This window comes from Enoplosus armatus, chromosome 3 (genome assembly GCF_043641665.1).
Source record: "Enoplosus armatus isolate fEnoArm2 chromosome 3, fEnoArm2.hap1, whole genome shotgun sequence".
In the NCBI taxonomy this organism is placed as follows: domain Eukaryota; kingdom Metazoa; phylum Chordata; class Actinopteri; order Centrarchiformes; family Enoplosidae; genus Enoplosus; species Enoplosus armatus.
In genome coordinates this window covers 15,647,087-15,751,709 of record NC_092182.1, presented here as the reverse complement: position 1 = coordinate 15,751,709, position 104,623 = coordinate 15,647,087, and the positions used below count along the sequence as shown (strand labels likewise).

General features: G+C 40.1%; 4 protein-coding genes across 5 annotated transcripts; 1 reads left to right on the top strand and 3 right to left on the bottom strand.

Annotated features, from left to right (window-relative positions):
• Positions 1-6,268: 6,268 nt before the first annotated feature.
• LOC139282442 (macrophage-stimulating protein receptor-like) lies at positions 6,269-18,820 on the bottom strand. Its single transcript, XM_070902163.1, has 21 exons — positions 18,785-18,820; positions 16,729-18,012; positions 14,960-15,136; positions 14,619-14,738; positions 13,969-14,139; positions 13,695-13,861; positions 12,684-12,816; positions 12,274-12,410; positions 11,971-12,147; positions 11,756-11,855; positions 11,297-11,527; positions 10,995-11,141; positions 10,726-10,888; positions 10,453-10,542; positions 9,836-10,045; positions 9,672-9,749; positions 9,397-9,578; positions 9,164-9,273; positions 8,177-8,342; positions 7,958-8,094; positions 6,269-7,748 (listed from the first exon to the last, which is right to left on the bottom strand). Exons 2-21 carry the CDS (start codon positions 17,932-17,934, stop codon positions 7,517-7,519), a joined length of 4,134 nt encoding a protein of 1,377 aa, XP_070758264.1. The 5' UTR covers positions 17,935-18,012; positions 18,785-18,820; the 3' UTR covers positions 6,269-7,516.
• A 3,228-nt stretch (positions 18,821-22,048) lies between these two features.
• On the top strand, positions 22,049-57,376 carry uba7 (ubiquitin-like modifier activating enzyme 7). The gene is made up of 24 exons (XM_070902687.1): positions 22,049-22,178; positions 22,276-22,444; positions 23,165-23,299; positions 23,561-23,667; positions 23,756-23,846; positions 24,155-24,287; positions 24,505-24,602; positions 24,695-24,844; positions 25,030-25,194; positions 25,351-25,455; positions 25,561-25,641; positions 26,114-26,269; positions 26,934-27,099; positions 27,254-27,450; positions 28,228-28,292; positions 29,845-30,055; positions 32,434-32,508; positions 33,651-33,852; positions 33,947-34,038; positions 36,306-36,398; positions 37,470-37,661; positions 53,254-53,352; positions 54,709-54,791; positions 56,268-57,376. Exons 1-24 carry the CDS (start codon positions 22,132-22,134, stop codon positions 56,398-56,400), a joined length of 3,045 nt encoding a protein of 1,014 aa, XP_070758788.1. The 5' UTR covers positions 22,049-22,131; the 3' UTR covers positions 56,401-57,376.
• Positions 57,377-57,609: 233 nt separating this feature from the next.
• LOC139282950 (PAK4-inhibitor inka2-like) lies at positions 57,610-60,140 on the bottom strand. Of its 2 annotated transcripts, XM_070902866.1 has the most exons (3): positions 60,050-60,140; positions 59,883-59,935; positions 57,610-58,649 (listed from the first exon to the last, which is right to left on the bottom strand). In XM_070902866.1, exons 2-3 carry the CDS (start codon positions 59,883-59,885, stop codon positions 57,720-57,722), a joined length of 933 nt encoding a protein of 310 aa, XP_070758967.1. In that variant the 5' UTR covers positions 59,886-59,935; positions 60,050-60,140; the 3' UTR covers positions 57,610-57,719. The 2 variants fall into 2 exon arrangements, with proteins under 2 accessions (XP_070758967.1, XP_070758968.1); XM_070902867.1 differs by lacking the exon at positions 59,883-59,935 and having other exon boundaries at positions 60,050-60,110.
• A 2,905-nt stretch (positions 60,141-63,045) lies between these two features.
• gnai2b (guanine nucleotide binding protein (G protein), alpha inhibiting activity polypeptide 2b) lies at positions 63,046-100,809 on the bottom strand. Its single transcript, XM_070902438.1, has 9 exons — positions 100,473-100,809; positions 75,539-75,581; positions 73,541-73,682; positions 69,712-69,872; positions 66,760-66,888; positions 64,887-65,016; positions 64,259-64,412; positions 63,913-64,105; positions 63,046-63,181 (listed from the first exon to the last, which is right to left on the bottom strand). The coding sequence occupies exons 1-8, from the start codon at positions 100,588-100,590 to the stop codon at positions 63,915-63,917; spliced, it is 1,068 nt and encodes a 355-aa protein (XP_070758539.1). The 5' UTR covers positions 100,591-100,809; the 3' UTR covers positions 63,046-63,181; positions 63,913-63,914.
• Positions 100,810-104,623: the final 3,814 nt, after the last annotated feature.

Sequence of the window (104,623 nt, the reverse complement as noted above, 5' to 3'; positions counted from 1 at the left end):
AGTCAGTACAGCTGATAATGTTTACTGGTGTCCAGATAAGCTCATTTATGTTCAGTTGTTTTTGAGGCCATCAACTAGAAATCTTTGGCTGTTTCAGGAGTTTAGAAATAAAAACATCACTGGGAACTTGTTGTGATACTGTAGGTATCAATGAATGTTGATGTGTTTAACATTTGGAACTGTGGGTTACTTTCCTGTTTTGATATTAAATATTAAATTGATCCTGTGGCTCTTGCAGGTGAGAAAACAAGCATGGTTTGTTAACTTATGACTTACGCATGTGTTTGTTAAAAGTTGAATAATCATGACTAAATTTAGTCATGACTTTAAACTTTATTGTAAGGTATTGAATATATTTTTGATATCCAAAAGCCTCAGAGACAAACTTTTGATGCAGTCCTTGACTGATGAAATCAATTTTTTCTAGCCACCACATCAAACATCTACCTACCCTATTTATAGGTGTGTGTAAATAATGAATTACTGGGCAGCTTCAAGCCCAAGTAAAGAAGAAAATGCATTGCTATAGACTTAGACATCACCCATACTGTAGGTTAGACAGGAGGCCAGCACCAGAAGAGTCTTGTCCATTCCAGACAAGAGTACCCACTTTTCAACTTTTTCATGGAACCACTTGCTCACTTAATTCCCAATAGCACTTTAATGTCACCAATCAACACACACATCCCTTTTCACATTCTGTGTCAATGTGTGCAGATGATACCATATTTTTAACTATGATTTATATTCAAAAAAACTGTCCTGAGTGGCTAAACTAAGGAAGACATTGACACATCTGGACACATAAAATAGCTTGCAATGCAGGAAGTAAGAAGAGATTTGTGGCAGTATACAAAACTGGGAAAATACAGAATTGTGGGAGTTTACATATTAATGGTTGCTCCTTTGTCAAATGGCAGCCAAGCGTGTAGTTGTACAACCTTGATGAGCTACAGTAATGATTGAATGCATGCTGCTTCTGTCTTCCTAACTTCAGATAATCTGCATCTGTTTATGTAAGGGCAGTCTGCCTGGCTCCTTTGCAGACACCGAATGCCAAATGTTGCCTTATTTAACATAATCAACTTGATTTTCTGGGACTTGATAGCAAGGGTAAAGCCGTCAGTGCGCCATGAGTATGATTCACCTGAATTTTTCCTATCCCAAGACCCGAAAATACCATGGGCTGAAGCAGTATATCCATAACCAACCAAACTGACTGGATGAGGAGAAAGCATAGCTAGCACAGCAGTATGACAACACATGCTGGATCATATGAACAAAACCATTCATCAGAACAGTCACACTGCAGAACAACCACCATGTAATCCAAAAATGATTGGCAAATTAATTATTATGCCTAAAAACTAGAGTCAAGCTCAAGTCATTTGCATTTCTTTACTGCATGTAATTAGTACTTTATAGTGGTACAACTGCTAAAATGAAATAACTGCAGCCACACAGTTGTACCTCACATAGAGGTATGCAAGTTGAACCTAATTTTTTGGCATTGTTTAGCTTCAGTAATTACACACATGCATAAATACATACATACATACCTACACACATACATACATACGTACACACATACATACATACATACATTAACTTTACATTAACCGTAACTTTCGATCTGTTTTAGTCTCTTAAGTGTGTTTTTCGTGTACTTTTTAAAATTATTTTTATATACACGGACCCCTCAGCAAGTACGCAACTATGGATGTTCATCTGGTGACATTAGTAGTTTGCCTCTTGGTGTTTTTTCGGACTTGTAAATTTCCCCGCTGTGGGATTAATAAAGTCTAAGTCTAAAAATGTTCTACCTATCAATATGAAAGCGAGCTATAACAATTAATTTACATTATTACTATAGACACACCTTTCATAGGCCTCTGTAGCCGCAGGATTTCCCTTGAATAAGAATATAAGAGGAGTTTACATAGTTTTACTGTTTCTTGTCTGTGTAGCCAATATACACATGTCTGGAGTACTGAGGCATGAACAGATTTAGTAGTTTTATACATCAGTAAGAGAGAAACACACATTTTCTAACAGCATTCTATGTATGTGTGCAGTTTAATGATACCACATCATAGTGTGGAAAATGAATAAGCATGGGTGTTGAAGAAATCTCTTTCATTATTAATGCAGAAGTAACTCTTTAAGTCAGAACATGAAAAACAGCAATGGTGACATCCAGTATGATATATTCAGTATATAGTCTGAATATATGCGTACATTTGTGTGGTCATCTTAATAACACGTTCGGTAAGTAGTATGTATACCATGAATCTTTGCAGCAGCAGAGTGTGCATTTTTAAGCTACAAAATACACTGGCCTGTTGATAACAAGATGGATGATGAAAAAAACTCTTAACAAGTACAGTTAGCTATGTGCCTGGACTGGCCTTGTGCCTCTAAAGCGCTTTCATTGCTCTGCAAATTTGTGTTCGCCTTTCAATATAATCCCATCTGTGGAGACATTCACTCAGAGAGCAGAGACGGGAACAAACATAACACTTCTCTCCATCTGTGACCTCCCAGCTCTTCATCCTCCCTCTGAATGTAATGCAACAATGGAGAAGAGCAAGGGAGAGGGAGGAAGATTGCCTCGCTATTCAGGTATCTACTGATGGTACACAAGCTCAAGGATAGCAGATTCAATTCTGAGAACAAAAGTGTGAGAGAGGCTACAAACCCACTTGCAAGATATTTTGCACAGGAAGTTAGGCTTTTAAGATGCAAACGATTCAGCCCATTACTTAAGAAAAATGGTGATTAGGTGAGTAGGATGATATGAGAATACATAATTATATGCTATAGGTTGGATTTTCACTAATGTTACAGCAATCTTTCCAAAAAATGGAGAAACCAGACAGCCAAACACTGTGTATATTTTTTTGTGACTAATCAAATATGCATTCTCATATTTTCCTTCCCCGTCTCCCTCTGCAGACTTTTTTCTCACCAACATCTTGAAACACCTGAGAGACCTTGAGCAATGTTGAAAGCCTTCAGACACTGACTGCGAACACAGCCCAGCTCAAAACACCTGCAAGAAAAGGCTCAACAACTGTGAATCTGTCTAGTTTTTTTTCTCCTTCTCACTCCTCAAGCCATTTCATACCAAGTGGTGCAGTGCAGAACATCTGATGCCAGGTACTACCACAAAATGACCGGATCATTCCCGTCAAGATGAATCCCAGAGGAATAGTATCAATGAGCATGTCGTCAGAGCTTCGTCACCGCCCTGTGGTGAATCTGCTCCCAAACACATAACCACGTCTGTGACATCCAGATTGTTTTGAAACACATTTTCTTACTGATTGTGTCTCTGTAGACCAATGAACTCCCAGCAGTGTCTCTGATCAGTCAGCAGAGAGGAAGAGAGAGATCACACCTGAACTAACTGTTGAATTTGTTCGGTCTCATAAATTTTTTAGCACAATGCTAAAGCTCACTCAGCTCATCATTAGCTAATCCGAACTGGCAACAGTCACGTTTGGCTCTTTCAAAGCAGTGGTCTATTTGCGATGTTGGCTCCACATTCATCACTGTAGATCCTGGCTAGAAAAAATGACACGCATGCACAGAAGTTGATTTTGAACCCCACTCCACTTTTCTAATGTCCTCTGCACCAATGATCTTCAGTTAAGATTCACATTTTGGCAACTAGACGCAGAGTGCTAATTGGCTGTCCTAATCATACTTTTCTTGTGTTCTCCCGTTTAGTTTGTAGAGGACAAATGTGCGTAAGTGTTGACAGGAAACAGCTAGCCACAGTTTCTTTTCCCTTTGTCCAGTTTGTCATGGATCACACAACAGCTGCTGTATGATATTTGCAGTTTCGCAGATTTCAACCCTGCTTCAAAACCATGCAGGGCAGTGTGAAATAAAAGTGTAAATTATTTATAAATACATACACTTGAAGACAACAAAAGGAATTTTAGACCAGACATTTTAGGCATCCGCCTCAACTTGTTCAGTGCAACTATTCCTCCTGTGAGTGTCAGTGTAACCAGGCTTTTCATTGACTCATTGGCGGTTGGTTCAATCATTCCTCAGTTAATTATTTGTCCCTACAGCAAAAGAGCAATTTTACTAATGAAGATCAATTTGCTCTTCACTGGAAGTACTACTCAGAAAGCAATAGTATAATGTCTGCTGGGGCTCTGGATGATGGAAGAAGCGAAAATAACCCTGGTGATGTCATCTGTGTTATCTCAACTTGGGCTTATGCCACATTCATGTCATATTTCCGCCTTTAAATAATGTTCTTGTCAACATCCAAAACATTATTACAAGTGGGAGACTGAGATTTTCCTGGCAGCTGCTATCTGGATAACGTGGATGTCTCATGTCAGCCAGAGTCTCTCGGTCAAGGTCATTTAACCCAAATGTATTGGATAAAGTGCAATGCACATTTTTTTTAACCCTTACACAACCATCTCTGCTATCATACAACAGTCTTGAGCTGTGCAATGACATGAACACTATTAAGTACATCGTAAACGTGGGAATCCTTCCCATCACTACCTTCCACCTGTCATGAAGGTGGTATGAGAGACTACAAATGTTTAATATATGTTATAAACTGGGGGAGTGGAGTTGGAAATACATGGGCAGGATCTGATGGAGGATACTGTCAGGTTGCATCGTGGGAGGTGTAGGGTCCCGTATTTTTGGAGCTTGACCCGAAGTTTTGGCCTCTGCTGCTTCAATTTTGACCACTCTTGTTTAATGTGTCCCTTGCAAGTCAACTAACTTTATGACAGTACAATGGTAAATAAATTGAGGACTACCCCTTTAAGCTGTGCAGAGCCCAAAGAGGCCAAGAACTACCTTAATGATTTTCTAACACAAGTGATCAAGTTGACACATTAATTGAATATTTTGGTCAAATCAGTTCCTTTAGTTTCAACGAGCAGCAAGTGGAGTTTATAAAGTCAACAATGTTTCACCTGAAGTCTACCAACACACTTGTTTATCCACACATAAGTGCTCACTTTCTCCCTTAACAACCTACTTAACATTGACAATACTGTTTACCGGGTCAAACCTGATACTTGCCCAGTACAACATTTGTTCACTGCGATGAAATCGAAACCTCAACAGAAAAAGGAAATATTGGCAGTGAAAAAACTCTTCTTCTATTTTTTAAAAACTTTTTTGATGCCCAAAGCTGATGCCAATCTTTCTTTTTTTATTTCAACATTTCAATGCCAGTGTCCTCGTTTCATGCCAGATTTTAATTTAAATGCCAAGGGCTTCATATAATCCCTGAAGCTGCACTGGCAAGTTAATTATTAATAATTAAGATCACTCTGCAAGTTGACATTATGAGGAGTCAGAGGACAAATCTGTGCAGAAATCTAGACTTGCTTTAAAGACCTAAGGTTATTTCATGGCATTTTATAGCACTTGACAGAAAAACCTCAGCTGTTTGGGTGGCCTGTAGCCTGAGGTACAGGTTCAAAATGTGTCTTTTCCCCACTGGGGATTCATGTGCAGCTCATACTGTTCATTTAATGTCTAACCCTTTTCCCCAATCCTCACCTCATCTTCATCATGTGCAGAAGATCTGAATTGAATCAGAGGTAGCCAGATCTTTTTTTATTTCTTTGGAGACCTGATGATGAACTGACCAGTAACCATTTAAACACAGTACATCCTGTATTTGCTTCTGCGTCAGTGACTTGAATAACAGAAAATCTCAAATGCGATGGCTATTCACAGCAAAAAACATCCATCATTTTGGCTTTCTGTTCAGTCTTTAGTTGAAAACATCACCTCATTTTCAAATCCTGAACCTCTACCTGAACACAACCAGAGCTTGTCATTATTACCACCACCTTTTCAGTACCTGAAGGCAAGGGATAAAAAAAATCTTTTTATAGATCCATAAATTATTCATAGAGTATTACAAATTCTAGATACACAGATTAGGCAGAAGCATGCAGTTTCCACTGACATAATTCAGACCTCTAACAGTGTGTATTTTTTCTCTCATCCACCTGGCAGAGAACAAGAGCTGCACCGCCACAGACCTGTGCCACTGCATCTTTTTCTTCAGCGGCTTTGATGACCCTCTTTCATGAAGAACTTCTGTACCGTCTCTTGCTGCAGTGATCTGCATTTTTATCAGAAGGCCAGAAAAAAACAGTTAAGAATACAATTTTAGCTAAGTTGTTTTTAAAAATGTCTTGTTTGCCCATCAAGATGTTTTTCTTAGTATTAATTCAGGCTAAAAAACAAGCATAGGGAGTCATTTAATTTGTTGACACGCTTTAGTGTGCACAATCAATCATTCGTCTGTACAAAAACACTCCTTACAGTGCAACCTAGAGCAAAGAAATAATAACATCAGTTCAATCGTGAATGGAAGGAGAGGAAATGCAACAATAACAAAAATCAAGTATATCAGAACCAAATCTGTTACCCCTGGTAGAAAGCATCAACATAAACTATTTGTTTTGGTTACAACATACAGATTTGTCAGTCTAAAAGTTGAAAAATCAGTGCATATATTCTAAAACCCCTTGGATTGGCTAATTTGCTGTGGAGATCATTTTCATTACATGTAGGAAACAAAGGGAAACTCCCCAGATTGTGCAGTATGGACAGAATGCTATGCTGCTATGCATTAAATTGGTTGAAAGAGGTTCCGTATATACTCTGAGGTTCAGATGAATATAGTTGTGCTGTTTGTGTAACACCCTTGAGTTGAGCTGTCTGCTGTAGTGCAGAGCATCACTGCAGCAGCAACTCAAGTACGCTTTAGAAGGTGGCATTGATCACCCTCTAGTGATGATGACAGGTACTACATGTGTTTCGGAGCCTCAGCTGATGTCTGAGCAGCACCGAAAGCTCACTGTATAATTCAGTAGGTGCAGAGCTTTTGACAGAGTATCAATGGTTCTAAATCTGAGTAGATTGAGTTCTGCATCCAGTACCATGATTTCACATGTACCTGGGCCCTCGTATTAAGTCTGCATTACCTATATGAATAGCCAATATGAAGGGATGTCATCTGTCATATCATAAATGTGTCAAGAAACATAAAAATGTTGACCCCTGAGCACATGTCAGCATTTTATACCCCATGTCAAACAGTCTAACAGCAACATAGTCTCATGTAACCCCACATCCTATTCTACAAATCTGAGAACAAACGCACATTTTACATTCATGTTGTCTCATTCACACTTATGCTTCAGATGTTTGAAAAAAAAACAAAAAACATTTACTTCCATCTACATGCTGTCTCTGTAAATGTAGTAACAAGGATGGGGAACTTCCAGCGTGATTTAGTCTCAGCTCCAATAAGAGTTTAAAGCCTACAGTGTCTTTTAAGTAAGTAGCCAAACCATCCATGCGCTCAGGTTTGTAGACATGATCAACAAGTTATGTGATGCATAAATGGATCCAGGCTATGTAGTCCCTTTTCTTCTTTCTGCTTTCCCAACTTTAATCCGGACCCTGTGTTGCTATCGCAGAGTCTTAGGACTTTGCACCCTCAGCTGGCAGCATGACAGTCTGCCTCTGAGTCTGAGGCCTCAGCCTCGTCTGCAGATCCAGTCAGGGATGGATAAGGCCGTGGCTGGTCTAAGTTGACATAGTTAACCTTCAGACTGATGTAGTGCTCTCCTTCCAGACAGGACAGGATGTGTTGTACTTCTGTAACCAGGCTGTTGAAGCTAGGTCTGCACTCGGGCTCCGGTTCCCAACATGCCAGCATGATAGAATATCTGTGGAATGAATAAATAAATAAATGAGTGAATGAGTGAGCACAAAGTATTGAAAGATGGCCATTGTGAGCTTAAAAATAATATAAAACTGATATATATATATATTCACAGGGAATTGAGTCTCAAATGATAAGATGCTGAAGCGATTGTGTTACGTCATAATGTCATTTTGGCATGTGATATTTACAGGGTGCACGTATGATTCTTACAGGGTATCAGGGCAAAACTGTGGCTGGGGAAGCCGGCGTCCCTTCAACAAGTAGTGTGTGATGTCATAGGGGTCCACATCTGGATATGGGCTAGCACCTCTGGTCAACAGCTCCCATAGTAAGATGCCATATGACCACTGGGAAACAGATAAACAAAGCATTGTAGATACATCCATGAAAGTTGTGACAAGCATATTTCTGTGGATAAAGTGCACTCACCACATCAGACTTTGTGGTGAATTTTTGCGTTTGCAGGCTTTCGATGGCCATCCACTTCACCGGCAGCTTTACCCGTTTGTGATCTTGGATGCTGTAGTACTCCTTGTCATAGATGTCCCTTGCCATGCCGAAGTCAGCCACCTTCACTGTGAAGGTTTCATCCAGCCTGAAAAGAGAAGGCATCTTAAGAAAACACAGTCACCAGCCAGTTCCTCCTGTTCAGGCAACACATCTCTAGACAGGAGGTGTACTCAAGAGGAGCCAGGAGAACTTTAATTTACACCAATCTGGCAAGTCAGTGTTGATGAGCAGTGGTGGCGTCATTAGAGATGTGCAGGTGGGATGAAGAAATAGTGATAAAAGTCAGAAAATGACAGCAGCATCAATCGTATTATCTAATTCTCTCCAAGAAAGCAAAAAGGTGTTTTTTTTCTCAAAATGTCAAACTATTCTTTTAATATGTGGGCAAATAAACAGATCACAAAAACAGAAAATACGATTCCACTTGTGTCTCATACCAAGAAGCCCTCAGACTTTTAAAGTCTGAAGGCTGAAGGTCAGATTTAAATAATCCAAAATGTTCCCAAATACTGTCACACTTTTTATTTGGTGGGATCATTGGAGCGAGTTTTTCTTTCTTTACACATTTAAATTGAAAATATTTGAAAAAGAAATGTTTAATTATTAATAAAAAATACAAGATGCAACAGTAATCAGTTATTGTCTTTTTTGGGTTTTACTAACTTTCAAATAAATGTCTCTGTCCTTTACGTACTGTAGTTGACTGTAGAAAAATACCAACAAACACTGTAGTTTTTGTTGCTCACATTAAATCCATTCAATTCAATAACTCAAATACCTCTTTACAATATACCACCTAGATAGCGGGCAACTTTACAAGAGACAGTGAAATGGCCTCCGGAGGTGTGACAAAGCTTCTCTACTGACAAGTCATGGGCTAGTAATCAGTGTGTGAGTCACACTCACATGCAGTTACGTGCAGCCAGGTCTCTGTGGACAAATTTTTTCTGGGCTAAATACTCCATCCCCTTGGCAACCTGAAGTCCAAAGCCAATCAGGTCTTTCACTGTTGGGTTCTGTGGAGGACAGAGACATATTAAACAGAGCTGACAAAAGCCCTGAAGTAGTAAAAACAGAGAGGTTAACAGAGCAAAGTCATGACCCCACTGGTCCAGAAAGTTTCATTAGGCGTAATTTACCCTTTTCTCAGAGCGGATGAAATGACGCACATCCCCATGCTTCATATACGGTAGAACCACCAGAGGGAGCCCTTCTTTGGGCAGCATGATGCCCAGCAGAGACAGTATGTTAGGGTGGTGGAAGCCTTTCATGATGATGCCCTCTCTGAGGAACTGGTCCACCTCCCGCAAATCTGTGATCCCTGTTATTACAACACGTACCGTTATACAGACTAATCCAACAGCCATAAGCTCATATAATGCTGATTTCAATTATAAAATGGGAATTCACTTACTGTTCAATGATTTAACAGCACAGTGGGTCTCCTGCTTGCTGTCTATCAGGTACCCATGATAAACTGTCCCAAAGTGGCCTGCATGAGAAGAAGTAAGATTTTGTGGTAAAATATTCGAGGGAAAGAACAAAACAAACAAACGTTATAAAAGACAAGAGGCTGACCTTTGCCGATAATCTGGCTATCCTCGACTCGGAGCATCTCAGCAGGGATAAGGACATCTTTGACCTCTTCAAGGAGATCAGAACTTAGACTGACCATTGAGATATTGTCCCGTGACATTAAAGGAATGGACAGATGATCATAGCTGGCGGCATACAATAAACCTTGGAAGGCAATTCCTCCTGAACCGGATGTTTGACTGGACAGATCAACTGTAACACACAAGGGAAAACACAAGGGAACCATACCATGAAGTTAGTTCTTAAAAGGTGGAGGTGGAGACCATCTAATACTACTTGACAGAATTGCAATCTGTGAATATTTTACCCTTTATTGGTCAGGTTATCCCGTTACCCTTGACTTTGGTGACAGACTTTCACCACAAGGGTATAGACAAATTAACCAATGTGCCATGATGTTTTACATTTATCTATTTATTTAGCTGTCTCTGTACAACACTACAATGATTTATAAAATATACACATTTAAAAGGTTGTACTTCCTAGGGCTGCTACAGGGTTATTAGTACAGGATGAAGAAAATGGGAGGGAATAAACAGATTGAAGGACTGATTAACAGTTAATATGGATATATGAAAGAATGCATTTGGATGTCACACCTCGTCTGTAGTCACCTGTTGGGGAGAAATCAGGGCCGCTGCCAATGCGGTTCCGTGAAAGCATTGTTGATAAACGATTCTCTATGTTGGCTGAAAGGACACATATAACAAATGAAAATCACTACAACAACAATAAACTTTGAAAATATACAGAGAAGTCAGTGGCAAAACTCAGTTGGTCAGGTTAACAATAAACAGACGATAGTGCAGAGTGAGCATAAATTAGGAATCCTGTTAGCAGAATCTTATCAAGAAATAGCTGAATTTTCTCACCTCTCTTTTTCTTCCTCAAATGGATCATCACAAGTAACGCAAGGCCAGCACCTACTACCAATGCAGCAATGATGCCCAGCACAATGCCCGCAATCACAGTGTTGTTGTTGCTGTCATCGTTGGCGACTGTACCCACGTCATAAACCTCCCCATTCACAGACACCTACAGTAGTGGAACAGATCATTAACTCTTGTTAAACACATTTAATTTAGCATACATTTCTGTAAATTCAGGTTAAGGTTGATGATTTAAAAGCAGCCTCTCTCACCCTGACTGGCAACCCGTTGCTGGGGATGACCAGGCCTTTAGGGATCCTGCAGGTCAGCTCATTTAGCAGAACCTGGGCGTTGCAGTTCACACCCCCAATGGTCATTATGATCTTCATACATGTGCTCACTATATTCAGTTTGCTATGCTGTTACATATGAGGGAAAAAAAAGTTTAAATGTTAAAACAAGCGGTAATTGGTGGTAATAAAGTGAAGTATGAATGTATTAATAATTGTGCAGTGCAAGCATTGTTGTCATTGAGATTTTAATACAACTAATTAGTGGTTGAGTGTAAACATACATGCAGTGAAACTTCTGTGTCTCCCGGTTTTAGAAGTAACACATGGTCATCAGTTTCAAAGGGAATGATTTTGACATCAGGGTGGTAGTCAAGACGTCCCTTCCAGAGGTTCCTTTTTCCATCCATGTGAATAAAAATCTCTCCCGAGACAGACTTGTCTTCTGGCATTTCCTCAGGAAAAGCAGGGGCCCAGCATTCCATATGTGTGGCGTTTGTTGTGCCGTTGCAGACCTTAAGTGAAATAGCGTTTGAAATCACAGAGTTCAGCATAACAGGAAAACAATATTCAGCTAAAAAAATGAGTATGGCTGGCCATCCATTGCTCGAATTCACAAACAGGTCCGCAAACTGCAGTTCATTTGTGAATGTAAAAGTATTTTTATTGTATTTCTCTGCACACACAAGTTTAATTGGATAATGTACTGAGTCACAAGGAACAAAATCAAAGCGTTAACTTACTTGTTCACGAGACTGCAGGAGGGGGTTTTTGGGAGTGAACTGAGCCACAGTTTTGTGGGCTGAGTCGAGATTCTGACCTTCTATCATCAGCTTGGAGCCACTATATAACAGTATAAATGATAATGTTAATAATGACATTGAGTGTTTTATGTGAGGCAATGGAAGGTATTTTTAATATCCAGATGGACCTGAGCAGACTGGGGTCAGTGTCCTACCTTTGGAAACTGCAAGACGGTTGTACAGAGGTTATAACAGGGTTTTCCTTGTAGAAGAACATCTTTGAGGTCGTCACTTGAAAGTTGTCAATGAGGACTTTCATGGTTACCTTCCCGACACCTGCAGCAGCTGCTGTGTGGCAGACGACTGAAGACGTCCCACTTCCTTCAGCAGCACTGAAGACAGTAATCAAATGTGTACAACACTTAAAACCTCTTATTTTAAAATGAACACCTGAACACAGTGAAAGGAATTTGTTGTAGACCATAGTTGCGTGAACAAACGTAGAAGATGTTGCTCACCTTTGAATGCTGCACTTTTTGTCAGCAAAGAAGACTTCTCTCTGTACCCCTGAATTAAGATATCTGCCTGTCAGCGTAACTGTTGTTCCTCCAAACACCGGTCCATTGTCAGGCCTGATATCTGTTATGCTAGGCTCCTGATTAGACAGAGGTGAAATATTTTATCACTTCACAATGAATTATGCAAGGGTTGAGCTATGCCTTAACAAACTGCGGTAGTCAGGAAAAGAGTTGGAGTTTTCTGTGTGCATTTTTCACTGTCTGTACACCCTTGCAATGTATCAAATAGAAGTATTTAAAATCCAGACTTTGCACTCACTTCACAATGTTACATTACATTATACATATCCTTTACTCAAATAAAAAACACTAATTTTAAAGCAGTTTCCATTGCATAAAAGCATTCTCACCACAAAGGAGAAGCCAGGCATCTGAGCCATGCCTTCAATTGAGTAGCGGCCCTCCACTTCCCCCTCGTGCACTTCCAGAGTGATGTTGAGGTCCTGGTTTGGTGTGGTTTCTCCCTGAATCTTGCACACTAGCCTGTATTATGGACACAAGACATGACATGTCTCTGAATTCTGTAGATGTAGTTATTCCAGTGAGGCAGCAGCTTGTCAGACAGAAATGAAGCAAGCAAATGTGGCAACGTGACAAAAACATTTACACAGTGTTCAAAAAATGTTTCAACCACCCACAGGAGAATTAAACATCTTAATGTACGTCCAGTGATTGATATCTGCTCCTATAAGGTATTTAGATTTAAAAAACACATTTGCATTTCATTTCTTTCGTGAGGGGAAAAAGCAGAGTGTTTGCATAATCAACATGAAACACATCAGTTCCTAAAATCACAAAAAAAATCATCATCATAGTAATCCCCTCAAGTATATCTAAAAAATATCTTAATTTTTAAATTATTTGTTGACTATACATGTAAGACTATACATAGATCTATTATGGTCTATTAATAGATCAAATCAAATAAGCAAACTATCTGAAGTTCAAATTGACAAAATGTAACAGACCCCACTGATTCCAGGGAGGAAAATATGCAACACTATATAAAGACTAGCCAGCCACGTGACACTATCAGAAAACATTTTAACAAATCGAAAAACTTCCAAAATCTAATAAATCTAATAAATAACTAGAGAGAGAAAAAGAGAGGTTTACAATAATGGCATCATGTCAAAATCCTCATTAGGACCATTGGGAGACAAAATTTGAAGAAAATAGGTCCAAAACGTCTCATGTTGGAGCAGTAGTTTTGGATCCATAATTTTTTTATTTATTTAAACTAATTAATATCACTCTTCCCTAGTTAACTTGTTGGCTTGTGGCTCGCAGTGCCCAGTACTTCCAACATAAATGCTGAGAAAATGTGTGCGTGGCATTGTGTGCATGTGGCGCTGACTCACACTTCACTACTGCTCTTTTCAGGCAGGACGGTGCACGAGGTCCCAGAGCCCACTGTGATGATGTGGGTTTTGCCGCTGATGATGGCAGGTCGCAGAGGAGACTGAAACTCCCCGCCGCACAGTGTCACCTCTGTCTCACCTCCAGCAGGTGCCATTTTAGGGGAAAACTGCAGAGAAAAAGGGTTATCATGGCAATCAAATACAATCACGTTATGACTCATGGTGTTTAAAATTCATGCATTGGCTAATCAGTTACACGTAGCTGCAAATCTACCTCTGTTATGACGGGTGCACAGGAGTCTTTGTTCCACTGCGAGGCACAGTCATTTTGCCTTGAGCAGATTCCTGAACACCAGCCACAGTTCATGAAGCGTGGAGCCATCAAACACATGGAGCATGTCATGAAATGTGCACACCCCGGTCCTGCAGAGGGCACCCTGAACATCTTGATGAGGGAGAGAGGAAGACGATGGAGTGGTAAGCCGTAAAACAGAGTTCAGGGGCAGAGAAGAAATCTCACCCCCTCTCCAGAGGCTTATTGGATTCACACTCAACATAGAACTGAATTTGTCATTAAACTTGATGGAAGCAGCATTTGTACTTTTTGTACTTCATCTTCGTAACTTCAAGATGTATCTGTGTTCTTTTGTTACTGATGTGATTATAGTGCATGGGGTGTGGCACTTGGACTCGGCTATGGTAAATAGATTTAAAATCCTATTATCCAATGACAATTTTGCACCTATTCTAGGTTGGCTATATGTGTGTTTGCCTGATATCTTTCTACCATTTTGACTCTGATGAGGACACAGTATTGTCAAAACGTTGGTCTGTTTGCACTATTAAAGGCTGCAAATCAAATCAGTGTGCAGTACCCCCTAAAAGATAAACAGTACACACAGTGGTAGATATTACAAAATGTACCTTATTTCCAACTACAAAGAGAAGTGCATCTTCTGAGTACACAGCAGCTGTCCTGGACACTTCAGCCCCTTCCAGAGAATAGTTGGCAAAAACAATGGGCCTGTACACAGTAAGGATCACCTAAACCAGACACAACAGAGAGGTCATTTTCATTTTTTGGGAGTCTTAATATAGGCAGTTAAAATATACAAATGTTTAGTTTAGACATTTGGAATAATGTTCATTATGAGTATTGAACAAAACAGCAGAGAGACTTCTATGTTTGGTATAATACATTCAAACGGCAGTGGCACATCCACTAGCACACCACATAATGACTCTATCCTTGGGCATATTGCTACCTGCAGTATCCGTCCATCTGAGGTACCAAAGTGGCCCAGCGTGTGATTCCCAATAGTGGTGACCAGGACAGCAGTGAAAAGGACGTCTCTCATCTGCCTGTTGAAGAGGTCTAGTCTGTAGTACGGCTTTGACACCAGAGTGGGTTTGGCACTGCATGTGTTATTACCTTCAGGGCTCTGTGCAAGTGGGAGAAACACATACAGAACAGGATTGTTCGTTTTTTTTGGCAAGAATCGGAATTCATAGATAAAACTGAAATCGAAAGTATTTGTCAGCATCTGCAGATTTATACATGCTTGTATATTCATGTTCAGGGGAGGAAGAGGGATAGAAAGAGAGAGAATCCTAACTTATCCATTAAGGGAGGAAGAGTTGCAGCCTCGCCTCCAGTCATAAGTAACAAGGTGTGAGAGAGGAACAAGGTCATAAAACAGCAGTGACTCCAGCTCCATGTGTTGACTGTGTCTCTGGACTTTCCATACCGACATAAACTAACGCACATAAAACAGTGGATGACAGATGTGTGTGGATGGTTGGCAGAGCATGAGTTACTTGGGTTAATAACAAGTAATTATTCATAAAAGAAAGGCAGGATATGGTAAATAAATGGTAAACATTCCACCGCAAAGCAAATTAGCTGGCCTGCCTCGGCATGCCCCTTGTTTGCTTCCCACTATTTGAATGCCCTATATTCCCGTCATTTGATCTTTTCAGTCACTTTGTATTTCCGCATTTCAAGCTTGAACACACAGGGTATCCAAGTTATTTTATCGTACATACCCAATTCTAGAAATACTTCACTTGAACTCAGGTAGTACTTGACACTAACAGTTTTTAGACAGCTTTATGACTGTTTCAACCATCAATGATCCATCGAGTAAGAAAGGGTGATTCCTTCTTCCCTACTCCTCACTTTCTCAATATTCTACCTACTTCCTTAAAAAATAAAATGCGTAAGAGCCAGGCACAGACCAATGCTGTCCCTCCCCTTGAAATTCAACCTTTTTATCAGCAGGATTTATAACTTTGGCACACATTCCTGTAGGTGTGCACATGGCTGCGAGAGCTCAAAGGACACAGTTTGAACTCCATAAAGGGGAAACAGACCACGCCTTTATTATTTTGCCGAGCACCACAGCCAAAATGCTCTATTCAATGAAGATGTTTTGAGAGGGAACTCTGCATGTTATTTTTGGATTTAACCCACCTCCCAATACCTTTCTCCTTCGGTAGCTTATCAGTTCAGGGGTCTGACCAGGACAAAAGTTCAAAAATGAAAACTGCTGCAAATGGAAGAATTCCACTTATCTTGAAATACATATCTGATGGAACAGTTCCCATATCAAAGATCCTTACTGTACTGTAAACAGTTGCCACCCTATCACTGAGAAAGACTGAAACTTAACAGAGCAGAGAAATTATGTGGCAATGTCCAGGTCACACTAACTGACTCATCCACCCCTCCCAGTTCTCTCATCTGGCCCTGTTCTACCTCACACACCTTCATCAGAGTTGCCACAGGCATATAATATTCCAGTAGTCAAGATTTGCTTAATGTACTAGCTGCAGTGTCTCTTATAATATACTTTCCCTCTATTGCTCAAGACAATATCAAACTGTAAGCTCAATGATAAACCACATGGTTCCAGTCACAGGTGACTTAATTACACAGTGTTTGTCTGGATAGGTCACTTCCTGTCTGGTGCATAGGGGGACCTTTGTACCGTTCCTCTGCTCCCATGATAAAAAAAAAAAAAGAATTACTCACTTCATGTGGGCAGCTCTCGCACGGCTGGAAGTGACAGAGACCTCTGGACAGCTGCTCTGTACCTTGCTTGCAGCAGGCCTCAACGCCTTCATCAATCGCATGGTTTACTTTAGTCAAAGGGAAGGCGCATAGGGCTGAGTTTTTTCTAGGTTGTCCCCGCTCATTCACCTCTGCAAACACCCCATACAGAATGTCCTCTGTCTCGTCCACCCTCAGCTCATCTGCCAAGTCCTTCCCTGCTCGCCCAAAGTGTGCCGCCTGTAGCCCATTATAGACAACGTCCCTGAAGCCCTCTCTCCGCCTTCTCCTGCGCTTCGGGTCGTACCGGCACTCTAGGACCACCTCTCTGTACATCCAAACCTCTGGGATTAATATTGGCAGTCGTCCCAGACGAGTCTGAAAGGCTGAATTGCTCTGTGATGGATTTTCTCTCTGCAGGGACAGGAAGTAGACATAGTCCTTGGTGGAGAAGCTGTAGATATAATCAATCTTGTAAGAGTCCCGTAGACCGGGTAGCACTGTCAGCCCATTCATGACCATATGAAAGCCATCCTCAGTTGAAAGCGGCCTCATCATTGATATTGACCTCCTTGGATACCTCTGTGCCACTTTGTCATTGACAGAGGTTGCTACGAAGAAGAGCGATGTGGCTGCTTGTTCAACGATGGTGACTTTGGTGCCAAGTGGGCTGGCCAGGCAGTCTGGACAGTTGGCCGGAGAGTTTTGCTCTTTTTTGAATAAACACTGAGGCTCAGGCTTTGGAAGGCTGATGTTAATGAAGTAACAGATCCCATGATGAGTACTCCCACAAATGTACAAGTAGGGCAGCAAGAATCCGGCAGGTTCCAAAAGCAGAACCTCATTGTCTGTATCTACTGGATCCCCAGGATCTATTTCTATGTCGCACACCTGACATGTTTCACAGTCAGGACTGCCAACAGGTCCAGTTTTCAGCTCCCATATTTTTTCCATAGCATAGTTGACTGCTTGTATCACATTCTGGCATGCAACATATACATCCGGCGGACGCACCTCCAAGTTCACTGCTATGTTCTGTATAGGTTTGTCTGTTTGGAAGTAGGGGAGGGAGTATTTTACAGTGAAATCCACCCGCCTGCGTGGAGTAGAAGCACATGGGTGCTGTCCTGAGGCAGTTTGTGTCTGTATCCATATGCATACTGTCAGCAAGGCGGCCCAAGTGACCATCTCCACGTCACAGTCCACCGTGATTGATTGCTACCTATAAGATACTTTCCTCAAAGAGGGCATTCTGGAAAACCAGCTCTGCGAGGGGAAACAGAGAAGGAATGCTGAGATTTAAGAGCAACATTTGTGATTTAACAGCAACATTTGATCCTCACATTCAACAGAGATTCAGTGCTTTCGAAGTGGAGGTGGATACTGTAAACATTTTAGCTTGTTTAAACTGAGAAATACAGCATGAGGAACTGAGGAAAGAGGAAAAACTATCAGCTGCTGTTCTCTCTCCGAGTCCCTGTGATTAAGTTGCAGCTGCTTTTTTTTAAATGGGGAATCTACAATTTGAGGGAAATAAGTGTGTGAAACTGATTGAGCTATAAAGCTGACAAAGCCAGAGGAAAAGTAACAAGTTGGCAGAGTCAAGATAAAATCTACTGTGGGCAGGACATGACTTGCTGCAACATGTGGAGCAACTATGGAAATGTTCAGGCCTCTAGAGCAATACACAGAATAAACAGAGTAGTAACTAAGCCTAATTTTGGCAAAATACTAAAAGGTATGGGTACTCATAAGCAAACGTTTCAGTAGTTATCCTGTATCTTATTCTAATACGCCATTGGACAATGGACAACTACTTTAAAAGTTTCAAAACAGAGGAGAACATACACTGCTCTACGAGGTGAGTCAAGATGACTATAAATTAGATCGTTTGTATCGACGATAAATGTTCAAATTACATCTCCTCGCAACTAAGCTGTGAATTATAACAAACGTATGTTCAGTCATTCATTCACATGGACCAATAGCGACTCCAGACATCCTCCATAATACATGTAAGTAAAATAAATCATCTTACCTGGCCTTGAAAAGGAAGGGATGCTTCTGTGATTCGTCCGACAGCCTCACCATGTGATTTCTGTAAGAGAAAAATCCTGTGTTCGTGAAGCTTCACCCACTGACCTGCAGCAGCGCACTCACCTCACAGCGCGAGACCCTAGGTAGATAACTTACAGTCTATAGAGGACAAACCGGATCTTACACTCACCTTCAATTTAAAAGCCAGGACAAAGACCTCGTGCTGGACGTTTTGAGTGCTTTCAGTAAGAATTCGAGGTACCATCAAATATGACTTATTTGATGTATGATTGACCGCTGATTTAATTTTACTTAAAAGATAAAAGATAGGAAGATAAGATAATCCTTTATTGATCCCCAGGGGAAATTCACATGTCACAGCAGGCTCCATGGAATAGTCTAACAAGAAATATGGAAATGACATTCAAAAGCTTTATAAATCATATGCACGACAATATTTAATTTGAAAACATGATTTGAGCATTGTGTAGTTATGTGCAGAAGTAATAAGAGTTATACAATAATGATTATTATACTATAACAATATTCATGCTTCAGTTATTTGTTACTTTACATAATAATAATATTTTTACATAGAAAACATAGGAATGGCTTATAAAATATAATGTTTTGTAATAAACCAAATTACCCAACAGTATACACAAGTACAGAGTACAAATGATTAGTCGATTAATCAATTAGAAATGACAGAAAATGCAAAAGCATATCTAATGATATAATATATAATAGTATAACAGTCACAGGGATCATTTTCTGCATTGAATACTTTAATTTTTGATACTTTAAGTACAGCTTCCTGATTATACTTACATACTTTTACTTGTAACAGAGTATTTTTTACAGTGTGGTAATAATAGGCTACTTTTACTTAAGTAAGAATGAATACATGGTTTTAAATAAGTAGCCTAGTAATTCAAATTGTCCCCATACTCTGTCATTGCCTGACCTAATGTTTTGGTTTGCTGGGTTTTTATTGTTTTTTGTCTTTTTTTAAACATGCATTAGACCCACTCAGGAACGTTGCAACAGTGAGATTTATTTTGAAAGTTAAAGACCGGAAATGCTGACGAGCTTGACAGTTTATATTCCTCAAGTGGGTGCTGTTTTGTCAAGCCGCGCCCGCAAAAGGAAGTATGAAATAGTTGCGAAATCTGACCACTTCAAAAATATCCTCATCGTTTCTTTCCCAAGAGTCATATTATCATATCTCCAACGGCAACTCTTATTTCCACTCAGGCGTCATTGTCAAATTTAGTGGAAACACTTTCTCACCATTTGAAGACAACCTCCTCTATCTATACTGGTGGGATTTTTTCCAGAAATGCATTGCTTTCAGATGAGGAATGAAGTTACTCTTCAAATACAGGCAACTCCAGCCAGGAAGCTATGAGAAGAATGTATTCACTCTGCACTCACACCACCTCATATAATGTGAGCAATGTGACCTTTAACAGATACATAAACAAACTAATGACATAGAGGAGATATGAAATAAGTTGACTCTTGTTGGATACTGGTAATTGAACCATATGAAAATTAGTCTTTTCATCATCATACATGTCTAAATAGAAATTTTATCATTTTGACATAATGAAGCTTTATAGATCCAAAAGTTAAACATCTACCACTGACTCCAAAGTTCAGTAATCACAGACTGTTTGAAAAGTCTGCGTTACCATATTCCTCCAAAGGAAAATGTACTTTAGAGTATCATTCTTCACACTTTCACTGCTCCAAACCCTCTTACCACAAACACCCAGCATTGTTAGTCTTAATGTTAGAGAGAAAAGTTTGGTAGGACTGTCAGGAGGTGGTTTTGATTTGAGCTCGACCAGGACTCGCTCTCACTGAGGGTTTAGCTATCGAGAGCAAATCAAACAAACTGTCAAAAACAACAGTGTTAAGGACATCACATCCAGTCCTTGAGTTTTCATCCGTCCCCGTGTAACTCGCTGACTGGGACTGGGGCCAAACAAACATACATGCAGTACACTGGGCCCTGTAACTTATATTTAGATTTAATCCATACAAGGAATATTCTGTGTTGTTATTAAGCAGGAGCATCTCCAGAGACATATTAATGTCTGAGATCAGATTCCCAGAGGAGGTGCCATAAAATGGTTATTTTCCACAAGTTTTGCGACTGGCAAAGCCTAAAAATCAAGTAACAGTTGACTTTGTTGTTATACACTAAGTCTATCCTTTTAATTTAAAGTAAATACAGAATGAAATCATTTTGATTATAATTACAGTACAACAAATTACCATATTGTTTACATGTATCAGTGTCTAACCACAAATTGTATTATCAGGTCACAGTCAAGTTTTGTGTTTGGATGTTTTTAAAGTTGTTAATTCATAAATATTTACTCATCCACTGTCTAGTATACTACTACTACTGCAAAGAGTGGAAAGACACAGAGAAAAACATATGAACAAGAAATAGTTTGAAAATCATTACAATGAAAATATGATCTTAGTAACAGCTTGTACCACACAAACACTGTGTTTTATGATGCAATGCAGTCATTTCAGTCATCATATTGACTCAGGTTCCTTTTTACATCTTGTCTTGAAGTTGTCTGTTCCTCATTCACACACCACAATTAACTTTGTGGTTTGCCATCTTACTGCCTCCACTTGATACGTAATGATGAATCATTTATGGTCACTCCTAAGCAACTTATTTTCTCCTGGAACTCCTCAAGATGTCTCCTTCTTCACTGAAAAGCCCATCCTCAGTGCAGTATGAGAGTACTCCACAACACTTGTGTAAATTGCATACTGGACTATGACTGGCCTCTAAACTAGTTGTGACGTCTCAGATCCTGCTCGCTCATGCACGCCTTAAACTCAGATTTCAGGTGAGCACAGAGAGTGGGGGTGGGAAAGTCATTATACAAGACCAATAAATACGTGAAAAGTGGTTTTCAAAGTGTGTGCTTTATTTCACTATGAGGTTAAAGTTTAAATTTCACTCCCAAATCCTCCTGTTCTACCTTCCAACCCACATTTACAAACTGGGGATTGTTAAGTGTAGATTTCCACAGGAGCAGCTGGGAGCGGTGGTTACAGCTCCACGAGTCGTCCTCTAGTGGACATGTCAGGAAGTCGTTTTTGACACAAAGACAAACCTCGCAAGGAATTCGCTGAAACGAAAGTGAAATACTTCCTTTTAAAAAGCTGTCATCTCATCACATGTCAAACCCGGGCCATTGTTCCAGCTCCTGAGTTCCTGGTGAGACCTGTTCGGTTGTTGAAAGGTGTCAGTCAGTCCAGCTGATCCCTCAGTTCAAACAGGTCGTCTCATATTGGACTTTGTGCAACATGTCAGAGAGCGGTAAAATCGATGAAGGATTCTACTCCAGACAGCTGTAAGTATTACCATCACGTACTGATGAGTTATCAGTTTAATTGTAGGCCATTGATCGTTGGTCCACAGATCGCTAACCCTAACCCTAACCTGCACAGGTATGTTCTGGGTCACGAGGCGATGCACCGGATGGGCAAAGCCAACGTCCTCATTGCAGGCATGCGTGGTCTTGGAGTAGAAATAGCCAAGAATGTGATCCTGTCCGGAGTGAAGTCTGTCACCGTCCAGGATGAAGGTCAAACGGTGTGGACCGACCTGTCCTCACAGGTACTACCCCTGTGGGGTTAAACATGTATAAATAAATAAATGTCTTTTAGGAGATATATGTGTCAGAACTCAAAGACTGTGATTAAAGCAAACAACTTCCTGCTAGAGTGGCAACAACATGCCACACTTGCCAAGTGTAATGATCCTGTTAAAGAAATGTTTTTACTTTGCTTATCTATTCAAATGTCGGATTTGGAATTATATTATGGCAATAATAACACATGATTAAAAAGGCCTTAATGACTAACTTTTTAAATCTTACTTCAGCCTCTACACAAGTAATAGAATAATTGTCTAAATGTAATATATTGCCCATCATAAAGGTTGATAACTTATATATGTGAAAAAGCAAATGCGTATGAGTATGTTGGTAGCTTTTTCAAAGGGAGTCCGTTTACTGTCACTGTTGAGTACATTTACTCACCTCCCCCCATGCAGTAAGCTATCACAAACTATCATAAAAGCCTTATAAGTAGGCTTAGATGAGAACTTGATAAAAAGATTCTATCAAACAAACTTGTAATTTTGAATTTGATGGTTCGTTCCTGAAGATTTCTCAGAATCATGGACAGTGTGAATACCTACCGTTTCATGACAACTGAGCTGAACTCAACTTGCAGATGAAGACTGTGTGATACAGTCAAAATCCCCAGACCAAGTGAGAAGGTGAACCTTGAGTTAAGATCTTTTTGTCAACCTGTAATTTAATCTTCTCTCCAGTTTTTCCTGAAAGAGTCCCATCTTGGTCAGAACCGAGCCACATGTTCCCTACAACAGCTGTCTGCTTTAAACCCACATGTGTGTGTGTGTGCCCACACTGGACCACTCGATGATGACCTGCTTCTGCAATTCCAGGTAAACCAGTGGTGCATAAAGGCTTAGCTTTTGTGTCTGTCTCTAATTTCTGTCTGATATGGTTTTTCCATCAAAAGAAGTACGATTACGTAGTTTGAATCTTGTGTGAGTTGCATGTTGCACCACAATTGGCTTCTAAACTAGTTCTGATGTCACAAAATCCTGCTCTTACACATCTTAAACTCCTATTTAAGGTGCGCACAGAGATACTTTCCCCCTTTCAGCAGATTAATGTGAAACATCCAAGTGTCCATTTTTCAGGTGGTTGTCCTCACCAACTCCTCACTGGATGATCAGAAACGATTTGGTGAGCTCTGCCATTCACATGGAATCAAATTCATTGTAGCCGACACCAAAGGACTCTGTGGGTAAGTGGGCAAGACACACGATTAATACTAATTTAATTCTTAATAGTGTATCGAAGAAAGACATGAAAACCTTATGGTTCATTTGCAGTCAGCTGTTCTGTGACTTCGGGGAAGAGTTTGAGGTCTTGGACCGCAATGGAGAGACGCCTTCATCTGTGATTATACAAAGTGTCTCTAAGGTAAAACCTTTCATTTGTTTTGTGTTACTAGCATATCAAACAATGCCATACATTTTTAAAAACCAGCTTATCCTGATAAGAGTTATGTTGGGTAACATTCACACCTACAATCAAGTTGGCAGTTGACTTAACCTGCATATCTTTGTCTGTGAAAGGTACTCCAAATATTCACAGGAAGAAATTTAATTAATTCCCCGTCCAAATGTCTTTTACAGGTTTTCTAAAAGTGTAGAAAATAAACTTACTTGAACATTGTAACTAGAATATTTCTTTCAAATTTAAAGGTTGTCAACGTGACTTTATTCTAGGACAATCCTGGAGTGGTGCTCTGCACAGATGACCAGAAGCACCCATTTGTCGATGGCACCAAAGTTTCCTTCTCTGAAGTTCAAGGCATGACGGAGCTCAACAGCATCGACCCTGTGGAGATCAAAGACCGTGGTTAGTCTAACTTTGCCATGATTTCTTTGTTTCTTCTTCACAGTTCCTTTCCTCAGCTGTTGAGACTGTAGTGAAGTCACGAGCCACACTCCAGCCCTCCACATAGCACTCAACGTTTTCAACCTTTCCAAGGAGTATCCCAGTAGAATTTAACAGTTGTAATGAAAATGTGTCTTTGTTTCACCACCTGCATGTCATCTGTCAACTGTATCACCAGGCCAGTACTCCTTCAGCATTGGTGACACTTCAGCCTTTTCTAAGTATGAACGGGGAGGAGTGGTGACTGAAGTTAAAGAGCCCTGCATACTACGTTTTGTAAGTATCAACATTTATTTTTAACTTTAACTAATTTTGGTTTTGAAAAAGTGTACCCTTTGTTGATAAGATAACTACAACATAAATTGCAGAAACCACTGAGTGAGGCTCTGTTGGACCTTCAGCTGCTGAAAATGAATGACTTTGGAAAAATATCGAAGCATGAGACCCTGCACTTGGCTTTCCAAGCCCTCCATAGCTTTGTGAAGAAAGAACAGCGACTCCCTCGTCCTCAGTCTCAGGTCAGTGAAGGTTGCAGGATATTACAACCAATATTCAATTCATTTTACAAACAAGTTGTTTGATGAGTAAAAAATAAAATAAAAAGTAAAACTGGTTAATCAGTCTATGGTGTCGAAGTATGATCATTAAAGCAGTTTATAGGATTGTTTCCACTTATTTCTTGACATGATTCATCCCCATACAGTCGGATGCAGATGCCCTGCTTTCCATCGTGACAGACCTGAATGCAGTCGCACAGCTGGAACAGCTGGATGAAGCTGTTGTGCGAAACCTGTCCTACACGGCCCAGGGTGACTTGGCTCCTCTGAATGCTTTCATTGGAGGCCTTGCTGCTCAAGAAGTCATTAAGGTGAGGTCAAAGGTCGATGCCTGTAACATTAATTCAACACTGCTTTTGTTACATTGTGTGTATTAATTACACAACTTTGCACTCACTGCGAGGTGGTGGTAGTGGTGTATATAGCTGACTGCATTTTGCTCTGTGCACTCTATAACGTTCCTGCAGGCATGTAGTGGGAAATTTACGCCTCTTCAGCAGTGGCTATATTTTGATGCACTGGAGTGCCTCCCTGAAGAGGAGGACCAACTGGAAGAATGCTCCTTTTCAGCAGTATGTTAAGAGACTCCTCAATTTAAACAACTAACATATATCAGTCAGGAACATTCAGTCAGACTTAGGGGGTAAATAAAACATTTGTGTTCTCCTCTCTGACAGAAGGGCACAAGATACGATGGACAGATTGCTGTGTTTGGCTCAACGTTCCAGGAGAAGCTTGAGAAGCAGAAATATTTCCTGGTGAGGGCAGGTTTGATATTAGTCCAGCAGGGGGCACTCTCCGCTCTGGAATACAGGAGGCTCCATCTGTGTTTTCCTTTGATCTTGTCTGGTGTTGGTGATGGCACATGCAGGAAATGGCTGCGATTCAGGTGGCATTTCCTGCCAGTGTTGACCTCTTGGTGTGCAGGGGCCGTTCAACAGTGCCAAGCCCTTTCTCTGTTTCCTTTACAAGTGTTATTTTTACTGTTGTTTACTGGCCGTTCGTGTGTATTTTAGAGCGATAGAGTGCATGCATGTGTTTCTTTTACCACAGTAAAACCTGCATGCAAAGTATCAGGAAGTGAAACAACAATAAATGAATCATGTTCTGCTACATTGAAAATGATACTTTTCTATGTGTAAAATGTAGCTTTGATGTGGTGACATTCACTTGCATTGCATGATCTAATATACGTTTAGTCTTACACAGTCTCTCTTGAAATGTCTCAAGGTTGGAGCTGGTGCTATTGGCTGTGAGCTTCTTAAAAACTTTGCCCTCATTGGGCTTGGTGCTGGAGAAGAAGGGCACATCACCGTAACAGACATGGACTTCATAGAAAGATCCAACTTGAACCGACAGTTCCTGTTCAGGTCTCAGGATATTGGGGTGAGAAAACGCACAGTAGAGCACATCACAACCTCCTCTCTCACATGGCGTCAGAGCTCACTGGTTGTTGCTTGACCTGGTTAAGTGGAAGGGTCAGAGGGCTTTACTAATGGGACAGATCGGGGGTGAAGGTATTGTGACAGTCTGTGGTAGCTTGTGTCAGATTACACATAGCTGCCATGTTCCATCATTTGTGGCGGTTTTGTTTTGCAGTTTACTTTAGGAGTATATCAGACAGAGATCTCTCATGTCTGAGTAAACAACTACCAGTGTCAACAACTTACGCAACACATAGTTGAGTGCAGTTAGTGGGCATGTTGACAAAAAATATTCAACTGCTCTGAAATTCCGGAGAGAAATGTGGTGATTCTACTATTATATAATTGAAGAGCAGTGAGACTTTCAGACTCACAGTGTCTTCACTGGATGAATTATTAAAGACCAAGGATGTCTCCTTTAGGCATTAGATTTAGCTGATTTGTTGGGATAGTTTCATAGAAAGATCCAATAACAAATCTAGATAGCTTTTGTAAAAAAACAGCATTTTATTCAATTCTCCCTGCATCTGTCTTTACCACCATTGTTTGTGTGTGATATTACCTACATCGTACACACACATTATCACCCAGACACATCACCCATTTGCTCACTTGTCCATAAACAGAAGCCAAAATCGGAAGTTGCAGCCAAAGCAGTGCGAGAGATGAACCCACGGATGAACATCACCGCTCACCAGAATCGTCTGGACCCTAACAGCGAAGGAGTGTATAATTACAACTTCTTCCTGGGTCTCGATGGAGTGGCTGCAGCCCTTGATAATGTGGAAGCCAGTGAGGGCACTTACTCTGTCTTCATTACCACTATTATTGTATTATGTTCTCATTACCACAGTGATTACACCACAGCACTTACAGTACACATTTGACTACAAATGCCTGTAAAAAATACATTTTTAAGCATTTAATGCCTCTTTTTGCTGCCCAGGGGTCTATCTTGATAGATGCTGCGTTCAACACCAGAAGCCCATGCTGGAGGGAGGAACTCTAGGAAGCAAAGGTCATACTCTGGTAGTGGTGCCTTACCTGACAGAGTCTTATGGGCCAGACAAATCAAGTTCTAACACTGCCATCCCAATGTGCACTCTCAAGAACTTCCCTTACCGCATTGAGCACACGCTGCAGGTATGATGTAGACTTCTAATTAAGTCTAGTTAAGCTTTGTGTTTGAATTACACAGATTGATTTCCCTAATTTTGTTTCAAAACCTACACAATGACCTGAAACATTTAATAGGCCTTAATTAAAATGTTTAGTTTTTTGAGGATAGACAGACCTGCTCATTATGACAGTGCTAACATGCTGATGTTTACCATCCTATTGTTCACCATGTTAGTTAGTTTGGAAACGCAGGTATTTGGTCATAAAAATTAAGAATTTGACCAGGTGATGGCGCTAAATGAAAAGTTAAGGGATCACCAAAGTTATCAGATTTCATAAGTGTGTACCAAATTTCATTGCAATCCAACCACTAGTTGTTGAGACATTTGACTAAAAACCAAAAGTATTAACCTTGTGGTGGCACTAGAGGAAATGTCAGGGGCTCACCAAACGTCATGGCAAACCATCTGATATTTGTTGAGCCATTTCGGTCTGGACCAGAGCAGTTGACCGACCAACAGACAAAACAGCGTTGCGATTCATACAGACACGCTGGTCGTGAGGCTAAAGGCGACCAGATTTTAATTCATATCTCTCTGACACTGATATGTCCACAATAATTAAAAATTATACATTTATTACAGGACTGTTGTTTAAGGTTTTATTACTGTATACAAGGTTTTCTGGTCACTCAGTGTATTCTTTTGCTGTATGAAAAGGTACCATTTTACTGATTATCTATGAAAATACACTTTAAGTGGGTTTTTGCTTTGCACTAATTCTGCATTACAATTCTTTTAGTGGGCCAGAGACCAGTTTGAAGGACTGTTTAAACAAACACCTGAAAACGTGAATCTCTTCCTGGGGTAAGATATGATGCCATCCTCATGTGATTTGCCTTTTTCCACAACACAAACATGAATAATTGCATTCACCAATCTGCTGCCAGTCTGCCGGCACGTAAAGACCACTACTTGCTCATTTTACAATGCTTTTCTGCTCTCTTACAAAGCATTCCAGCAAACCTACAAAAGCTAATGAAGTGCCTCAAGCTTATTATTTTGTTTTATAAACAGGAAAACATGTGGTTGGCTTTTAGCAGTAAACCCCTTGTAAAAATTACCCAAACAGTCTGTCTTGTCAAGGCTGTGCTCTGCAATGTATCTTTCACAGCAGCTCCAACACTATTTTCTCCAAATAATAGATTAAGTCTCTCAACTAATTAGAAGCTTTCTGCTTTAGAAACATCTCCTGAATTGAAAAACAGATTGGATTAATGCAGAAAAAAGTACTGTATCATGTCAAAGGGCATTGTCAGTGACTGTGCTGGTAATTAAAATGTATTTGAGATGTAAGATTTGTGTCGGGAGACTGAAAAACTCTGAGCTTACAAAATAGCTTTGACCTAATTATAATGTAACAGCACATCAGTGACAGATCCACTTTGTCTGAGCTTTGAGCTTCGGAGCCCTCCTAATCCAACCATGTGTTGAGATGTTTCTCTGTTTGTTTTGGTGAGATTGGATATAATCCCCCCCCCCCCCCCCCCCCAATTTTAAAGTATTTACACACTCTCTTGTGTCTTCAAACAGAAGCAAAAATCGTGACTATAGCAGAAATGGTGCCTGCCGGTTCACACAGCCATTAAAGTTCCTCACAGTACACTGATGTTTAGAAATAAGAACATGTACTATGCGTTTGGGAATACTCTAATAACCACTTTCCTCAGAGGCTTCTTTGTTGTGCAGTCATGGAAAACCTTTCTGGACATTTTCATGAGGCAGGTTAGCCACATGTCATAGTCCAGTAAATGTTATGTCTTGGTTAATGAGGTTATGGAAAGGAACACATTTTGTTGAGTTATCCTCCCACCCATGCAGCTCTATGCAGAACTATGATTCGAAATGTTCCTGTGTAGGCCTGTTTAGGTTTAACTGCACGCAGAGTATGATGAGCTGGAACACGATAATAACTGTCCAGGTGTGTGATATAGAGTTGCAGTGACCAACACACTACAAGCTTACTAACCACTTCCTATTAGCTCACAGCCAAGCGTCAAAGTAATCCCCTCTGAGTCACTAACAAGACTACACCCTAATTTATAAAGACCTGTTTTGTCATTCTCCTCTCTCCTTGATAGAACCAAATATTTTTCCCTGAGGACTTTCTCTATTTTCACTTTCCAGGTCAAATGTTCTTCCAACAGTTCAACTGCTAGCTATACACAGCTGCAAAAATCAAGCACAACAAGTCAACGCTTTTATTCTGGAAGTTAGACCTTGAGAATGTATTATACAGCGAGACACTTAGACGATGCTTGTCCTGTCTTGTCTTTTTCTACGTCTAGTGATTATTACCTTGTGTATTCTGTATGTCTGTCATTAAATAAAAAGAAAATTGCTGCACTGTTTCCTGCAGAGATGCAGGATTTGTGGAGCGGACTCTTGGCCATGGAGACGCTGAGGCCCTGGAGGTTCTCGGGGGGGTGTGGAGCAGCCTTGAGGACATGAAAGCTGGAGGTCAACGTCCAACGAGCTGGGACGATTGCGTGAGCTGGGCACGTTGCAAGTGGGAGACTATGTATAACAACGACATCCGCCAGCTTCTGCACTGTTTCCCTCCTGAACAGGTAAAATCCAACCAAGGCAAAAATAACGACTCTCCCTAAAGCGAAGTATCATAAAGCTGTAATTTATGTTTATGGACAGACAGGGGCACTATTGTGTATATAAGGTCCTTGCATTCCAATCGATTAGACACTGCAATGTGGCATTAGCACAAAAACAATGCCAATCCGTGTTTCATTTTTCACATTTCACTTCATGGAGTAATGTGGCATATGTCCCCAGGCGCAGAGACCACTATTAACCTCGTGTGAAACCTGAACCATTGAAAGCCACCGCTGATAAATATCTCTTAGCGGCTCTGAGGGTTTGTAATCTGGTGAAGCATGCAGACAGAGTGATGTCACATGTTGCTGTCACACCTGGGGGTGGGGGGCTGGGGGGGTCCACGGATCAGTATCAACCCAAACAGACCCTCTTTAACCCCAGGTCCCAGTCCAGCAACTGGCCGCTTCTACCCTCATTATATGTCCCTGCAGGGTTGTAGAAATTCCTCTGACCAACAAGGATTTTCCTCCATTCATGTCTGCTTAAATATTTATGATAGGGCACTAAATTCCCTGTACCACTTGGTATTATTATGCCTCATGCTGATAAAATGAGCCAGTTCTCATGTGACACAAAAAGCATTTAAACCAATCCAGTTTAGCCTTATAATCACAACAAACCACAGAGAAACTCTGTGGCAGTTATGATTATCATTTTTTGCTTCTCTTTTTTTCTCACATGGTTCTCTTTGTCCTAGTTACCTATACAAGAGTTTAGAGGGCCTCATTGTCCTCTTGGAAAGTCACTTTCGACCACAGACTTTCTGAGGAACTATGATAAGGAAACTAACGTCAGTTAACGGTCACAAACCAAGCTGACAAATACCAGTACACAACCATGACAGATGACAACACGTTTAACAGAACAGCTTCCTTGTTTGGTGTGAGCCTCCACATAGAAGTCAGTGTGGTTCTGTGTGTGTTTGTTTGTGTGTGTGTGTTGAAACTTTGGCACAAGGGACAAAGGAAGACAATATGGGAGCATCTTTATCATACATTGATTCAGAGTTTCCACACAAGGCTCAAGTCTGTGTACGAGAAATGAAAGTAGAAGGAGAGACAGTAAAAATAATGTTTGTACTTACAGTGTATCTGTTGTATTTATCTTCCAGCCCGTTCATTACAGTGAGTGGCTCATTGCCTGCTAGAGGGCTGAAACTACTTGATGGACAATTAATTAATTGAGGGCAATATTTTGTCATCGATTAATCATTCAAGTTAGCGATGATGTGCTGCTTTTCATTATTGTCAATTTAGTAACATTTTTTTGTAATGGTAAGACAACATTTGAAGACATGACATGATGTTACATTTTTCAGTATTTTAACATTTTATAGAATACAGTAATAATAATTCATAGAAGTCAAGTCAAGTCAGTTGTATTTATTGTATTTACAGCCCATATTCACAAATAACAAATTTGCCTAAAATGGCTTCACAGGCTGTACAGCATACAACATCCTCTATCCTTAGAGTCCTGGAAAAAAAACCTTTCAATGGGAAAAAAGGAAGAAGCCCCAGGAGGAGCAACAGAGGAAGGTTACCTTTTCTAGAACAAGCAGACATGCAATAGATGTATGTAAAATGTCACATTTTGTTGTATGATTCAATCATTTGGATTTAAAATGTATCCAAATAATCTCACAAAGTCCATCTATGATTTATTAATAAAGGGAAAGGAGCTTGACTCTGGTTGTAACATTTTTGGGCCAAAAGAATACCATATAAAATCTGAATCTTAAAACGAAGACGAAGGCAAAGCATTGTTGATGCCACATTTATGCCCTTAAGTCGTCTGAATCCTGATTGTGAAACGGAGAATGTTGTTGATGCCTTTTGGCTTCTATAGAAAGCACCCCTGCAGTGAAAACTGGCACCACCAGTAGGAGACTCTCTCTTTTCCAGCATATGGACCATTTGGCAACATCAAAGCTCTCAGTCCCTTTGTTCCTTTATCAGACATACAAATTGTGCCGTCAACACACCACTGATAACAATATTAGTCTGGCTGAGCCACGGGAAGGTTGAAGGTCTCCTGCTGTGTCAGACAATTAAAGGACAAAGTGATGTTTTATCAAGTATTGATACTGTGAGTTGTATATGATGTAAGGTCAATGTGTAACAATTCTTCTAGAAAATAAAGCATGTACATTTGTAATATAGAAATTGTCCCCTTTTTTAATGAGTGACAAAGATCTTCTCGTTGTATTATGAACTATGTCGGCCTATAAAACAATATGTAGAAGCGACTCTGCAGTAAATGATGTTCCACCTGTGATATTTTCAGCTATTGATTATTGTGATAAAGGGATTTTCTTCTGCTTTCTTCTCTTTAGGTGACTGCTACTGGTCTACCCTTCTGGTCTGGATCCAAGAGATGCCCTCACCCACTGACCTTTGACCCCAACAGTGTGAGTAGTGTCTGGTCCAATGTCTCATGCAGTTGCAATCCTGACATGCATCCCAAAACAGTCGCCAGAAATGAAAAATGCCACAGTATTTGGTGATGACCGCTCGCATTCCTTCTTTATCTGGTCTGATAGTGGCTCTCCCTCTCTCTCTGACCATATACTGGATTCTTATCTGAGCTGTGAATGCCACTTAACCTGTGTGCTGAAAATACTGTAACTTGGAAGCTTGTAATGCAATTCACAATGTCCCATTGTCTCTCAAAGAAGATCCTCTTTTCCTCTCTCTCATAATCATTTGACCTTTTCTGCCATCTCGGCACTGTCAGCATTTTATTCCATCCATCTCCTGCCATCTGACTTTTATCTCCTTTGCAATTTCTTTTTGCTCTTGCATCTGTGTGAAATGTTGTCTCGTTGAAATCTCATCTTTTGTGCGCTCCCACCTTTGACAGACAATGCTACAGTTGCAAATGCCAGGGTCAGTGTCAATTTTCACTGATATAGAAATAAAAAATGAAGAGTATGTAGTTCAGAAGCGGTTTGCTTGGGACATGTCAGATTGAGAAGTATTGTAGTATTAATACACAACAAAGAGAAAATAGTTGTTCTAATTCTATGTATTATCTATTATCTGTGCACTCTCTTAATCAAAAGTCATCCCTTCTGTCAATATTGAGTTTCAGTATGCAGCGTTAGCATCTACCTGCAGTTCTACTTGTCAGTGAATTGAATAAAGTGTGGTCTACTGTAGAGTAAGTTAAATACTTGTTGAATGAGGATTGCTGCTGTGTGTTAAGCAGCAGTGCATGCCAGATACAATGTGTGTGTGTGTGTGTGTTGAGAGAGAGAGTGAGAGGGAAAGTGATTGAGGGATCTATTGTTATAGCTAGTTATTCTGTTCAGGGAAGTAATTTGGCCTTAATGTGCTGCCTTAATATCTTTCTGCCCCTATCTTTTTTTTTCCATTTACAATATCCCTTCTACAGTTTCACCCTGCAGGAAGGTCTGCTCTAAGTACTGAATCGGTTTTAAATAAACCACTTTACAAGTATTGCTTAAGATTTATTTAGTATTTATATGGACATTGTGTTTCTTGTGGTTTCAATGTAATGAACTGTTTATATTTTCATTCTGTGTTTTAGACTACCCATATGGAGTATGTGGTGGCAGCAGCTACTCTGTACGGGCAGATCTACGGAATCAGCGGGACAAGAGACTGCGCCTCTATCAGGAAAATCTTAGAGAAAGTTCACGTACCACCTTTCACTCCCAAGTCCTCCGTGAAGATCCATCTCACTGACGAGGAGGTGAAGAGGGACAAAGAAAAGGACAGTGACGATGCTGGTGAGTCGTTTTAACTCGCTGATATTTCATGTTATTACCTCACTTTCTTCCAGGGTTTCTTTTCTTTACCCTCTGTTGTGTGTCTTTCCACCAGAAAAAGCCCGACTTGAGGAGCTGAAAGGAACGTTGGCCTCCCCATCTCTGAAAAGCTCAGCCGTGCAGATGTGCCCCATCGACTTTGAGAAGGTAGGGCAGTGTGAGCGCAGTGACACCACTGCAGAGGCCACAGACAGACTGGCGGCTGAGTGTTAGCAGGGAGCTGCGCTCAGATCTATAGGTGCTTTCAGAATATGTCTTTTTTTCCCCCTCATCTTTGGGTCCTCAGTGACCCGAATCTGTGCTGTTCCTCAGAACATTCATGAAACAGAGCTTGCCTGTATTTTGTGATCCCTGTTTTAACAGCTTGCGGCTAAGATATATATTTTTGTTAATGGCTTAGCAAAAAGAAAACAGTCAGTCAGCCAGCTCACATGGAACATATTTATTCCTATATGCGTCGAAGTAAGAGCTGCATTAGCACACTTTTGGTGAAACGCAGTATATTTAACAACTCGGGACAGAGACACACTGTCTACTGCCGTGTCGACTGTGTTTTTGAAGTGAGACACTGAGCCCTGAAGGTAGATTCCCCTCTATACCACGTCCATTGTGCATCTAGCCACTAGTCACAGTCTCTCCTCACACTCTTTCACATCACCTCTCAACAAATAATCAAGTCACTGTCTGGACATTAAATCAGGTTTAGTGCTTGGTTGACATCTTGAAGTGTCTGTGGTGCAGGGGAGCCAGACCTGAAGGTTCCTCTTTTCTAGGAAGGTATCTGGGAGCACAGACTAGTCTTACTTCTTCCCAACAAATTCCCAAAGGTATCTCCTAACCAGTTGTTTCGGCACAGTCAGTCATACCTTGGACAAGACTGATTTATTGGCAAGAAAGTCGTCTCCAGTGTATAGTGTCGCCAACACTCCATATTCCTGACACAAACCACATGTACATAAGACTACAAGATTCTCATTACACATCAGTTATCTGCAAGAAAGTAAAAGGTTTTCTGTAATCAGGACTATGTCCAAATGTAAGATTGTTTTTAGAATTGTCCATCATGAAAACCATTTTGGAACACAGAGGGCCAGTTACAGCTACCTGGGCGATAAGTCATTGATCATGTCACCAAATTCTTTCAAAAAAAAAATTCCCTTTTTTTTTTTACATTTTTGTAGTCATTTATAATACAAATACAAGCAATATACGGAACAGGATACAGATCAAACCATTCACCCAACACCCTGAAGATGCTGCACAACAACAACAACAACAACATGCGAAAGAGAAAAAAAATTCAAAACATTTTGATTCAAATCATAAGTCAGTTTCTCCAGTGTCGGAAGGGCAGACATTTGTGGCATCAATGTTTCAACAGAGGGGACCAAAAAAAAAAAAAATTTCCTAGCCAAATAAAACAGAAACGGAATCTGTGTTTAAAAATATCATCAGTGGTGACATTAAACAAAAGCAGAATTCCAGTAATGTTTTCTAATAACATCTTGAATAATTGCGGATGTCTCTCCCCAAATTAACCCCTATATTAACCCCTATATTAACCCCTGTGGGGAAATTTGTCCTCTGCATCTGACCTGTCCTATTTACCAGTTGACCTATTGACCCTCCAGTGACTTCCTGGGTTTCCTGGGAAACCTTGGAAAAGGAGTGGAATAATTAAAATCTTGGAGGTTGGGAGTGTGGCATTCAATTTAAACCCCAGATATAGAAGTGGTTACAAATAGGTGTGTCACAATGACAAAACCTTTATTTCAGGTACGGGGTACTCCAGGCTCAACAGAGAGCGTTAAGCAGGGCATACAGGGTGCAGTTGCTGTAGCTGCAGAGGTGAGTGTCAGAGGAATGTGGAGAGGCTATGGAAAATGACTGAATGAGGATCTGGTTTAGCATTCAGTGACTCAGGAGATGCAGTAATGAAGGTGCATGAGGTAAGTCAGGTGCATATCGAATGTCATCTCGAATAAGAATGAGATTCCCAAACTACCGTGCTCCCCCTTCTCTTCATTCTCATCCCTACGTGCCCGGGTCATGCTGTGGATAGATGGAATGTGTGTAGGAGGCTTTCAGATGCATCGGGTTGCCTGCTACGAGCTTCCTCACAACCCCTAAAGCCATCGCTGAGTGACAGTCGCCTTCCTAGCCTTTGTAGAGCCGCAACAGCAGAGGCATGACCTCACTGGCCATGTCGATCACAACTGATTTCCACGGCATTCTGACGGGGTGGCCAAGTCATGTATTAGAGTGATTTCAGTGACACAACAACAAAGCCTTCAAAGCTCAAAGCAGGCAAAGTGAGCACCACATCACTGGAGATGTCATTTTTTTCTTGGGTATCAAGCTTTTGGAATGTGTTATATGAATGACTGATATACTATATGTTTAATCTGGCACAGGATGACGACAGTAACTCCCACATGGACTACATTGTTGCTGCTTCTAACCTGAGGGCCGAGAACTACGACATCCCTGCAGCCGATCGGCACGAGGTTAACATTTTCACTATGTACTATCATCTAATCAAATCTCTGTGAAGGGTAAAAAAATAGAGAGGAGAATCAAAGGGATGAAGTTGAAGTAAGAGGCGATATAGATTAGAAAGAGCAAGAAAATACAGCAGGCCGCTCCCCCTCCCTCAGGGTCCTGTTTTTAGTTGGTGCTGCACACACCTGCCCTAAAGCCACAGAAACAGCCTCCTCACCTATTGTTCCCGGAGCAGAACTAATCACAGCACTTTACCTGTCGCCTGGGAGGTGACACCTGAGCCAGGCCTTGTACCAGCCGCTGCTGCAGACATACACAGCCAAGACAGATGGGGGACGGGGGGTGGGTGCTGCTGAGTGAGGGGAGACAAAAGAGGGTTACCTTTGTGTAATCATACAGAGATGTCAATGACTAATTTTGTTATTTTTTCAATTTGCAGATGTGGAAGAAGTAAAACTACCAATAGCTCAATGTAAAATACTCCACTACAAGTACATTGCTGATAATACATTTACTTAGCAGGATTTTGAATGCAAGACTTGTAATGGAATATTTTATCATGATATGGCTACTTTTTCTTAGTACATGATCTGAATGCTTCTTCCACCGCTGAATGTAGTGGAATATAAAGTAGCACAAAATAGAAATACTCAAGTTAAGTACAAGCACCTCAAAATTGTAGTCCAGTCCAGAACATTAGTAATTAGTAGTACTTTTTTTAAAACAACACAATATGCTCATATTATTAAATATAAAAAATATAAAGAATATAAATTTCAATTCAATTTAATTTATATAGCGCCAAATCATAACAAGTTATCTCATGGCACTTTTCATATAGAGCAGGTCTAGACCGTACCCTTTATAATCATCACAGTAGGATTCTACTGAAAGTCCATCCATCCATTTTCTGTGACCGCTTATCCCTAGCAGGGTCGTGGGGGGCTGGAGCCAATCCCAGCTGACATTGGGCGAGAGGCGGGGTACACCCTGGACAAGTCTCTACTGAAAGTCAATAAACAATGATATACCTGCAGTACATTTTAAAAGTGAATTTTCCTCTGTCTCCCTCACAGAGTAAGCGCATTGCTGGAAGGATCATCCCAGCCATAGCTACCACCACTGCCGCAGTGGCCGGCCTGATGTGCCTGGAGCTGTATAAATTGGTGCAGGGTCACCGGAAGATCAACTATTACCGCACAGCTTATATGAACCTGGCTGTCCAGTACCTTGTGATGTTCCTGCCAAGCCAGCCCGAGCACTTCGAAGTGAGTAACAGCTCTATGCACCCACGGCAGTCAGTCACATATAGGACCTGAGTAAGGCACTTTATACAGCCTGACAGACTCTCACTGTATATACATTTATAATTTAAGCCTGTCTACTTTGGGGATAAATCTGTTTGGTCCTTTGTAGATTTACGTCCTTCCTCTCTGGCTGGAGAGCATTAAGTCATGAATGAGTGCTCTCAGAGTAAGAGACCGCCACTAACTGTCAATCTCTTGCATATAAGCCAAGCCTTTAGCTAGCTCAGTGTAATCCTCAGGGTATTTCAGGGCAGGTAAGGCACAAACACACCCATGTCTGCTTCTGTGTTTGCACAAATTTAGTGAATTCAAGGCAACTGTAATTCAAAGCAAAAAGACAGGAGCTTATTCTCTTAAGAAAGAGTCCTTTTAGGATCAAATCCGCCCTAATGTTTGAGGTCATACTAGGTTCTTTATGCTGTATTGGCCAAGCTTTAAAACACAAACACAAAATGTCGACCAGCCAGATTCAAAAGCCAACTCTTTGGGTCACATTTTAGGTCAAGTCTGTGAGGATATCCAGTCAAATCATTGAACCTCCCCCTTACTGCTTTTCCCTCAATTTCTTACCTCTGGAGGGGAATCAGATATTGGATCTGCCCTTGCCAGAGCATTGAACCTCTGACAGACAGGGGTCACTGGGGGTCAGCAAGTGCGGTAACTGTGCCCTGTGGGACGTGAGGGTGCACTGACAGGGAGCTCTGAGACAGTGTAGGTCTGGTTTCAGCTTTGGTTACAGGCAAAAATGCTGCAGCTGCATTAAAGGCTGCTGTGATGACAGAGGCAGCTGCGACTTTCTCTGCAGTTCTGAAGTTCCAGACATACCCTTTTCCTAACATACAAAGACCCCGGTGTTCTCACAGTTGTTGTCTGTAAACTTAACTTGGTCAGTCGAAGTGTTTGCACATACACTTTTTTTCTGTCTTCTAAAATTTGCTGGCCCGAAACACAACATTGCCCAAGCAGCATGGAACGCTGGATGCACTCAGTAAAAGATTGCAGTCACACAGACAGAGTACCTGACATCATCCCAGCCAGAGGTTATATTCAAGTGTTGAATCATTTAGTCAGAGGGATGAGCAGACATTAGATTTTCCAGACCCAGGCTTTTTCAGCTTATAGTGTTGCAGCATCATCTTTTAAGCTCAGCTCTATTCAGCAAAGGAGACAGAGCAGAGACAGGACACCACCAGAGGAAGAAGGCCTGGCTAAGGTTCAGGGTCAGCGTTTTGAGGGTTAGGGACAAATCTTAGTAAATGAGGAACACACGTGTGCTGTTACACTGTTACTCGCTCACAGAGAGGGAGAGAGAGAGAAAGATGGTTGGCTGCCAAACCTTCAGCCATCTGAGTGGGAGATGCTCTAATGTCTGCCAAAGAAAACATTATAATCTTTAGTCTTAATGAGTAGTTTAAATTTGTCTGATACCTTCTAGAAAAACCAGTCAGCTCAGTGAATGATCTTTTCTCAAACATATTCCCCTTTTTCTATGTAATGTAAGACCCATATAGATAACTGCACTTTCATTATGAAAACACAGAAAAAAGACGATAAGACAGAGTTAAGGATCAAATCAGTTATTACAGTTTATATGATCACTCAAAATGCACGATGTGTATTACTGTAAATATCTTGATAATCAGCACAGTAAAAACTAGAGCCTGACCCATAAATGCGAGGCCAATATTATCGATTGATATCAGCTCATCACAGGTATATCAGTATCTGCTTATATGTTGGCCAACAAGTAATTTACATAGTTTGTCCACCAAATAGCATTAACAAGTTCTTTTTAACTGTAAAATGTACTGCTCATTGCATATCCCTGTCACAATTCTTAAATCACCAAATTTACAGGATTCTTATCAACAGTGTTTATATTGACTGATATATAATTTTCAGATTTTTAAATGATTAAATAATAATCAATATTGGTATCCGGAGTCAAAAATCCAGTCTTTTCCAAACTCATCTCATGCATTCATATTCCAGTCGAAGGCCAAAAGTCTGGGTTCTCTGCAGCTTTCTGGATGATGAACTTAATATTTTGACACAACATGCGTATCTTTTCGCATGATCCAAAGGTTCCCTGCATCTGACTTGTGTTCTAGTTATTATCTCACCACATGACGTTAACATGAAATTAAGGGTATATATATATTTTTTTTTTTTAAATAGCAGAAATCAGCTCACAGCAATGAAAGCAGAAACAAAAGCAACACAGCTACTAACAACATCTTATCTCTCTAATCTGTCTAAGATTAGAGAAGGTTTTATTTGGCAGCTTTTGAAGCAACTGCAGACGTGCAGCTGTTAAATATCACTGATCAGACATGCAGTATCAAGAGCTCAGCTTACTTTTGAAATGACTTAGACCTCTCCCCTCATGAGATCAGTCTCAGTTCATTAATATCAAGTAACAACACATCTCACTGGTAGTACTGGTGGCCCACCCGGTGTTCATCCAAAGTGGAGTGCATTTTAACCACCAACCACATCACAACATTGCCAGATGTTTGGCAGTCACCGTAATGTAACCTGCATCATCACAACCCTGAAGAGGAAATAATATGTTAGTGTGATGGTTGTTGTGATTGAAGGCTTTTGGAAAATATCTTTTACATGTGGCTGTGTACCACTCTGTCCATACATAACGGTTTTACTCAACGACTCTTTAACTAAAATAAATTATGACTCTTTCTCCCACCATGCTAACCCCTTCTCCAGAAATTGTTGCTTTAAAGCAGCTGTTTCCCAAAATAGGAAGTTCCCTTGGCTTTCCCCCGCTGCTGCTATCCTCTGTGGAGGCAGAAATATGTAAACAGGCGGGGGACTGTCCTTGTCTGCTCAACGCTGCGATTCTTTAGTATCATTTTCCTCCTCGTGTTTATGTTATGTTGGGGGGCCAAGGCACAGGCCATTAAAGGAGTAGCAAGTCTGGCAAGCTCACAGAGATGAAAATCTCTAAAAGGGCTATAAATGTTTGCATAAAATCTATATGTAGACATCAAGATGTATCCATGAAACGCTTGTTGTTACTCAGATATTGCCACACTTTTAGAGCTTTTTAGAGCAGGCTTTCTCTTCTGTTGGCACCTTGCTTGTCATTGTGTTGAGAGGATTTACTGAAACTCTTAACACATGAAACGGTCCAGCTCATATAGAGTAATTGCAAAATACAGCATGACAGACATTCTCATGATCACAATTTCTCACTGAAATTAGACACGACTGTCCAATGACACACGAAGTGTAAGCTTCCAGTTAATTAAAGCTACACTAATCAATATTTTTATATGAACAAATAATGCCCACAGAACCCACAGAGAATGATCGGCCGACTCAGCGATTCCCCTCGGCTTTTCGTTACGTTTTAGTGTCTTTCAGTTCATTGTTTTGGTTGTACAGCCCGTAACTACCTGTTTTGCCTGTTACCACTCGCTGTTCTCATCAACCCCATTTCCAGAAGCAATTTTTGGCTAACACATTAGCAACTTCATCAGGTTAAAATACATTCAGCGTGGCCAAAAAAAAGAGAAATGAATTCTGCTTTAAATGCACTCTTTGTTGCTAGTTGTGCGATATAGTACGTAGCTGAAAGGAGCTGTACAGTATGTAGGCCTAAGTTCATCTCAGATCATAGACAGTGCATGCCTTGTTATTGCAGAAAACAAAAACTCACAAGACATTAAAGGATATTTCAAGAGCAACAAAGATGAATGAGTGTTACTCACTCATTAATCCATAAGTAAAACACAGAGAAACATCGCCCGGTGCCAGGACAGAGGAGGACGTGTTTCAGCTGGGTATTAAATTGGTCCATCCTCAACCCCTCCAGCAGCTTGCCCAACTCTCTGTACCAGTGTATGCTGTCTTTACTTGTCTGTTAGGCTGCCATGGAAATACTCCCTCTTCCATGTCTGTGCACACATCCTCCACACCCTGGTCTTAACGTGGTGCCCTTTACGCTCCGTTGGTGCCCCCCCCCCCCCCCCCCCCAGCTTGCCCTTTTCGGTCCCTAATTGAATTAGCAGTGTTGGAGGCAAGACTCCTGATCTCAAGGAAGCCACTCCAAGGTCAATGCTCACACTGCTTCTTTATTAATTGCCTGCAGAAATGACAGCTATTTCCTGCCTTCACAGGAAGCAATGTATTGAAGCCAGATTTCCCAGAGAGCACTACGTGTTTTATCGCCTGTAGAGCACCCGGAGGAGGCAGGAGGTGTTCGTCTGCTCTAGCCTCTGTTTCTAATAACTTTTCATTCACAACTTGCTCAGCAAAAAAGCCTGCTCAGTATCTTGGCTCATTTCATCTCAAGGATGTTTGCTGTGTACTCATTCGATCCAGGGTGGTTGTATGCTGTTTTACAAGAAGAAAGCAAAACCTACAGCTTCTTGATTTGTGATTTGAGCACTTATATAATTGAGGGTCACACATCTGTCACACAAATAACAGGGACTAGGTTAAAGAGAGAAAGGGAACAACAAAGGGGGGGATTTACCTCACATGTGGTTAAATCTGTGAACATGATCCTCGGCCCTCACTACTCCTCTGGGAGCTCCGGCATGGAGCTGCATTGTGCAGTTTGTAACTCAAGCCCCAGACATGAATAGTGCTCACGGGATAATGAGTAATCTGTGATCAATATAGACGGCTTGTGCCTTCTGTTGTTTTCCAGGTTTTTTTGTTGTTGCTGTTATTGTGGGGTTGACCTTATGTTTCTAAGTCACCTGTTGTTTTACGTCGCATTGTTCCACCACTGCGTTTTTTTAGTTCCCTACAGATCATTACCTTCCCATTTGTGTCATCAACAACAACATTATGTCCATACAAAGGTTGTTAATTTATGTAACATCAGACATAGACTGACATCAGACAGGTTAGAGCGGATGAGTGAGCAAACAGTTAAACACAGTCTACAGGAGATCATTTCAATAAAAGCCCCCAGATAGCTATTCAGATAATTTATTTAGCAGCATATGTGGTATAGCTCATAAACTCAGCACGCATCAGAATCAGAATCAGAAATACTTTATTGATCCCTGGGGGGAAATTATACTGCTCCCCATTTAGCAAAATTAAAAAGCCAGAGACGTTTGGTAGTTAGCAGCTCTTTCAAATCATCCTCAACCATATCTCCTCATCTCATACATATTTAAGCCACAGGCCAAACTCTTTCATGAGAAACACATTAACAGGATGGCTTTTTGGTTAGAAAGACCACCCTTCAACTAGCTGACTCAGTGTTCAAGCCTTGGTGTCGACACTGAGGCCGCATTCTCTTTTCTGAAGGGTCCTTGAGCAAGGCAGTGAAGACGTAAGACGTTAGCATGTCCGACTAACTAGCTTACTATCTATGGTAGAAATCAGGAAGCTGGTGAAGACGCTGACTTTTTGCCTCGGCCATGCAGCTTTAGTCTCAGTCTTTTGGCATGTTGCCATCGACTACATATTTAAGATCCCTTTTTAAAGTCAGTTTGAAACATTAAAAAGACAACTCATGGAGCTAAAGTTAGCTTCATTTGCTAGGTAGGCACACGTGATATAAATTGCTAGCAACAGCCAGCAAAATCACCGATTACCTGCTCGATATGAGAAGTTTTCTTGTTTTTCGAGGGGTGAATCTGCCACTGTTAACTGTGAACTGCATAGCAAGTAAAGTGGGCAAAGACAAGCAAACAATCAGTTATTCAGGCCACACTTAATGGATGTCTTAAAATGTACCACAGAAGTTATTTTTACAACCATCACAAATATCTGAAGGTGATTTTAGTAGTGATCAAGTATATTCAAGGTTTAAGATGAGAACGTAATACTTCTGCGGCGGGTTTGTCTATTTTTTATGCAGAAAAAGATAATAAAGCTGGCTTTGTGAGGCATGTTCTAAATGTACGTCTTTTTAATAGCATTGTAAAAGAGCTTTAGATATTGACATTGTATTGGTTATGATACCTCAGCTGTGTGCGGTGATAGTTCATTTTGTTCTGCTGTGGTGTTGAACATGTGCCTCATCTGGTAGATTCAGTGGAATGTTAAATAAACCTGAAAGCAGATGGAAATGATTATGTCTTGATTTTAGTATACGGTAAGATAGTAAGTATGCAGACTCTCATATAGCTGAAAGGAGCTTATTTATCTATTTACTTTCCAGTTTGAATAGTAGAAGATTCATTTTTTATCAACAAAACTTTTTCTCCATCAAAATCTGTACGAGGAACCAACATGAAACAGCAATAACTTTAAGAGTCAATGATATGGTTTTCCATCTTTCCATGTATCTCTCTCTCAGCCATTGTTAGTCCCAGTATTTGCCATGTCTTGGACTCAGAGGAAGCACCATGTGGAACTTATTAGAGGTCTTTGTCCTCCTGTTTCATTATTCTCTCATTAAATCACCAATGCTAGCAGGAGATGATGGGCTGCAGGTTTCTCATTAGTGACATTAAATGTCCGTTTCTAGGCTGTTCCTGAAGTCATGAGTTTAAACATTTACCCATTATCTCTAAATTCTAAAGACATTCGGTCATGTCTTTCGTCCTTTCCCCCCTTTCTCTACCAACACACACACACAGAGAAACCATTACCTCATACATATACACAAAACCTCCCAGCTTCGGCCACTGTATGTAGTAATAATGTCACAGGTGGCGTAACGCCCATAGATTGTGTCCTCGGCTCTGTGAAGCACAGCAAGACAGTCTGTCTGTCTGCAGACTATATGCCCTTCTGCCTTATGTATGCAGTGCGCATGAGGCACTGACTAACAACATACACATGTCCAGGTTCTGTAATGGAAATAGAAATAAAGTCACTTTTTACTGGTCTTAAAAGCCACATGAATGTGCTCATAAAGGAACAGTTTGTGTACATCCACAGACTGTGGCTTCAGGGTTATTAATAGTTCCTAATTAGTATTTGTTGTGGATTTTATGCTAATTTTATGCTTTACTAGAAAATTCATGGCTTTGCCTGAATTTCCTTTGTAAAGAATGACACAGGAACTTGCACCAATTGGCAACAGTCTGCTGAGTGCTGAGTCACTCAGGCACTGAAGGCTCAGTCATATTTAGGCCAGCAGTTAAGCGGCTATATTATATTCCATGTTTATCGCCAAAGGAAGCCCTGCATTGGACTCATGCAACTGCAAAGTGTGCAGGCCTCCAGTCTGTAAGGGATCACCAAAGTGGCTACAATTCATAATGAGGGTGACATGAATACCTGTCCCAAATGTCATGGCAACAAATCCAGTAGTTGTTGAGACATTTCACTCAAAACCATAAATGTCAACGTGCTGGTGAAGAAGAAGCAGATCACCAAAGTCACTAGAATTTATCATCTGGTCACCATGAACATATGTACCAAATGTCCTGGCAATCCATTAAATAATTGTTGAGATATTTCAATCTGGACCAAAGTGGTGGATCGACCGGCAGGCCGACATTGCCATCCCGCTAGCATGGCTAAAAATGTTGTAGATTCTGTACTCAGGAAAAGTCACCTTTTTGATGGAGACTATATTAAACTATGAAGAAATCAGCCTGTTCCACTTTCTCCATTAGCCCTTCACACTCCACACAGTCTCACCATGCTTGTGTGTCATGTCAAGGCTTGTGCAGATATTAGGCTGAAAAAGCAATAAAATCACTCCATCTGTCACCCAGAAAATGTCGAATTGCACCTCCTCTAGGTCTTGTATTCTTCTATGCTGTCTCTTGTCTCATGTATCCTGCTTGGTCTGGAATTTGTGTGGTATTGCTTGACCTGTACATGAGAATGATTTAAAAGTCTTGTTGGCGTTATTATTGTTATTATCATTAATAATTTAGATAAGTAGTATATTGCCTTATAGTAAGCAATATTTCCTCTGCTGCATCTGGGTAGATGCAGCTTTAATTTGCCCTATCAAGTGTTCAACGCCTTGTCAGCTGTATGTAAGTCTCATGTGTCTCAGTCTTATTTGTTTGGGTCCAACATCAGATAATCTTACAGATTGACACGAACACACAGATGACAAGAATTGGCCATCAAATTGACCTGCAGATATCAATAACTTGCTCCAGAGACCAATACATGGAAGAGTTACATCATTCCATACTGCATTACACCACGTGACCAACGAGTGTGACCTTTGATTACTAAGACATTTAATCAATGCTGCAAGCCGGGATGTAGCAACAGAGGGCACACAGTTTATGTTCAGTGTTGTGCGTTGTCGAATTGATCCCCGTGAATGACAGATTTGCAGAGATAAAAGTGTCCCAATTCCATACTGCATACCAGTAGTTAAGCAGAAGTCATATTGCACTATACAAGAAATCAGTGTTCTTTACCATTTTGTACAGAAAATATTCCAATAGCCATCAATAGAAGTGCACTTATACAAGACTTGAATTGACAAGACCTCTATTTTATCAGTGCATCATTCCTTCCATCATTTTGAAATCTGCACAATCCTCTCACAAAAAAACATATAAATACTTAATAAGAAACGTATCTGTAATACAATCTTGGGAATTAATTAAGAGGCACCAGCAGACATAATTCGTGGTCTTCCGTTGGGACCATCAGATGCATCACTTTGATGATCATTCATTTCTTTATAACTGCAGTTCTGCTGCTGTTCGAGTGTCTCTGCAGGCTGCAGCATGTCAGTGCCCATTTGCAGGAGGAGCATTTTATTGACTCAGTCCTTCTGCCCCAGGTCATTTTCAGTCAGGTGGAGTGCTGTTATCTTCTCATTTGAAAGACAATCACATTGAGAATCTGTTTGCTGTTTTACACGTCAATGGAAGCCTTTCAAAAGGAACAGGCTGCTTTTAGTCTGTGTGTCGAACTCGGCACTCTGCTGAGAAGTCCCTCTCCAGCTCCTCCTCCACCCTGCACCAGAAGTCATCCCTCAAAACATACAGTTTACAATCGTGAATATAAAATATAAATCTTTAATATAGATTTTGAATGTCTTTGGGCAGTGTGTAAGGCTGGTATTCTGTTAATTCTCTTGGGTGGTAGGCACATAATTGCAGTGGGCTGGACGGAGCAGTTGGAGGTCTCAGCCATCTGTTTCTTCATTGCAGTCCAAAGAGAGTGGTGATCAATAGTGATCAGGTAGCAGATGACACTCCCGATCAGACAAAGGGCACATTTTACATGACAGAACTGTTGTCTCTTTGTAAAAAGGGCCATACAACAAACATGTTCCTATAGATGTAGCTAAAGCGCTCTTCACCAGCACCATTTATGATTAAAGTAAACCTACCTCAAAACAGGATTCACAGAAAATATTAGAATGGTCTTTGGTGGTTTAGAGTCTGAACTCCTCTTAACTTTAGACAACATTAATGTACTCCACCAATTTAACATTGTTTACCGATAACACTGTCAGAATCAAGATGGACAGTTTTTGAAAAAATATATAAAAACTGATGCAGCAGAATCAAAGATATCGTCTTTTTTTATTCCACGCATTCTTCTTCCTTGTCAAAACCTGGAGCCTATATAACTCAACTGCCGACAGTTAAAGCTGAGATTTTGGTGTGTTATGCTAGTAGTATGCTAATGTAGCCTCGAGCCGCTGGCCTCAAGCAGAGATTAGGAGCAGGCTACAGAAGTCTGGTAAACCCACTTCTTTCTAACTCTTCCGTATTTATTTCATTTTCTAACTTGTAGTCTTCAGCACCAGCCGACGCTGACTCAAGTGACATCGCTTTATGCAATTTACCAGACTTCACACAGCTCCCCGTGGAGCCACAAAAGCCTTTAAACAACTTTTTTTCCACATATGCAGTAGCACTCCCCAAGACCTGTAAAGTCAGTGAAGTTACCCTTTAAATAAAGCCCAAAAGGTTTATTTTCAAATCTGGAAGCCAAAGCTACTGATTCTGAGAGGTCCAATACTTTTTATAAAGCACAGGCATCCAATTATTGATTGATGTCAGTTGCAACATCACTTACAAAAGTAGCTGCATGGTGCATCACTTCATGCTTATCCAAAATGATTAGGCAGACCAGTCAGCAGTCTGTATCGCTTTCTGTGTTCCTCCTTATGGAGCACACACACACACACACACACACACACATACAATCACATACAGACAGATAAACTGCAGAAGCACTCTGGTGACCTTGCACTCCATTTACAGCTGTGAGCTTCCATCCATTGATGTTGTGATGTCATTGTCGGTATCACCATTGGCTCTGTGCTGCAGGTATGACGTAAAAGAAGCCGTGTTAATACTGGATGGGTGAAGAGGAAATTGATTGACTTATGTAAATGCAGTGGTTGTTTGAAACATAAAAGATGGTTCCTGGATTTAGTTTCAAAGAATATTGTTTCCTTTGTTTTGAAATTATTTTAAGGACTATGTAATGCTATTGTGACTACAATCTGACTCATAGAACACTTCATGATATATTGTGGCCATATGCGGCCCAGACCACCTCCAAATGTGGAGCGACCAGATCTCAATGCGTCCTCAATCCTGTACATAGAGCTGTTATGCCAAGTGTAAACAGGGCCGAGGTCTGAGTGAAAAGTTTCCAGATTATCTACAAAATGAAAGCTAAGTTACACTAAAAGACAATTAAGATGAAAATATGATCTAAAAAGACCACACAGATCCTCCATCTGTGTCTCCTAAAGCTCTCTTTGAAGCCCTCCAAAGGAAAAGAGTTGCCTTTGAAGAAACAGGCCCGTAGCCACAGCAGGTTGTAAAAATGTTTCCACTGTTGGGACTCTGGCCAGATAATGAAGCTGAGGCAGGAGCGTGCCTCAGCAGTGTTTCTTGTGGCAAACTGCAGGGAGGAGGACTTATCGAGGTTTGCCTACTGATCTCAGCTTCCTGTCTCCAAAAAAGCTCCATTGTCTTAAAGGGCAAGATTGAAAACTCGTATTATGATCACACTCCACATGCAGTGGTCTGTGTAGAATGACCAGTGTGATTGTGTTCCCTGAAGGGGATCGCAATCAGACTTGGATTCATTCTACCTTCTTATCAGGTTCACTTGGCTGAACTTCCTCTGGCTGCACTACATTCCCATGCCCTCATGTATATCTGCAGTCAGAGGCGTCTATTTTTGGGCTCCATCATTCAGTAGCCTGCGTTATTATAAGAGACTTAACTGTGTATGAATTTTGTGTATTATTGTGTGTTGAACATGATTCTAAAATGTGACAAAAACGCCCTCCTGGTCACAAACGTTATTTTTAAGGAAGATATGTAGCATTCAGTTGAACTACAACATGATACTGACTTGTATCCCCTATCCTTTGATAAGTTGTTTGATTGTGGGTCCAGACTGTGGCCGCGAGGCTTGGTCGTCTTTTGTTCCAGGCCCTCTCAGAGATTCTCAGACTGCACTGTGACTCATTGGAAATAACACTTTGTGATGAAGCCAGATGCTTCTGACCTTTTGATCATGTAATTCTGTAAAGTTGAAGTGTTTGTACAGGAGAATGGCTCACATGTTCTAAATGTATTCAATTTGAGGTGACTTTTTATTGAACATTGCCCCACATCTACTGTTAAAAGGTCATTTTTGATTAAATGTTCTTTGAGCTTGATGGAATTCAATATATATCTACATAGTGTTGCAAACAGAATAATGAAATAAACAGATATTTTTAAGCACATTGCAGATTTTATATAATAATGTAAAACACAGTATGTATTTATAATCATCTTGTCAACATAAATAAAAATGGGGTAATTGAGTTGCTGAGGGCATTTTCACGTCTCACCTCATCAAGAACAGCAGAACTTTTTAGATCAAATCTGGTCCTTTTTACATTTTCAGCAATAGAAAATTGGATGAGTGAGTTTTATGATGAGATTAATTTTAATTTTAATTTTTTCCTGGAAGCTGCTTCAGGAAGAGCAGAGGAGCTCGCCAGGCTTCCTGTCAACAAGAGGAAGCAGCCTGATGTTCGGGCTGTTAATGTCAAATGAACTTCATGTCTGAACAGGCCACAAAGGGAGAGAGAAGTTATAACATGCATAGTGTTTAACAGTGCAGAAGCCACAAACACTGATAGACAATTTAGAAGAGTTTGGTCTTGTTTAAGAATAATAATCGTAGATTATGTCAAAGGACAGTGAAGCATTTTGAATTTGGCCTCATATGTCAGGACAAAAGGATGAGAAAAAGCAGAAAGAAAATATTAGAGCACTGAAGTGTGACAGCATTAAGCATTAGAATGATTTGTGTTGCTGTTACATGAAAATAAATTGTGACTGAAGTTGATACAACCACTGTACATGACAGGACCGTTTATATTAAAAACATATAGTCTCTGATTATCCACAGCGTCAGTGAAAACTCTGATGGGTGTGGTGGTGAAGTGAGAAGCAGTTAAAAACTTGAAATGTCATTGTGTCCCGTTATTGTTTTGTAAAGACCAGCTGTGGCGTGTTTTAGGGGGAAGTTCAAAGCTCCATTTATAATACAGACGACAATATGCAGACAGCAGATGAGAGATTTGGCCGTCCTCCAACAACAGAGCAGACGGAGCATAAACTTATATGTCCACCACTGTGGCTCTATTCCACTCAGGCCCGTGAAGTGGCCGTTTGTCTCGTCCTCATCCTCTGAAGTCAAACTCACTGTAGTTCAACCACCCAGAATCCAGCCTGCCAGCCCTGCTTTATTTCCAAACAGACCTCTGGATCCGCAGACATCCAGTGAGATAGGACTGTACTTGAACACAGCACACTTGTAGCCAATGTTCAATGAGTAAATAAGGTTTTCCTGAGGTTGAACTACGAGTAGGGGACTGTTTTGTGTCTCTTTATCGCTGTGTTGGTGTTCATTGCCAGACACACAAGAGATGTATTTTGAATACATTTACCTTGAGCTCACTCAAACATCCCAGCCTGCCATTTTCAAGACGGACACTCTCCCCGAGGCAGAGCTGATTTTGTGCAGCTGTGATTAGCCACCAAGTAGCACTTGGCTGGGATTTGTTGTCAGCACAACAGGTGACCTCTCAGACAGTACTTCTACTCTCTAACCTCAAGACAACCATGCCCAACTTTAATTTACATAAACATTGTGTAACATCAGTACAATAGCTCTGCCTTTTTTTATGACTGCAGTGTCCACTATGAGTGCGGTTGGTTTATTAAAATATTTATCAAAAACAGTAGATAAAGGTGTGTCTATATATTATATACTGCAAAGAATTGCTTTTTGGCAGATTTTGTGTTATTTTCCACCGTTGCTGTAAGAGGAAAACAATAACTCTCTGCGTCGCATTTCTTCTCTTTCTTCAGAGATAACTGTTTCGTTGGGGTTTCATTTTAGTTTTAGACGCTCCGTGACAAAAAGATACTGTACTTGTGCTTGTGGGAAAACGTTTGTAATTGTTTCCAGCAGCCAGTTTGGTTCCAGCATTCTTGCTTATTTTTTTCTCCCCTGCTTTAGTGTTGAATAGTTGACGTCACTCTACACACGGACTGATGGGGTCGTTGATTGGCCTCAGGTTCCTACCAGAGTTGTGCGACAGATATGAGAGAGAGGAAGGGAGGGGAAGGGGTAAAAATAGCCTGCATGCCTGCTTTGCATTGTGTAAAATCAGCATCTGCACACAAAAGCACTCAACAAAAACGCTGGAACGAAGGAGGTCCATTTTAAAGTCCATCAATGATTTTGCGTCTGCAAGATCATTCAAAATAATGGCCTTTTTTGTACTATATGCGCATTTCAGGCTGAAGTTCTGTTCTGCCAATGGAAAGTTTGAGGTTGCGCTGATGATTCACTCTGCATCAACATTAAAGAAGCTAACATGACCAGGGGTAAGATGCACGCATCTTGCAAACAAAACATGCTTTGTCTGAAAGTGGGACAAAGGACCTAGACACCCTGTCAGACTTGAGGAGAAGTATGCCTCGAGTGTGTCTCCATAACCCCAAACCCCATAAGTGGTGGGAGTTGTGAGGGCTAGTCGAAAAGTTCCCCTTGGCTGCTGGAGCAGAGATAATTGGACCCAGGTTTAGCCGGAGTTTTGGTATTCACATCTCGAGCCAAGTTCTGATCTTCACAATTCCTCTCACCAGACAGCGCTTGTGCGAGCAGCATCGTCCAACTACGTGACATATTTTGACATATTTTCTGCATGTGAGGAATCCTGATCCATTTCAAGTCAGGTGACATTTCTTCCTTAGGTCCTACACATGGATTATGATGTTTATGGTAAACACGTGGTGTCATGTGATAACCAACATCTGTCCAGTGACAGCTGAAACAGCAGCGTTTATGTTTGCAGGGGTTTGAATTGATCTGTCTGCGTATCAGGACTTTTTTAATCCTGTTTGTTTAGAGGTCGAAGGTCGATCCTATAGGAATAGATCTGGCCTCATGAGATGTGAGGAGTGTGACTGCAGTGCTGTAGGGTGACAGTGGAGCCCGAGGAAGAAGAAAGAGATGCGTTTTAACTGTTTGTGAATGACTGTTTGTTAAGCTTCACGAGGCTCTCTCATGACGCTTCTGTTGTCATGTGGTCTCGATGCATTCCAGCTATTGACTGAAAATCATCATCTATCTGTCTTAATCTGTGTCACCCTTTAGTGCAAAGTCCACTCATTTGTTCATACATACAAGTAGAACTACAACAGTTATTTTCATTATCTGTTCACCTTTTATTGTATATTATATATATTTAATTTTAATCTATAAAACAAAACAAAAAAAAACAGAAACAGCAAAAGTCAATCTGATATAAAACTCACAAAAAGTTTTTATACTTGTGCTGATATGTTTTGATGATGAGTTTTGGTACTAAGACTATAGTGATACTTAGCTTTGAGAAAATTAAACATGTTTTTCTACAAACCCCCGTATTTAGCAAGTTTTGATTTACAAAAAGAATCTGACTGTTCTAGCTATCAGAAAAAAAAGACGGGAGATAAAAGCTGCTATTACAGACAAACTATCATTCACTGTTCCCTGTTCAAACAGCCAGATTTCAAGTGTGTCTCTTTAATACAGACTCAAAGAACTACAGGAAATTCAGAAAGAAAATGGACGCTCTGAGCTCGAACTTCAGATTCTTGCAGTCCAATCTGGCAAGGTGTCTGGAAAAATTCTTATGTTGTTATTTCACTGCCTAGAGCAACACATTTATATTCACACAGATGCAGGTTTTATAAGCAACATTCTTCAACTTTTTCTCAAGTTGCACTAACATCATCTGCCCCAAACTATCCGGACGTGTATTTTTAATAATACCGCAGGGTGCCTGTAAAACTGAGAATTAAATAAGTCTCGTAGATGGAAAAGCAAGAGAGTCACTTCATCATACACAAAGAAGCACCTTCTTGACCTCATCATGGCCTGTTTGGGGCTTTACTGCAGCTTCCAGAGGGCTGCTGATCGTTCGCAGCTGCTTTATAACACGGTGATGAAAAATGCAGTCTCTCTGTCTGTGAGCGTCCGGGACTCTTGTTATGGACCCAAACATTGTCTGCACGTCCCTCACAGCAAGTTGTACTTCATCTGTCAACTGTGTCTGTGTGTGTGTGTGTGTGTGTGTCGGTGCATGTAACGTGTCTATCGGCAGGTCGCAGGAAAGAAATACACCCAGTGGGATGCCTTCCATGTCGAGGGCAGATGTGGCGGTCAGGAAATGACCTTGGGAGATCTGTTCCAGTGTATCAAGGTACGGCCTCCTTATTCCTCTCAGCAAGGAAACACACACTTTCTTCACACCCCGTGCTATACTGAGTGCATATTTAATGCATGTTTTTTTTCCTAAACCTGTTCACCTTCCTCCAGTGCACACAATGCCCATTGTTTGAAATGATTGGCCACTTTACACCTACCATTCACAACTTCAGGACTCTATTCGACCATCCTGGAGGAAGGTCATGCTGTTGTTGAACCATCAACTTTCTTCCAGTGGCTGAACAACTCATGCATGCTTATATGTTTTTACTGCAAGAAAACAGAACAAGCTCCAAATTTAGTTCAGCCAACATTTTTGTGCTTTCCATTGAGCTGAGAAACAAGCTGAGATTTGAAACAACTGGATAAAATCTTATTTCTTTAATAGCTAAGGTGCCGCCTTGTACACATAATACACTTAAGTACTAGTACTATATAAACATGTCTGGACTGTTCCAATTCGATCCTCTTCGTCAAATTATTGGACAGGTAACATGAGTTTGAACCTGATTTCAAGTCTTTAACTACACGATATCCCTGCACGTTTCTGTAGCAGTTAAGTCATTTCAGGAAATGAAGCCATACTTTGATTCCTGGCTGACTTGACATGCATCTTAACTGTGTTGTGGACTTATTCATCTTATCACCAGTAACGGAAGACAAGAGCAACAAGTGATACTCACTGTATCCTCTAGATTTACTTATGTCTAGCTGTCACTTCAATCATCCCATAGATCATTATAACATAATTTATCATCATAATGTTTGTGGTTCTGACTGCTACATATAACAGACAGTTGATCAGAAACTGGTCGATCATGTGATAGCACACCATTATCCCAGAATACAATGTTTAGAAACATATTTTGAAGATACTTCACAAGCCAACTGTAACCAGGAGTAACTAGTCTGTATATCCTGTGCTGGTAAATTACTCTGTGGTGTAGTATAAACCTGTCCTGTTGCTCTTACCTATTCAGGTCATTGTCTTTATATTACTCCTAACCTGTTTTTCTTTGTGCATGCACCTTCTTGCCCTGAACTTGGTTTATTGATTCTGCTGGAGTTTGTTCTGAGGAGGCGAAGGTAAAATAAATTGGCAAGTGATCTTGTTTGCTCCAGGTTTTGTTTAACCTTTGACTGGCCAGGTTCCCCTCTGGTTTGTTTGTGGAGACACTGAAGAGCTTCCTGAACTGCTGAAGTTGTTTGAGGCCACAGGTCATCGTCAGGCTGCTGTCTATGTAGAAATGACATCTGCATAATGCATGCAGGCGATACTCTGCTGTCATCTCTTTTTATGCCTTGTTTGTTATATTGTACTGTAAATGTAATGTATTTTGTCTTTGCGCAGGAAAAATGTAACTTGAACATCTGCAGTCTCTTCTATGGAACAGCTATCCTGTACAATGGGCAAGAAGAGAGGCTCAAGCTGAGGTATGTCCAGTGAAGACGAAGATACAGTGCCATTTTGCATATGCAACCCTGCATGCATAAACAATCACAATGCACAGCCTCCCTTTGTTTGTTTAGAGGCTAATGGCAGGATGAGGTGTTTCCTCTGAGCCCGTGAGGAGAGAGCCTGTTGACACACTCACATGCATCACTGAATACTGACGATTGAGACCGCTTCTCCTCGGGTGTCCTTCTGTTTGTTGAGGACAAGAGTTAAACAGTTGAATTAGTGTGAACTTTTTTTTTTCTGCATCTGAGAAGCCACACTGTTCGGGCCTGTTCAGCGCTGCAGCACATTAAAGCCACGTTTCTAAGCCCCGGGGTGTTTGAAATGAATCGGATGCCTCATGCTGTGAACTCTCCTCATCAGTTTAAGAACCGAGTCACAGCAGAATATGCACCCTCAGGGATGTTTGGAATCCAGGTGGGGGGGGGGGGGGGGGGGGGGGGGGTGTAATAAATCAGGTTTAATCATGAAAGTTCATAATAATTCACTGGGTAAATTGAAATATTTGATTCAAATCTTTCTTTCTTTGCTTCGCTGTGAGGTCAGACTGTGTGTGTGCATGTCCCTGTTTTTCATGCTTGAGTCTCTGGGGAGCTGCCTGGTGTTGTGGTTAGATTAAGCTACAGGGGGAGAGGGGCAGAGTGCTGGCCATGTGGACAGCAGGCTGTACATAACAAATGCCCTCTCCAGTAGTCACTTCCTGTGCAATCGCCCTGCCTCAAGCTTCCTGTGTTGGGCCAGTGAAGGGGGAACGTAGAACTTAAAACACTCAGATAACATGAAAATCTGCCATTACGTAATTGTATAGTTGTTATTATTCTATATTTTTGTTATTGTCAACAATTCCCATGAAAAGACCAAAGCCAACAGCATGTTTGTCAGTTTCTCCGTACTTTTTTGACTTCCCAACCCTGTTTCCTACTGAAGAAGTAAATCCTTAAAAACTGATCACAATATATATATATTTTATTCAAAAAGAGGGTAAATATTTTCCTAAAACTGTTGGGCACTGTAGTTTTGAGTACATCTTACATAAACAGGAAAAATAATGTGTATTTGTTGGTGACTATCAGCTGCGGATTAATACACATTTGGTGTGCTAATGAGTATTTCCAGCAGCAAGATGGTGTATTGATGGTGGGATTGATTTAAAATAAACTACAGGGCTCATGTTCATCATAATAGGGGAACATATCACCCAGTTGCAATGGTGTGGCTCATTGATGTTTTTTTTAAGATTTTGGACAATTATGGCGGTGTGTCTCACAGAGGAATAAACTATATTAAGCTTTGGATATATAAACAATACTTCTTAGTAGGATTAATTCATTGTTGGTTTAGGTCTTTTTATGGGATTTGTTGACAATAACAAAAAGCAGATTGTGAAAGACATATTTATGTCCCTTGTTGATAATGAGAAGACAAAGCTTACATACTGTATATTTTTGCAGTGTGTCTGACGTGGTGAGGATGGTCACCAAGACAGATATCCCACCACACAAGAAGATTCTGGAGTTGATCCCCTCATTTTCTGAAGACGAGGACTGTGAGTTAGTCCCAAATATCAGATACCTGCTCTTGTGATGCCACCAACACCAAGTTTCCACAAGGTTCCAGTGAAAAGGCGTCACGTGGGGCTGCTTCAATGTGGCAAAGCAAACTTAACACTCCTTTGAAATCATGTCAGTTAAAACAACCTGATTATGTTGCTTTAGCTGTTATCTACCAAGATCAATATCTGAATGATTTGTTTCCACACATTTTGCAGTTATTATTGCATACTGTGATCATTTTTTTATTTTTAATCACACTTTGATAATGTAATGTGAAAAATTCCACAATCACACTGTCTAGTGTCCTGTCCCTTAGTCATGTCATGTATATCCATTTCCTTATTTTTTTTCATTATATGGCAAATGAGGAAACTTAGCAAACTGTAATTTCCGTACTATTATTAACAGAAAGTTCCGTATGCTAACTTTTACATGTAAAATGTGTCTTTTGAGAGGTCAGGCTAAGAGGTTGTGAAGATGCTCACCAAGGCATATGGATTAGATGATCTGGCGCTGCTGGGGCTGTGCTGGCCTGGTTTCAAGGTTTAATTCAGGTCAGACTGAGCACGATGGTGAAGGGGTGCAGTCAGAACAGGCAGTTGGCACCGTCGGTACAGTGCTTTGACGATTCGGGGTGCTCTTGCCATCTGGACACTGTTTTGTGTAAATCCCGCTCCCAAGCACACATGCACCCCCTCCCTCCCAGAAGAATCCCAGAGTGGTCGAAGTGAAGAAGCTGGACTCATCTACAAAGCATTCATCTGTCTTCAGAAGGCTTTTGTGCATGCCCTGCCCTTTCTGCACAACCTCAGTTTTCTTTACAATGCTCTACTCTCCCAGTTGGCTGTGTTTGAATTGTGATGAAGAATCCTCTCTGAAATTATCACTTCTACTACTTATGGGTGTAACTCATTCATTGTGTAATTGGGCATATGGTTTAAGGATGCTATTTGTGATTAAATCCTGTTTGAACATTAGTGCAATAAATATGTGTCTATGGGGAACCATGTTGTGTCTGTGTACTTCACTAATAGACTTCAGTTCCCTTACCGTCTTTCAAATAGTTCATGCACATACTTCACTATGATGGCCGCACCACACCCAGCCTCCCATTTTCACCAGGAAAAGATCCTGTTGAATTTACTTGGTTTACAAAGTTTTAGACTGTATTGTATGGGGTTCTTCAAACTATTGAGCGGAGATGTTGTTAGAATGCTCAGGCAGGAACAGAACACATTAATATAATAAAAAAACTTTTATTCCAGATGTAGCAACATTGTGGACAAAATGCAATTATGAAAATAGAACCATCTTATTTTAATTTGTGTCAGTCCGCAGTTACAGCCTATCTTAAATGTATCCAATAATGTCATTGCATATGATGGGTTGTCGGCTGCCCGTCTTCATGAGAGCGGTGAACTGGTAGAAGTCAGTGTCCAGTTGATGCAGGCCTGTGTGGGACTGGTGAAAGAAAGGTTTGAGAGCCTGGAGTCCCACAGGACAGGACAACCGTTTGGGAGCCTCTGCAGCTCTGCTGACCCTCGTGGAGTCTGCTGGTCTAGGCCTCACCTCCACACTTTTAGACATCCCTGCCAGTCTGCGGCGCATGTTGACCAAAATGTCTTTGGCAAGGCGCCGGCCCGCACTTGGCTTTAGTTCTGCTGGCTCAGGACTCTCTGGTAGGTCCATCCAGTTCTTTATTAGGTCAGCAAAGCTGTTGTCCCCCAGAACCAGGGGCTGTCTGTTCCTGCTGCGGCTCAGCAGCGATGTTGTCCAATCCTCTGGGTCACCAGCCTCAAATGAGGTCCAGCGCTCCAGGCAAGCATCCGAGGTTGATTTGGGCCGGATTCGGCCTGAAGGTCCTCTGTTTGTGCGGAGGCAGGCAGAAGAGGAGACTCGCACATTTCTGGTCCTCCTCAGCACCACACCTTCATCCTGCCAAGAAGCCTCAGAGTAACCTGAGTCAAAGTCCAGACTCTTTTCACTGCTTGGAGAGCCTTGTGTCAACCGCTCATGCTCCTGCTGCTCTTCCTCTTCTTCCAGGGGGCTGGCCAGGCAGCAGGCAGAGTCATATGTGCTGGCTTCACTGGCGTCAGAAACACGGAGACGAGCGAGTCGCTCTTGCTGTGCCTTCTGTTTGCAGAGCCGTGTCACAGCGAAGGACCGAGCACACGGTTCACTCAGTGGCCTCGGCCTGCTTATCTGCTTCAGGTCCTGCAAGGATCTCATCATGTACTGCATTTGGTCCCGGAGGCAGTCAGCAGAATCTCCGAAACACAGCTACACAATGAGAAAGACACAAAGACTTAGTGGTGCGGGCAGAATTTAAATAAAGTCTATTTTAAAACAACACTTCTAACCAAACATTATAGTCGACTTTTGCAGCCGTCTACAGAGCAGTCAGACTGGCGTACAAAAATATCCCATCATGCCTTGGCCGGCCTAGCTGAGGAACAGTTCCCTGTTGTATTTCCAGAACTGGGCCAATAAGATTTTTACCAGCTGAGATCACTCTGCTCTATGACCATATAACAAGAGAGGCATTCCTGACAAACCTCAGAGCAGCTTTATGGAGACCATCCCATGCAGTATGATCCCAGAAAATGAAAGAGACGTGTCTCTGAGAACAGGATGCACATTTTATTCTGGGAAAACTCTCCCTGCCTCCTAAAGCTAGAAGGGGAAGTTTGAACAAAGTAGAGCTGAATTGTGGAGGAGTGCCGAGTCACATATCCTCTCTGGCCTCCGCTAACTTACAGGATGTTGACTGGTCCGTATTATAAAGCAGGAAATGACAGCAACATTTTGGAATTACACAGTGGTCATATATTCATTATGAATCATCTTCAGCTTTCAGATAAACTGAAATCAGTGCAATCCAGTTGATGTAACACATTCTTTGTGCAGCTCCATCTGAACCACGTCTTTACAACAATTAAATAAAAACTTTACAACGCTTTCCTGTGGCGGAAAGCAGATTCCTAAAAATCACTTTTTTGCTGTCATACATTTTTGTTTTTCAAGTTCTTATAATATTTAGTTTGTTGAGCCTCCCTGTCCTGCCAGTGTTTGGCTTGGAGCAGTGAGGTTACCACAATGCCATGATGTTATCACAGCTGTGGGTGCTGAACCATTTGCCCCCTGGGGGAGACTTATCTGACATACAGAGACATCCTCAGTGGGACGCTGTGGTCAGTGTGCACCTTTTTAGATTCCCCAGTTCTCCTTGGCTGCCTCCACACAAGGAGGAGAAGTGATTCACCCAGTTCCAGTTTGGCAAAAGGACAGTTTGGTTTGAATTAACTGTGACTTGGGGTCATTAAAACACTCTAGCTTTCAAAAAAACTCCCAAAAGAACAGTCACTCATTAAAGGAAAAACTTTAAGAATTATTACAAAAATATACATAACGCCTTGTGCAAAAAGTGAGGATCCTTTGCGATCAAAATCAAGCCACTGCAATGCATCTACAAACGGTCCAACTATATGAAAGCACGTGGGGAAGAAAACTTACCATTACTTGTGATTAAATCTGTGCAGTGAAGTTTACAGTCCTGTCAATTGTTTCTGCAACAAAAAAACCCCCAATGCATTAGATAAAAGTTGATGTTTCTCACAGTTATTACCCTTCTTAAGACTTCTGATCATTTATTAGTAATAAAAATAATAATAAACACTCACCTGTGCGTTTGGTTCAAAATGAAACCGAGCACAATCAACAACTCCACGGATGTACAGCCGGTCAGAGGTGATGTGTCGCTGTGTATAGTCTCTTCTCTCTGAACCAGATGAGGGTCTGTCAGCGGATTTTGACGATGCTGAGCTTTTCGCTGCAGCAAATCAGCGCAGGGCGTCACAAGATCAGCCAATAGGAAGTCGCCTGAAACAAGAAACCTCCATGTGTAATTACAGCGGGTCTACTGTAACTTTAACTGTATTGTACTACACTGTTGAGACTCTACATCTGCAGCTGGATAATAAGACTATTTTTGTTTAACAATAAATACATTAAATGATCGCACAACCTTTAAAAATGTTTTCCATTTGTATCGTATTGGAAATCCTGATTTAGTATCCAATAAATTATTTGTTTATTTTTAAGACAAACTCTGTAGAGGCTGTGTGCATTGATGCGGAGTAGAAAACGTCAAAAGCTGCTGTGACTGAACAGCTTCTGCATACAAGTGCTGATTTACTGAAATCTACATGTCGCCGCCTTGTGGCCATTCGCCATTGTTTCTGCATATAAACATTTTCACACCATCTATTAAGGTCTGAGCAATGCATTCCGTGCATTCATCTGTTTAATTGGTCTATAGAAATGCAAACGTATTGTTGGGATCAAGTGAAGTTCTCGTTTCATTTGCAGATGAGCAAAACAAGTCATGACTGCACCTCCTCACCTCACCTCCTACCAGCTGTGAACACTTTGTATTGTAATTCAGCCAAGTACAGTGGTGGGAGACGTGCTCAGATTCTTCACTTCAGCAAAAGCGGCAATACAAAGACTTAAAAACACCCAATTACAAGCCAAAGTCCTGCATTCAAAATCCTACCAAAGTAAAAGTACATTAGTATTATCAGCAATATTTACCCAGGGGATCAGAAGTACCCATGTAGAAATATACCCCCCATGACTGATTAGATTAGATTATTAACACTAATGCATTAATGTGTAAGTAGTGTTTCACTGTTAACCACTTGAGGTGGAGCTAGTTTTCACTACTTTACATAGGCCTACTGTTGAGTAGTTTAGTCCAGTGGTTACCAACCTAGGGGTCAGGTCCCTCTAAAAGGTCACAAGTATGAATCTGAGGGGTCAGAAGATGATCAACGGAGCAGGAAAAGAGAAAAAAACGTTATGCAACACATTTTTTTCTGTTCTTTTTCTGGACTTTTCTACTTTGTTTTGTGTGTGTGAAATATTGGATATTTTTACCTGTTGGGGTTTAAAGAGTTCTTTAAATGAATGAATGTTTAATCTTTACAAATGTCTGCATTGGATTATATAAACTCATGTTTATGTAAAATCTGAATGAAAAGTAACCAGTAACTGTCTTATGAAGTACAAAATACAATGTTTCACTCTGAAATGCAGCATAAAATGGAAATACTGAAGTATTGCTGAAGTACCTCCGAATTATACTCAAATACAGTACTTCAGTAGAGGTAAAAAGTTACTCTCCACCAATGTCACCTATTTATCTTGAAGAAAGGCAGCAGACTTCTGAGTTTTTTCTGTGAGATTCTTAATTTCTCAAGTGCAATGTTAGTGCAATCATCACTCATACAATATCCAACGACTGTGCTCTGGTTCACAGTCTTATGAGTCTATATATCTATAGTTGAGCATGGAGTCTGTTCCATAACTTGGGATCAGCAAGTGAGACAAAATAATCTCAACTCAAGGTCCATTTAGTAGCTTTTTCTGAGCTTTCAACCCCATCTTGTGGTCTTCCTTCAATGGTTTCCACTTCTACTCTTTAATTCTCTTTCTACATTCATTTTCAGGTCATCTGTAGTAGAGTTTTTGGTCCAAACATGGAGCAACCGAATAATATCCTTTCTGTGCATTTTCTTTTGACACATCACACTGCAGAATAAAAGATCACGTGACCAAACTTTTATTTACATTTAACAATCGAATGACCTTTATATTAATATTAATGAACAACTATCATCCATTTGTCTCTGTGTTGTGATGCATCTTAAATCATGGGTTATGTGAACTGAAGTGGAGTAGAAATAGCCCTAATTCACACTATGAAGATAGCATGTCTCTAAAGAACAAGTGTAAACACATGTCAAGGCACAAACATATGTAAAAAGACTTGGAATGAAACAAATAGCACAGAACAATCCATGTTAGGAAACAGACATAACCACTTAAAAAGCTTGCAGATATCTTAAAAGTGACACATAACCATTTCTGTTTTGTTTCTTTAAAGAAGTTACTTAAGGAATGTTATTCAGTCTATGGGGGATACAAGCTAATCTATGGACAGTCATGCAGAACAATGCACTATAGAACAACTGTGAATATTGATTCTGTGTAAACATTGTACAAAAAACATCTTCCCTTCATCCATTTTCATTCTCCATGCTTGTTTGTTTTCTTCTAAAAATAAGCTCTGTGCAGTCAAAAGGTTCATAAAATGCCAACGTTAGTTAACATAAGTTAATGTGATTTTTATAAAAAGTTTTTTTTTTTTATTCACTTATTAAACTTCAAAAGCAAAAAGGGAAAATAAAATGAAAACTTAAAAAACTGAATACAAAAAAAATTTGACTCATCAACTCATATGGCTACTGTTTAAACAAGTGGTTCTCAAACTGGTTCTTGAAGGCCTATTGAGGATGAAATGTACTTACATTTTCATTTGCCATGTGGCGTGATGAGATAATGGGTTATTTTTACGAGTTTTTACTCTTCCAACAATTATTTTCCACTTAAGCCAGTCGGATAATATAATTTATGTTACAAATCTAATTTAAAAAAAGCACTTCTCAGGCAAGTGCCCTTGATTGTTTTTTGCTTCTTGTCCAATAAGGGGGTCCTTGGTCAAATATCTATTTACAGGCGCTCAGTGTGAATAGTATGAGAACCCCTGATCAAGAGCAGTAAGAAATATATATATCAAAAAAAATAACACAATTGACAGAGAATGGGATGGTTGCAAATCAGTGATTATTGAAGTTCTTTAAGGTTTCCCCTCTAGGAGTCAAGTCTGTTGTGGTTTTCATTATGAAAAGCAGTAATCATCACATGGCTGTTGCAGTCACTCATGCAGTCTGTGTGCGTCGGGCATTGTCCTGCATGAATAGAAAGACGAGAAAAAAAAAACCTTTAGACAAATGCAATAAAAACATTGAGGAGTTATTTAACTTGCTTTAATATACAAGGACTTGAATCTATATTTTCTAATTCATCCTGTTTAATCTGGTTTTCAGCAAATTACAGTAAATCACACAGGCTTGGATTAGTTTACATACTTACTAAACACAAATATGTGGTTCACCCAAATCACAAAAACACTCTCACTTATCCCTGGTGATATCAAGCCATGCAGATATTTCATTTTTTTATGCATGTGTCATGTTCTTCTATTCTTGGAGTTGTATGAAATATATAAATATTTGTTTATGATGCTCATAGTAATGACAAATGAAAACTCAAATGAATCCATTTTATATATATATCTAGATATAGCCCAAAATCACAAAATTGTCTCAATATGTACAAAATACAACATCTTTTATTGTTGAAAATAGTCAGTAGGTGGTTTAATAAATACAATAACAAGTAAAATATGGCATGAGGGGTATTTGTACCACTTATTAAAATGAAGTAACATACAGATTTAGAGCTCCTCCAAGTTATAATTTTGCTTACTTTTGCCAGTCATCTATAATTAAATAATAATGAACTAATGATTACATTAATTATTGTATTAATCTGGAAATACATTTCTTGATGAATTGATTATTCTTTAAAATGACAAAATGTCAGCTGTTCAATAACACCACACTGTCGTATATCCTACCTTCAGAAAAGACCACAGTCTTTCAGGTTGTTCTTAATAATGACGTCGGTGACGGCGTCAAAAACAAACTGCACGTTCTTGGTGTCAGTGGCACAGGTGAAGTGGGTGTAGATCTCCTTTGTGTCCCTTTTCTTGTTCAGGTCCTCAAACTTGGTCTGAATGTAACTGGCGGCTTCATCAAATTTGTTGGCTCCTGTGAAGATGAGGGAGTGATTTGTTATTCACGTTTTCTTATGTTGTGATTTGTTAGTAAGCCTGTCCTGCATCTGTGGTTGTACTACGGATGTTTAACTATTAAAGCACTGCTCTCGGGTGCAGTGTGGCCCCTGATATTCGCACAGTGTACCTGTGTATTCTGGGAAACAGATGGTGAGGGGGCTGCGAGTAATCTTCTCCTCAAACAGATCCTTCTTGTTGAGGAAGAGGATGATGGAGGTCTCAGTGAACCACTTGTTGTTGCAGATGGAGTCAAACAGCTTCATGCTCTCGTGCATTCGGTTCTAAAGAGAAGCAAAAATCGGTCACGGCTTACGGCCTCCACTGAAACACACCAGAGCTGCCACCAGGGGAAGATGTTGTGTCATGTTTTAAATGTGAGAAATAACCAGTGCAGAGGAGGTTCTTCAGAACATCTTTTGGCCAAGTCTCAACAGAGCAGTTGCTTTAAATTCATAAGCGGTTCAAGAAATTGGGGTCAAATGGTTCAAGTCACTTGACAAATTAGCTTTTATTACATAATTACACATTGGTTCAAGTGTAAATGGGTTGTTAAAGTCCATTAAGGCCATTTTATCACCTTGTGCTGACTATTATTTAGCTATAATAAAGTATGGATTGCCGATGTTAAATGCCTTGTAATGCCTCACAATCTAAACTACCACACACTGGAAATGAGCCAAAGAGCAGATTTATGAAGCAACTTATATTTCCGTGCAGATGAAGACACACACACTGGAAGGTGGATTTTTCCTTACCATCTCCTCATCCTCAGCCAGCACCAGGTCATAAGCACTCAGTGCAACGCAAAAAATAATGGCTGTGACTCCTTCAAAACAGTGGATCCACTTCTTTCTCTCTGAGCGTTGGCCTCCCACATCAAACATTCTGCAAAGGGGATGAAGCAAAGGAGATAATGTGTGTGTGTGTGTGTGTGTGTGTGTGTGTGTGTGTGTGTGTGTGTGTGTGTGTGTGTGTGTGTGTGTGTGTGTTTGTGTGTGTGGTAGTTGGGGAAAGGAGGTCACAATGAAAGACAGTAAGGTGAAGCTGAGAGAACACTGAAGAGGACATTTCAGGAAGAAAGATGGAGAAGAAGGACTGAAGGGAGGAGAAAGTTAGGGTGATATTTCATCCCTGGATGTACATTAAGTTTTCATGAGGCTGCTTTGAGAACAAAAGTGGCGAGGAGGTGGAGAGGTGTCCATCAGATATCTGATAAAAGACTGGCAGGGTCAATGCTGGCTACAGGAGGCAGGCAGGCCTCTATATTCACAGCAAAGCACTTGCTAATGGGGAAGCTGACACCCAAGAAGCACCAATTTGACAAATCTAAATTAAGTCATTTTCAAAAGATGACATTTCTCTGTATCTAGACGTATTTCCTTTCGGCACTTATTATTGCAAACAGGACAGATTTATAAAAACGTGACTTTCTTCTTATTGATTTCCTCCATGTATTATTCAGGCCAAATATTGAGGCTGTGGTGGAAGGCAAATATCAGAGAGTTTATCGGGAAACAGGTCACACTAGAGCCACGTGGCTGCTGCTGCTTATTCTATTTCATTATCCAGATCTGTTTAGCTGCTTTACAAAGTGTTTACACACTGCTCGAGACCTGAAGAAGATGAACCAAACAACAGAGATCTGTAAGAATGAGAAGACTCTACCTCTTGTTAATAATTTCAGACACACATATCTATTCCCTGTGCTCTTTACATGACATACTTTATATATTCACCGGTACACTTTACAGGAATTCTGCTTCAGTAAAGGTCCTGTTAAACACTTACTGTATCTGTCGCACATCCTCTATTAAGAGATATATCTATACATCCATTACTGTCCCACACATAAGTGCTCAGGCTGGTTCAGAGCATATTTTATGTAAGGCCTACAGCACTGTATCATGGAGGACACACTCAAATGTTGGCACTATATAAAGCCCTTGTTTTATGGAGCGAGAGCACGGCGCACTAATTCATTTACTCAGCTTTCAGTGCAATCGTGATAATTAAGCTTTTAATTGCGGGTATAATTCGGCTTCTGAGTAGCTGAGTTGCACATTTCAAGCCAGGAGGGTCAGTTGCCCCTTGATGCTATTAATGTTGAGACCGACATGAAGCAATTTGTTCAGAGCAGGTGTGGAGGAGGCCGGTGGGGTGACGTCACTGCTTACACTGATAGGGCCTAATTTAATGACAACTCTTGTGATGGCACACCCGCATTTACCCCGTTACTTTAATATCCAAGCTAGGTTTTCGCCTTGCTGCTCTCCCAAAATAGCACCAAGGGCAGTTACATTTTATTCAGTATTTGTCATGTTTCATGTGCTCTTTGTGTGACTAAAACTAACTGACAACTGGCAGTTTTTTATGTATCATTGCAAGCAAGCATCAGAGATGAACACTAGGGGGTCATATTACCACTCAGGTTATTTGATGTCAAATACACCCTCTCACTGTGGGCGTTCAGTTCCCTGGACTCTAACGTTGGTTGCAAATGGCTAAAGAGCTTGTTTTGATAAAAGGGCAACAGGGTGAGAGTGGAGACGGCAGCGTGCTTTTCATGTATGCATTTATTTTTTTGTTTCCAAAGTCTATTAACATCAGGTCAGTGCTATGTGGCCTTACTTGAAGTGCAATTCCTTGAAAGTGAAGTGAGTCTCCACAATGCCGGTGGTCTTGACCCGAGTTCGCAGCACATCCTGCTGGGTGGGGATGTAGTCTGCTTTAGCTATCCTCTCCATTTCATTCAGGTAACTGAGAGAGAGAGACAACACATGAACATATAGGTCACTGATGTGTGGTGTGTTAAAAAACTGCATTTTACTGAACTGCTTTGAACTTTAATGAACTGAGCAATTCTGTGAACTTTCTGTGGAGTGAGTCATATTCAGCTGCATTCAAAAATGGACTGTTAAACTTTATTTGAATGCAATTCATTAGACTGTTTAAGCGTCTTTTAAGGGATTATGCTAAAGTATTGCATTAATTAAGTTATGACCAAATACATTACGCAGGTTAGACTCCAGTACCCTCCCAGAACTGCGGCTCCAAACAGTGGTTGGGAGAAATCAGGTTTAGTAAAACCTAAAATAACAGATTTTTTGACTACGTGGGGGCAGCGGAAACAAGTTATGAAACAAATAACATGTCATACCTTTTAAGTGGATATGGCGCACATTGGGAGCTGCTGATTCAGGTGATAACTATCTTTATTTGATACACTGTTATTATAAACTTATCGATTAGCCACTTTAACCACTCTAGGTGGCATTTATTGCACAGTGGCAATGGCTACGTGTTTACGTGTGGCTCATAGTAGTCTCTGGTCTCTGGTAGAGGGCAACATTTTATTTATCTATGTGGATGTAAACCTGGCTGATGTCTTGCATGCAGCCCATTCACATTATTATTTCCCTGCAGTAGTGGCCTCAGTTAAAACCGACCGTGGTTTGTGTCACACACACACACACACACACACACACACACACACAGATACTGTAGGTAGTCATCCACACATCCACATTGCTCTACTATTCATTATATCATAAAACAGTATATCTAAATTGCTGATATTGTTTACACTTCTGCCTTCACTCTGCTGCACTCTTTGCCTTGATTTGTCTGCTCAGTCAACCTAATTCATTTTTGTGTGTTACAAATTTTCCCATGCATACCTGATGTCCCAGCCTACTGCTGCATATTTGGTGGTTTGCAGGGTCGCGATTTATCAGTTCACTAGGTATTACATCTCCTGCAATAGATAGACGTAATACCTGGTGTAAGGCCCTGTATCTAAGGCAGTTTTTGGGGGGTAAATGTTTTATTGTCTCTCCAATCTCTGCTGTGCTTTACTTGGCGTACGCTTGTGGGGAGTGAGATGAGGTCAGAGCGTTGATGCCAAATATCAACTCTGCAGATACTCTCTTAATAAGTCCCAGTGTGAAATGGCTGACTGAAATGTCTATGCAAGACCACTAAGGGATCACCACTAGACCTACTAGTACTATGTACTATTCTTAGTGGGAGGATTTCTATGGCAACATGCATATCCTTTACTGATTTGCTCCACTTGAGTGAATTGAATGTATGATATTACTGGAAAAAAATATTATTTCTTCTTCCTACGGTGATTTGTTTAAATACAAAATTCCAAGGTGATCAATACGGCTTCAAGCGAGATTAATCTTTAAAGATGATTTGCCTCTTAAAAGTAAGATCATGGGGTCTTAGTTACTGGAAAGAGCAGTGTTGAAAGTCTGCAGAGATGCAAGTTAAATTTCACTACTTCTCTGCGTCTATCAAATTAACTGCATTTCTTTCCTTTTGAGCTTTTTTAGTTCTCCATTCAGAACTCTCGTCCTCCTTTCCCGCTCTGCCTCTATCCTTTTTTTGCCTTTTCTCTGTTTTCTGACTGTTGGTCTCTAGAGGAGTGTGGAAGCATCTTCACCATGTTTGACACAACCTACCCCACGTACTTAAAAGCACTGCATCATCATCATCATCCATGGCCAGCTGGGAGCTTTGGTGGCCCAGCCAGCCTACGCTTCACAGTCAGAAAGAGATATATATCCAGCATGTCAGTTGCACAGATCTCACCATTCATGCATGTCACGTCCACAGAATAATCAAAATTAATGAGGCGACAAAACCTGGCAGACTTATTGAAGTGAAAACATAATAAATGATTAAACAAACATTTCTCCGTCTCATCATTGTAGCCATTACAAACAGTTCTGACTTTTATGTAGCACAGCCACAAAATGAATCAACTTGTTCCAAAAACAACCAAAGGGGTCACTTGGGGGTTTTATTATCACAACTATCAATTCCCAAAGTTTACTTGGAGGATAATTTTCCTTGAAGTAAACACAATTTCTTGAGTCTAATTTTTTCATCCCTCAAGACAAATTATTCTGTGCTCTGCTTATCAGGTTACAATATTAAAGAATCAAACCCAGAGAGGTAGAAATAATCACTAAATGGAAGTTATTGGACCATCTTTCCAGTCTCTACTGCTCCCTAGAAAAGTTAAAGATTTCATATGAGAAAGGTTGAAAGGACGGCACCATTAGATCCATCACAACACCAGGAGAACAGCATCCCTAATGGGAGGAATATTAAGTCCTTTATATGACATCAACATAAAATCAATCAGTACAACCATCAACCAAATACAAAACTTACTCACATATAATAATAGTGCAGTGTTTCAGTTGCAGAATCATTTTCTAACATGAATGATAAACAGGTATGCAGGATTAGAAAAAGAGCACTTTTGACGGGTGGCTGTGAGGCTTCCTACTTGGCCAAATTTACATTTATAGTGGTGAAACATAGAGTCCAGTGTATACAGGAGCAGATTGCATATTGATTGATGTACAACTGGAGGAGGAAATGTATGGACAATGGCAGTCTGAATTTTAAGTGAGTAGAATATTAAAGCATAGATTCATGAAAGCTGGTGCATGGCTGGAAGGTATTACTTTGTTGAAGTTATTTTAGAAAAAACCCCAAACATGTATTTTATTCCTAAGTGGGCTCACAGTATAAAACACACGCACACAAATTCATACTCACTATGCTGCAGAGTCGTTAAGTTGGTACTCTCGCGATCGTGTAAAGCAACTCTGTATGCCGCTGTCAGCCCACAATCGCCGGATCACGTTGGCCAGGTCATCAGGGAGGATGCCCTGCTCTTCAGCAGCTGCAGACAGAGCGAAGAGCTGCTGGGCATCGTCCTGCAGGGGGCGATAAGGACACAGGGCATCACTGCCAAAACATACATGAAAACTGTTATCGTTTGTATCCACTGTATCGATTTGTGTAAGGACTATATCAAAAGACATCATTAAAGGAATGATCTACATTTCTTCAAGTCTATCTTAATACAATACTGACATGCCCATATGTACATTATAAGGGTTATCAATAGTCCTATGTCTGTGAAAAAGCCAGTTTTAAAATCAGCTGGAGCTGGGTTAGTTTTCAGCAGTCTTAGAAAAATCAAGTTTGTCTTTTCAGTACAAACTTTCCTGCTTTGACAGACAGTGTTTGCTTGCTGAAGGAGCCGGTATGGACAGGAAGAACAACTACAGTGACCGATAACTCTTAATTTACTTTTGGGCAAGTGAGTATTATTTTAAGACAGCCTTAAAAAAAAATGTGAACCTATCATAACCTAACCCCCCCAACAATGATCAACAGACAGTGAAAAATCGTCTCGGCCAAGTATTTGGACACATGATGCTAAATAACTAATGTAGTCAAAGAGGGCTGTGTCTCTGAACTAGTGCCAAAGAAGCAAAGGTTGTTATAGTAGCAATATAATGTGATGACGGTATTACTGAAACCTATGATATGGCGCTGGCAGCCAGTCTGGGCTGAGCACATGTAAGATATGTTGGCGTGACTCAAGGTAACAGCATGCACAACCGCTATAACAGAGTGTGACTTGATTTCCTGTGGTTTCACTTGTTTCCCTCAATTCTCCATCTTCTTGTTAGCATGACATTAAGAATCTTCTCTGAGCTTCACTCACAGTGAGTGATGCGATAAAATACAAAAAAGCAATAATTAATCCCTGGTCTTCCCTGTGCATTTGTAAAAGTCAGCATAGCAGTGGTTCCGCGGGGGGGGGGGGGGGGGGGGCTTCTCTGTCTACAAGGATTCTGAATATGTGTGAAGTATCATTAAAATAAAGGAATGAGTCGCAATGAAGAGCACGTTTTTTCTTTTTTTTCTTTTCTTTTTTTTTTTTACAATTTTAGCCAGAAACACTATCTTACTGTGTGTGTGTGTGTGTGTGTGTGTGTGTGTGTGTGTATTTGTCACATTTGAGGAGAAATGCGTTTCGGTCTCAACCTGCTTCCCTGTCAGGCAGCGACTACATGCTCCTTTTGTGGGTAGTCATGTTTTTATATTTCTAATGGATTTTCTTCAGACAATTGATGTTTATTTATCGTGCTCTTGGAGAGCATCAATCACTATTTGCTATTCTTTATTCTGAGGAAGATAACAGTTCAGTTTACTTAGTTTTTGTGTCTGCGAAACTCTGGGAATGTGATATACTTGTTGGAACTCTTCCTGTCGACTCAACCAAATTAAACAGCAAATAGTGTGGATAACGAGTGAGTGTGCACGTTTTGGTTTCATGTATGTTTTTGTGTGCATGCGTATGCATGTGTTTGCACATGTGCAATCTGTGTGTATGTGTGCATTTCTACAGCGCTAATGTGTGCAAGAATGGGCAGACTAGCACACTAATTGCTAGTGTGGGAGTCTCTCAGAGTATCGTCACGTACATACAGCCATTTGACAGATCTGTTGGGAGGGGGGGGGGGGTCTTTCCACCCCTTTCTAATGACCATAGTGGAGTCCTCATACAGTCTATTACAGCTTCAGTTACAGCACACATACACTGGCTTCGCTGTAAAATCACAGTGACACACACACAATCCTCAGTTCAGTTCAGTCACTGTTAGACCTCACTGACAGCTCGTTCATAGGCTGACAAGTGTTCACAGGGTGCAGAGACTGGATCTCTGCCTGAAGCTGTGACTTGTTGTTGATGTTGACGGTGGTGTGTGTGTCTCCATGCGTCCGTCTGTGTGTGCAGGGTGAGTCTGTCTGTCTGTGTTTCCGTATAAGAGTTTAATCAATGCCTCAATGAGGTTCTGTGACTGCAACTTAATTAGGGCAGCACCTAATGACTATTTTCATTATTGATTAATCAAATTGTTTTGATTAATTGACTAAGAATGGAATGTGTAAAACGTCAAAAATAATCAATGCAGATGCCCGATTTTGCAACCTGAAACAGCAACTGTAACGTAAGGGCTTTTTTTAACGTAACCTTTAACGTGGTTAGATAATGATATTCTCCTCAGCCTTTGAAATAACATTTGGTTACCACTGCAGAAAGTAAGCTAGTTATCCGGACATGCTAACATTTGCATCTCACAGCAAATAAAAACTGTTCAGTCCATACTTTATACTTTTACTCTAGTAATTTTGGTTTTAGAAAGACTGAAAAAAGACACCACCTTCCAAACACTTTAAATGCAGAGTGTCACACTTATTAAAGTTAGAGTTTCTAAGCTATGATTGGACAATCGTTGTTCGGGGGAGGGGTTTAGCGAACAGTCAATTGAGGACGGGGATGTAATGTTTGTCGTGATAAAACAGAGAAACAAACATGGAAAATAGGCATAAAATGATAAAATGCAGTTTAAAAAATGAAACCCAGACAATTGTGGGCCACTTGTGAGTTCTTCCTTTTACAGGTGGTAGCCTTCATAACAAGTAATTAATTTGTGTCATTGCTGAGGAAAGCACCTGGCAAACTAAACGTGCTGTTAAAATGTGTCCTGCCAGCAATTTTGACTGAATCCAATCTCCAAAACAGCCCTCAGCAGCCTGTTTGCTGCTGCAGCAGCTGCTATTGTCGGGCTCTTCCCTGTCTATTACAACTTCGAGGAGAGAGCAGATCAAAGATGGAAGAGGTGAAGTCTGTAAGACAAGGACTGCTTCCCTGCAGGTTACAAAGAAGTATCAGAGAAGTATCCCACTGTGTTCTTGTTTTTATATCAACAGCAAAAAGGTCTGCTGTGAACAGGTGAATGTTAGAAATCACATGATCCCACATTTGGTTGAAACACTGGCACAGCTTACAGTGTTATTGACTGAATTGCAGAGAGGAGGCTTGATTTGAGAAACACACCCAGAGGCATCAAAGCCTTGAAATCATCTTTGTTCGCTGGGTTATAGTGGAATACAGATAAATGAGGGAGCAAAATGTTTGGTTCAGAGACAATGGGAAGTGCATGCAACTGAGTTTTTCATCTCTATTATTTTGACAGAGAGAAAAGTGAAAGGGACACAGTGTTATAGAAACAAAGAAGAACTCTTGTGATTTCAATTCTGGGCAAGCATAAGTCTCGAGGACTACACCAGATGCACAACTGCTGTTGATAAAACAGGCTTTGTTTTGTTGTGGCCTGAGGGAGATCCTGATCTGTCCACAGTTAGTAAGGCCGACTGAGTTCGACATTCTCATACAATCATGACGGCTTCTAGGCTGGTCAGCTTTCTGCTCTCACTCCTATAAAACCACTGATGTTCAACAATTATCTCTGCATATTTGCAACAGTTTGACATTTATGTAAAGGATGATGCCTGCTTGTACTCCAGCATTCAAGCTGAGACTCTGTTCAGTACAGTTTTGTCTTGTAAAGTGAGTGACTGGTCTTGAGCATGAAATTAGTCTTTCTTGCTTGTGGTCAACCCACACTTATGCCGTCAGATGTAAGGTTTTTGGAGGGATGAAAATAATGAAAATGGATGTTTAAATACAGAAACGTCATGCTATAACATATACATAGTGTTTTTGAGTGTTTGTGAGTCTTACCACTCTGGAAGGGTTGCTGTAGTCTACCTTGAGACTGGCCATGGCTTTAACAATGGCCATAATAGACTGGATGGTATTACTGTAAACCACTGCTCGGTACTGCTTACACTCATCTTCTGAGTAGCCATCTTCATGGATGATCCTGAGAATACCAAAAATGCACATTAAAGGATAGCTTCACAGTTGTCTTACAACAATAGTCAGGTGTATTGCGATTCCAGTGTAAATGATGGGGAACAAAATCCACAGTTTATGTGTGTAAAAATGTCATATATTTCAGCACAGAACGAGGAATGTGCATTTTGTCCCCCATCACTTACATTGGAAGCACACCAGGAAGGTGTGACCAGTATGAACAGGGCGATTGAGCAGCAAAACCTGTTTCAATGTTCATACGGGCACTCACTGATGGTTTTATAGACATATCCTTTAAACCTCCACAAACAGATTTTTTGGCCACCTGGGGGCTAAATGCTACATTATGTTCACCAGCTATTCACTAGCTTTGTCAGTCTGGCACTTGGTGCTCTGCTGGTAGCATATAGTCAGGTTTTTAGAGCTTTATTGCCAAATAAAAAAAAAGACTGAGAGTGAACCATCACTATGAGTGCCCCCTTTCACATACAGGTAGTCATTTGATCCATTGTTAAAATAAAATAATTGATTGCAGCAGCTTTATAATGGAGATTGTTATGGTAGTGGAAAGTAGGTAACGTTTTTTTGCCACATTCATATTAAGGTTTCACAGCAGTCACTAATAACATAACATAATATCATTGAGTACATTTTAGCCACATTTCTCAACACATCAATCATTACATTGAACATAAAATAACTCTTTATATTAAGTAATATATGAACAGTAATAACTTCACTGGTATGTTTGAGTGACACATTTGAACATTTTGAAGCTGAAAAGCAGCTTTGTCTGTGTACAATTGCTACCTTGTCTACCAAGAAGGATACACTGTACACTCTGCATGTGTAGGATGATGTGTGGAAGTGCAGTTAACACACAGTGAAACTGCTTCAACTCTGCAGCATCCAGTTGATGCAGTATCCTGAGTTTACCTTGCAATAATATTACTCTGAACCTGAGAATGAGGGAACTATGTGTGCATCCTATCATGAGATGCAATCATCCAGACTTCATCAGGCTGCAGAGGGAAGTGCAAAGAGAGCAAACTGAGATGACCCCACATTAATTCTAAAGTAAAGCAACCGACTACCCTCAACAGTGTGTTGGTGCAAATGATAACGAACAGTAGCAATTTAGCAAACAAATAGTTGCCTCATTTTTAAGCTATGAAAATGGTTATGTTTCCCTAACCTTCTCTGCTGTAATGTCGTGTTTACAGGATACATCAATGTGTAATGTTACATAATAGGGCAGTGTTGAGTGTGTTTCTGTCTTGCAGGCTGGTTCATCTGTACGCCTGTTTGTGTTAATAACCTGGCTTCAAAACGCAACAGACTGTTCCTGCTCCAAGCTCATAAAAAATGGATTCATTGCCTGAATAGCCCAGAGGAATGTGAATAATTAAGCCATTTAGGGTCCTGTGTGTGTGTGTGTATGTGTGTCTATTTGAGTTCTGATTGGTCCACAGGCATTACAATATCCCCTTTTACTGCTCATTCCTCTTGTGCTATCACCAGTAAAAGACGATAACAAACAGGGGAGGCCATACTGCCCCCTAGAAACCACATAGAAGACGTCAAATTAATTTTATCTAACAATAAAATGGTTACTGCAACCTATTGAGCTGTAAGTCAGTGCTTGAGCCAAATGCAGAAGATAAGATCAGTGAGATTGGCAACTTTAACAGTGAGCGGAGAATCATCAGGTGTAAGCGTGGTAGTGTGTGTGTCTTGTTTGCTGGCTTGCCAAATCAGCCAATCAGGATTTAAAAATGAGCACATCATCTACATCTTTGGGTTCAACAGAAAAGTCAAAATATTAAAAACAAAGTAAGATTAAAGATTGCTTCTGTAACTTACTTCATCTGCTTTACAATGGTGCTCTTCCCAGACTCCCCAGCACCTGTTGGAAAGAGAGACTGAGTTACAAAGGAACTTCAGGCGCCTGTTGCGGTCGTCTATGTGTTTGTCTTTGTGAGTGGAATAAAGTTGAACTTCAGCTATGGCTGTTTCTGCTTTGAAAACATGACCGACCCAGTGATGACCTTCCCTTAACATCACATTTAGTCCTCTGGTTTGTCTGGTTTATTTATGTTTCCATTTTTTCCACATGATGTACAGATACAGTATGCATGAAGAATTCCCCTTGTTCAATGTTACATTTATTTTTCATTCTGATAGAGGAAGGGTGCAGGGAAGAGAGATGGTTTCATGGCTTTTTATGATTGAATGCTTCATGGTAGGAACTCATGCTAAGTACATGATGAAAAATTGGTGGCTTTGCATGTTTTAATCTTAAGTACATAAATTTTTCAAAGCATACCATAGATTTACATATTGAGTTTTCACCCTCCAGGCAGCCATTGGTTTCTATTCACTTCAGTATGCTCTGAAAATCAACTTGCAGACACTTGAGGTAGGAAATCAGTCCCTGTGAACTATTCGCAACCCACAGCTTTGTCAAAGTTAACTGTATTAGAATCATTAACAACTGAAGAGTCGGCAGCTAAACAGCAACCTTTTAAATGCAGGTCACTGAAAATTGCCCAAATTATAGTCACTTAATCTGAGTTGTGATAGATTACCAAGGTTCTAATCTCTGCAATTTAAAGGCACCTTGTGGAGATTTTGACCACTAATAGTGCCATACAGCAATATTTTTATGAGTCCGTCCCTTTTTTGTTTGTTTGTGTTCTGTTGATTGACAGTTGGCTGCGTTAACAGTCAAATAAATTTAGCAGTGCACCAACAAAGACAAGGAGGAAGAAGACTGCAAGCTAGCAAACATGGTGTAAACAATACAAGATTTATTTATTATTATTTTTTTTTAATCGCCTTTGCAAAGGTTTTAGGTGGAAGGAAATAAATTCAACACATTAATTCGACCTCCAGTGTACACACAAAGAGTTTTGGTCAGTTGCACTGAATGTAAACATGACTTTGTGTGTGTACAAGAAAACTCCACAGGGCACCTTTAATTATAATCAACAAGAAACCTGAAATGAACAATGAGTTTATAAAAATCTGATAGGATCTGAAATATTTATATATGGAAAATCAATGAACTGACACCACTAGTACGAATTGTAAACTGTAAAGGCAAGCCACACTTAAGACCTAAAGGGCAAAAAAGTCCTAATTCTGTGGATTAAAAATAAAGAATTAAACATCCATTAATACATAAAATTAAGAGCATTAGTGCGGAGACAGCCAAGCAAAAAAATTATTTTAAATACAGCGTGCTGTGCTTCAGAACCATTGTTATCTTGTTGAAATAAATAAACCTGAGTCTTGGGCACCCCTGTGCTGTCAGGACCATGCCACCATGCACTGTCCCTTTACACCACCTGACCCAGCCCTGCCAACAACCATTAGCCTAGCCCGGGGCTGACGGAGCAAGTGGGACCAGCCGTGCCCCCCCCCCCCCCCGCCCATACTGTCAACACTCATCACATTCACACACGTCCAGCACTTTTCTGAGAGAGAGGGAGCGACACAGGGCAAAGGGACGGGTGTAAAAGCCATGTCTGGGGCTGTGTTCGCTGTCTTATGAGCTGTCATGATTTGCTGCTGGACGGGCTCCAAAGGTAGCTGGATGGATGTCCAGGTGATTTGGGTCACTAAGACAAAGTATACAACAATACAGTACACCCAAAACAAGATTTAATTGAATACAAATAACAATATAATATGGTTAATTTCTTATTTCTGCTAAAAACGTTTTCACCTTTTCTCTTTGATCCTTTTGTGTTCCTATCAAGATGAAATTATGTAACGAGGCTGCTGCTTGTATTTATTCGCCATCCTATCTCTAGGAACACAATGTTTTATCACAGGGATTATCAAGTCTCTTCTTTTAGCATCTATTTCTATCTGGAACATCATGGTTTCCTTTCAGGAGATAAATATGAACAAATAATATAAATACAGCATCAGATTTATAGGCGCTTGTATAAAAATGTCCTGTTAGAAAATAAAAAGGTGTGTGGTGGAAAAGTGGAATATCAGTCTCTCTGCGGACACACATGCATGAAGGTCACCTTCCTGACTCCAGAATAAAACTCATCCATTAATATTTCAAGTCCAAAGGGAGGTGGAAACTTGTTAGCAGCAGTGAAAAAGAAGAGCGCACCCTCATTTTTCATGCTCAAGATGTTTTAGGAGAAACGGGCAGTGTCGCTGTGCTGCTTCAGGGGAAAACTTTTAAACTGTTGACTTGATTTCAGGTCATCTCCTATCGCAGCAGTCAGAGGAGTAAACACTGCTATATATACACATTATTGTTTTTACTTATCGTCAGTGCAGAATTGATGAATCATGATGAAAATAAACAGTATGAATTAAGTATCTCTTTTTCTGAACAATTAAAAAAAAAGTATAGCCTAACCAACGTACAGCTGAGGTTGATGAGAATGTCATTAGTGCAGCTTTTTGGCCATAAATCAAAGTATTGGACACATTTAAATGCTGATCTGGTGATGGCGTTAGATGGAAAAATAAGGGATCACCGAAGTAATTATCATCCTCTGGGGACCATAAATGTCTGTACAAACTTGAGACATTTCAGACTAAACCAACCAACAGGCCGACATTGACATCTATAGAGCCACGCCGCTAGTGTGGCTAAAAACTATTATATAATCAACTATCCTGAACTACAATTAATAAGGTAATGTGTATTGTGGACAAGCCTGTATTATGAATATTAAATCTTCTGTACTGCAGAGCTTTCTTATTATTTATTGGCCGACTTTCACACCAATACAATATATCTCTAAGCTAAAATTGGCCAATAATATTAGCTCACTGATGTTATCAGTAAGGCTCAAAAATAATAGTGTGGCTGCGTGATTGGAGCTGTGCCATAAAAAGGATTTTTGGGGTGCGTACCTACTATACAGAGATACTACAGGACACGACACACTACTGTAAATAACTAGCTGAGTGATAATTAAATAAAATTATGCACCTATTTGTAGTCTTCTGAAAACATTGGGTTTATTTATTTCATAACAGTCTTAAAGTCAGTAAACAGTGTTACTTATCAAATTATTCATGATGACAAACGCGCAGGACGTTAATTTATCCCGATGGGACACCACCAAACTACTATTTCATCGTTAATTCAGGTACAGGCATTGCTGACAGTCAAAACAACGCTAATCATCAGGGAACAAAGAGCTGCTGCACAGGATGAATCAATTGCCAGCCACTGAGCAGGATATTAACAGTTTTATGTTAGAATAAAATAACTAGATGCATAATTATTTTCAACAGCTGTCTCACGTGGAGCTCAGATATTTACACGAGTATATCAGAGAACATCTACCCAGCAGAGAACATCGAACAGTATCGCTAAAAACATTTAGTTCTATCTAGTACAGATAAATCAGCAGATTATTCTAAATGAACAGATGTATCCACCGTACATGAAGCCCTGTGCTTCCACAGAGTTGGAGCAGCAATGAGGACTGATCAGTACTACAAAGTCCCCTCTGTGTGCTGTGTTGGCAGAGGGGACAAACTCTTTCTTTTTAGTGTCGTTACAACAGACCCCGAATCACTTTCTGGCAATGAGAAGACGATGCCACCCCCTCTCTCTGCTTCTTCAACCCCAACTATTCATAGTTGTTCCTGAGTTTTCAGTGAGCGCCAGAACACAAACAAAGACAACAACATGATTTGTAGCATGAAGATCACAAGTGCCCAGGCTTTTCAAGAACACAGGGCCATCTCTCTGAACGCATCCAAAACTCTCAAAGGCCCACTCACATCGATGACAACTTGGCCACAGTCTCAGTCACCCACTGCTGACGACACAAAGTCTCCATTCATGGACTGATGAGATATCCCGATCTTGGCAAGCACACAAACATCCACACATAATCTCACAGCAGATAAGGTCAATCACCTGTCGACCAGCCCTCCTTTATCAATCTACATCTGAACAATAAACAAGGGCAGTGAATCAGGTTGGTGGTTTTTCTGTTGTAGGGATGAAATAATTAGTTGATTAATTGCTAAGTAAATTGACGGGAAATTCATAGCCACAATTTTGATAAGTGAGTAATTGTTGAAGTTGTTTGCCATGCAAAAATATATTATATAATTGTAAATAGAAGACATATTTTGGATTTGCACTGTTGGTCAAACAGAACAAGCAATTTGAAGATGACAGCACGGACTCTGGGAAATTGTGATGGACATTATTTTGTATTTTAGGACATTTCATTGGCTAAATGTTTAATCGGAAGAAAGAATCAACTTGTTAATCAGTGATTAAAACAATCATTTCACTACTTAGCCCTACTCTATCATACTTGTATTCATCATACAAATAGCAGTACTGCATTGAGAGTCTGATTATATGGAATCTGTATTCTGTAAAAAACTTGCTGAAGCATAATAATACAAAATGTATTATACAACTTAATCCCTTGCAGCAACGCTTCTGACTTAGCTTCATGCCTCATTCAATTTGGCAATGTTTCTGAGTGGGAAGCCAGTGAGGGATCATGTCTATGTTGCTGCACTATAGTGACTTCTGAACCACAAGAAGGAGTGTTGGATCTGTAGAAGATAGCATGAATCTCCACACACGAGATGCTACTTGTCTCCGGGTAAAAGAAGTGGTGGCATGACTCCTTGTTTTTCAGAGGAAACACGTGGTTGTCTAGATCCTCCTCAGACCAGCAGGGAGAGTTAGCAGTGACAAGGGCTGCACTGAGAGGGGAGTGAGCCGTCTGTATTTGATCCATATGCTTTAATTATGAGCTTGAGGCCAAGATATGTCACGTTATAAAACTTGCTGAGAATAGCTGCGTACAACAGGGAGGAGGTAAAAACTGCTCTGGTATAGCTCACAGGGCACAGATTCCCTTTGGAAAAGCTGACACATGTACCACCTTAACCCTATAAGGTGTGGAAATACTGAGCAAACCAGTATCTATCCAGAAAACACTAAAAAGACCCTAAAAGTAATTAATTGCTATTTAAAATAGAATGAGAAGAGAAAGCACTGTAATTAAAAAGGCAGTTAAAGGAGAGGACAGATAGGAGGCATTGGCAGTAAAGGTGAACATCATGGACAAGAGTGACAAAATCTCAAGGAGATGGAGGGGGAGGATGACGATACAGTGAAACTGGGAGGACTGAGCATGGAGTCCACTGGTTAAGAGAAAACACAGTGGGATGAGGACTAACAGGAGTGCCATGGTAAATCCATGAATATTCACAACAGGTTATCTGCCAGTTTGCAGATGAATACAGAGTTCAGCTGCAAGTTCAGCAACTACGAGCAAAATGAAAAGCGAGATTGATAATGGAAGCTTATTATTTAGGGTTGGAATGAATAACATTGAAGCACACGCTGCAAAGCATTCAGTGAAACAGCAGCGGGCAATTACTTGTTTTGTTCTGGCTTTCTGTGTCACTTCACTGTCAGCATTTCAGTGGTTTCCTTTACTACAAGCAAATGCAAATATGAGCAAGTCGCAGGACAGCAGACTGTTCTATAGAGAACTCTAAAACTCCCCATTCCAGTGCAGACTACTCTTACAAACCTCGCCAATAAATTACCCAATTAATACAATGACTTCCCAAGAACCTTCTCTAATTATGGCACGAAAACCAAAATGAGTGAATCACTTTTATAAGCTATTAATTTACAATGTTAGCTACCTAATTTCAGGCTTGTGATCCTGAAATGTACCTCCAAGTAGAAATGTAGTGACACAGAAATGAAAGGAAACACATTATAACTTGATAGTCAATTAGCAATCGCTAATTTTTACTTCCACACCAGTTTGATCCTACTGTAGGAGCTTACTAATCTAAAGTAGTTATCACTTAGAGCCCATTTTCTACAATAAAGAAAATATTCTTCAGAAAAGAAATTATGACAAGCTCTCATGTACAGTTTTATTATACAAATGTATTGGATTAATTAAAATTCTGACCTGAGGATGGTGCTAGAAGAAAGGTTAAAGAATCACCAAAGTGATTACAATTCATCCTGAGGGGGGCACGAATGTCTGAACCACATTTCATGGCAAATCATCCAAAAGTTGTTGAGACATTTCACGACAAAAAAAAAACAACCTCATGGTGGCGCTAGAGGAAAAGTCAGAGGATCACTGAAGTCAGTAGGATACATTGTCTTGGAACATCTATACCAAATTATGTTCCAATCCATATAGAAAATGTTGAGCTATTTCAGTGGATAAGTGAACAATTTTACCTGCTAGTGGTGTTAGACGAAAAGTCTGGGGATTACCAACTGCTTCATCCTCTGGGACCATGGCTGTTTGTTCAAAATTTCATGGCAAATCCATCTAATAGTTGTTGAGATATTTCAGTATGAACCAAAGTGGTGGACCGACTGACCAGCATTTCGATCCCTACAGGCATGCTGCTAGCATGGGTAAAAATCTGCCAGCCAGCTAAAAAAAACTGACTGCAGCTGAAGTGGAGGAACAACACAGCAGAGGATATTTGAAGTGACAAACACACATTTTACATTTTCTAGAAACAGACAATGTCATAAATCCATTCTGCTATTTCCACACAATATCAAAGCATCCTTGGGAGGCTTATAATCATAGTGTGTTTCACATCTTTGTGTCACACAGCCCACTGTTGTGGAGACATGCAACACATCACAGCATATGCCAGCGTCATAGGCCATCTATTGTCTAAGTGACTGCCATGGGAGAATGACTCACTGGCCTGGCTGTGACACGATTCCTCCTTCGCTCTCATCCTGGCCCAGCTGCCTCCACCCGTTGGTGTCACGACTGCTCACATCCAACTAGCTTTTACAGCCATTTAAAGGTTAACCTCCTCTGGGCGTTGATGACACTGAGCAGAATACACAACAATGATGCCGTTGCTATTTAAAGCCCAGTTGCAGTGTACTGTGGGAGCGGACTGACAAAAGCAGACGTGACTTTACTTTATGAGTAAATAAGTTGTAAGTACAGATTTCCTGTGATGAAGTTAATCTGGACACAGAGTATCTGATGTATAGAGACCTGCTGTAGCAGGAAAAATACTCTTGCTACTGAAATGTGAGCGTATGTAGGGTTGATGTTTGAGGTTTTTATTAAATGTGAATCCAATATTGAATCTAATTTACTTATTAGTGCGAAATAGCTATACAAAGATTGCCATTCATGGGTTTTCCAGATATATAACTTATTTTCTATTTATATGACTACCTGATAAGAAATTTGTTCGACCTTGCTAGATATTGCAACTGGTCATTGGAAGCTTACTATACGCACATACATTCTCTGACAACAGTGATAGGTCACAGTTATTATGTACAGAGATGATCTTCACAACCAATTAGCCCTCAGCTAAATCATAGGAAAAAAGTATGTGTGAACACTCCAGCTGAACTTTCCTCTAAGTGTTCTGTTCCCAAATCCATCCCTTGCTCTACATTTCACAAAGCCCTTTGTCTTAGTTAACCAGGATGCTCCTTCTTGATCTCAAATCAATATTTTATATGAACACACAGAGAATTATCACCCCGCTCTTCAGTTGCCCTCAGCTCTATGGAGCGTTTTACTGTCTTTCATCTCGTTCTTTTGGTTTTACAGACCACAACTTCACTGTTTTGGTTCATTCTCATCATTCTTATCAGAGTTGTTTCCAGCAGCAGCAGCCAGCTGTTTTGAGCAAAAAAAAAAACACTGTACACTACCTGCCCAGCAAAGGCTGAATGAAATGCAAAATAAATCATATTGTGATTATTTTGACAGATATTGCAATGGCAATATGTGTCACAATTTTAGCGGAAATGGTAATTCTTGCATTTCATTTTCACTGAAAAAAATCATGATGTGATTTTTGCTGAGGTCTGTCAGGTCAAGCATCTTCCCTTACGTCTGGAGACTATGATTTGTAGACCAGGGCATCAATGCTTCATTTATAAATGGTAATTTGTGACACATTTTGCCATTATCAAAAAATTGAAGCTCCTGCGATTTGGATATTGCACTTAGCCATATTGCGATTTCGATAAGATTTCGATTTATTGTTCAGCCTTAGCCCAGCACCAACATTTTGCACCAAAAGTTAGCGCCAGTAGGAATGCCACATTGATCAGGCTCAGCCTCTGTGCATGCTTGTGTTTGTCTATGGAAGAGAGAGCAAGTTAATCGAAGACATTTATACTCATTTATAAATTGAGCTGTTTTTTCTTTTTTACAACACACTTGGTTCTAGTACATTGCCCTCTGTCAGCAGGCTGTTATTAACAGCCTCCTCTTTTTCTGCCCAGCCTGAAATCAAGCCTTTCTCCATCCTCCTTTTATTGACCTGCAGATAGCGGCAGTCTTTGAATTATTTCATGCAGCTACTCCACAGCTCAGGCTGCCAGGGGGAACAAAGACCTAGATTAGCTTACTGTATCACTACATGCAGGTTTTGCACAGGTGTATCAGCCAGCCAGGCAGCCAGCTACACCCCCACCACCAACCCCCCAAACCCTTTTCACATGCAGAGTGGAAAGCAATGGAGTAATTTTACATGGCTGGATACAATACAGTATGTTATCGCCTGGAGTGGAAAAGTAGGTCATCAGCCTCACATGGAGCAGTGGAGCTTCGCTGCTTTGCTCTGCAGAGAAGGATGCTTACTGCACTCTGACTGCACAGCCAATGTTAACAGTGTTTAATCCTGTGTTATGCGTACTCACAAGCTGTGTAGCCACACTTTAGTGACCTGGATGCTTAATATATACCCCACAATTCTACACTTGATTGCTTACGAGCACCTTAAAGCTACTGCAGTATTCTTAAAAAAAATCAATGCAGCACATCAAGCAGAACATTATGTGTCGGACACTGAAGCCACAAAGAAAGTGACAGCAGTTTAACAGATTGCAACCACCTTTTTATATAGCTGGTGCTTCAATCATCAGATTCACTTCTGCAGCTACAGCGTGCACCAATGAAAAGCAAAGCAGATGAAAAAGAAACAGGTGTAGATTTTAAAGGATCAGGCAGGAACAACAGAAAGACAAGAGGAAGATCACTCTGATGCATACAAATCAACAATACACACTGAGAGCACCAGACAAACAAAAGAACAGCTGTAACATGACATGCAGATACGTATGTATGCAACACAAACTGCTGCCTGAGGAGTAAAAGAGGAGCACAGCAGAGACACACTGTCATCACTGTCTTTAAATAACAGAAGCACACGCTTCTTTACCTTTAATCCTTTTAGACCTCAGAGCATCCTTCAACACCATCAAGCATCTTGTTTTAAATGAATGCCTATAAGCAGTGGGTCACATCACCGGCACTGCTCTTGACTGCTTCATGCCTTTCCAATACAACCTTCTCAGTCACCATCGGCAACTCATCTTCCTCCTCAGCACATGTGCTGTGCCACAAGGCGCCATTCTTTGTCTAATCCAATTCTTTCTACATGCTCCCCCACTGTGGCATAAAAAACACAAGCGAAATACATCATTTCATTGCTACGCCAGTGATGCCCGACTGTGCCTCCTCTTAAAAGCCAATGACCCAACCATTCTTGACATTTTAAGAAAGTGACTTCATGATGTCAAGTGCTGGGTGTCTCAAAACTTATTACATCTCAGCAAGATAAAGTCTGAAGTAATACTTTGGCATTTCCAGCAAATAAGTCTATCTGCCAACATCAGATCATTTGAGGATGGTTTTTCACTGTGATCTGACTTTTCAGGATGAGGTTATGAACATAGCGCTGCCCTGATTCTTACATTTGGGAATATATAAAAACTTTGTAATGTATTTTCCTTTATATTTCACTTCTTCAGCTTGTACCATTATGGAGCAGTGCTGCCAGAGCTGCACAAAATGGTCTAATCACCCCAATTGTATCTCTGCTGCACTGGTTCCTACTCAATTTTAGAACTGCTAGTAAGGTATATTATTTTAAGCTCAGGAAGGTGTGGCGCCTGGCTGAATTACATTTCTGCTAATGTTCTCTAGCATTTATGGCAGTTTCAGAGTGACATGGAGAGACATTACTGAAAGTATCCAGCAGAAATTGAACCAGGGATATTGCACTACATGGCATGTGTCTTTAGATTAATGGACCACCAGGAGAACCCACATGTTCTGACTACAAGAGGGAAGAAAGCGCACTCACAGCAATAAGCCTTGATTCACTATTTGAGCTTTCAACTTCTTATGCTCGCATGCTTGCACATGCTAGCAAATGCTAGCAAATGACTCCCCTTACAGCCCTGTTTCTTGCTTTCTGCCAGTCCAGTAAGACCTTGTTTGGGCCATCAGCTCCAAAGGAAAATATCTGAAAATATCTATCTAATTGAATTTTCTGAAATAAAATAAAGTATAAAATTGGCAAAATCTAAACCTAAATCAGGAACTATCTGATCAAAGAATAAGTAAACACGAATATGAATCTGACCAGAAATTCAATGCTAACTTTAATTTGACAGTTTTTTATACGTTTTGGTCTGTGCTAAAAAAGTATTGAGGCTTAAAAGCCAGGCCTACTCATCTCTACAGACTGCCATTTATTACTAATAGCTACTACTAAAATCATTTGTATTTGGTACGTTTTGTTCCCTGTGATGAGTCACAGATATCAACCGTCTAATCCCTCAGGTATGACCCTGCACATACTGGAGGAAAGAAGTTACAAAGATCATTTGCCATGGAAATAGTTGGAGGGATATCTACTTGGATAGCTTTCCCCCACTGATCTTGTCATTATCTAAATCCTTGGCCCAGACACACTGGCAGGGAGCAAAATGTGCTCATGTTACCTTCAAATTCACATTTTCATTGCTATTTCATCGCAACTCAGGTCAAATTGCCACTAAATCATTTATCTCACAGTAAAAACTAAAATCAGTAGTTGGTTCTTTTGAAACAAGGGTTAGAGTAACAGAAAGAGATTGTTCTCTTGTTGATTTGTTCTTCATCAACACCTTGGCAAATAAAATTTAAAGCCCTCTTGACCGAGACTGTAGAACAACAAATCTAATATTTAATATTTAGTAAATTCTGTGGCTCAATATGATTTCTAATGGGTCTACGTAAGCATCATCTCAATCCTAGACCCATCATAATCAAAAAATTTATAGACTTTTTGAAAACCATAAACACTTAAGACTTATTACTTTTTAAGAATTTGTGGAAACCGTTATTGAACGTTTTATTGATTATCTGATGGCTGCCAATGAAAACTGGGATCATGATTGACAGCACTGCATCAAGAATGAAATCAATATGTGCTCAGCCTTGCTAGAGTCCCTATTAATTACACTAATCAAGTGACTGCATATTGATCACAGATAACACTTGACGTGCATGTTGATATTCTTGCACAGTTCAACATACTGTAGAGGAGTCAAGGCAATCGAAAAGAAAGATGTTGGTGTTGGGTTTGTAGCAAGGAAAAGGAAGAACTTTCTCTTATCATTTATGCATCAGACCCACTGTTCAGTCGTTTTCAGATGAAAGTTCAAGATATTTAATTATAACTGAAAGCCAGTTTGAATAGGTTTCACAAAGATAGTTAATATGCCTACTTAGACCTGCCGATGCAGATAAAGGTCAGAGTAGAGCCGGCAGAAATCGGCAGCTAGTCGCTTATTGACAACACATCGATATCTGGTATGTTGCCCCATGAGCAACAAGAAACTGACGCATAGAAATGCCAACAATATGTTTAAGATAGTTTAGAACCAGTGTCTCCAATACAGAGTTTATCCACCAGAGAGCACTGACACGTTTATTTTTCATACTGTAAAATGTCCCGCTTAGTACATATCAGTCACAATTCTTCAGAAAAAAGAATCCTTATCAATTTTCTAATATACTGTAAATCCATACACTTTGGCAGATTAATATTGTGCAAATCAAAACTAAAATTCATCTCTTAATTAAATTTGGCAGGTCGACTATTCTGAAAACTGTTATTCACTGTGTGGAAACAGAAGCATCCCACTGCTAGGGGCAACTTAGGAAATGAAAACGTGAAAAACAAACATAACTAACAAATGTAAGAAACAACAGCCTGTATGACTTTATGGCGACCAGTACGAGATTACGGGCTTTCCTACCCTCTCCTCATCTCTCCACTAATCAATCCACTGCACCTGGAAAGTGACTCCTCACACATCACAGCTGGTGTTTGCCTGGCAGTCATTCTGCTTACTCTCCCACCTCCCTGCTTCTGCATACCATATCATATCAGCTTATACTCTATGCACTCACACACGTCAGCAAACAGATGAGACATCAGGAGTGTTGGGGAGTTACCGCAGTGCTAGAGGGACCCCATAAAACCATCTTTCTGGTGGCACACCAGATTGCCAGGGTGAGTAAGGGCTGTGTTTACCCTGGCACATGGCAGAGAGCGCAGATGTGCTTATGTTTGTATGTGTTCAGACTCCCTTTATGTGCTATATTTTGATAGCAAGGAACACAAAAACTTGCAATGGAAAAAAATGGCTTTACTATACAGTGCATGATTTCAAATTTCTGTGTAGGGTTAGAAGAAATGACTATAAACACCTGACAGTTCATCTTCATCAAACTTAAAATAACATAATTTTTAATTTTCCCATGTGGCCATGAGGTGCTTGCTGTGTGTTGCAGCAGCTGTTTCGTTACTGCTGACCTGATGGCTGATATTCTGGGAGAGAAATGGAATACTGTGCCACTTCCACCGGGAAGACATGTCTACATGTGCGTATGTGAAGGTCAGACCTGGCAGAGCCGGTAGTGAAATGAAGGCTGGCCTTTGCACTGGACTCGTTGCCATGGTTACAGCACACTGCCTCACCAAAACTAAATTACGAACATCAACACATTTACACGTCTGTGTGGGCCGACTGTAGAAAAACTATGATTCACTTAAAGCACAGACTCATTCAGTAACAGCTTTTTCTCTGTGCTCTGTTTTTAACCTCCGTTTTTTGTGTTTTTGATGGAACTTGAAGTAAACAGTGAAGGGATAAAGATTGAGATTGAAAACTTATTTGTTTTTATCAGTTGTATTTAAAATAAGTCATTTTATAAGATGTTGAATGCTGATCATAGCTACAGAGAGAACCACATAATGCCTTTGAAATTACTTGTGTTGACTCCTTCACATATAACAACTGTCACAAGATACAGTACCTCCAATGATCTCTTCATGCTGTAACTTACTAAGTTGACGGGCTCCCAGTGAAATGTGATGTGACTATCCAAGCAGTCTAAATAACTATCCAATTAAAGCAGGGAGTGATGGAATATGCAGAACATTATGCAGGCAGCACAAGACAATTATTATCTCCTTCACTGATTAATCTAGTAATATGCTATATTAATAATTTTGTATGTAAAATGTCAACATCTAAGGCAAAATGACATTATATTGTTTTCTCAACAATATTTCTGGTGTTTTTGGCTTTATTTGAAAGTGACAGTAAAGATATCAAATTGCATCTGTTATGGTATGGATCTTAACCACTAGGCCACCAGACACACCCATTGGTTTTGTACTTGACAGCTTGGCAGACATAACCTCCAGACATGATAACTGCAATGTTAAATCAACACAAGACAGTGAAACACAGCTTACAAATGCAATCATACATAACAGTACAGCTCTTAAGCATAATTAACTACAACAAAAGACAAAGATGCACAGACAGAGATGATAAAAAAAACAGAATGACTGAGTAAACAAGCACTTTGCTGTTAAAATGATATATATTAATACATACATACATATTAATTCAGTCTGGGTCCAACCAAATTAGGTCTCCCACAAGAACTTTTAAACAAACTAGAGCAATTAAAAAATGTGCACAACCATTTTATTTTTATACTATCTGGAGAGGGAGGGAGAGATAGGGCAGTTCTTACATAGTTAATATTCCACTTTAAGACACATACTGACTGACAATCTTACTCAATCCTGCTCTGAGCTACAAATGCTGGCAATACTGATGCTTTAAGGCATGTGATAGCACAATACCAAGATACAGAATATATATTTTTTATGATTATTGATCTATCAGATGAAAATGACCATTTACCAACAAGCATAAACTCTGATGTCACTCTTTGTCTCTCACCATTATCTGCTAAACAGAAATGGCATTAAAGCGAACTTCACTGCTGGTGCATTTAAAATGTTCTCATTTACTTCACACTGTTTTACATCCTTTTCCAGTGTGTGTTATAATTTAGCGTCATGCTTCACTGAGGAATGGGGTCCCACTGTCTTTGGGAAACAGTATTATGTCATTTCCAGACACATCTTAATGACTTTTGTTTCATTACCTAATCTCATTAATGCCAAAAAAAGAACTTCAGATTTTCCACAGTTAAGTGCAGAACAAGTGATGCCTTGTATACATTTTTGTGAAGTGTCAAGATGTTTGGAAATATCTGCAAAAACAGTCAAAAGTCAAGTATAAAAAAGTTAAAAGTTAAAACCTACATGAACTTTCTTGGCCACTTGGGGGCACCACAACTAGCTGTGCCTATTATCACCCTTTAAAGTTGTTATGGTTAACATTTTAGAAAACAGTTTCAACAGCCAGCAGACACAAAGCAAGATAAGCATTCATGTTGGAGTCATGTTTCTGGCCACCTGACGAATGCAAGACCAATATTCACTCTCCTTTTATCTCAGTTTTTGGTCTCCATCAACGTTTGAGAGAAATATCTAGCTTTAGCTGCTAAATGCTCCACTATGTTCACCAGCTCGTCGCTAACTTTGTCTGTCTGCCATTTGGTGCTGGGCAGGTACAGTGGGTTTATCAGAGCATTTTTGTTGAAAACAACTGTTGATGCAGACAAAAACGACAGTGATGAGAGTGGTGAGCGTGACCCAGAACAGTAAAGTTACAGCCATAAAACCAAAACAATGAGCTGAAAGATGCTATAAAGCTCATGGGGAACACATTTGGCCTTTGATACTAAATTATACTTTGTGACTGAGGCAGTCTCTCTACTAAGTATTGAACATTAACAGACACTTTTGAGAAAGTTAGTTAAAATAAATAAATCAAATTCAGGCTTTGTATGGAGACGAGTTTGGGCGAGTGCCAGCTTAAATTACGAGGAGCTCAGCTACTGTATGACTTTCCTGTGAAGGCATCAATAATGAAGAAAATAACCTCTAAAATCTCTAAAAAGACTAAAAGAGGAACTCATTAGAAACTAATGATGCCCTGTGGTGGCAAGAAACATTCAGGTCACAATCAGGTGGTGCTTACTGATTTTTATCTTCATAAACTTAAAAGAGAGTAATACCAGCTAATCAGAGGCATTAAAGTTGTATGATTATTGTTGTCTCAGACAAAGGATTCAACTTTTAATGACATGGAAACCTTTGTAAGATTGTATTTATAAGACTGTTGGCTGATACAGTCTGATGCATGGCAGTAGTAATACTACTATCTACTGCAACCTTCATTTTAAACTGTTTTGACAACCTTTGCCTGACATTGCCATCTGTTATCTCTACGGAACGTTGTTCATATCAACTAGCAGTAAGTATTGACTTGTTTGACATTCAAATAATATGGTAAAAATGATCACTTAAAGCATTTTGGCGCCTGCTGTTTTTGCAGACTGATAGATGATAAAAAATGTATTAAGGGTATCATTCAGTATGAATATAACCATGGCAACCAGGAAAGAGAGGAGGGGAGAAAAGACTGGTTCATCTTTGCGAGCTCAAATCACTGAGCTTTTAGAAAGTATTATAACTTCATTCACCAAAATTCAATACACTCATAATGACACATTCCAATGCAAATACACACACTTAGGAAACCCAGATTTTACAGGGCTTACATGGCAAAGAAATTAGGCCTCTACAGCATAAGATTAGCGGTGTTAACAGATTATTTGTTGTGCCTTTAACCTGAAAAACCACCAGCATAGTGCCTCTGCAATCAGCAGCTGTTTGTTTTTGTGCAGATGACACTAACTAACTCCCATCGCCAACACAGCAATGCAATGTCAATGCAATTCCTGCCCTCATGTAGGCACAAGTATACATTGTGTAAATGTATCATTGTTTTTCCTTTTCATTGACCCACATGGAGCCTATTAGCCCTGAAAGGGGGATCCCATGTGATCCATTCCAGAGGTTTGTTCCAGTGTTTAACCACTGATGGGTTTTGAGAGTTTTCCGTACACACTTGAAAGGTTGAGGTCTGGTTTACTGTCTAATATTACTAATTACCTTGATATCGAACTGGCTATAACTTCCTTATAACCTGTGCACCTGCTTATGACTTGCAGTACAACAAATGTATGCTGTTTCCTTTTGTCAGTACTATGATATGTAAGTGGTCAAACTATTGTATATTTTATGAATGTCTGAATGTGTCTGAGGGTTTGATAGCTATGCCAGGAATCAACTGGGAGTCAAATCGATGAGTGACCTTGAATCTCGGTATATGGAGCTTCATGCACTCTGGGCTACTGATCATAAAGGCTATTGAATGTATTGAATGTACATTTCTGCTGAGCAGACCTTTCAAACAGCCAAGCTGCTGTGCTGATGTACTCCACTGGGTAGATTTTCAAACCCTTCAGCAGCTGGTGATGTATGTGATGTAAGCTAATTGCTCTTGCTCTCTTGCAAAAATGTCAGGAAAGAGAGAGAGGACTGGCTCCTTCAATAATGGAGCTGCCACATTTCTGGAACTTTAATAAATACCAAATACCTCTCCATACAGCATAATCGTGTAAATAAATCTTTCATTTGGGGTGCATGGTGCACCTGTGAAGTCCTCGCCCAGCACTGCAGAGACCCGGGGGTTTCATTTCCAGCAGCAGTACCTCCGGCTTGGTCGTGCGTTCCTTTGAACAGGATTATGTGTTCATGGGTGCAAAGCCAGCGAGGGTCTTGTTCTTGTTGCTGCACCTGTTCTGATGGCACAATTTTGTCGCAATGTTTTAGAAAATCCACTGTCGGCAAACCGGTCTGATACAGTCTATGATGAACAGTATCTCATTTGAGTCGACCACTTCTGCAGAATATGGGATTTTGAAATATTATGGCTCTACCTTAATGATATCATCTGGCACATTTAGGAGTGTGTGACTAGATAGATGACTGTAATATATCCGCCCAGTCACCTGTCTCCCTCTAGACCAACCTGGCTGCTAGGAGAGCATACACAGACAACCAAAGGACATGTGAGGCGACAGAGAGAGATCATTTTGTTCATGTTCTCCTCTTCAGGTTTTGATTGTACCACTGAACAAATTCAAGAAGCAATAAACACAGGAATGTTTGTGGAGAGGTTCATAAATCAAAACTGGTCACACTGGCATTTCATGTGACCCACTGCCCTTTAAAGTGTTCTGACATCTTTTCGAACTGCAATTATTTACTCGCGCCTATTTTAAAAGTGAGTGGATAATCATCATCATCATCATCATCATCATCATGATGTTGTTTCCAGCCCAGGACCTTCAGTTGGTGCACACTGTGTAAAATATTCAAGGTTTTTTTAGTATTTAACTTTGATTTCAAACTTGCTGAAATGATTATTCCATTAATTGATTAGTCAGTATATGGGAAATTAACTGAAAACAACTTAAACTAATTATTTAATTTATTTAATATTCAATTATTATTATTTAAACAATTAATCAATCATCACACAAATTCCAGCCTCTAAAGCCTCTCTGATTTTCTCTGTTTTATATCATTGTAAACTGAGTTGTGTTTGGATTTTGGACTGTTGGCTAGACAACTAGATAGACAACATAAAAGCACCACCTTGACTTTGGGACTTTGGGACTTTGGGACGTGCATTTTTCACAATTTGGTTAGTTTATAGTCTAAACAATTAACAGATTAGTAGCAAAAATAACATTGACCAGGAAAGTAATCATTAGTTGCATCTCTTCAGGCTTCATCTAATTGTGAGATATTAGTGCTGTATATCTCTGTGAAGGTAGCCAGGTAGGCAGGTAATTGCATGTGTCTCCACCATCTTTTATTTCTATTCCTCATCCTTTATCTCTCCATCACTCTCAACCCTCCATAAATCTGACAAGGTTTTTGAGTGTTGTTGCAAAACCAATTAAGAGGTCAAGGTCATCCCGAGTTACATCCGGCACCTCCTACGTCAACTGGCTTTGATATCAAGTATAACTAATCTGAGTGGTGTTGACACTGGTAACATCTTGATGAGTCTTGGTCCTAACAACACTTTGCCGCTTGCTGAGGCACTACCACTCTTCACCTACTGTATGAGAGAGGTTGAGTGGAATATGAAAAGACGAGGAGGGAAAGAGATAAAAGAAGCGTCCTAAATTATAAATGGGGCTGATAATGGAAAGGTGATTGGAAAATGAAAGATGGGGAAGGATCAGGTTTGTCATCTGCATGGTACAGAAGATCGGACAGACTATTATTTTGCAGATATTTGTGAGCTGTGATAAATATGTCAGTTAATCAAACACAGCTCTTATCGAAAACTTCCATTATAACTGCAAAGACTGGAGAAAACTGCTGGATAACAACTGCAGGTATCACAAAGTCAACAGACACATTTTCTCGTACTGCAGCAACAGAAAATGCAGAACATCTTCTAAATTACTTCGAAATCACATAAAGGCCTGAGGGCTTTATCTTAATTCACTCTCTTCCATAAACACAATCCAGCACAAGGAGGATAAACCAGGGAGAAGATACAATGAATAGGCAGAAAACAGGCACCTCTGCAGAAACTAAAAGCAACATTTCAAAGTGAGAAAACAGAGATTTTCATTATCAGTATGTATAAAAATTCACAATATATATAAAAACACTCTAGTACTAAAGGATCCCCCTAAGCATTACGCAAACAGTAGTTCCTAAGTCAGACAAAGGATAATAATAATAATAATAATAATAATAATAATAAGTGACAAAATCCATTAATATTGACTATTTTTCATATATATATAAATATATATTTAGTCTAAGAATATCTCATCATCAGGGTTCATATCATATTGCCGAACACTTGACACTCTATCCATTCATATACATACATTTACTGTGTGAAAGCACATGGAGAAACCACATGGAGATAATCCGACGCTGCACCAAGTATAAACCCAACTTTATACATTTGTTTGTGAATACATGGAAACTTTGTGAGGGTATAATACGTCAGCCGTGTGTGTCAGTCATGCTCGTTTTGGAGTTTTTCTGCCCCCTAGTGGCTACAAATCAATTAAGTTAGCTTTATAGAGAAAGAAATGCTTTTCTTCAAGGATTAATTATTTTATTTTGTTTCATTTTTAAGTTGTCTGATGTAGAATTTGTACACAGTGTTGACTTGAGATGCATTACAGTCATACAGTATATGACATATGTTAATCCTGTAATGATCGGTTCAGGATGTTTCCCTGCCTTTTACCCAATGCATGCTGGTAGACCCTATATAAACAGGGGGCAATTGTTTCATGTAAAATACACATCTATATGATTGGTTCTATTGTGCATTAACACTCTTACAGGATGTCATTAACCACCATCCTGCCTCAGGAAGCATTCAGAACTCACTTCCCACTATAAAAAGACACGTCTCATATAGACACACATTATTTCATTCACTGACCCTAAATCACACACACACACGGCCTGAAAGATGTGCTTTGCCTTCGCTCATGAGTCCACTGTGAGCCTGAGCCAAGACGCCTCATCAAGGAAAAAAATCCTTAAATCGCTTATGATGTTCTCTGAATAGAAGTCACTCTTTTATGCTGCTGCCAAAAATAATCTTTATGAGGGGACTTTATTGGACATTGTTCATTTTCTTCACACAGAAGAACTCACCGACAACTCTCAGTTGTGTCACCTGTAAAGGTGCGACTGCTGTGAGAATCCAGTTCTTGCTAGTTCAGCACATAAACACACGCGTTTACTGAGGACTTAGTGGTATTCAGCAGAGACATGACTAACAGTACATAAGTATATTCTTTCAGTTTGTGGGTAGTTGTGAAGTTGTCATCTCTGGATGGACAGCCTCACCCTGAGCCCTTCCCTCTGTCATGAGCAGTGAGTCATGTCTGTGAAGCACTATTATTATCGTCTGCTAGGGGAGGGAATTATAGATAAGCTGCAGTGGAGGCTGATTTAAAGGGGGTTCAAAGGAATTAAGTCTGAAAAAAACTATCCTCACTTATCATTTATGGGTGTTAATGTGTGACAGGGAAATTGAAACTGCCCCATGTCTATCTTGCCCCTTAAGATACTTAGTTCCCCTTTGATTACCTGCAGAGATCGTATGATATCAACCTGGTTAATATATTTCATCATTAACAATAAGAAGTAAATATGTACCCAATCATACTTTTTAGCTAAACTTTTTAAACATTTACTTCTCAGGGCAGAAAATTGTTGCACGGCTCTCTGAGGGCTTAAACTTCTTCAGTGACTGTACTTTGCCTTAGGCTGCACTGTTTTACATTATTAACAGTGTTACCACTCTTGTGCAGCCAAGGCAGGTGGCATATATTTGTTTGTGATACTGACCCCAAACCCAGTTCCAACTTCTATAAACAATCCAAAAGGCTGCATCCCTATCCTGTTTTAGTCCCCCCACTTTTACAGTTTCAGTTTGATTTACTCACTACAATCTCACTTCCTGAGGTTGCATCATACATTTATGCAAACTTACATTTTTGTTCCTGGATCTAGCCAAGCACCCAGGAAGTGCACCAGGCTTTGAAGCCAATTTGACATAGTTGCCACTACGAACCATGTTTGTCATGTGATGCACACTGGCCAAAAAATACTTTAGCCCAGAGACTTACAATGTGACATAGACTGTCTGTAAATCAGCAGATAATAACGCATGGTGTTATGAGCACGCAAAGTGTCATTCATGTGAGCGAGCCCGAGACAAAGCGGTTGGGAGGCGGAGTTAAAGGAAACGCAAGTGTGCTTGCTCTATGGGTCGCACAGAGGCGAAAGCTTTGCAGAAGATATGGGTAACTATATACCCAGAAGTCGCACTTTTTTGGCTTTGCGTGCCACTGAGCACCTTTCTGCGGCTCTGACGCTGTGTCCAGGTCTCTTTATACATCCATGGTTCCAGCTCCGATAAAGACGTGCCATCTAGTCAGTCAGTTACACAGAGAGCTCTTGAGTATGGCGCAACATGGTGTAATCAGTGTTTTCTTAGAGTTTCTTATGGACCTGTCAAGTTTTCTTTTTAGCCCTGAAATGTGGCTTAAAATATCAGCCCAGAAAAAAGCTCAAAAAAATGTTCAACAACTTTGTTCTCCTCCACGTTTCTGACTGTCCACCTCAAGTCCTCACCGACACTTGCCATGAGCTGTTACATAAATCACTTAAGAAGTAATCTGGTTAATTTTGCACTTTGCGTCCTGAACAACATCATTAACAACAAAAGAACTTACTCATTCGGCAAGAAAAAAGGGAACAGGCTTTTTAATTCCCTCTAGAACTAATGATGAAAAAAAAAAGGAGTCAGTAAACCCATTAAAAGATTTTGATGCCCCCCTTTCATGCTTCAGCGGCTACAAGTGACTCATCTTCTCTTTGCCAGAACAAGTCTGGATGTTCTCATACACAAACGAGACAAATACAACCATTATGTCGTCTACATTACGTCCTCAGCTCAACCTTAAAGTAAAAAGTCAACAAGCAGCAACCTTGTCGGTGAGTTTTGTTTTGTTAGTCTCTGTCCTCAGGTCCCACTGGCGTGGCAATGCAGACTTGAAAAACTACAGTAATTATGTGATGTTGATAAAGTGTGGGGCTCTCAGAGAAACTTCAGACAACAGGGAAAATGTTGCTCAAACTACTTCCTGTTTCAAAAAATTACTTCCCCCAGTATCACCAAAAGGGCTATAATTGAGATGCTTTATCCCAATTTCACTATCAATTTTTTGCCAAGACTTAGATGTGAAGATCGATACCACTCTCATGTCTGTACGTTAAATATGAAGCAACAACCAGCAGCTGGTTAGCTTAGCTTAGCACAAAGACTGGAAACAAGAGGAAACAGCAGCCTGGCTCAGTCCAAAGGTAACAAAATCCATCTCTCCACACCTATAAAGCTCACTAATTAACAGGTTATCTCTTATTTGTTTTATCTGTACAAAAACCTGAAGTGTAAAACTGACAAATTGCGGTTTTACAGGGGGTCCATATGCATCACTATTTCTGAGACAGGAGCAGTGACTTCCTCAAGTCTCCGCTGGTTGCCAGGCAAATTCACGGTGACAACAAGACTCCAGGAAGTAACTACACCTGCCACATATAGCCGCCCTTACATTAAACTGTGTGACTCAATCCCTCTGGACAGCTTTAAAATATTTACGACGTCTACAAAAGCATCGGACCATGTGTGCCGTTTGCTCTCTGAAATACATCAACGTGACTTTCTAATTTAATCATTGTTGTTTTTTTCTGGTCAGCCCAGATGCTTGACGTTCACCCAAAAGAAGGTCTAGTACATGCTACACAGATTTAATCACACCAATGACCTAAATCAAGATGTCAGATCACATAATTGACACATAATAGATCTAGGATAGAAGTGGACCATGAAAACAAGTCTAGAGAGAATCAAGCCATATGTTGTGACCATGGAGTTGCCAATTAACCTCACCTGCATATCTTTGGCCCTATTCCTGATGATACCATACAGAAATACATACAGATACATACCTGAAAAAGACACTAAAAACTCACATGTAAGTTGTTTAGTTTAAGATTGTTACTTTAATACTGTACTTTAACATCTATTTTGCTCATTATTTGTTATCAATCTGTCATGTTGTTAATTCCTGGATGATACGGTTGAAATCATTACCACAAAATGTATTTTGATATAAATCATGACATGGCGTATTAATGAATGTATTAACATAGCCTCTACATAATAATAATAATAATAATGATAATAATCGGCCCCTTTTCACAGCAGACATTTTGACTCGTCAGAGTAAGAAAAGATTACTTAACATTAATGTTGGCTCCGTTCTATTCAAGTGTCCCAGTAATCCAGTGTGACATTTAAATTCAGCCATCATTCATTTTATCATTCACACGTGTGCTTTTCAAGCTGTGACACGGCAAAATGTCTTCCATGAAAAAGGCCCATTTCAGAAATGCTGTTACCTCTGAGCCCTGTGCCTCTGCTTCCAGTTTAATATTCTCAATATAACATATAATAATATCAAAATGATGTTTCGCTGTTGCTGAACGAGTTGCCGTTACTTTTCGCTTACAGTGATTGTCAGTCAGTGTCTCTGTAACAACAACTCCACTGAGCTGACATTATACACAACATTTCAAAGTCTGTGTGTGAAGAAGAGCAGATTGAAAATGGCAGAGAACAGGGTGAAACCATTCATGGATTTACAGTGAAAAAAGCACAAGATCAGCCATGAAAATATTACAGGTTTAACCGACAGATGCTTTTATCTGCTGTAGAATATGCTTCAATAAAGAGAAGTTTGTCTTCAATGAGAGGACATGAGGCATAAAAACTACAGTTACACAAGGGGCCTTTGGTCTTCAGATAGCAAACGCTGCCTGAAGCTCTTTTGAAGACGTTCTCTCACAAACACTTTAGTTGAAGCTCTGTATTATCAATTTTATATATAATTATTATTATTATTAATGATAATTATTTCTACGGCTGGTAATTAATGAGCGAGTCCGAGTGCAGCCAGAACACCTCTGTATCTTCAGGTTATCAAAACTTAACTACTAGCCGTCCTGCGGCTCTTCAGCACTTCAGCTGGATCCTGTCCTCTATTAACAGCTTGTCACAGCAAGAGGACACCCGTCCAACTCCACCCACCCCACCAAACCCCTCTCACTCCCCCCAGCACGCACACACACACACACACACACACACACACACACACACACACACACACACACACACAGACATCCTTGAGTTTTAGATGGTATTCCAGGTCACTGGTCAGTTGAGTTGTGTGCACATTTAAACGAGAAAAAAAAACAACAAAAACAAATGGCAAGATGATGGCAAGCAAAGACAGCTGAAATGGATAAGAGGGGAAGTGAGAATGTGGTAGTGAGTGGGAGGGTGTGGGAGGGTGTGTGTGTGTGTGTGTGTGTGTGTGTGTGTGTGTACATGCACGAGTGAAAGGCAGAAGGGAGGAAGGGAGTGTGTGTTTTTCCAGCTCCAGAATCGTTGCTTTTTTTTTTTTTACTGTTGTCTGCAGACAAACAGGATTTGTTTTGCTGCATTTCTCTATAAGAACAGACTGATTTAGTGTCGGTTATGTAAGAGGGGTGCTGAAGTGTAACCCTGTTAATGTTTAGTCCTAGTCCACAGGTTTGATATATTGAATTAAGCTTTTCTGGGCAAAACGCCAGCTCAAAGCTCTGAGAAGCTGTGCAGCATGTTGACATGATGATATCTGACTTATCTTCAAGAATATGGACACTTGTGGTGGCTGATTAATAACACAGTTACAGGCTGTGTTTCAGTATGACTGTTGGAAGCATGAGCATTGAAATGGCCTCTTTTCTGTGCTATACCTAAAATGATGTGCACAGGCCCCTGCCCTGGCCATTTGGAGAAACTCTAGAGGATATCATGATAAGATTTCATGCTTGGTCAAGTTTAAACTTGCACCTGCAGTGTTTTTTTCATTTTACTAACATTTTCAATTTTGAATTTCACTCTAAAACTGTGTGAACTGTGTGTGTCTTATCTGCGGCAACAAGCACTCATTTCAGTTTCTTAATATAACCTAGGGAGCAACCAGCAGCTGTCACCTACCCAATAAAAGCAGTTTCACTTCTCTGGCTGCCTTCTCTCCGTCTTCTCGGAGGTTTTTGTCAATCATCTTTGACCTCTCCGCGGCAGCCTTATCCTCGGCGCTCACCGTACAACCCATGGCTCCAAACGCAGGGGCGCAAAAATAAGAGGCTTCAATGCTGATGATCTCAGCGTGCCAGCCGATGCCAAGTGGTCTGCCTTCTAGAGAGGAAAAAACAGCCGAGTGCAGAGTTTTTACACACGCGTAAAAAGTCAATGTCCCTGCTCTCCAGTTCAACTATGAGCACTCAAAGATGAAGCAGGCGCACCCAAATCATTTGGTTCATCACACATTAATCTCAGGCTGTCACCGCTGGTCCATGTCTAAGAGCCCTCTGTCCTGCATCCATCCACAGGCTGAGATGCCTGAGCTCGCTGCCTCGCTTGTCTTGTCGGCCTGGTGAGCAGCGCGACCGCTGCAGTCCTCGTCGGCGCCCAATTTAGTGCTCCTCAGATATCCTCAGGTATTTCTGCGGTTGCTGGAAGTGATCGAGCAGTCGCGTGGGACGTCACTCGGACAACTTGTCGCGATAGTCCAATTAAAGCAGGTGCGCTCTCCGCGGCAGCTTGTGCGGAACCAATTAGAGGTGAAGCCAGCGAGGCGTGATTTCAGGAGTGTGGTGTGCAGACTGACTGCAGTGGGCGCTGTGCCAGCATCACTCCTCACAGACGACGGACACAAACGTTGTCCAGCAGTCTGAAGTGTCTTCGGTGACGGACTGGACTGTGCTGGAGCAGGTTTGTCTTTGCAAGGATGCAGGACGGGGTGTTAAAACGGCTAATAGATCTTTGTGTCACATGTTTATGAAATACCTTGGCACATAATCAGGCTGATAGAAGAGCTGGATGACAGCGCCCCCACATGGACATACTTAGATCATTTTTCTCTGGTAGTGGTGGTCAGTTTCTGGGCCATATGTTCTGGAGAGCTATAAAGACATAATCTTAATAAATGATGCTATATTTATGTAGCACCTTTCATACAACAAATGCAGCTCAAAGTGCTTTACAGAAAGAAAAAAAAGCTATTCTATTTAATAATGGGAAAATAGTAAAATACACGTAAATAAAAATGAGGAAAGTAAAATAATAAACATTCAAAAAATAGCATTAAATAAAAATATTACAGTAACAATAGTTGGTTTCATCAGACTTTTGGACTGGACTTTTTTTCCATTTGTAAAAGACAGGAATGTGCTGATAATATTTTAGGTATTTTGTTAAATGTTAAAAGTATTAAATGCAAAATTTGAATTGCTAATTCACCTATAATGTGCCATCTAGCTGTTGCTGTGATGTTGCTCTTCCTGATGTTAAGACACTATAGGCACATGCTGTTGTTGTTCTCGTGTGAGTGCTTAAATGTAGCAGGAAATGTGGATTATTGTGCCTAAGGTGTCAGAAACACCAGAGCCAATGTGTCTCGTCCACTATTTTGACAATAAGCAAATCTAAATGAATTAGTGTTGATGTGTTACAGTAAAAGAAAAACCTGCAGTATGTTGACATAACAAGGTCGGCAGTGAGGGATCATGATGACCTAAAGTTCGGTTTAGTGTTTTTGTAAACACAGCTTAGCCTTGACAGATATGATAAGAACTCTGACCAGGAAAAGATGAACTCTTCTTTTGGACCATGGAGAAAATAAGTGTGTGTGTTTGGGAATGTTGCTACATTGATCAAATGTGTAAATGTCTGTTTAATGTGTAAGAGCCATTAAATGACAAATTATTAATTATTATTAATTACAATTTGTGCTTTAACACAATAACCAGAAACATGTGTTGCTAAAACAAGACAAAAATGAATTAGCTTCAGTTACGGAGAAATGATGACAACAGAGACGATGTAAAAACATCTACAATTATTTTATTGCCAAACTAAAACTGTCCCTGCTATTTACACTTTACAAGCTACTGTAAATACGCATCACAAATATAAAAGGTTTACATTTATATACATTATTTATATAAAGCCACATCTTATTCACCAAAATTCATATACCTTATTGTTATTTTATAGTCGTGTCACTTCCATAGATTTACAGTATGTCTTGAACAACAGCTATAATAAAATATCACATCGATTTGTTTAGGTACATGAAAAATGCATATTTGATATACTGCGTCTGGTATTAAAACTGTGGTAACTGTTTAAAAGCTAAAAGCGTTTCAAAGCAGTAGGTAGTCAGTTGTTATTTTGGCATGATCCCTTTAAGTGAAGACAAACTCTGTTAACTAAATATGACAAAATTAAACCTTCATTTACACCACAACAACCACTGCAAATGTGGAAAAAGCAAGGGACGGAGGTCGATACGTGCTCTAAATATTTCCTCTGCTGTTGTTCATAATTTATCTGTAAAATCAGGAATCAAAACTGCTAAACAAACACAAAATATAGTAATATATAAATAAAATGAGAGAAGGGATGATTTACGCTGGACTTTTCTGAGGCCTGAGAGTTGCGATACGATATAAAACCATCTTTGGATAAAAGCAGCAAGTATTTGTTATGACATTTCTCTGAGTTTTTTTTTTTCTGGGTTAAAAATTGAATGCTGTTTTTAAACATGTTAATTTGTGATCTATATAAAGAAGTAATCCTGTAATCTTTACAAAGTGAATTTATACAAAATTCATCTCAAAATGAATGTTCACTTCAGAACGTAAAAAAGTAATGTTTGAAAAATTATTTTATGTAGCATCTTTTAAGAAGGGCTTCATAACACTAGTATAACACTATAATACTATTAATACTAGTAATAGTACTACTAATACTATAATAACTATAGCACAGAATGGGACTTCAATACACTTCACAATAAGATGCCAAATGTACAGTATTACAATAACATCTATGTATGAAAAGTGTCAGCAGGAAAGTCCCTGTTACTGTGCGGTTCACTCTACCAACTACAGGACAGACTGGACAAAACAGCATGCAAAACATTAACCTCAAGTCTAAATAGTCAACAAGGGTGAAAGCAGATCAAAATACTACAAACCAGTACAGCAAAGACGTTACGACAGAATCAGAAAAGCATAACACATCTTCAATTTGTCAAATTAACTTGTTAAACTCTTCCAGACCCACCAGCAGGTTCATCTTTACAAATTAATGTTGCTTGACCAGGCATTGTTGAAACCCACAGAGCTCGGGTTAAATCATAAAAAAAAATAAACCTAACCTACCCTTAGTGGTGTCTAGCCAAGATAGTGTTTGATTTGATTTGCATACGTTTTGAGATATGCTTAGGTGTACACATACTCTTGTCCAAATAGTGCATCTCAGAACCTGGGCAACCAATCTGCATGGCTAGATATCATGTTTCATCACAAGTGGAGTCTCTGCTGGTTGTAAGACTACGGGTTTAATAAACCAGATATAAAGTGTTAATTAGAGAGCTTTGGACGTGCTGGTAGGCTGATTTTATTTTTAAACCATTGGACAGAGCCCAGCTTGCTGTTTCTCCCTGCGTCCAGTCTTTATGCTAAGCTAAGATAACCACCTCCTGGCTATAGTTGTATATTACACACAAACATGTGAGTGGTATCAATCTTCTCCTCTAACGCTCAGCAAGAAAGTGAGCAAGGGTATTTCCCAAAATGTCAAACTATTCCTTTCATTTGAGTTTCCATACGGCCTTAAAAAAAATGGCATCTTGGGTTTGAATTTTCACTCAATGTGGGCATCATGAAACTTAAATTAAGTGTTGGAACATGTAGATACAGAATATGTGCTTTTATCATAAAAAAGTGATTTCTGAATTTACAAAGAACTTAATGAGAAGTTTAAAGGGGGTATCAAAAATTTAAGAAATGAATAAGCTTGACTCAAAAGTGAACTGCCAGGGAAACCTTCAACTGTACAACGGTTTATATTGAAGGTCACAGTTTGGCATAAAGGGAAGTATCAAATCCTAAAATCAAGCTCTTTGTATTTTATCAAGCATTTAAAAAATATTGTCAGTCGTAACACCTTCCATCGTCTACATACTGTAAGCTAAAACAAAAACTGATATCATACATAATGTATTTGGATCATTAACTTCATCATATACAGTAGTTAAATATAGTCCATTAGAAATTATGACACAGATATAGTAGCTA

Coding starts and splice junctions, on each gene's coding strand:
- uba7 (XM_070902687.1), top strand. CDS start 22,132: ATGTCAGAGAGCGGTAAAATCGATGAAGGATTCTACTCCAGACAGCT. Junction 27,451..28,227: donor GCATTGAGCACACGCTGCAG/GTATGATGTAGA, acceptor CAATTCTTTTAG/TGGGCCAGAGACCAGTTTGA. Junction 30,056..32,433: donor ACTGTTTCCCTCCTGAACAG/GTAAAATCCAAC, acceptor TCTTCTCTTTAG/GTGACTGCTACTGGTCTACC.
- LOC139282442 (XM_070902163.1), bottom strand. CDS start 17,934: ATGGTCACTTGGGCCGCCTTGCTGACAGTATGCATATGGATACAGACA. Junction 11,856..11,970: donor CCGTCTTGCAGTTTCCAAAG/GTAGGACACTGA, acceptor ACTGTTATATAG/TGGCTCCAAGCTGATGATAG. Junction 7,749..7,957: donor CAGTTTTGCCCTGATACCCT/GTAAGAATCATA, acceptor TTCATTCCACAG/ATATTCTATCATGCTGGCAT.
- gnai2b (XM_070902438.1), bottom strand. CDS start 100,590: ATGGGTTGTACGGTGAGCGCCGAGGATAAGGCTGCCGCGGAGAGGTCA. Junction 73,683..75,538: donor ACCATTGTAAAGCAGATGAA/GTAAGTTACAGA, acceptor TGGTATTCTCAG/GATCATCCATGAAGATGGCT. Junction 65,017..66,759: donor TTCAAGGAATTGCACTTCAA/GTAAGGCCACAT, acceptor TCCCCTTTGCAG/AATGTTTGATGTGGGAGGCC.